We start from the raw sequence: 144179 nt of genomic DNA, 5'->3' as shown, positions 1-144179 counted from the left end.
TCAGCCAGGAAGTTATGGCCTCTGAAAACAGTACATTACTGACTTTGAACACAAATACCTGAGATGTGGATTTCATTAAATTAATGTATTATTATATAGTTTGGATGACTGGTTAATCCTACATGATTTCAAGTGTAGACTTAGTAAATGACACATATTTGTTGGTTTCCAGAGTCTCATCTGTGGGGATTTGCTGCTTTCCTCTGTGAAATATATGAAATTTCTTTTTTTGTTGTTTTGTGGTTGGAGAAAACAGAAAATATTATAAAGATGTCTTGGAAAATAGTAATTGCATTTTTTCCCCTATTTTCTCACAAAGACTAAATGATTAAATGAGCATTTCTATAAATGATCATATAATCATTGATCTTTTGAAGAAGAATAAATATAAAAAATAACATATTCAAAGGTATTTTAAGGAAAGGAAACACAGCATGCCTCCATTTACTGTCTCTAACACCTTTTCTTTTCCTGACCTACATTTTTTAGTTATATGTACTTTACATTATCAGTCATTTGGATCTAACATAGCAACTCCTCTGGCAGGAGCTGTGGCCTCCATGTTCTGGGTTGACGCAGAGCTCGGCAGTGACATCTATTTGGACGGTAAGAAATTTGTAATGACATGTCAGTTTTCGACCTTCATGTAGACGCATTCATTTGAGCTTCTGCTGTTTGTGTTGGATTTTTAAACTTTGAATGGTTTAGACTCCTTTTTGTATGAAGGATTAAGTGAAAGATTCCAGGATAGATCAAGCTTTTCATACAAATATCATTAATAGATCTATTCTGATCAACATAGATAAAATTCAGTATTGCTAATTTGAACCTATAAAAGCTCCTGTCAAAGTGCAGTTCTGGAGAGACATTTATCTGACTTGCCCAAATGGTGTGCATCTTGTTTGTGGGGAGTTTCTTGTATTTTCTTATTTATTTGTGTGTGTGTGAATGAATGGTGTCATGCTCTTCACACTAAATACTCAGCTGTCCACTCTGTTGTGATAGGCCAGAAGACCAAAAGTGCTCTTAAAATTGTTCAGAGAAAGTAGCTCAGTCAGACAAAAAACAAAATGCAGTTCAGAACAGAATGTGCACAAATTGTAGAGCTGCCTTTGATCCACTAATACTCAGAATCTGGTATATTTATTCATCCTAGGCATCGTCACTGTCATTGATGCAAAGTATGGACTACAGGTATGTGATTTAACAAAATAAAACTTTCAAATGGCTTCTAAGTTTGGAAATATGGATTAATATCTTGTGTTTGAACAATACAATTCAATGAATAAGTTGATCAACAGAAAATTACTATATATGTTCTCTGGTGCCAGGTTTTCAAATGAGAATTGTACAGTATTGAAAATGATAATTAGTTGCAACCGTAATCCTGTCCGTCAACTACAACACATATTTATTTGTTTCTAAACAATTTGTGACTTTTGGGCCAAAATAAGTCCATAAACTTGTGAGATTGTTTGTAACCATCCTGTGGACAGCAACAGACCGACATCCTGCCCTCTCTGTGCTGTTTAAAAAGAACAGGACAAGTGACACCTAGATAATGGGCTCTAATTTGAAGGTGTCACGAAGGCGACACATTTCATGGCCTAGGTGCTGCTCTGTCCTGAGAGTGCAGAGAGCCAAGATGAAGGTAATCATGGCAGAAAGAAGAGAGGATATAACTCATAGTGAAGGAGTAATTGATATCAGAGATGTGACCATTGTAATGGGAGTGTCACATCCACTCACCTGCCTCCCCTCTCAACTGTCTCATCAAATATCTAGCTGCCTAAAAATATATCCATATCTATCTGCGCTTGGCCCCTGAAAGGCCTTGTTCTCTTGGTGGAGAGGATTTTAAATAAAAGCAGTAATCTGTCATTCTATTAAGTTTCGTTTAATGCATTTTTGTCCTTCGGTCCCTCAGAGATAAAGCTGTGGATATTCAGGCAGTGACGGATTCACGTCAGATTGATGCTTAGGGGTCACGATCCAGATTAACACCCCCTGCTCTGTCTGTTATTACATATTAAACTGTTTTGGAAAATGCAGCATCCCCAGTGCAAGCGTAGGACACAAACACAAAATGAAAAGTGATCTCCTGTGGGTTCATGTGTTAACGCTGTCTATGCATCACATTTTCCGCCGGTTGATTTCCTGATGCTTTTATTTTTTTTCAACAGCAAGCGTAAAGTTGGAAATATCTAGAATTTGCACATTTAAACATTGTTTTTCTGTGATTTCATGGCTGAATGTGTAAGTTATGTCCTTTTCCTCAACTTGTTTTGCAGCAACTAACAGAAGAAAAAGCAGATGGGCTGGTCAATGAAGCAGCCAGGTATGTTTGAGTTTATCCATTTTTTTCACAATTTCTTTTAGAGATTAAACAAATTACACGTTATATGCTGATTAACGTGCTTGTCCAATGGTTTATGTTTACAATGCTGATGTCCGTGAGTCTGTTCTCATATAGGAGGTAAACAAGCATATCTTCCAAAATTACATACTCTTCATTAAAGACTAAACAAACTACTCAATCTCCATCACACCAGGCTTCATAACTTGCTATGAACCGTACTCCTGCCGCTCGTCTGCCTTTCTCCCAGTTTGGCTCTTCCAGCAGCTGTGTGGTGGTGTTTTGTTGAACAAATACACTGATGAGAAAAGACCAGTTGGATGACCCTTTGCATTCTTTGTCTTTGTTTGTGTTTTCACCTCTAAACTCAACAATCCTCAGCTCCCATTTGAGTTTGGCATGCACTGCCACCCATTAAGACTTGTGCGCATACATCCAGTTGGAAATGAGTTCATCTTTTCTGTATTGGATTTATTAAAGAGAGTGGAAAAATTTTACAAAGCGGCATCATCCTGGTTTTAGTGTTCTCATGTGTTGTCTTTTTTCTGTCTTTTCAGACAGATTGCTGTTGCAGACCTAACCATTATTAACAAGACAGACCTGGTAAAAGAGGAGGAGCTGAACCAAGTCAGAGACACTGTCAGGTCAGGACTCCCATATTTTAAAATGCTTCTCATCTGCCTTCTTAGTCATCTGGAGAGCAGATATGAAAGTAAGACTGTTGTTTTTTTTTTTCTTCTTCTCTCACATTAGGTCTATAAATGGTCTTGTCAAGATTCTAGAAACTCAGAGATCAAGGTAAATAATTTTTGTCCAAACAAATAGGGGATCATTTTGTGAGCTAACAGTTTTCTGTGACCCTGTTCCCTGCTGTGTTCGGTCTAACTGCTGCTTAGATCTTCGTATCAAAGATGTCCAGGCGTGGCTTTGCTCCAGAGACACACACACATCCAAACTGCTGTGCCCTGAGTAAACGTCAAACATTCAGTGGTGTCCACTTACCCACAAGACTTTGCTCTTTGACCCCAGGTCTGCAGGCCGACATGATGGCACATGTGTGTATATACACCTTCTGTGTTGGCATGTTGTGTTATTGAAGCCAGGTAGCATCTGGCTAACACAAGCAGTGTGTATCAAAGGTTTGGTGTGTTTTGGCTCTGCTTTCCCCCCCTACAGAGTTCAGATAAAGGATGAGCAGATGAAAGACACCATTGCAGCAAGGGGTTAATCGAAAAAACATTGCCAAAGCTTTTTGTTAGAGACATGTCACTTGGTTACCTTTAATGTTGGTTTGTGGAAAAATTTGATTAACATCTTGCTTAATTTACTACGCACTGTGGGAGGTTGAATTTAAATTAAACTGTAAAAATACAGAAAATAATTTGATCTTCTTTGACAGAGTGGATCTCTCTGAAGTGCTGGATCTGCATTCCTTTGACAGTAAGGATGGAGCAAAGTGAGTTGATTTTGTCCCATTTAAGTTTCATATAAACAAAATGAAGTTATTCATTTTGTGTATATAATCAAATACTTGATGTAAGCTACAAGAAACTGAACTGAATATCAAATACTGTATTATTAGTGTTCTTATCAGTGCAAATGTGTAACAAAAATGTTTTTTTTTTATTTAAAACTTAGGGAGCTTAGTAATGCTAGTAAATGCAATCTTGTCACTGACATCTTATTGCAAAAAAAAACCCCATTGTTTTAGAAATTTACAGCATTTAAATCACTTTGTATATATATCCTCTGTTTTCATCTGTATCTTTTGATTATTGAATGATTTTCTAAATTCTGCATTTTTTTAATATTTTTATTCTAAATTCATCATGATAGATGAAACGTAAGAAAATATTTACTGAATTTCTTACATAGCGTACTTGCATATCTTTACTTCTCACATGACATAGTATATACCAATGCCAGTGTGTTCCCTGATAATATTGACCCACTAATATAGTGTGCAGTACCTGACATGTTCTTTTTTAAAAACTTATTTTGACTCCAGTGATGGCCTTTGTTGCGAACTGCTGTTGAACTGCGTACCCAGCAGTCGTTAATACTGTTGCTGACCATGTTTCTCTCTAATTAACAAACTCTTCTATTGAGCGTCCCCCTGTTACACCACATGATGGTCATCATTTTGTATCCCCCCGTAGAATGTCATTCTTATGAATAGAGTCACCGTTCATCCCTTCATTTGAATGAACCGACCATCGTGTTAAAAGCTGTCTTACGTGCCCTGAGTCAGTGTCTCTGGGCCAGCTGCAGAGGATTAGAGCTTTGTGTGTCCACTGGCTCCCGAGGAGTTCCCCTTGTCCCAACAGAGCTCCGTTCCCCCTGCCTTTGAGAGTCCTATTCCCTCCTCCCCTCAATCCCATGCTGGCTGTTTGAAGCGGCCCCCTGCCGCTCTGCCTGTGTGGCACTAACAGCACGCAGGGCTCAAGCAGCTGGACACAACATTTAGCCTCCTTGTGAGGTCAGGGAGAAGTGGGGGGAAAAGCGCTGTAGTTTGTTTGGAAGTGGTGGTGGGTGTTCTGTGGGATTTAATTGCCATTTCTAAAACTTTCCTCAGTCCTTTAAGAGTTCTGTCATTAAGCAATGACATAGCATACAGAGCTTTACATTTCGAGATGAGATGATAGGCCACTTTTCTTCTTCTGCAGAAAGGTTGAAGGGCACAGAAAAAAGCAGTAAAAGGTTTAAGTGCATTTGTTACATGGTTAACTTTGATTCAACTAGGAAAGTCTCACTGATAATAAAAATCTCTTTTTCTCAGTAGGCAGCAATAATAAGACGTGCGAAGAAACACCATAAAATAGTGACCATAAAACATGCCATGAAAACACAATTGAAGAGTGCAGTAGTCAAAATAATTCAAACTATATCAAGTAATATTTAGATGCCATTTAGATAACACTTAAAACCATATTTCCCAACATATTTGACTTGTGAACCCGAAAGCAAAGCAGTGCTTACTTGTAAACTCAGCGGCGTTTGCATCGATCAGTTGTGACCACCTCAATAAAAAAAAAAATTGGCTTACCCCCTTCGTTCAGGTTTAACAGTTTGAAAAAGTCAAATCGTTTAGTAATTCGCAAGAAAATATTAGGTTTGAGGAACTTTTTGTATAGCAGTAATTTGCATGTCGTTGTGAAGCATAAATGCTTTTTCTGCTGAACTGTTAACGATCTTGTGACTCTTTTGATTTATCTTAGTCCTTGTGGGTGTCCCAGCCCCAGCTTTGGAATCAATGCTATAAACAATCCAAGATTCAACCCTAAGAATAACTGTTACCCTTCTAAACAATAAGTTACTGTAACTATCACATAAAGATGCTTAAATATCCAGAGACATCAGCTGTTAGGATGTAGAGCAGAGCATTAACTCATGTTATTGTTATCTTTCAACTGACACAAACTGTAAATGCAGCTTCAGGAAATAGAAAAAATAACCAAAAAGAGAAGCAAAACTCCAAAGGCAATCAGTCCTACTAAAATAAGTTTCAGAAAAGGTACTGATGTACTGCTACTGATGGATACTATTGAGCAAACACAAACTGTCCCAAATTTGTATTTTTTTTTTGAGATATTTGTCATCTAATTTTGATTCACTGGATCTAGTAAAAGTAATAATTGTATCATTGTCATTTTTTGATCTTTTTATACGTGAAGATGAGTCTCTTTTTTGGATTGAAAATTTAAAAAGTATGTCATGGTGTTAAATAATTATTTAATAATTATCTTTCATCTTAAGTCTTGCAGAGAAGCTCCAACTTGTGAAATCTGCAAGACCACATCTTGACAAGGTATTGTTTGTGTGCTCTGAACTGGTTTCAGGCGTATTTATTCCCTATACTCACTCTTTGTGCACCTCTGAGAGTTTTTGTTGTTTTGTTTGGTAATTTATTTCAACACATCATTTCCTACAGGATAAAGGGGGGATGCATTTACCTCAGGCTAAAACTGTGCCTTGCATTCCCCCAGGCTGTGACACTGGAGTGAAAACTCCCTCCCTGCTTTGCTTTTTGTGTTGAGGTCAACTTGAAGCTTTTGATGTTTTTCTGTTACATTACAAATGGACTCGGTCTGGGTCATGCGACTTGTGGTTACTGGGTGTTGGCTACACTGACTAGAGGTTTGCTTACATGTTATGGCTTTACAGTTGTTTAAATTGAATGTAGTTGCCATAAGACCATATATTGAATCTACTTAATTTGTGAAATCTTCAGTGTAGCACTTCAGGTGGAGAAAATACAGTGCATTCCCAGTCCCTAATATCTGGGCATTTAAGTCTTTTTAGTTTATGTGCCTTAGTAAATCTGTTTCTTCCAGGATTAGTTTGACGCCACCTCTGTGGGTGTCTTTATCAGGTATTAAACCAAATGACTCCTCGCAGCAATTAGGTCTTATATTGTTTTGCTTTATACCCATGAACTTTTATCACAGGATGAAGAGAGGTGAGGGTTATTTGCGTGGGTAAATAGCGGCATTGTTGTCTGTTTTCTCTCAGGTTCCCTTTCCCGCATGATGCTCAAGTGTCCCTCAAACCCCCCTCCTCAGTCCCTTCCCCTACGTTGCTCTTTTCATGTAAATGAGAATGCTGTTTTTCTGTTGTTATACCAAATGGCAAGGAAGTGTGTAACCTTAACACTTCAACACAAAACCCCCAAATATCTGCAAAGTGCCCTTTTAATGCTGTAAGGAAGTATGGAGAGGAGGGACTGAATGTGTGACCGAGAAAGAAGGAAAAAGAGCGAAGCAGAGATGGGATGTAGGCAGATAAAGAGGAAAGCGTTGCTGGGTTTCAGGTGCCACATGGAGTCGTAGTTTTTGACACATTCATTGACAAAGTCATCAGCTGGGGTGTAAAAAACCCCTTTTTTTGTTTAGCATTCATTATGAATGCCAGTTTCAGTAAACTGGAAATATGTGTGAAAATGTATTTTAAATGTCGCCAGTTCTCCTCAGGGGATAAAAATGAGAATCTTAAAACATAGAAGCAGCCAGGCAATGTAAATCCACGTAACAAAGTACTGCAAGTAAGGACAATTTGAGGAATTCTTAAATGTAAAATATACTACACTGAACCACATTTTATAGGGAAATATTGCCCTTTTTTTCCCACTTATATGACATCCATATTTAGTTGCTACATTTCAGTTCAAGATTATACGAATATAAGATATGGATTGTAGGATTTTTACTTGTAAAGGAGTATGTCTGCTTTTTTCTAAGTCAAATATCTGAGTAAGTTCACCACTACATTTGAATATCTTATATAGAATTGTACTTTCTTCAGTTCTTATTTCACGGTGTTATCTTTCAAAGTGGAATTTATTTGTTTTTCAGTGATGCGCAAATGTTGAAAAATACTGTAATTTTCTTGTATATATCTATAAATATTTTGCTGGTATATTTTGTGTCATCTCAGAGTGTTTTAACTGTGACATTTGAAGTGACTGGAGATCTCTCTGAGGAGGCTTTAAATGCCTTCATCCAGGTAAAAACACTGTATCATTCAGACTCCTAGTGCCATTACTAATTAGCTCCTGTACAACAAAGTCCTTTGAAAAGTAAACACCCATTTTCCACTGTTTCAGGATCTCCTATGGGAAAAGATGTTCTGTAACAAAGAAGGGCAACCCATGACTGTCATCCGGTTAAAGGTACAGCGCGGCACAATAGACACCCCGGTGGCAGCGATCAATAACATCAGCTTTATTGTCTGTATTAATCAGTTCCAAATGCTTTATGCAGTCTTAGTTAATGTGTCACTTGTGTATTTTCAGGGCATAGTATCATTTGCAGGTAAAGCCCACCAAGTGATGCTGCAGGGGGTCCACGAGCTGTACGAGCTGAATGAGACTCCACAGCTTTGGGAGGAGAACCCTCGGATCAACCGGCTGGTCTTTATAGGTGACGACACACACACTTGTCTCAACTCTTTGTATTTCCGTTTTTACAAACCACTTTAAAGGCAGCCAATGCAAGGAGTTGCATTTAATTAATCAAAAAACTTCTCTTAAAAAGTTTCTATTGACATTTTTATGTTGAAGTTTTTGTAGTCTCTGTGCTAATATGCACTTAATGGAAGTACTTTATTGACACTTATTAATCATCTAAATCATGTCTTCTGATTAAATCATAAAAAAGAAGTTCTTGGCTATAATCCTCCATTATAGTTTTTTTTTGGGTAGTGCTTTACTTTATGATTTCTTTATGGTGTCCTCTGAAATATTACTGGGAAGTGTTTAATTTGGAAAATATAGGCAGTGTTCAGCTGAATTTGACTTAACTGCAAATGCAGAACTGTTAAGTTTTTCTACACCTAGCATATTTATATCTGTATATATCTGCATGTAGCCATGGTGTGGTAATGCTCTTTTGTCTCTGTTTTGCAGGTAGAAACCTGGACAAAGACATCCTCTGTGAACAATTCACTTCTAAAGTTGTGCTGGACACAGAAAAAAATAGCTGAAGCTACCAATACCTCCGGCTTCACATCAAAACCTGTTGATTCTGAAGCAAAAGTTGTGGCATTGGCTATTCATAAATCTGAGACTGCCTTTCAGACATTCATTCCTTTTCTACTTGAGGATGACGTGTGTCAGAGGATGGCTGAGGTAACTGTACTCATCAACTTAGTGGTTTTAACTTGTGATAATCTATCACAACCGACGCTAAACGCTACAGTAATTACGAATGTTTGATGTGCTTCTGATTCTGGAAAATGACCAAACATGACCTCTGTAAGTAACCTCTAAAAAACTGAAACAGTTTGCACACAAAAAGATGCCACAAAGATCCAGAACTTTAATCAGTGCAATGCATTTTTAGAAACACGGCTTTATGAAAACTGCAATATTTGAAGGTTTGGAAACTCAATGATGCACATACTGCATCAAGTGTTGAGTCTACTTTAAGTATTTCTGCTTATGTTTCTAACTTTTAACACCCTTTATTTTTGAATTATTTAAAATAAAGTTTCTTTCCTGAATATGATATGCTTTTCTGAAATGCATAAACAAAAAAGCAGTAAAAATGTCTTTCTGTAGCCAACAACACCAGGTTATTAACATGACAAAGACCCATTGTGTTTAAATGGTGAGTTTGCTGTGACATTCAAAGTGTTCAGTCTCCAAAGGGATTAACATGAGCTTATATGTTATGAAATGCAAAGAAATGTCAATCAAATGGAATAGACTGTCATTGAAGAAGAGAAAGTATATTTGTGTGATATTTCATATATTGTAGGGGAAGTGTGCCTTGGTTATTTTTCTTAAATTGTTTTAAAGTAGCTTTCTGACAACTGACACTGACCTCAGTTCGTTTAGAATTTAAGATCTCGTTATTAATTTTATTTATTTATGCAGTTGAGTGTGGTGCTCTTATTTATACTTGCAGTTTCAGTGACGTTTGTGCTTTTAACCGTTGACAGATTACAGCCTCTGTTTTTTTCGGTATCTTTTGCTTAAGCCTTTATTGGTGCAGTCATGTGAGAACACAGTTTTAGGCACGCACAGTAGGCCTTGTCAGGTGAGGAAATGGGTGGAGTTTTCCTGACTTGGTCATTTGCAATGGAGATGGTAGCCTATAGCAGCGAGGTTTTAGCACATATCCGCCGTTGGACCGGTTTGCTTTGAGGATGGCTCTGCTTATTCATCCCGGTCATAAAGCCGAGCTGAGCCCAAAGCTGAGAGCACATCGTGCAGCTGAGCCGTTTCCTACTCAATTCTGATGCTGATGGCCTCGTTAAGGCGAGGATTGCATCTTTTCTCTGCTGGCTGCGGGAATCCTCACCACGGCCATTTTCACGGTCACACCACCCGCGGGCATCCAGAGGTGGCAAACTAAACGAACCCGCGGGGGGTTCCAAGCAGGGGGAAGCACTTGGGCTTCTTATCACGGGTTAGGCGTGGTGTTAAAATGCTCAAGAACATCCCACCCCTAGTGTGCTGCTGTACGATTAGTAATATGAAATAGATTTTTAAATTGGTATGAATTTGTTTTATTACTTCTGCCTCCTTCTAATGTCTCCACTAGTTACAAAATCCCACCATGCGCAAAACCACATGTCGTTGTCGATGGGTTTGATGCAGGGCAGCAAACTGATTATCCAGCATTTTAAGGGCCTAATCTTGGTGATAAGCAAAGCCTACACGTGTCACCTAATGTCTAAATACAAAAAGCTGCCCGTTTTCTTTTTTTTATGGAAGTTTAACTTGCATAAAAATATTTTACTATTGGCTACTATACAAGAAACTGCCATCCATGAACTTTCCATGCATAAATAGGCCTTGCGCACATCAGGACCATGCAACCCCCCTCCCCACCTGTGTGCTTGTTGTGGCTCCATGTGGTGAGGGGCTACTGTGATAGGTCCAGAGGGTTAATGGGACTGGCCTACAGGGCAGCAGCCTCCCAAGATATAAAGCCTCAGCTGTACAACAGCAAAAGATATAAGGAGAACCAGACGATAGATGCGCTTTTACGCATGAAAGAAGGGACCTTTTGTTTTTTACGCACGGCAAACCATTAAGGCCTCTTTGGCACAGCACAGTTTCTACGCGTTTTTTCAACATTCTTCATGCGGCCATGACTCTCTCCAGTGAATCTGAAACATCACAACACGCTGGATTGCCTGCAGAGGAGGATGAGATTGACATAGTGGGCGAGGAGGAGCAGCATGCCCATGGGCTGTTATATCGTAACGAGTCCTCTACGGACCCCGGTTCCTCAGCAGAATCTGGTGCTGAATTTGACTCTTCAGAGCCAGAGTCCTCGGGAGAGAGCGAGAACAGTTTCTGCGCAGATGCACCGCCGTCCAGGAGAGCCCAGAGCAGCTCGGTGAAGCCCCCCTACTCTTATATTGCCCTCATCACCATGGCCATCCTTCAGAGCCCGCAGAAGAAGCTGACACTCAGTGGCATATGTGACTTCATCAGCAACAAGTTTCCCTACTACAGAGACAAATTTCCCGCTTGGCAGAACTCGATCAGGCACAACCTCTCTCTCAACGACTGTTTCATCAAGATCCCGAGGGAGCCTGGAAACCCGGGCAAAGGTAACTACTGGTCTCTGGACCCTGCTTCGGAGGACATGTTCGACAACGGCAGCTTCCTTCGCCGACGAAAGCGATTCAAGAGAAACCAGCCAGAGTTTGGCAAAGACGGACTAATGTTTTACTCCGGCATGAACTGTTACCGGCCGTACGGGCAACCATACAGCGTACAGGGCCAGGTAAGCCCTACACCTGCAGCTAGTGTTAGGTACATGCCCCTGCAGGATGGCATCATGATACCTCCCTCTCCCTACCACCTTGTACCACAAGTTCTGAACAGTCACGGGAAGTGCGGTGGGCCTAAAGACTTCAGAGCGCAACTGTGCGCAACAGAACCCGCTGAGCCAAAGCCTGGCCCGCAGGCAAGGTGCTCCTTCAGCATTGACAGCATAATGAGCAGACCCTCTACTATCAGTCATCAGAACCTAAATCCTCAGCAAAGCGCCCCAAGCGCTCTTGGATACGGTCATCTCATGTCGGGCTCCACTGCCTGTTTGGTACCGACGCTCCTGCAAACTTCCAGGACTCCATTCTGCCCTCCTCCTCTGCTTAGCACCGCTCCTTTAATAAATGAGCATCTCAGACTCTCCTACCCTCGCTGCTGAAGCTTTTGGTTCTAAGAAACTGTATGTTTGATGCCATGTGTAGTTCGTTTCTTACAGAAATATTTAAATTGCATGATATTTATGTGCGCTGACATTCAAAACTATGTCTTTTAAGAGAGCAATGTAAATAAGTAATATATCTGGTAATGGTAATATATGTGTGAAAGTCGCTGCAGTAGAAAATCTGGTTGATTAATATGTTTTTGTTATTAACTAATGTGTCGAAATAAATGTCTGAAAAATAATGTGTATTGTGTGGAGTGTGTGGGGCGGTGTGTGGAGTTATGAAAGAAGAATATTTCATTAAGAAAACATATTATAAAACTTGTGATTAAGATGCGTAATTTTCTAGAGTTGGTGTATTTATGTTAAAAAAATAGAACCTTTTTGCTACAGCTGCTTGCGTATGAAGATGTAATTATTACAGTAAAATCTTGGGGAATTGTGCGTCAAAATAAATTTCCAACCAGCAAATGACAAACGTTAATGCATTTTCTAAACTTTAGGTTGCAGAGGTTCCTGTTGATAAAATAATCAAACTCTGACAAGTGAAATGCTCACTTTTGCTCTGCATTTATGCCACTTTGCCTTTGCACATTAAACTCTTGTTGTGTGAGAGGTGCATAGGTACATGTGCAGCAAAAAAGAGACTAGTTTTGGGGAAAGAAATAACTTCAAAGTGAGACGGTGACTTCCCATTTACGTTTACATTTGTTTGGTGTTGGGTTCAATCAAGCTACAGGAAAAAAGTTCTTCCTTTCTGCCTCCAGGGCGCACTGTTTACAACATTTTGGAGCAGGCTTCATGCAGACCGACTGTGACCTGTTGTGATGGGCTTTCCCATGTTTATACTAACAATATTACACCATCTTGCTTTGCATTTAAAAACAGGCCTACAATATCACGCAGAATCTGCAGAGGAGTGAGCAATATGCGCAAAGTGAAGATCCTGAACCGAATTCTGTTCTAATAACTACAATCATGGGGTAAACTTTTTTTAATTATTATTTCTCAGTGCATTTCTCACTTTATAAACTACGACAAGTGACTTCAGTAATGGCTTGTACTTTCACACCGGGACGGGAGAACAGCACTGACACATGCAGTGTCCGGTTGCAGATCGCTCCCGACACAATTCCCCTCTGCCATCAGTCAGATGTCTATTTTTGGACCGAGGCTCAGCTGATTGTGGGCCTTGACGAATCCGTCCCTCCCTGAGTGTTTTTTTTTTTTTCATGTAGTCAGTTGTTCAGGCTTATTAGGAAAAGAGGGAGTTGTCTAACAGCAGAGGAGAGTTTTGGTGACTCTTAAGTTCAGTCAGTACCGAGGGATGCGGCTCTCTTGGCTGAAACATAAGGCGGAGAGGTGAAAATATTGTTTTGACTGAGTGTTTACTTTTATTATAGTGAACTCATCTCCTGTGTGGGACTTTCTCCTCCTCAGCTGGAAACAACACCTCTTTTTACAAGGTGAAAAAGATCCACCTTGGTACTGTCAGTTACCTCTGTGGTCGGACACCGCCGGTGCGCAACTCCAGACTTAACTTCAGGTAGTTCGATCCTCCCGTTGAGTGCCAACGAGGAGGATGGAGACGAGCCCCATCCCGGTGGTGACGGTCCAAACCGCCCCCTTCGACGACCAGCGGCCCGGTACCAACGGGCTGCGGAGGAAGACGGCGGTGTTCGAGGGGAAGAAGAACTACTTGCAGAACTACATCCAGAGTTTGCTGTCCTCCATCGACCTGCGGGACCGGCAGGGCTGCACCATGGTGGTGGGCAGCGACGGCCGCTACTTCAGCCGAGCTGCCATCGAGGTTATAGTGCAGATGGCAGCTGCAAACGGGGTAAGAAAGGAGAGGGCGACCTCCAGTCAGCGCACACACACACACAGACTGTCGTGCATTTGTTCCCTTCTATCAACATGTTGAACATACTTAAAAACCCAGTAGATTATCTGCATAGATTGTAGCTCCATTAGGACGTGACAGTGCAAACATGAGCTTTGTGAAAGAAGTTGTATGTATTGGACTGGGAGTAACAGCAAGGTCAGTTAGATTTTTGCTGCTTATCACTGCAAAGGAGGATCAATAAACTTGCCAAGAATGATAATGAAAGTGTTATCAACATAACATTTTCAGTTCAAGATGTTCCTGCTGTAGCCCAGCTGTCAGGAAAATATTATGAAACAACAGTTCTGCCACTCCTGATGTAATTCAGATTTTTTTTTTGATATTTTCTAATCACATCCCTTTTAAAATGGTATAAATCCTCAATAGATTATTAAATATGAGCTTGAGAAGTAGGAAAATTACTTTCAGTGCACTGCTCACAACTCGGAGCTCACAGGACAGCCTAAACTTTGCATAAAGAAGTCACAAGCTATAGAACTGAAAGAGAGAGGTGGCAGGCAGCAGAGATTATTCAGCCACAACATGAAGAGTTTTTGAATCACTGCAAACATAAAATCTGAATTTCATAGTGCTTTACATACTTGTTCCATAAGTGCAATAATCCATGATGCTAACACATAAACTTGTCACTCATCCAAGAAGTGTCAAAGTGTCAGCAGCAGATAAATGAGAATAGGAAGACAGTGACACGCAGAGGAGAGGAAAATCCCCACCGCTCTTTCAAAACGCTTGCTGTGAGATCTTAGTGATTGGTTTGGTCGGGTTCCAAAGGAAAATCTGAAGGGAATATAATTTGTTTTTGAGATCAGTGTGTTTTTTTTCTGCTGGCCCAGCCAAATGACTCCTGATGTCAGGCTTATCAGCACTTCCATCCATCCTGCTCTATTTTCCTGCCTACGTTTGCCCCCCCAGCCAACCCGCCCCCACCTCACTGTTCCTTCTCTCCAGGGCCAAACTGTACGCGCTGGGGATCCCCTGTCATACTGTATGGCAAAGACCCAAAAGGATAGCGGCAACGCTTGCACACCATCCGATGCATGTCCTTCGTACACTAGCTCCTGAGTTAAACAACAGATTGCATTTCTTTGGGTTTTCCCTCACTTTCCTCATCTGTCCTTTATACACACATGAAACATCCCGGATGTTTGGAGATATGCTGATGCCAGGAGAATAAATTCCTCTCTAGTGAGGACACTTTTATTTAGAGTAGCTGATATGCAGGGGAATTATGGGATGCTGGTGGTATTACCACTTTATAAGTAGCATACAAAGTATAAATAGAGAGTGCAGCTCTGTTATTTGGGCGCTCTCTTGGGGGAGATCGTTTGCTTTTTAAAGTGGGGGGTTCAATTATCAAGTGTAGAATGATCAGATGCTTTGGGCCAGGGTTGCCTTCAGTTAAACTGTGCTCCTGAACATTTTCAAGTCATGAAAGAGGAAAGTTAGTGTTTATTTTAGAAATTACACAATAGGATATTCCACCTTGGAGTGATTTATAACTGACAGTGCTCCTCACTATTATCTACTGTGCAGATTGGTCGCCTAGTAATCGGCCACAACGGCCTCCTGTCCACCCCTGCCGTTTCCTGCATCATCAGGAAGATCAAGGCCATTGGTGGGATCATCCTGACTGCCAGTCACAACCCTGGAGGCCCCGGTGGAGACTTTGGAATCAAGTTTAATGTCGCAAATGGAGGTGAGGACTGTGAAAGAGCGCTTGTTTTCTCATTCTTCCAGCTTCTTCTTATTGAGACTGTTTAAAGTCTAAAATACAGAGATTTGAGACCATTTGTGAGTAAAGATATTTTTACTATAGCTCAAAAAAAGAGAGTGAGTGTCTTTCTTTCTTTGGCTGGCAGGTCCATCTCCAGACACGGTGATGGAGAGGATCCACCAGGTGAGCCGTACACTGGAGGAGTATGCCATCTGCCCTGATCTCCGCATTGACCTGTCTAGGCTAGGAAGACAAGAGTTTGACCTGGAGAACAAGTTCAAACCTTTCAGAGGTACAAAACTCATGGACGCTGCATTATAACTTTTCTGTATTATACTGAATTCATCAATATTCAACTTTATATGAGCATGAATATTATACTTTGTCGTGCCCAAATGCTCATCAGAGCTGCACATTTCTCTGATATTCTCTGAATTGATCGGAAAGTGTATTGTCATCCATTCCAAATGATTTCTTCTATGTGTTTCCAGTGGAGATTGTAGACTCAGTTGAAGTATATCTACAGCTGCTGCGAAACATCTTTGACTTCACCGCCATTAAAAGCTTTCTCACAGGACCAGATCAGCTGAAGATACACATAGATGCCATGAATGGAGGTGAGTTTGTTTTCCCCTCATATAACCCATAACCCCGGGGCTCTTGTTAATGTTAATCAAAATCATTAATCTGTCCTTTTCTGTCATGTCCTCAGTGATGGGCCCTTATGTACGTAGGATCCTGTGTGATGAGTTGGGAGCTCCTGCTAACTCTGCCGTCAACTGCGTCCCTTTGGAGGACTTTGGGGGACGACCTCCTGAGCCCAACTTGACCTACGCCACGTCTGTGGTTGACGCCATGAAAGGAGGCGACTTTGGCTTTGGAGCTGCATTTGATGCAGATGGGGTAGGAAAACTGTTTCCAGTGTTGTCCCAGAATTGACAATATAGACAAATATGCTTGCAGTGCAGCAATCTATTAGTGCTATAGTACACATGTTGCACTTTCATAATAGAATAGGTTAGAGAAAGTTATTAGTTACACAGTTACATTTGTTTCTGACTTTGAAGTTGTCTGGGACGCGTTCAAAGCAGTCCTAAGGGGATAACTACTTCAGCACTGTTTGGTTTATTAAAAAAATTGTCCTTGAAAAACTAATTACATTAAAGCAATAGTTGAAACATCCACAAAGCACAAGCATATTCAAAAGGTAGAGCAAATAACTGAAAAGAGGATGAACACCTAGAAGTTTCAAATAAACAGCATTTTCCCACTAAAAAGCTTATTTGCCCTGTCTGGCACTAAACAACACTAGTATGAGCACAGCGAAACTGCTTACTCACAGGGTTAAACAAATGAATACGCAAAATCTAATCCCATTTATATGTGACACTGAAAAACAGCTATTTACAGTGAAACAGGACCTTAATAAGGTCTTTTTGAACTTTTATTAGGAATTGTACCTCACGGGGGATGTTTTTACTGAGTGATTTGAGCAATTCTTTTCAAATTGAGCAATATTTCCTCCACTGGTAGGGATTTGACAGGAAGGGAGATCACAGGGGATGACCAAAGATGCATGGAAAGATTTCAGGGCAGGAGGGACTCCTGGCGATGATGGATATCCATTAGACTTTTACAGAGAAATCTGATATAAAGAAAAGTCTAAATACTTTAATTCCCTCCTAATAATGATGTAAAGTTTTATGGACACATAAACAATTGCAGGGTAGCTGGCTTTTTTTAAAGTCTAAAATGTTCAAAGACATGCTTGTTACTGAAATAGTGGGTTCTAACAGATTTCTTTCTTTTTTAAGTGCTCGTAGGTGAGTTTTAGATGTACAGAATAATGATGTAGGAGTCTAACACAACTATAGGACAGGCTTAATAATGTAATAGGTAGTTTTGTGACTGATATCTTCTACTGGTATATTTTTGTTTGTCAAAATTAAGATGTCAGTCTTAGTAAACCTTGTTATATTCCTTCAAAAAATATATTACTTGTGTTTTATTCTACATAGAGGTTAACATGTTGAAAGTGTGCACGTCATACTATCTGACTATTCCCAGAAGTCTAAAAGCTTAAATACTATATTTATGATCTCTTTATTTGTTATGCGCAATTCAGCAACATCACTTTGTGCCATAAAATAATAAAAATGTATCCCTCAGGAATGCATTCATTAATTATTTCAAAACTGACCCAGTTTGTTGTTTTTTCACCATAAAGAATATTATGTATGTTATATAGACTCCACCCATAGACACCGAGAGGCCTTATTTATTTTTTATTTGTTTTTATTTGCACGTTGATAACAGGAAAACGTAATGGGAACCAAATAATAGTGTGTCCATGATGATCCAACAGGCAGCTCACTTTTTCCACATTGTCATCCAATAGACATTTGTACTGTATACACACACACACACACACACACACACACACACACACACACCCTTTGCTAAGTAAATTAGCTTAGCATCAGGAGAATTACATCATATCTGCCCTGTTTCTCCTACGAGGATCGGTATCTTCACAGTGATTACCAGCAATCTTTATAACCTCATAGTACTGGAACATAAATCTTCAATACTCAGCAGTAATGAGGATTGTCGGGGGAGAAAAGTAATTAGTAATTTTTAAAAACTCATTCTGGTCTATAATTTGTAAATTTTAGCCGACGAGATTCTCTGCCATACTGTCGTGAAAATATAATAAAAATTGAAATGCACAGTATACTAATTTACAACTTTTCATTTAATGCCAAATATTATATCATTCAAGCTAATGGTGTGTGCTATTGCATATTTTCTTATTATCAACAAATGCCATAAAAAGACCAAAACTATCAATCTCTAAAATCTCTTGTCTCCGATTTCTCCCATCAAAGGAAATCAGCCATTTCCATTTGTTCTTACAGAGAGTAAATTCATGAAAAAAGATTAATTTCCACATTGTAACAAATATTGAGAAAACTAAAAAAAACACCACTGTTTTATTGTATGTAAGTCAGCTAAAAATAGACTTATTTTACAGCATGTAAATATTATATTTTACATGTTTCACCATTTTCACAGTTTTTACAGTTTTGAGTTTTACACAGTTTTTCATTTCATTTGATTTAAAGCTTTTCAGCCTGACTGCCATCGATGCATAACTTCAGCTCAACTGTGGCCTTTTTTCTTGAAGAAAAAAAATTGTTCTGAGGTTTATTTTTATTTAAAGATGAGTTTCTTCCTTCTCCTCTGTAATATCTATCAAAATCTGTATATATTATCTATATCTAAATATAATGTGAAAATACAATAAAAAGAAGTACTCAAGGTTAAAAAAAATGTACACATGAATTTCTTCCTCTCTCATTTACTAAAAAAGGATAAGACAATACTTTATTAATCCCACAGTAGGGAAATGTGATGTGTTCCTTATTTAAATACAATAACAATTGTGTGGTTTACGGTCAGACTTTGTAAAAGGACACATTTCTGAAGTGAATGTTATTGGCAGATTGCCCTTTTTTTAACAGTCACCATGCAAATCAATGTTTTTTTCTGTTATTTTCCAATATATTTTATGTAGTTTAACAAAACAGGAAACATCTATCAGGGGATATTGTTTGAAAAATTCAACAATAGTTCGGTGTTAGTTTTAGACTTTAATGGAATCTGTTTGTAGAAAATAAATCAATCAAGTTTTGCACGATTCTCCTCCCACTATGACATTTACATTTATTCTAACCAGCTACACAAGGGTCAAAATGTACTTTGTGATGTTATGGTGCTTTCAGGACCGCTATATGATCCTCGGAGAAAATGGCTTCTTTGTGAACCCGTCGGACTCAGTTGCCATCATGGCTGCTAACCTCTCCGCCATCCCCTTCTTCAGACAGTATGGCGTCAAAGGCTTTGCCAGGAGTATGGCCACCAGCACCGCTCTTGACAGGTACAACACACACACACACACACACACACACACACACACACACACACACACACACTCACACTCAGCAGGTCTATGTCATACAACCCTGCCTCTCTCCACACTCTTCTGCAGCAGCCCAGTCTCCGGAGAGAGACGACACCCGCTATGAATAAAACTTTGAGATCACATACACACACCCCCCATACACACACACTCATACATTTACTGACCACCTATAAATATTGTCCGTTATGTAAGACTAGAGCCAAGCAGAGGGTGCTGAGTGAGAGGATGTGATCACAGCTAAAGTCATCCCAGTTAACATTGTTCCAGTAGGAGGGATCCCAGCAGTGCATCCCCCTGAGGCTTCAGCAGAACGCGGTCATTATGTACAACTAGAGAACCAGAAAAGATCAACTATAGTTAGGCCAGGCTATGTTTACTGTATGTGTATAGTTAAAAAAAGTATTACACCCATCAAGTTCAGTTGAAATCAGGACCAATGAACATTTTCTCTATAACATGTCTGGACTCAGAGAAACCTATTCTGTCACTTCAAGTGACTTATTACTGTGTAATAACTGGCTGAATTTAAATATATACACTTATCAATGTAATTTCTGGATAACAGCTCATGCAAAAGTGCAAAAAAAATAACTTTTTGACCTTCTATTGCCGTTACAGTTCACTATGATAGCTTGACTTTAACACTGAACTCTTTCCTACAATCTGAAGAATGCAAAAGGTTGTCTTCATAATACTAGTGCATAAGTGTGTGTCTGTTTATCTCTATAAAGGTGTATTTGTGTTTATAATCACGTGTCATACTCTGTATGCATGTGTCATTCATTTGAACGGGAAAGTGTGTCCAAACTCTTGACTGGTAGTGTATGTACGCACTTTTTTCAGTGTACCACACAGAATGTTCATATGTTATGCAGAATTTCAACTTTATTAAATCATTTTATTCTAATAATGGTGCTAATTAACTTTTAGGACATAACAGATAAGGTTAGACAACTAACATTGCTAGTTAAAGTCACTATTTTTTTACACAGTTTCATATATTCTGATGCTATACGTGTTTGTATGTAAACAAATGACAATCCCAGTCATAAGGATAGCATTCTACACAATGCATGTTACTGCCAGCTCATTCATAATAGTTTACATGTATATTGTATACACGTCTATAGTGGAGTGGAGATTCTACACTGTGCAGATATATACAGCACACAAAGACTATATTGTATCTCAAGCATAGTTGCATATGTCTGTCACTGTGCATGATTGAATGTAAGTGTGTGTGTGAGAGACGGACAAAGGAAGAGTGTGTGTATACGTTGCTATGTGTTAGCACTGGCACGCATTAAGGAAGTGACCTCACTGTCAATCCTTAGCCTCTCTGGGTTTCACACTTACAATTGATGCTTGGATATGTGAAGTGGGATGTTAGATCACAGAGTTATTGGTCGTCTTTATTTGTGTAGAGACTCCTACACACACACACACACACACACACACACACACACACACACACACACACACACACACTGTATCAGTCCCTCCCTGCATCAGTCCCTCCCTGCGTCTTATGATGCTGAAATGTAATGATCACACTAAAAGAGCTGCTTTAAAGGTTTGCTTACACTGCCTCTTGTGTCAGGGAGACACACACACACGTACACACACACACAAATGTCACATGTCCCACTTCAGCCTTGAGCCATTGACCTCTCAGGAGGCATCACACATACTTTACTGTTGATAAGACAGACTTTTCATGTCACTACTATAAATAACTCCTTCATGCCTCTTTGTCCATTTTCTCAACATTTGTCTGCATGTGCTCTTTTTTATTATTATTGATAGCATTAGTTTTATTTTCTGGAATCTGTAAGATGGTTGTTCAATCTGTTGAGGAGTAGAATTACCTTACAGAATGATATCTGTTACAGATAATGCTTGAAGCACAGATAATATCATGCTCTGGGATTTCTATACAGTTTTGTCTGAAATAAATTGCATTATATATGATTTCTATCTTTTCTGTGTTGAACACAATTTTAGCAGAATTCTGTAGGGAATGTCATCTCATGGCTTTAGCACACTAATATCTTCTATGATTACATACTGATAATCAAAATTCAAAACTGGGGCACTTTGTTCAACACTTAGCTGTACAACTGTCACTTCATTTCATAATGTAACGCTAATGCACGTCTCTGCATGCCTTTGACAGACTCCAGAAAGCGTTGAAAGTACTTAGTAGTGTGATGTTGTACCCTGGAGTCAGTCCAAATGTTGGCCTTTTTAGGAGAGTGTGTGGCCTGTGTGTGTGTGTGTGTGTGTGTGTGTGTGTGTGTGTACACTGAGTGTTTAGACTGAGCAACCCTCCCTGATGTGTGTTTATGCATAGTCAAGCAAACTGTGTTATAAAAGCCTTGATAAATGTGATGTTGTATATACCGCGTGTCGTTGCGTGGGGGCAGAGGTATTAAAGGAAAGCGACAGAGAGAAAGAGAATGTAGAGGATGTGCAGGAAATCGATTATCCTCATGAACGAGAGGCGGGAGTTACAGGTGTTAAATCTGTCATTACTGGATACACTGAGGGTGTCTCTTCGCTTTGTGTTCATTGGTGCCTCTCTGTGTACACATACTAAACGAGGGCTGATGGAGTAAGAGAAGAAAGACAAGTGGGAGGGAAATTTTACTAAAGGAAACATCTGTCTCTCCTTTAACAGTTCCAAAGATGGGAGGATGTAGGGAGAAAAGAGGCCTGCGCCACTGGTGTGTCTGTGACCAGGGTGAAAAGTTAGTTCTTGTGCTGAATCGCTGATCAGCAGTGGTCAGAGGTTCAGAGGTCAAATGTTTAATTTTGTGCTGTAACCAAAGTGTTTCTCAGTTGTTTTATTGTGAATGAAGACAGTTCTCTGTGGCCTTGCAGCAGAACAAATTGAAGGACAGATGGGACTCCCCTCTGTTGGTATTGCATGATGGATACAAATCTTAACATCTAAGGAGGCTAAAGACTTTACACAGTTTAAGGAATGGCAATGCGGTGATGGCGAAGTACATTAGGATTGATTTTAGACATTCATTCAATCCCAATAAGATCACACTTGGGCAGTTTTGGTAGAGCTGTACTTGTGTTGATGTGTGCAGCTTCCATTGTTTAGTCCACTTGTAGTGCTAAAAAGCTGAAAAAGAAAATCTGTGAAATGCAGGGTCACATGCTGTATTATACAACATTATTTTCATTGGAAACAAGATACATAAGGTGGCCAAGTTAAACACTGACGCAACAAGTACGCTTCCCCCCCTCAAAATACTATTATTAGATAGTAGATATATTTGAAGCAGCTTTGGAAAAGCCTAGGAAAATGTTTTGAGCTGATGTCAGAAAGGTATTTTGATAATGACTCTACTAAACAATATCGATAAAAGCTATGTTCATTTACTGGAATTATCTAAACTTGAACTGAGGTTCTGTATTTTCAGTGCTGACTTCTATGGCAACACCTTCAGTTATTTGTAGTAAATTTCTGTTTTGGCCAGTAAGAGTTCCCTTTACAGGTTAAACTCAAGTAAAGCTCCAGTATGCTAAACTCTTCGTCTGAATGCCAGTTTGAGCCTTTAAATCCAGACTGAGCTGTTCTTAGAGGTATGAGTTGAGAAGTGGAGTCACTATGGTGCTATGTTTGGTAAAATATCAAGCTAAGGCCAAGAAGCTGGCACTGTTTCAGTCCACAGAGTGAGACCTGTCATTACCCATTGTACCTGTCAGTGTTCATTGATGTGCAGGTAAGAAATCTGCAAAGACAAAAGGGAAAAGCAAAAAAGGAAATACTGGCTGATTAGTTTGTTCTTTCTGAGGTCTTAAGTGTGTTAAGTGTCTGTGCACTAGAAAAGGCCCAGAGGATGGTGGAAAGTAGATAAACCAGAGCCTAGTTATGCAATTACTGTCTTCCCTTCACCTTAAGGGGGCAAAGCATCCAAATCATTCAAAGAGACAGAGTCTCGTCAATTGCAGTGCAGTGTCCAAATTTCTGAAAAGGAAAATTTGGTAACTCATGATAGGTGAGACTGACTCGAAGCATCAGACAACTTAGAAGATGTTGTAAGTGAACGTAAAAGACAGACTGTGAAGGCAAAAGCAAAGTGGTGACATGCAGCTTGATTGAAATTCCTTAAAGCAGTTTCTATATTGAAATTCACTGAATTACTTTATATATTATTTTCTATATATATCATTTAAGCGGCTGATTTCAAAACAATTAAAAGTTTGTGTAATTGCTATTCTGAAATATTATCACACATCAGCTTCCTTGTTTACACATTCTCCATTCTCAATTTTAAAACTATTTCAGAACAAAAATGGAATTTTGTGCCTTAAACTTGCTTTGTACATGATAAAGACACATGACAACATTGAGTCTTAGCCCATATTCTGCCCTTTAATCTTGTGAGAAAATGAATGCTGATGAAGTGCAATAGAGAGGCCACGCCTACATACGGGAGGAGTACAGTCCTAAATAGGAACCTTCCAAGGAATGAACTTGTGTCTCCATCATATTCATCTAACAGCATTTTTTTTGTCTAGGCAAAACATGCACTGAGCCTGACTGGCCGTAGATGATGTACTGGATCTTTTTAAATGTTTTTGTTCTATTATTATTATATGTATTTCTCTCCATTGCTTGATTTCAAGAAGCTTGTGGATCTAAAATGTAAGAATATCTTGTTTCTGACTTTGATCTTGTTTGAGGCCTGTCATATCGTATATCTAAGTGAAAAGGACACGCTACACTTTTTTTTTGACTGTGCTTGTTTCGCTCAGTGATTCTCTATGAGCATAAACTCTGTTCATTGGTATGTGTGTGTTACCCAGTTAAAGCTCATCTGGTGCAATCATCAAACTTGAGAAAACATGATTCTCACTACTCTCACACTGTTTTGTCCCTGCGTTTTTGCAATATTTGTTGAAAACTGAGTGCCGCTACAGTCATTTTTCGTGCTTGTGTTGGCCAAGGATGTGCCGTTTAAATCGTCAAAAGCTCGTCAGAAGGCCAGAGTTTCTGTTTTCTTTTAGGAATGCCAGGGCTTTCCGTTCCAGCACTCGCCTCCCCAGAGGGGAATAAAGCTGGTTTACTCTTATTTGGTAATTTATCCCATCGTCATGTAAACAACTGTGCAGGGCGCTGTGGGGTTTATTTATGTGCATGATGATTATGTGGCTGTGTATACCACCACTTTAGAAATGCTGAAACCCACTGAGGTTTGCGAACATTGCGCTGTCAATTCCCACAGCATCCCACAGTGCATTTGAGACCGACATGTCTACATGTTTGTGTCTTTGGCGGCAACATCTGTTTAGTTGACTATTTCCACCAGCAAACTGAATCCAAGGAGCTGTGTTTACATTTTTCTGCGATCACTGACGAGGTGTGGATGATGTTGTGATTGAGGAGTGATCTGTGGGCAGTGGGAAGGAAATGGCTTATTCATCTTTACTGCAAACTTAACATCTCATGTCAGCAGGCTTAATATGGCAACTTATTTTACACAACATTCTCAACACCCTCTCTTAACTGTAACCTCTTCCCCAAATCTCTGGGGAAAAATGGTCTTTCCCACAGAGGGTTTGTTTTGTAAGTTTAAACATGCAGCTCCGTCTTTTTGATCATAACTAAAGCTACATACAGTGATATAACAGCAACTATTTTGTAAGCACTCCGTAACTACAGCTCCTATGAGTAGGAGCATAATCAGTATTTTAGACATACTGAGGTCATGAGGTCACCAACAAATGACTAACCACCAACAAATTCTAAATACACAATAGTAGTCTAAATGCTGTTGCTGTTGTTGTTTTTCCACAAACGCCTTTATTGTAATTATTCTAATTACACCTTAATCCTGATTATTTGGCCACTACAGGCAACAGAAATGGAACATTTATTTATTTGGAGTTGTATTTTTGGTGACCTAATGAATGGAAAATACCAATTTCACTCAGTTTTTTGCTTCGTCATGTCTCCTCTAATTCTTGATGGAAATATGTGGCTCTGTAGTTGCTTTACCATGTTTAACGGCTAGTCGTTACCTTTATTTTTACCTAAAAATCTGCAAATATTAGGCTAGAATAAATAGAACGGAGGGGAAAAGCAGAGTCTGCTTATTTTTATTTAATCTGATTTATTTATTCTTGTTCATTTCCTTTTGTGTCCTTTATAATCATGCCACTGTAGTTCGATTGAATCCAGCAGTTACTTCTAAGTAAATTTGTACAGAAAAGTTTTAGAAGACTTTCTCTTTGCTCTTTTCCCATCTAGTATGTTTTCTTGCTCTCCATCTCCTCTCACATATTATACTGTCTGTACCTTCATCCCTCTCAGTGACCTCACCACACACATGCATTCACATACATACACACTACACACAGACTCCCTCTCCTCCTTTCCTTATGCAAGCACATGGCTCAGGTTCAAAGCGAACATCAACTAAAAGGTTAACTCACTTTGTTCTTGCTGCCCTGGCCTTATTAAGTTATTGGATGAGCTGCTGGCAGATTACGCTTGTCATACAGTATTTGGTTTGCTTTTATTTCAAAGGTCAAAGTATGTGTGTAAGTTTATCTCTACATCAGAACTGGGAAAGGCTGATGTTAGATATTAAAGAGCAATAAATACATGCGCGTTTGTGAGCAAAAAGTACCCGCTTTGTTTTTGCTTCTCCCTTTTCTTTTGTGTATATTTGTAGGGTAGCCAAAGCCATGAAACTGGCGCTGTACGAGACTCCCACAGGCTGGAGGTACTTTGGGAACCTGATGGATTCTGGCCGTTGTTCCCTCTGCGGGGAGGAGAGCTTTGGGACAGGTATAAGCGAACAATCTCACTTACAACCCCAAAAACAAAACACTCCACTCATAAAGAGACATTTGTGATTGCTGAATGGCATGATTACAGAAATCTAACAAGGTGAGGCAGAGGCAGCCTGTTACATTCTGAAGAGACGGTCACGGATTCGAATCCCTGGACTGGCTTTGGAAAATTTGAGTGGGCGTGTGACTAAGATCTCCCCTCCTTTGAGCAGCAACAGTTGAATAATAAAAATAAGACCGGTACCAGACAGCTGCTGTAGTGGTGAATGTTGCAGCAATAATATCCTGAAACTCAAAGTGTGTCCAATCAGGTTTCCCTTAAATCAAATTAGGTCTTATTGTGGCACTTTTGTACACTACTTCTGTTGTACTCAACAAAATAATTACTAAGACCTGTGACACAACAACATGACTACAGTGGGGGATGATCATCAGGTTGCAACCAGGTGTCCAGGTGGCAAAAGTGAGGTCAAGTCAACTTTATTCTTTTAGTCTGAATTCACAAATGTGACGCAAAATCAAATGAATCTGTACAGCTTATGGCATCCTGTGACCTATGACCTTTACAGAAAGTATAGCAGTACAACTTGTTCTGTTAACAGTTATGGATGACTACAACACACTGTGTAATAATTTTAATTATTTCACAGTTTACTTTTGTTTCATCTGCTAAATAAGTTGGGCTTACCTTGTGGTTTGTTTAAACCCGTGTCATCACCTGACCTGAAATGTTCCTTGCCCCGCTTAATGCTGGGGTAGGCAGTATTTTTTGATATCCTTTAGCAAAAAAAATCATAATTACCTGTGGTCTGAGAGAAAACTAGGCCTGTGCACATTGTCTTGGCTCTGTTTTCACACTGGAAAATTTAGCCAGTGATGGGAGATTTTAACCAATCACAGGGTTTTCCCCTCCCCAGGTGAGATAGCATAAATACAACAAGGTCCATGGTCAGAGCAGACTGTGGTGATACAGTGGAGTAGATGGAGGGATTTCATTTGTGACAGTGAAGTTCAAACACAAGTTAGAGCCACAAATAACTGTTTGCTTTAGACTGACTACCATTATATGGTTATAGTTCTTGTTTATCTGGTGGGAGCAACTTAGAGTTTATTTTTCCAGAGTTTATTTTTTCCAGATTTTAGTTTCTTTGAAACAATGTTACCTCTTTCCCTGAACTTTGCAATTAATACACACAAATAATGTTATTAATGGGATAGTAGCAATAGGAATGATGACAAGAAGTACAGAAAGTTCTTGATCCTGATTTTCCTTTAAAGGAAAAGAAATTCTCACAATTTCCCTATTCCCTCCTCTTCCAATCGATTCCAGGTCTGGGGTTGTGAGCAGTGCATCCTGACTGCTTGTAGCTCCAGTCAGACTCATCTAATAGATGAGAGGGCTGTGACCCTGACTGCATGTGTAAATAATCCCCATTCTTCTGCTATAAAAGGAGACGGGGGCTCCCTGAATCACTGCAACATGCCGACTGGCCTCCAGCGGCTATGTTTTCTATGCATGCTAAACTAGACATGCGCATACATGGTCAGAAAATATAAATAAAGTGCATACAAAATTTACTATTGCTCTCATTTTCTGCATCTGTTTATCTATGGTACCCTTCCAAGTGCCTGTGGTTCACTTTTTTTTGTCAATCTTGTCATGGTTCTGCTGTTTTTCTGTGTCAGGTTGTCTGCTTTTATTCCTCTCTACTTTACCCTGCCTACTTGAATCGTTATTTTTATTGCAGAAGATATCTTTAACGTTTGAGGAAGGCAGCAGCACGGGAGAGAAAAAACTTAAAGTTTAAAGGAAATTGTTAGTGGGTGTGAACAATAGAGAAGACCCTTGTAGGAAAGAGAATAGAGGATGGTGGGAGAGTCCAAATATGAGAAGTATTGACGAGTACTAGAGAAAGGGAAGGAGAAGGGACTGAGAGCTCAGAGGACTAATGGAGCTTACTCGTTGTCTACCCATGTAAGGCAAAAAGCTCAGAGGGAGCCCTGCACAGTAAATCATCGGAGCTGCACACCACTCGTGCTCTTTACCGACTCTCAAAGACACACACAGCGTGAACGTTTAATTAAGCCAGTTGTGTCAGACTTTGCTGTGGAGATGTTGTGATTGTTGCACAGAAAAGACAATAGAATGTCATTTACCTGGGAACTGTGGTTATCAACACAGTAAAAATAAAATGACTCCTAGTAACTGTAGCACTGACAGTTCGGTGTGATTGTAATGTCACTTTGTGAATAAATAGGAGCAGGTCAGCTGAAAAGGGAAGCCACCCTGTAATGAGGGGTTATTAATTAGATCCTTTGTTGATACAGATCTTGGATTTATTTTATTCGGCGGCTGCCTCTGTCTCCTTCGCTCTCAAAGTGACAGACTGTGACGCAGGAATTAGATTGTGACAACTGCCGCTTTCCTAACAGCTGTATACTGCTAAAGCCAGACGCGTAACATTTAAAGGACACTTACAATTTACATGTTTAGTGTGGAAAAACAATAGGATTATGTTAATTATTGAAGAGATATAATGGTATCTTCAGTTTTTTCTACTCGTTTGATTAAAAATGTTCTCTAAAAATTGTAGCAAAAAGTTTAGTCTGTTTTCCATTTCAGTCTCCTACATGGAAACATTAGTAACACATTCTTACCCTTAACAAATACCTTCCTGTGCAGCTGTCTTTGTGAACAGACCAATAGCTCCCCAGTGAAGGAAACTATGGGTGTGATCTGCTCCTCTGTTGGACAATATTTGTGTGGGAATATTTGGTGTATCTCCAACTCGAAGCACTGTTAATAATCTTTTATGACATGGATTAGAGTAAATATTGACTAAATTGAGCTATTAATTTTACATTTACTGTTAAGTTGTGACATCACTGAATAGCTCTGTTCATATATTAATTGGTAAAATTGCCAGAGACAATATTTTTCCACCAGGTCCTGAAAAAACTTTGCAGTTCCACTTTTGTGTTGTTGCTTTGTGACTTAAAGAAGTAATTTTACATATTGGTAAATATGGAGATGTGTTTTTTTGCTGAGAGTCAGATTCTAAGATCAATACGACTTCATTACAGAGCTAAGAGATGCTTAGCTTACCATAAAGACTGGAAACAATGGGAAACCAAAGACTCTTATTTAGTGTATGTGGAAGATGTTCTTCTCACTCTGTCCTAAGATGAAACATATCTTACACCATCTCCAAAGATCACTAACTGCAATCTAATGCCTTTTTTGTGTAATGGGAGTTTATATGCTGGACTATTTGTTGTCTAAGAGGAGTGACTTGAACAGACTCGGCTTAACCACTTCTCCCTGTTTCCAGTCTTTGTGCTAAGCTAATGGACTGCCAATTATTTTCTCATTTTAAAACAAAAACTAAATTTCAGGATATCTTGAATGACACCATAGTTAAAATAGCCACTTACCAGATTCATGTAGGGGTCCAGTTGACCAAAAAAAAATTTGATATTTATCATGAGTTGTGTTTTGTGTGTTTTCTTTCCCGTTCCAGGTTCTGATCACATTCGTGAGAAAGATGGTTTGTGGTCGGTATTGATGTGGTTGTCCATCATGGCAGCAAGGAAACTAAGCGTGGAGCAGATCGTTAGAGAGCACTGGGCCAAGTTTGGACGCAACTACTTCTGCAGGTAACCAGCTAACCAGTCTCTCTGAAATACAAACAGCCAGCTGTGTTGTCCATGTGTGTGATGTCATCGATCTAATCTGTTTTTGCCTCAGTTTTAATGTTTTTGTCATTGCATTTTCACTGATTATGTGCAAAATTTTGTAAATCTACAATACTCACTTTAATGGTAATCTTTCCCTTCATCTCGTCTCAGTCCCTCCCTCCCAGACCTTCAACTTCATCCATTTCTCCTCCAGTCCTTCTCACTGTTTGTCACTTGGTCTTATTTTAACCTCTCCCCTGTGAGAGGCAGAGATAGTTACTGCAGTCAATGTTCCCACTGATAGTTGCTGCAGCTTTTCATGTTCCCACAGAGAGCTTTTCGAAACTGATGCGCATTTCCCAATACGCATAGATGAAGGGGACATACAGGACGGGCCAAGGACCAGACACCCGAAAAGTCCATAAAACACAAACATCTGTCATCATTTTGAAAAAAAAAAAATCGGCTGCCTCGGCAAAGCTGCTCTGTTGCAGTTTTGGGCCATTTTAAGCACCATAATAATAGCATAAACTGTCTCTAGTGACTTATTGTAGTTGCTACGAAGAAAATATCAACCTGCTTGAAAATGTATTTAAAAACTAATTTCAAAAATTGAAGTAAATCTCAAAAATTATTAGTGATAATTTAAAAAATAAACAATGCTTTAAAAATAGGGTTTCCTCATTGTCAATCTTTCCCTTTAGTGCCATCTAATGTCAACCATGGTTTTGTTGCCTATGTGATTGTCTATGTATATGTGTTTGTCTTTTTTTGTGTGTCTTATAATGGTCAGGTTTGACTACGAGGGCCTGGATCCACGTGCGGCTTTTTACCTGATGAGGGATCTGGAGGCAGTAATCTCAGACAAAGCGTTCACCAACCAGAAGTTTGCCGTAGGAGACCACATGTACAGCGTGGAGCGTGCCGACAACTTCGAGTACATTGACCCTGTGGATGGATCAGTGGTTCGAAACCAGGTCAGTGTGGGAAGACTGTAAATGCAGGATTTTATAGATTTTACATTCTGCATTTTTTATAATTATTGTGAACTTTTGAGGATCCACTTAGTTCAGTCGTGTGAAATTTTGCACTATGTGTAAATGTTACCCAAGTTCAAATTGGCTTCCGAGGGCAGTGTTCCATAGGAAGATGTTGAAAATACTAAATAGTACCCACATCAATTTTCAACTGGTAATTACCACTAGATATTTGAGTTTTTTATTCCGGAAGTGATATCAGCATTAGTTATCCTTTTATCCCTGTAAATGCTAAAACCCACACTAAAGGCACACTGACTTTTTAAAAAAAAAAAAAAAAAAAAATACACCAAACACCTCAGTGTAACTTCACCAAATCTAAATGTAAACTTAGGATATTTCAACAAATTACTGTCTTCTATGTCTCATTTAAGAAGTCACTAGGACTAAATTATGCACTTGAACCAGATTCTATAAAAGGGAAAAAAAAGTAAATAAAAATCTGTGCTCTTTGCTGCAACTGGTAAGCCATTAGTGATTCAGCTGCCACCAGCAGTCACGTGGCAAAAAATCAGAGACTTTTTAGCTGAAATGGACTCAACTGCAGGTGTTTACACAAGCAAAAAGGAGATGTATGGGAAAAAAAATTAAAAATCTAAGTACTAAAATATCTATAGTATGAAGAGTCCACATTTTCTCCAGTACTGGCAACACCTGTGCACTATGAAACATGTTGATTCTAAGTTTTGTTTTTAATATTTTTTGTTTTTGTAAAATAGTTAATCAAAGAAATGTAGTTTTTGTTTTTCATTTTTTATATATAGTTTAAGGCATTGCAACTGTGTCATACTGCACAAAAGACATTTTTGAGTCCCCTCTACTTCTAGCTGCGGTTGTGCTGTTTCCATTCAGTTGCAGGAATTTTACATTGCAGTGTAAAATAAGCGAGTGAAATGCCTCTTGGGGTTTAGAGGGTTAAAATATATGTTGCGTGTTTATAGTGTTTCAAAAGGTTACTTATATATTGATAGGTTATCTTCAGATTTTCATTCTCAATATCAGTAATGGCTGCAAAAATCCAGTCAGTTATGAATGGCTCAAGCCAAATGAAGTGCACACTACTATGAAAGCAGGTGATACCAATTTACATTGTTCTGGTAGTATTTCTAATTTAATGGTTCATGTTTCACATTTTGTCCAAAGAAAGGAAAGAAAAATCATGATACAAATGATCTGTGTGATAATCCAGGGTGTTGTTGTGGTTTATTGTGTGAACATTGTATGAAATATTTGCATAAAACAGTTGAGAATTTCAAACTCTTCATGAACCCCCATTTCTGCACCACGCACTCTTTGCTGCTTTGAAATTGATGTCTGACCTAAAACTGGTTACCTGAAGCAATGATTGACCCCACAGCTAATGTTCCAATTATATTTTTTGCGCAAGGAAAAAAAAAGCAGACCTGTAGTAATATAGGTCAAACCCAACATCACACAGCATTGAACTAGAAAGTGTGACCCAAAAGCTGGTTCACATCAAACGTCTCACACTCATGTACTGTCTGTTCCTCTTCTTCATACACAGCGTCTCTTGGGCCAGACCACCCACCGAGCTTCACTGTTGTCTGATCAGAGAGGTTCCATGTTTGGACATGACAGTCTATCTTCCATTTCAAACCATAAACATATGCATCGACACACATGGTGAAGGCAGCACATATTCCTACAAACACTGATAACACGCTGGATCAGTCTAACCTCCCTGTCCCCTTCCTTCCCTCCCCCTTGAACTCTCTGAAAGTTTACCCAGCTGACTCCTCTGTCCTGCACACATGGAAACTCATTCCCTGGCGTCAACACTTCTTAGCTGTTGCCCCACCTAATACCACACACACACACACACACGCACACACACACACACACACACACACACGCACACACACACTCGGTGCATTTTGGTGTGTACGTCCGACCAGTTGTCCATGTGCATAAGTGTGAACACATGCTCACCCTTTCATGGCCTACGTGTGTTCACACTTGTGGCATTGTCCGTCAGCTTCACTCCATATACACTAACGATGTGACATAGGGACAGCGTCTAGCGTTATCCTGCTGTGAACACTCCACAGTGTTGCCACGGATACAGCAGGTCCACGGCTACTTAGTCAGTCTCCCCAAAACACTGGTAAATCCTCGCCATCCCAGTCGCCCCAGTGAATGTTATTGCAGCACACATTCCTCTCAGAACAGAATTATATCAGCTGTCGTCCCACTTGCAGTCGCTCCGCTGCAAGTGTGTTTGAAGGGGGAGAAAAGTTGGCACACGGACACAAACACACTCCAGCACAAGCGCACAAGTCAAAGCTTGAGGGATTTACACAGCGGTGGCATGGCAGCCTTTTGTAGTCGACTACTGAATTCATTCCGCATTGTTTGCATATCAGATAGTGGAGGCACGGATGGATTTGTGCACTAAAAGTAGACACTGCGGTCTGTTTTTAGATCATTTTGGAAGCTACAATTTCTACCAAACAATTGTGTTTCTTAATTTCTGGTTCCATTTCAATTAGTTTTGATTTATATTCTGCTCTCAGGAACATGTTTCATCAAATCTCACACTAAATAAGAGGAAGCCAATAAGCACTCCTTTGTGAAAATGTATATTTATAATAGGTTGGATGGGCTATGAGCGCAGAAACAGTTAATGTGTATGTAGTTTCTGGTGGTTCATGCACACACAGCTCTGTCCAAAATCACTGAACACCTTTATATAGATTGATAAATAGATAGATAATTGGATTTATATTGACAAAGGAAGACACATAGATGACACACATCATTTTTAGCTGATTTGTACTCCTCTCAGGGTCCTCTGGGCTCTGCAGCTGATGGTGTTTTAACAAGCATTGGTCAGCCTTCTGATAACTGCTGCTCTATTGTTAGAGATGAGCTGACACACTCCCAGATAGAAAGACAGACAGACAGCCGGGCGGGCGGGCGGGCGGACATCTCTCATTATCGCTGTCTTTCCTCACACAGGCTCTGACATGTTATCCTCCCTCGCCAGAGTCAGATTAGGAGAAAGGCGAGTGGTCCAGAGCTTTTCTTTAAGCACCACAGTTTGATGAGGTTAACAGCTCTTTGTCTGACACTGGGTTGCTGTTGTATTGGGGCAGGGAACCCACTTGACTTGTAAATGTCTATAAAACTCTTGTCTTTGTCAATATCAAATCATGTAGTAAATTTTTCGTCCCTAAGTGCACTGCTGACAGTCACAGCAGTGTCAGTTAAGGGAATCACATGATGCTGCATGGTTTCATTAAAACCATGGACTAATTTTTCTTATTCATGTTTGTTTCTTTACAAAACACGTTGCTGTCTTTTCCTCACAGCTTTTTCTCTAATGGGATAAGGAAAGAGATACACTGTGGAATTTAAGACAGATAAGAGTCATTACGTGTGCATTAGTCAAAGAGTCTTATCTTCCTTATATCAGCCAGCAGGAGATGTAGTTTGTTACCTCAAATCAACAGTATTCTGTTTTTGCTGGAAATTCTGAGGTTAAGTTTATATGGTCATGAGTGGAGGCCAATTGCAATGTGTTAAAATTTGAGAGTTCACTTTGGTTTGTGAGTTAGTTCTCTGCTGTCAGAGTCTGAAGGAAACTGTGGATTTGCACAGGCTATGAGCTACTGAACTAACGGTCAAGTGTCCTCCTTAAGTTTTGTTTAGGGCTGGAGTTCATTAAATGTTTTGGCTAGATGCCAAAGAACTGCAGTAGTGATGGTCTTGTGCAACTTTATAGCTAGTGTTATGGTGGATGGAAGTATGCTGCACATAATACGGGACTCTAGTTGGAACAAAACACACAATGATAGTGACACCTAGTGGATATTTACCATTATTGCACACTAAAGAACTGACATTTGAATACAGGTCTGATACCTGAAGATTTATATATATGTAGTCTGTAGAATAAAGTTGTATTTAGCTATGTATGCAGTCTGAAGCTGATTATGTCAAAAAAAAAAATCCAGTCCCATTTACATGCAAATGTATTGGCCATTTTAATAATAAATAAGAATGTTTCTTTTCTGCATTTTACCCATCCATCCATTAGCTATACCTACTTTATCCTGCAGAGGGTTGCAAGAGGCTGGAGCCTGTTACAAACTTATTATTGTAGCCTATTATTACAAACTTAATTTGTTGGTACAGCATCCTGTGCAGTCATGTTGACTTGCAATATCATTAATTGCAACATTTTAAACCAAAAGGCCATCAGAATTATTGTTAAGATATTCACTAAAGTTTGTTTGTAGGGTTTAAGGATCGTCTTCAATGATACGTCTCGCCTGGTGTTCCGGATGAGCGGGAGCGGCGGAGGGATGGGTGCCATCATTCGCATTTATGCCGAGAGCTTTGAGAGGGACCCTGAGAGACACAGCAGAGAGACTCAGGTACAGAAAGAGTGTGACGGTGTGTTGGTGTGATAATTCTGTCTGTTGTGTGTATGTATACACATTTGTTTGCATCCTTTACACTTTAAAGTAATTCAAATTGCACTTTGTCATAACCACTTGCTTACCACTTGTACAGTCACCTGAAACTTTTTATAGGCTGTGTTCAGCCAGTTTTACCACCATAAAAAAGGTTTTTATTGGCTTACATCAGAGAGTAGCAGAAGTGATGCCTCCCGATGAGACTGTTCAGTATAAAATATACATTCTGCGTTATATCCAGTATATAAATGTACATACACAGTGTGCTCACCGTCTGTTGTGATTTTGGAAACATTTCATGCGTTTTTTAAATATGCATGAATAAAAAAAAATAAAAAAAAACACAAACAACCAAAACACCACTGCTGTTTTAGTTTACAGTTGTAATTTTTGCCTGAAAGTGTCAAGTTTGAAACAGAATTGTCTTACGAGTTCCTTCCGTTGTCGCTTCTTTCATGCACACGACCTCAGAAACCAACTGATTTGTGCAATTCTAAATTGTTACATTTTGATCTGTGGTTTCTATTAGACTGAACAGCAGGAAGGAAACACAGCGATGGTGCAGCAACCCGAGTGCTAATGTGCAGTTGCATTTAGTGCAACTTCAGGCAATACTGTTGAAGCTGATTGATCTGTAGACTTTGGAGTGGTTAGTAACACAAGCTTCTTGTGTGGTTATGGATGTCGGGATAGGTGTTGTACTTTATACATACCAAAGGTTGTAAAACTAAAGTCACGATGGCCCATTTAGGTTTGGCATTCTAACCAAACGACCTTGTTAAGCAGTTTGCATTTTTCTTCAGAGCAATGGCCTCATTTTTGCCTTTTCTTTCTTACATCTACAGGTCAAAAGACAACCAATGATCACTTTCACTTTCACAGATGTAAAAATAGTAACATAAAACTGAAAATTTGCTTTTGAGTATTACTAATTGCTTTAATCTATCATTAAAATGTAGTTGCAAGAATATAACTGATTCACTTTCTGCGTCATGATTTATCATTAAAGTGATAACACAAATTCAACAATGAGATTTTTTATTTACTCTAGGAAATGTGGATTCATTCATAAAGCACAGGCCACAATTTTTTAAGCACACAGGATTAACATCACCCTCACTGACCTCTTGATGAGTAGTACATGAGTATATGTGGACTGTTTTGCTGCTATATTTAAGTCAATAACATTGTGTTATTTGCAGCACTGTCACATTATTGTTCTTGTTCTCACTGCGTGACCTACACTGAACCCTCAACGTCTCCATCATGCGATCATAAATTCAGCATATAATCTTTGTGCCCCTTACCCGACACGTGTCAATTATCAGAGAGCACATACATGATCAGACTGATCATGCTTAGTCAGCACTCCATGCTTTTATATACACCACACTCAGCCACACAGAGAGCTTGTGTTCATAGATTGGTATGTAACCTTCACTGAAATCCACATTTTCACCGTCTAACATAGTTTCCTGTTACATTTGAATGTGAAAAGTACACTATATCATGTACAGGTATGTCGTATTCTATCAAGCAACCCTGTGCAACAAAGGAATGAAAGCAATACCAGCATAACAACAACATAAAACACCTGAGTCATGTCATTATATAATTTTTAAGCAATGTTTGGAACATGCGCAGTGAACTTAAGCAAAGCAAATACATTCCTTAGCTGAACATTCTGCACTGTATTAACAGCCTGTTTGTTTTTAGCCTTCATTCATTCTTCAGATTTTTTTGATTTTTTTAAGGCATGCTTTGAATGTGTAAACACATGACATGGTCCAACTTCCATTCCTCACAGCTGCTTTCTTTGTTACGCACAGACTTTCTTCTGTATACTTTTCTGAATGATCTCTAACAAGAAGTGGTTCACAAAGTAGGCCAAAGCCTCTGTAAAATCCTCTTGACTTGCATGTTGAAACCGTTATTCAAGGTCTAGTATGACATAAGCCTAATGAGGTTATCTACTCTGGTATCTGTTTAACTCTCTGTTTATCTCTGTTGTGTCTTGAGGCCTTAAAAGCACATGATGTCTGCGTCTATTACGTGCTGCCTTGCACAGCAAAACAAAGACCAGGCAAATGTCTGTCTGAAGAAATACTCATGAATGACAGTAATTTAGTGTGAAATGTTCCAATCAATAGGGCTGCCAGTGTCTTTCCAATGAAACAGTATGATGGAATATTTTCAATGTGGACTGAGGGTTTATTTATTGCTTTCTACCAGCTTGAGTTTTGTTTTAGGGAAGCATTTAAGTTGAGGAAACTGATCAATAAACACACAATGCTTGATTACCTGACTGCACACAAAATCCAGACTTCTTCTTATTTCAGTTTCAAAGCATCGCCATCATCTTTGTTCCAATCGTTTCTGAGCTGTGTTTGTTCTTTCTGTCAGGTGGTGCTGGGTCCACTCATTGCCATCGCCCTGAAGATCTCCAGCATTCACGAGAGGACGGGACGCCGCGGCCCGAACGTCATCACATGAGCAAACAGGACAAACACACACGTGCAACTCACAAACATGCATCTACCTACTCACACTAAGAAAAATACCTTCGAAATACTCTCTCCATTTTTAAAAAACTCCATTCTCTCTAGCTTCAGCATCATTTTTCACTTTTCCATTAGTGGTGATTTAACTGAGATGCTTACGGCTCAAGTTATTCTCAAAAACTTAAAAAAAAAAAAGTAATGTTGCATTTAATTATTTTTATTGTTTATTGACCACTATCATCTGTCAGCTGAGGTATTTAGTATCTAAACCAGGGAAGCTATTCAATTATTCCTGTAAATGGTGAGACACATGTAAACAGACTATGAATGTGCAGCCTGAGTGAGGATTAGCCTAAGAGTGGTGCCTTTTTTTAAAATTCACAATGCTGTTTTTATACAACAGTGCAGTTTTGACTTTTCGTATTGCCTTTCCTGTCATATATGTTGCAATAATGTCTCCTCCATTTCATGTCATTCTGTCAAATTAAAGTAGGCATTGCATCAGAATTAATACAACACGGTGGGATCAACGAACAAACACATGTTGGTCTAAAAAGAAATGGAAAGTAATCATACTCATGTTTTTTTTCTTACTTAAGGACACAGTTTTTTCAAAATATAAAAATAACCCAGCTGCCCTGGCAAGACGAGCAATAAAGAAGAAAAATATATCCTAAAAATGATTTTACTTTTGGGGCGTTTTTCTTTTATTTGTCAGTTGGGAATGATGTGTAACCATGTTTGAATATATTATTCCCCCCCCCTCCCACCCTTTTTTTAAAAAATCCAAATAAATATTTTTTTGTGTGTAGCGCTTGCCTTTTTTAATCGAATCGGACAGGTCTAATGGGGAACAAATAAAAATGCATCAGAGTGGGATATGTTGCCCTTAGGCATTTTTGGATTTTAATTAGACAAATTCTTCATAATTAAGAGTACCACGTTGTGCTGATATCATACATCACGCGGTGATTGAACATCCTTGAGGAAAAGGAGGCTTTTGTTTGTCGAGCACGGCACCTGCTTTCCAAGCGAGTATGAAATGTGTTGAAGCTGTTGTGTTGAGATAAGAAATGAAGAGGGTTGATCTTTATATGGCCTGAATGAGAGACAGAGAGCAGGAACTCATAAACACACTGATTGCCGTCATTATGAGTTGAGGATATGCCAGTGGATATCCGCAAGGATGTGTTCACTCAGTCAGCCAGACATTACCTGTCAGCCTTTACAGGTTATTGCCCCATCCAACTGTTTTATAATGTCAACGGTTGTTCCTGAGGTTGGATGAGAACCAACGGCATTTTGTCACCTTTGAATATGTGGCTAAGAGGACGATTTAGGGTTTAGCTGAAATTGTTGATGTTTAAGAGACTTGTGTCTGATAGCTCAGAGCATGATTGGATGAATGCGTGTTGAAGTACTTTGTAATTAAGAGTCCAAACAACCACCCTCCACCCTTTATTTATAAGGGGCACGAAAATGGATAAGCTGCAAAGTTGCACTTGCTGCTCCACCTGTATTTTTATTGTGGTGACCTGTGCCGTCAGGTGTGCTTGAATGACTATTCATCGATTAAAACTGTTTGTTAGGACACGTCACGATGTCACACACAGCAAACGCGTGTAAATCCAGCACAACCTGGGGAAACTTCTTTGCCTCAGCATTATTTGCAGGACCACGGTGTACCGATATAATTTGGCTTTATTAGGCTTGTTATTGTCCTCATAATCTGCTGACCATCTCTGCCCATACACTGATTTATTTTTCATGAAATTAATTTTGCAATCAGGTCACAAGGTGTGGCGTACACCTGCTGTCTGTAATGTTGACAGAAATCAGAAGACTTTGTTTCCAAGACCAGTTGGTTTTGTTTACAGATTGATTCTTGAATTTGTTTAAAAAAGATTAATTAATGTAGTTTTAGTTACAATTAATCCTCATTTTAAAATGTATTACCAGTCTAACATTTTTCCTGGTTTTGAATTGTTTAGTTTTAAACATTTTGTGCTGTTGCCTTGAGACAGGTTTTCAAATATAATTCAGTTAAATAGAGCTTAAATACTTCAATAGATAAATGAATAAAATCTGATTTAGCTAATCTAATTTTGGTGGGCTGAGGTTAAAGACACTGTGTAAATTGTAGTGAGGTTAAATGTTACTGCAGTAAATCAATGTTGCTCATATGTACTTCAATTCTTTACTACTTATTGTAGTGTAATACAGTATTGTTTATCATTTTTACACTGGCAGCTTATTTTCAACTAGGAACAGGCCACAAACAAAACCAGCTTAATTGTTTAGAATTCTATGTTTTGTTCAACCTACTTTAAAATGATCTGAGGCTGACTAAAGATCTACTATTAAAAAGTAATTCATTAATTATTATTCATGAAGTGTCAGAAGACTCATCATGCTTAATAATGCTAAACAAGCTATATATAAGGTTGGCTATATATTGAGACAGGAAAGACATTGCATTTTAAGCAACATGATCATTTTATTCCATAGCACACCTTATAACAGGTGTAATTAGTCACTTGAATACAAAATACATACAAAAACGCTTGATTTGAATACTGCTCAAATTGGAGCTCCAGTGCCAAAAAACCCCCAGTAAGTTCTGAGTCAAATGCAACTCTAAAGTGCAGCTTTTTCTGGTCTTAGGAAGCCAGAGACTAAACCATCAACGTCACCATGGCCATACCTCTGTACAGACCCTCATTTTGAAAACCAGCCTGTTGCAAAGATGATGTCAACACATCTCTGTCGTCCATCATCTGGCAGGTGAACAATCCAAAGCCAGTTCGTTCTGGAAGTTTCTCTCTTAACTCAGTCTGGAAACTGCTCTTCCCTCAGTGTCCGGATGAGACCTCCCTCTGCTCCTCTGCTTGTCCTCGCTGAATACCCTCGACCACGCTGTATCGCGGAGGTTGTTCCCAGCTAAACGTACAGTCTGGAGGCTCCGAGCCGTCCTGACTGTACAGCGGGGGAGCCACACTCATCACCATGTCCACACCATCCACTCTGACCACAAGCTCAGGCGTGGTATCGGAGGAGACTAGCCTTCCCTCTGACTCTTCATATGACGGAGGAAAGCAGCTCGGCCTGCAGAGGAAAAGACATAGAATACATTACGGGTAATAGTTAAGTTGAACTTTGTATTACAGTCACAAAACACTTTTATTAACAGTAAAAAAAGAAAGCAGAACTACATGGATGAGAAGAGAAGAATAGCTGAATTGAGTCTGAGATACACAACTAATAGTATGTGAAAAGTTCTAGTTGAAGACTTTTGATGCTAAATTAGAAATCTAAGTTTTTCCTGCAGTTTCTTGCACATAATATACACTTTTTGTTGACTTCAGTTTGTAGTTTGTCCAGTTATTTTAGTAACTGTTCTACAAGAGTAATTAGAACAAACTACTTAAATGCACCCTCTTCTACAAATCAGTGTTTCTAACATTGATCAGCTGTTTTGAAATTCAAATTTTAAGCACAAATTCTACATTTACAGAAACATTTTTGAAAGAGTTAGTCCCAGTGCTCACAGGTGGTTTTTACCTTTCAACAGTAAAGACTTGAATGCGCCGCTCATGTCTTCCTCTGTAGTACATCTTGCTCTTCATGCTGTGGCAGACGGTCCACAACACCCCGGAGACAATAACCACAAAGCCCAAGATAATCAGCATGTAGATGAGAATGGTACTAACATCATGCTCGTCGTCAGTCTGCAGGGACAGTAGGTAGGCCCCACTGCACGTCATCACAAACCCCAAAGCAGGTAGAAGTATACGAGCAAGCCCCCACAGCTGCTTCTTCATGTTCGTGCTCATTTCGCTCACTTCTTTGCTTCTTTTCTGGAGTTTACAGGTTTTAAATTTGTTTTCTGTTCTCTGATGGTTCTCTGAAGTCCCTGCACAAGTTTTGATGGTATCAGGTGGGAGGGATTTGTAGGATCTCTTTAGTGCCTGTTCAGGATGAAACAATGTCGGATTCACCTGTAATCTAAACCAAGTCCCTCACCAAGTTTGAGTACCAGCAAATGCAGGTACAGCTGTGACAGTGTGAGTCTGTGTAAGCCGTCCTGCCTCTTCAGACATAAAGGGAAGTGGCTGTGATGTTCCTGCCTCCTCGGTTGTATATTAACACAGTATTAATCTGGGGTCAGAAGGATGAGGGAGATATGGCTGGTAGCGAGGCAAAAACACGGCCAGGGAAAATTCTTTGGGCTCAGCTGATAAGACAACAACAGACTGTGTAGACAGGTGTCGACTACAAATATCAACCAAAACCAGTATTCTGTAGACTGCATTCCCCCTCTGTGAATGGATTTAAAGTGGTGGTGGTGAAAACATGTGAACACAGTACAAATCTAAGTGGTCTCCAGATGTATAAGAGCATACAAAAGAAAGAAAGATGTCCGAGTTAAAGTTAAAATGTCCTTTGACCGTCTTTAAAATTAGTGTCTTTTTGTTTGTCCTGTGAAATACTACATGCTCAGCATATCTCTTAAAATAGATTGGCTAAACAAGTTCCTTCATCTGTACAACAGATCACAGTCCATGTCCATAACATGTAACAAGGGGTCAGAAGTAGACTTTCATTTATTTTAAAATTATGCAAGCATGAAAGACTGCAAACAACTGCTATCTGCAAATGCATGTGCTGACTCACTAGATGCACTGAATAGCACAAGCTGTCATACGAATATATATACCAGTATTTCCATAAAAGACAAAATTGAGTGAATCTTTATACCTATGTAATGATTTATTGAGTGACAAAAAAAGCTTTAAGGTTTAAATTCTAACAGCAAGACACTAAAAAAAATAAACAAAAAAACAACACAATAACTACACAAAATGAACAATCGACACTTACTCGTGTCTGTGAACTCTGTGAACTATTGTTACCGTTTTTAAAATCATACTCCTTAGGCTGCACTGTCCCAAACTGCAGTCATAGCAACATGTATTTATGTATGTATTTAATATTTTCTTATTTATCTGACAAGGACCGTGCATTAAGGCATTATTATATTTAAATAAAATGCAACTGCTGCTATGGACATCTAGCCGTAGCTAATTTACAGACCTTGTCTCTGGTTAGGCTTTTAAGGAACAACACTATTGTCTGTCTATGCAGTTATATTATTTATCATTTACATATTAAACTTGAGGAATTAGATTCATATAGAATTTTTCTGACAGCCTAAACTTTCACCAAGTGTTGACACTAAAACAAACATGCTGACCAGTAACTCAAATACTCTCGTCTTTTGTTATTTCTTAAAGAAATGTTGTAGAAGGATATCAGAATCAACTTTACTGTCCAAGTTTGTACCCAAACAGTGAATCCAGTGAATTTTATCTCTCATTGTAGAGTGAAAAAAAACAAAAAAACAACTAAGTACTAAATACAGTATTTTAATATTTTTAATCTAGTGCCATACCCATATCAACTAGGGAAATATATCTGTAAATTCACAAATGTTTCTGGGTTTTCACATCACTTCCAGCAACACAGCTGGCTGCGAGCCTCCACTGTGAGTCTGTGCTGATAAAATGTGACAGTATTGCACAACATTTTTCTCAAATTACTTTGAGCTTTGACACAGCACAGTGGAAAGATTATGAGGTATGTTTTCCATTAATCAGAACAGAACTAAAAGTACACTAAGAACAAGGTAAATAAGATCAATTCAAATTTGAAAAGGTTTCCTTTTTTTTCCAGTTTGCCCAACCATTATGAATGAGTTCTATTTGTTTATAAGATTTATTTTAACAGATGGATTTGCATGTTATTGCATTCATTTGCAACATTAAATTCGAGAGAAGCCCTTAATTGACTGTATTCTATTAATTTGAGAGGGTGTGTAGGGTTGGTGAGAATTTCCTTATTTTCACCATTTGAATCTTTTTCCCCTTCTCATTCCTTTTAAAACTTAGACTGTGCAAATGCTATCCAATAAATAATAACCTTGAATGCTCTGAATGTACTTTGGCCTTCAATCTTATAACAAGTTGTAATGTTCACTTCCTTGTGAAAATAAAACTTGCTTGTTACGTAAAGATGGACAATAAACTCAGGGGTAAGTGGCAATACTGAAAACTACATCAGAGGATCAAAACGTCCTTTTTCAAATTTTATTTGCTGTTGAAGTCAAAAATTTTCTTTGTTGAGCCTCTGCAGCAAAAGCTTTGCATACCTTTACTGGCACACATTCAATTCAGTTCAATTTTATTGATATAGTACCAATTCACAACATGTCTTCTCATAGCACTAAACAGAGCAAGGTGCAGACCTTCCGAGTTTTAAACAAAGAACAGAGAACCCAACAATCCAAACTAGCCTTTGGATTTCCTACGAGCAAGCAGTCAGCAACGGTCTTTATTTTGTTTGCCTTTGACCTACAGCCACTATGGAACCCTTTGCTCTTCATTTATTGGTCAGCATCAAAGCTAGTCACCATTTCATTAAGCTTCATTATAGATGACACCGCATATTGGCTGCTGTTATGAATGAAATCCATTCACACCCTTTCAACACATTTTTATGAATGCAGCACCGTGGTCAGAGCTCTTATTTGCACTCTGAGCGTGTAATGCTTTTATGACCTTAGCAGCTTTATCAGTGTGGAACTCAGCTTGGATAGTATCTAGATATTGCACCATGGCTTTGTTTTTCAACAGGTAAAACACACCCATGTGTCTGATGCCCAATTCATGTGCAGCGTCTGCTTCATTCATTTGGAGGAATCAAAAAATCATCAGTATTAATAATGATTTCTATAATAATAAAGCTTTGGTTGATCTTTACAGTCAGCTCTCTGATTTTGTAAAACTCTGTGAGGTGAAAAGTCAAACTTTTAGCAGTGCAAGAATTTTACTCTGTTTTGAGATGATAATCATAACTAAAGATAATATATTTCCTGACTTTATCTTTAGTGCTGTTATCAAAGATTGTCTGGACCAAGCATAAATGAGCTGATCCTGATAAAAGATTGTAGCTGGATTTATTGAGATTCTCTCTGTTATTGCAGGGTCTTAATATTTAAATGAATCAGGTAAATTTTAAATGATAATCTTATTTCTCTATTGTAGAACCCTTTGGGTCAACATCTGTTGTTTCAGATGTGCTAACAGCGGCTTGACTCGACTTGACTATGAGAGAAAATAATCAGAAACGAGTGTTCTCCGATGCTGTGTGTAATTTTCATTTGGGAATGCATTATTGCCCTGGGGGATTTCTGTGTCATTACAACAGATCCACTGTAGGTGAGGAATCCCATCTCAGAGTGTTTCCCTGTCTTCCTCTGGTGACTTGTTTTTCTTTGTATGAAATCACTGTATATGACTGTGTGTGTTTTGGAGCTTTTCATGGCTACAGTGGAAGAAACTATCGTTATCTGATATGCACCTGTTCAGCTCACTGCTGAAAACCACAAGACAACAAAATAAACAGTGATAGGGACCCTCCTAACCAAACACAACACAACAGCTGTGTTATTATGAGGGCCCCTATCATTATCAGATTAGTTGACATTATCTCCGGCATTATTAGAGGTTTACGGCTGCTCCAGATAGTAGCTGAACGATTACAGTGGCTGTTTTCACACACTCCATTGTCCTTCCTGCATAAATCAAGAAACCTGAAGATCAGACTCACCTGAATTGCAAGAAAGCTTACAATATTTGCTAATAGTATCACACTATGCTGATTCAGATTGATCTTTAATAAAAGAAAACAAACATAATGTACATGATACAGCTTTGGAAATAATTATTTGACAACTGTAACTCGTGTTTTCTGCCTCTTCCTTTGCAGTTCTTTTTGGAGCCTAGTTGTATTTTCCTCCTGGGGTTGTAATGCACAGCTGTTTGCCAGTAAAGATGACTATTTTCACATCATCTCACAATTCTCTTCTTTTAGGCATTGTTGAATGATAATTTACTGTGGATTATCTGTCAATTTTACATATACAGCTCATTCACAAAAGAAAGGCTAGTCAAAAAATGTTTTAGCCATCTAGTATAAATTTGGAGATGCATTGAGTTATTTCCAGGTATATTCATGCCTTTTAGAAGATCCTGTAATTATTTAACCACTGTGATGAAATCCAAACAAAATGATCAGTGTTGAAGGCTTTTTTGTGTATACTTTGTAAAGAAAACAACAGCTGATCTAATAATTATTTCCAAAGCTGTTGTTTCAATGCAGATTGTAGCTGAGTCTGTGGAGCTACGCAGTTCTTCACAAAGATATTCTTTTTGCAGCGTTAATGGTGGAGGTGGACAGAAATGTTTACCACATCAGTGTGAAGCGTGCAAGTAGGTTGAGACCTGAAGGCCATATAATTCACATTCAGCATCCTCTCTGTACGAAAGCATCTTCATTAGTTATATTTCTCCACCTTTTTACACAGGTTTATATGTTGTCACTTATTCTGTTACACTGATGGTGGCCTTAATTGGAGTATGGCTGAGGACATTAACTTTTACCCCAAAAATCTCTCTCATTTTCTGTCCATTTTATTCCATCAATCTGCTATTAACATTTTTGTAAAACTTAATCAACCTACCATGTATTGGTGCGCATATTTCTTCAACATCAGTTCAACTTAATGACTGTAGTTTGGATTTGAACCTAACAGCGTTAAAAATGGCATTTAAATCATGCAACAGAAATGTGTCTTTCCAGAGACAGTGCTCCCCTTATTTTGACAAATAAACAAAACAGACACGCTGCAGTTTGCAGGGATTATCTGCTTAGAAGCAGAGGGGTCTAACACACAAAAGATCCAAGCTGAGTTTTTTTTTTTTTTTAATTTCTGTAATATTTTATGGTCTAGATTTTAGTGGCAACTGAAATATAGCATTATAGTGGTGCTTCGCATGTTAGACCTTTCTTGAAAACATAAAAATTTGAACCCATTTTTCTCAAAAACTACAGAAAGTGAGTTAGACCACTCTTCTTCCAAACCCTTCATCTGTTTGAAAGGTAGTCAAATTATTTTTTCCTAGTTTGGATTAGGGATGCATGCCAATATCAGCATTACTGTCACTACTGACAAATAAAGATTTTAGAATGAAATGTCCACATCAGCTGTGAATGAACATTAGCAGATAATACCTGACGGGTAAAACTTTTATGGTTTTGTTTGAAAATTTTAGAGAAAATTAAGATGGGATGTTTACTAGCAATTTTGCTATTTTTCCGAGTAAATTCGCACATTTAAAAACACCGTATTTCATGTCTGCACTTGCTAGAGGGGCATTATGATAAGAATAAGCAGAATAATAGGTGAGGCGATAAAGAACAGACAGGAGAGAGTTGAAGTTCTCCACAATTAGGTAGTCACTTTTATTTATTCAATAAAAGTGACTCAGATTTCATACATTCATTGGGTGTTTTGTTCTTAGTTTGAAAAGTAGCTGTAACTAAAGCTCTCAGTGGGTTAAAAAAAAGTCCCATATTTCTTACATTTACACAGAATAGAATTATAAAGTAGCATTGGATTAAACGAAGTCACATCAAAATACGCACATAAGGTTTGCACTTTAGTAATCCGCTAATGAATACAGTTACATTCCACCACAAAGGAGGCTTTGCATATGTAAACAGGTGATACATTTTGTGTGCGATCTACTTCATGTGCAGACCAAATCAAGTTTCCTCTTGCCCTCACACACACACACTGACACACACACATATATATCCCTTCTTTTAGACCTCATTATTGAGTGATAATAATAGACAGAGTGGGACAGGGAGCCATTAGTTGTGAGGGAAGGAGTGAAGGGCCAGATATTAATCAGATGGACTCTGATGAGGACCTGCTATCCCCTGTCATTAATCAGGGTCATACTGCTCACTCAGCAGTACATAACTTCACTTGTTATACGGCCACTAACTAGATATAAATAATTGGATAGTTTAGATGCCTGTGCTGCATATACATGGGCAATTTATGCATATATACACTTCAGTGCGTGCAAGAATGGAAGTGTGTTGCAGTAGTAGTACCATTAGAGGTCCACTGGGGGCAATGTTGTATTATTCTGTACTGCAAATGCCAGTGGGCAGTGAGTGAGAGCCCTGCAGCACTGTCATTTGATAGGGGAAGATTTAAAATATATACCTAAAAAAGTCACTTTGCTCCACAACAGGAAGTTTATAAGTTCATCATGTGGAAGAAAGTATCAGATTCCCTGTAAGTCACTTTAATATGAACCAGTTTGCAGCAGTGTGAAGGCTCCAGCCTGCCTGGTTTCAATAACCACGGTGATGCTCTGTCACACTGGGGTTTGTGGCTAAGTTTTCCCCATTTTGTCACAGCTTATAAATCTTCTCCGCTCTAACATAACATCTTTATACAGTAAAACCATTCATTTCACTCCCTATCATTTTGGAGATGCTACTGCAGATTACAGATAACATGTATCAAATGTGAGCCATGTACTTTGGAAGAAAAAATGGATTTTAAAGAAGAGAAACGAAGGAGTGAAGGAAGGTTTTTGAACTTTCTAAGTGGCTCTCTTGTCTCTCTTTCCATGTGCATCGTCTGCTGGTACATGAGCTCTTACCTGTAGTGTTTCACTGCTCTTTCCGGGAGCAGCTGTATAAACCCACGCAGTTGTCTGGACTAGCCAAGGCAGGAGGGGATCAATGAGGAGATCGATAGGGTCCCTGGGAGTCCTAATAGCCCTGTTACTGCTCCCTGACTCCCTGCCTGACTGCCTGATATAGCAGCACGCTGTGGAGAGGGGGCAGGATGGAGAGAAGTGTGCGTTTCTCAATGTGTGTGTGTGCGTGTGTGTGTGTGTGTGTGCAATCCAAATCCTGTCTACGACCCCCTGCTGAGTCTGTACTTACAGTTAGGCCATGATACAGCACAACAAGTTCTTTAATTGTGTCCATCGATGGAGCCGATGGCTTTGTGCTGCACGGCCTTCTACTGCGCTCACTTTCCCTCTTTGTTTCATGTTGTCTGGAAGGAAGCCAGGGGAAAAAAAGTACTGCAACACAAAAATGTTGCATCACCTGAAAGAAAGAATCGTTCACACACCAGTGATGGAACATACTGCAGTTTTATTTGTTTTTGCTTTAAAGGGCCGCTGCTGTGTTCCCACTTCTGTGTCCTACGGATGAAGTTCAGATAGTGTGTCCTACATGTACTGAGGCACAAAATAAGGGTGTGGATGTCGGGTGGTGGAAGGGTGTGTGGCCCTTCTGAGTTACATACAAGAGACTGAGGTTTGCATCCCATCACAGGCCTGCAATAAACATTTTAACTGCCCTTTTATTTACCGTAACCAGAATGTTTTGGTTTCCATACTGTAGCTACCACATGGAGATATTGCATTTTAAGCAATAAGTGTAGATGTTAAGCACAGACACTGCAGGGCACTGAACACACTTGCAGATGTATCTGATATTGACACTCTTGCTGGTCTGTTTATTTTACTCGTATAATGTCGCTCAGCTGAGAGCTTCTAAAGTCTGAGAAAACAATGTAATGATGCATGCTGAAGAAACTTGGTAGAGGTGTGGAGTTACATTGAGACACACCTACTCTATGTGTTTGTGACACAGATTAGGTGTTTACAAGCCAGGAATTAATGAAACATGCTGTTGAGTTGCATTATAGGAATAGCTGGGCCAGGTGTTTTGAAGCTTGACTCATGCTGCTAACTAAAAGTTTGGATATCTTGGTGTCTGTTGCATTGATTTTGACTGCTTGTTTTTAAAAATTAGAATCTTGTGGGACTGCTAAACTATATATAAGTGCAATACTAATTTGCTACAGCATCCCTGCAGTGGACAGTTCTGCTGTAGTTCTTATTGTCAACAAGTTTCATGAAAAGACCTAACCAGCAGTGTGTCAATCCATATTTCAATACTTTGGCTTTTCTAACCTGTCTGTGGCAATCGTAATTTTAATTTAGAAAGTGTTTTCACATACATTTGATTTGCGCTGAGATTTGACACTTCCAGTTAGTTCAGCATGTATCAATATTTCAGACTATACAAACAGAACTTCAGGTAAAGCCAAGTAAACTGACCAGCATGTGTGAAATCCAGCACTTGTTAACAGCAGATTCTCAGCATTTCTTTTGATCTTTTCAAAAAATATAGACTACATTTCAGCTTAGTGCTGTTTAGTATTTTGTATTTGATGTGTCGTCACATGATATACACTAACTTTATGCATTATAGTCTAATTAAACAGCTGCAGTAAATTGTATTTTCATGAATTTTCTCATGTTAAGCGTTCATTTTAGAGGATGATTTAACTTTATGCGCATTTTCTGGGCTGTGGTGCTGTTGAACTGTCTTGTGCTAAGAAGCATTTCTTATATTTAGTTGTTATTATAAATTACATCAACAGCCGAAACCAAGTTCTTTGCATGTTGTGTACGTACTTGGCCATTAAACCTGATTCTGATTCTGATGACAGGAACAAAATATTAGAAAGACATAGCTTTAACTTGTTTTGATTTTTACTTGCAATGGAACATTTTTTAGTTGTCTCTACATATCTGAATGCTTCTTCAACTACTTGTAATTCCAGCCTGATAACGCATTTCTAGGTGGAAAATACAATATAACCACAGTCACGGCTCCACCTGGTGTGCATTTGTAACTACTGAGGTTTCATTAGAACAAAAGAATCCGTTTCTGTGTGCGTGATAATACCGGGAGATATCTGTAAGGCAAAACTTTTACAAACTCCCTGAGATGTATTTCTGATTTGTAGCCTAGATGATGAAGCCTACTGCAGTGTATGTGTCATCCAGTCCTTGTCTGCTACCCCCCTCTGTGCCTGCATTGATATTTACACCATGATACAGCGCAGGTTTGCTCAGTGTGCCCACTCGAAAATGAGTTGTGAAAAAGTACAATATATCAAGACTGCCAAAGCTTGCTGCTATCTGAACACCCCGCTGATTTCCCAGATTATCAGACTTCACACTGGCACCTCAGTTGTGGTAATAAACATGTGTAAGGGCGGCTCGTTGGTGAGGAGAGGAGCAACAGCAGCATGAGTCCAGACTATGTCATTGCAGTCTGAATTATCACAATGTAATTTGTAAACTCTGAAACATCAAGGGGGAGACTTTAGCTTAGAAACCAGATTTCTTTGCAGCTGGGTCATCGCTGCGTTTCCCCCAAAACATCAAAACCAGATGGGAATAAAAAAAGACTACAAAGCATGTGGAACCCGTTGCATCTGAGGGCCCAACAGGAAAATATTTTACAAAATGTGGGCTGAACACTCCGATACTTCAAATACTACACTGGAGGCAGTTCTAGCTGAGGTGTGGTGAAGCTTCTGGAAAGCAAACATGGAGCAACATTGGGTGGGTTTCCACTTTAGCGCCTGAGAAGGAGGACTTTTATTTTCAGCCATGTGGATCTGTTAGTCTAATTAAACCTACAGAATATATACAGTACGGGATCCCACACCCGCATCAGACAATATGCTTCTGCAATCCATTACAGCTCTCCACAAATAAAGCTGCGATCCCGGTCACACACCACATACATCACACACTGTGGATGTAAGGATGTAAAGTTCAAAGATCCGCAGTGGAGTCATGTTGGAGGCAGATGTTGCACCATATATCCAGAGCTCCCTACATTACGTTCCTCCTGGGTAAGATGATAAGATGATAAGGCCAGAGCCGTCCTGCATAGGCCGGGGGGAGACGTAATAATCGCAGCGTATAATTCAGGGTAATGAAGGCTCCGCCACTAGATCAGCCATAAAGAATGATAAGGGAGGCAGACGGGAAGCTGCTCACGCATTTGACCTCCACTGGCATCCCTCCACCTCCTATAAATTTGTGCTGTGGTCTGACTCCAGGCAAAAGGAAGGGAAATGAAAGGAAGGAGATGGACAGATGTGGAGAAAGATGAGGGAGTGGAAAAGAGATGAGTGACAGAGTATAAGGGAGAGGAGGAGCACACATTTTTGCCTCAGCCAAGACACAGAGGTCAAATCTTTTTGCTTGATCTTTACAAAAATATAGTGTACTGCCTGCATCCTTTGAGAATAACGGAGCCAGAACAGTGCTCCATAATGTATGTGCCCATGTTGTACCTCCTGTGAGAAAAGGGACAGTTGAGAAGAAAAGTTGTATTGTTTCTTGTGATTGCAACAGTGTGTGAGGATTCTGTCATCTGTGAGTGACGTATGAAAACATCCTCCAAAATAAACTACGGCATCTATTACCATCAAACCAGGAAACATTGTGCCATCTCTCACACAACTCTCTCCCACTCAGAGCGTCCCACCTTTCTGTTTTCCCTCCAGTTCATCGGTATGCAGGCGGTGTGGCGGTATACTGTGGGCAGCCAGGGCTGCGCTGCTCTCCTCTACATGTCTGCTAAATGACAGTAATTATTTTCCTGGGCTGCAGGCGACTCATGCATGTTTTATTTCCACCTCCACCTCCCCCATCTGCCTTCATGGCGATGCATGGCACACACCGTGGTGAAACGAAGGAAAGAAAACAGCAGATCATTTTATTTCTCTCCATACCTTCGTATGGGTCCCCACTGGGTTCTCTAGCCTCCGTTCCTTTAGTGAGGAGGCCCGGTCTTTTATGGTACCAGGGGAGTTTTTGCAGGGACTGACAGATGCTGTTAGGCTGGTCTCATGATGGTCTAGACACAGATAAAGACACCTAATGGTGGTTTGCGTACACCGGCTGGCTGCTGTTGTAAGCATTTTGCTTCAAAATGGCTACTGTGTTTCAATTGGAGACCGCTCTTCCATGAAAAACAACCCCCAGAGGTTATTGGAGCGAGCACCTTATTACAACCCATAGTTGCATTTCATTGTGATAGCACCCTGTTGTGGCCATGGTAATCAGGAGGAAGAAGGAGGAAGTGAGGTAATGTCATCATAGAGCCACAAAGCAGGCATGGAGGAGGTTTGGGTAGATGGATGGGCTGACAAAAATCATTGGAGACAATAGTTAATTTTCCAAGTCAAAGCAACAGTTGACGTAACTTTCAACCATGAGCCTTCCATAACCTTAGCAATATGATATTATATATATGTATTATTGTAACAATGACAACCAATATCCTCCATTTTAACCCAAACCTTTCCATCAAACTAACCAAGTTGTTTTTGTGCCTAAACAGAGCCAAATAAAGGCTAAACAACATCAGCAGGGACACAAACTCAAGAAATGTTCCTCTGGTTGTATTCATAGAATATCTACAAATGACCTCCACGGTTGTTCAGATGGGAGGACTTTGTTCAGTTCAAGTCCAGGTGTTCCTTGGCGCTGGTTTCATCCATCAGTGTCGACTTCTCTGGATTTCACCCGACCTACAATGGCTCCTACAGACTGTGAAACAACACACCTTTCCAAACACCTTAACCAGCCTGTATGTATTCAGCACTGACAGAACAGTTGATCATTGTTGAAACAATAGAAATCCTGTCAGAGCTCAGTCAAGGTTGCCTGATGAATGCATCCTATTAAATCTGGAGAAGGTTGCTTCTCTTTTTTTTCCCCTCCATGGCACCGTGTTGTGTGTCACACCGTCCTGTGACATGCAGCTCGTTTGGCGCGACTCAGGGGATCTCTAATACCCCTGCAGCTTTCATAATGAACATGTGGCTTCTCTCTCTTGGGCACAATTTAGCGTAATTCATAAGCAGAGGACGGGGCATTAGCCAGATGGTGCTGTGGGTGGCATCCTTTCTCTGGCCATCCATTAGAACCGTGTTGGTGACAAAATTCCAATGTGAGGAGACTGACAAGGTATCCACTTTCAGTATTTGTCCAACTGTTTGTTTTTGGTTTGTGTGCTGCGAGGATACTATAAGTGGATAAGTGGGATCTCTGCAGCGCTGGCTTTCTCGGGGGACGCAAGTAAAATTAGAGGAGTAAATAAATGCATGAATACATTTACATACAATGGAAATATTTTGAAATATATGTGCAGTGTCCTGACTAACCTGCTAAATGTTTTGAAAGAAATACTAAAGACTGCATCTGCATACTGCAGGGACTGATTCATTTCTGATTAATTTAGGGACCATCTTCTGTCTCCCTTTTGCTTCCTGACTTTGACTACTGCAGCTACACAAAATTCACTTTTAGCGAAGAGACATTTTTATCACAAACTTATTATTTATTTTTAGATGTTTGGAGGACACTTTTTCATCACAAATACAAACAGCATTGGTGATGGGAATGGCCAAAAAGCAGCTTCTTAAAGCTGCACAAATCAATATTTTTGTATGAGTTATAGATCCAAAAATAAGATGAACAAGTGATAGAGATCACACACAGCGATAAACCCACAGGCAGCGATCATTCAAATGTGCATTTGCCCTCATTTTTAAAGAGTGCTTTAGCTTCTTGAATTTCACTGTTTTGGTTTTATGGGATGCAACTACAATTTTGATTCAGTCCAACCACTTTCATTGACCGCACTTCCAACTGGCAGAGACAGTTGTTTACAGAAGAAACCTCTGATAAACACACTGTATGCTCAACCATGTCTCCTACAAATTATCTTTTTAGATTACTAAATTGTTTTCCCAGTTACTTTGTGGTTATGTTCAGAGTTTTTGTGACCAGTTATACAACTTGGAGGACAGGGATAATAGAGACTGGCATTTTCATTTTAAATCCAGTCCGTTGGTACACTCAGACAACAAAAGATATTGTGGAAACCATTGTGGGTTTGGCTAAATCTTAATGTTTCAAGCCACTGCAAACTTCTCCTCTCACCAAAATCTAATCTTTAACCACATACTGCCTGCTTCCTGTCTTTAAGTGTAACCATATTTCTGTTGTCCCTACAAACAGATATAGTTTTTCAAAATCCAATTTTTTACAGAACATTCAAATAAAATGTGTTGCCATTGAATATTCTACATTTATGTTAAGTGTCAGAATTTTATGACTTTTCATTTCATTTCCTTCAAAACATATTTGCTGTTGCAAATTAGTCGTATCTATGTTATATTATCTAGGTGACAGTAACCGACATCAAGTGACAGAAATACAAAGATGTTTGCTTAAAATCAAATCGGAGGCGCTGGTGGAGACCAAAACAGAGCTAAAAGGGAAATGAATATTGGACTTACATTCTCCAGATGACCAAAAACATTTCAACATATTGAATATATTAGCCATTTCAACCCTGTAATGTCATGTGTGGAGTTTTTTTCTTGTGTATTTCTGTGGGACAGCACGGTCCAAAGACATGAATGGCAGGTTAACTGGTGATTCTAAATTATCCGTAGGTGTGAGTGTTTATGGTTGTCTCTTTGTGTTAGCCCTGTGATGGACTGGTGACCTGTCCAGGGTGGATTCTGCCTCACTTCCACAGTCAGCTGGGATCGGCTCCAGTCCCCCTGTGACCTTCTACAAGATAAAGTGAGTACAGCTAATAAGTAGAAAGATGTACTTCTGTCGCCAAGTGACAAAAAAACTGAACAATGAAGCTTTAGACTGGAAAGCTCCACTATGTTTCCAAAAAAATGTTGGAAATACAATTTGATTTATGCTATGTTCTTAGGAAAACTTTAATAAGCTGAAATCTGAGACATAAATGAGAAAACTCTCAGCTATAATTTCTTGACAAAGCTAACATGTGGGATAACCTTTGTCTGTTTGACAACTTTTTTTTTATACTGCTTTGGTTTTTTTTAAAGAAACCAGTTAACGATAGTGTTTTGATGATAACCTTTTACCTTATTACCCAAGGATGCATCTGTCCTGGTTTCCTCTTACTTTCTGTCTGTCTTTAGTGATTTTTGACCTCTTTATTTACAGATTTTGCCTTGACATTTTGTGATTTTCTGCAGATTTCTCATGAAAATCTTGTATGTATAGACTTTTAAAAATTGTACACACACACACACACACACACACACACACACACATATATATATATATATATATATATATGGAGAGAGAGAGAGAGAGCGAGAGAGAGAGGACTAAGTGTTTGAGATAATTCTTCTTGAGCTGCAAATTTTTTTGTTGTTTTTTATGAGAAAGCGACTTAATATGTGTATATTTGTAGTTGGTTTAATCATACAATAAAAAACAGCAACGTTTTTATGAACAAATATCTAATGTTTAGATTGAGATATTTAAAAGGCCCCATAAATTGTGAGTGATACCTACAGACACACACACACGGGAGTGAATAGACACTCATGTGCATGTGTACACTTGCACAGAACACACTCTCTCTCACACACACACACACACACACACGTTCTGATCAGCAACTCAGCCTTGCGTGGCTCTCACTTCGTCAGTGGAGGTGTCAGAGTCCCCATGGCAACTGTATAATGGGGCAGGCCTAATTCAATCCCAGAGGCGAATGGTGGGTCTGGCGGCGACGCAGAGGGAGAATTGGTCTGGGTCTGAAACCTATTCAAGTCAGAGCTGATGTGTTTTAGCCGCCGCATGCTCAGTCACCAAAGAGAAAACATTCTGTCTACACTCATACCCAACTTTCGCATCCACTCTTAATCTCCCCCTTTCCTCGGTGCTCCTCTCCCTTTCACACTCTCTCTAATTTATTTCCACCATGTTCCTGCTCAAAAACCTCGCTCTCCCTCTGCTTATTCACTCGCTTTTCAGTAAGTATGATCTCTCCTCCTGACTACACTTCCTTGCCTTTCTCTCCCTCCTCACTTCCCCCTCTTCTATCTTTCTCTCACTTTGGTCTCTATTCAATCAATACCTCATACACCCTGAGTCTCCTCACCTCTCTCTCTCTCTCTCTCTCTGACATTCAGGAACCTGATAGGATTTCATTAGTACCTCTGGATCTTGTTGTATTATTGTTATCCCTCCCCAAAGAAGACAGGGATTAGCACTGGGGCTGGAGACAACTTAAAGTAATAAGCTTGGATCCAACAGTCCACAATCACACATACACAGATACAGCATACACCCACAAAGGTGAGCAGGAGAGGGAAGAGGAGAGAGGAGGCGGTAAAGATCCACATGCAAAAGGGAGGAGGAGGCAGCCATCGCACTATTCCTGTATTATTATCACCATACCAAACCAATCACACAGCTCCATACATGCATCCCGGAGAGAGAGGGAGAGAGGGGGAGGCTTGCAGCTTGTTACAGTGGGAGCAGTTTGTAACAGGGGGGAGAATAGTGCATAACTCCTGTCACTGGTTCTGCATATAGAAAGGCCTGGGACTGGCCCGGGGCTATCTGTGTTTGCAGATGGGGGAGGGGAGGAAGGAAGTGGGGGGGATTTGTATCCCTTTGACTCTATATCTCTGAGCACCAGAGGAAGAGGAAGAGGAGAGGAAGAGGAGAGGAGACGCTGTGTGAAAATGCCAAAAAAAAAAAAAAAAAATTATACTGAGAAAACTGTTGGTTGGTAGCTGTTGCTGATTGGGTGCTGTCAAGCTCAACTCATGCAAGCATTTAATCCAATCTGATTTACATACTGTAGTGTTCACCACAGTTGCACTTGACATAAAGTGTTTTTCACTAATACAAGCCCGGCCACGCTCATGAGAGGGAGAGAAAATGTAGAGCCAAGGCAACACTGTTCACACAAACCGTGTGCCGGCTCAGAGGCTGGCCATTACATTGACTTGAATAGATTTCTTGTGTGCATGAATAGCCCAGTGAGAAGGAAAAAAAAGACTATGTTTCCTCTCCATGGGTTCATATTGATATTCATAGTGGCTCTCCACACCGAGAGCACAAATGTCAGTGAAAACGGCCTTGATATATGCTCTCATTCTCTCCTCTTCCTGTCGCTCCATCCTTCTTTTTCTCTGTCGCTCTTCCCCTTTCTTTGTTCCCGTTCGCCGGACGCATGGTGCCTGCTGCTGCCGGATAGAAAAAAAAGAAAAAAGCAGCAGATAGATGATGGAATGAGTGGGGGACATTATGCTGTTACTCATTTAGGCTTTTAATCAAGCAGCGCTGGAATCTCTAAGCTATCTTCTCCAGTGAAACCTGTCCACCTTCACTATGGTGTTGTTTATTCCTGCAGCCCCACATCCTCAGAGCATCTTGCACTCACCATTAAATGTCACATCACCTGGAATCTGAAGCTCCGTTCAGTGCTGAGGGCCATTCTGCAAGACTAAAAGAATGTGCTGGCTGGCATGAAATCATTTCCAGCTCAAATTCCATCTCAGTTTATTTATTAAATTCTGTAACATTTTTGCCATTGCAAAGAATATTCATTTCAAATGCTATGTAGGGACATTGTCCTGTTACATGTGTGTTTTATGTCTGTGAAACATATCAGAGGAGGAAAAGAGGAGTCAAGTGGGGTTTTCCTCCACTTCTCAGCATTTACCGTGACGTTATAAACACCAGCAGACAGATTTAGAGCCTTTGGACAGGCATCCGGCAGAGTGTTGGCAATAACAGCCAGACATGAAGTGAAAGTATTTCTGGGTGGGAACAGTTGGGTCGCAGGTGCATAAATCTCTGTATATTTGTTAATTGTCTTTGGATATCATTTGATACCAGCGCTGCTGGCTCAGTTTTATTGCTTAGGTTGGGATGTGGGTACAATGAGGGTTAAAGCAGATACAATCATCTTTTGCCAACTAGGCTACTAGCATGACGTAATCTGTCAACACGCTGACATGTTCACAAAAAAGCCACACTGTAAAAAAAGATAATGTGAAAAAAACTGGAAAAAATACAGCAGCAAGAGTGCCAGAACAAAAATATGTAAAATAGTGTTGTTTTTGGCGATTTAAATGTGGTAAAACTGTAATTTTATCATTGTGCATTCTAAAAAACAAATAACTATTTGTAAAAAGAACGTTTTTTGATCTGGACGTTTTGTAAAGTTTTGTCTGTTCTTTTACAGTCTACATGTTAATAAATACTTTTTTTCATATAATGGCAAATATCTGCAAAATACTGATTTTTTTTGCTGATTTAAATATATTAAAGCAGCTTAAATTCAAGGCTACACATCAAAAAAGAATTAATTATTATTAGGAAAAATACAGATTTTTGATGCGGGCAGTAGTATGCTTTTGGCCTTTTTTTCTTTCTTTTATCATATACCTTTTTCTATGATTTTGCTAAACACTATCTGTAGTTTAACAAAACAGGGAACATCTGCAAAGTAACAGTAAACAGTAAACTTTCTAACAAAGATTATTTTTTACAGTGTAATAAACAGTCCTATTTAAAAAAAAAAAAAGTCAAAATCTGGTAGCAAAGGTGGCAGAAAAAAGATGTGAAAAAAAAACATTGTAATGTCAAAAAAGTGTAACAACCGTAAAACCAATGTTAACAATCTGTAAAGTAATTCTATATTTTCTTTTGCTGATTTAATACAGCAAAACAGTGTAATTTTATGGTCACACGTACAAAATACATGCTGCTGTTTGTAAAAATACAAATTTTTGCCATGGACATGATGTGCAGTTTTTGCCTATTTTTATAGCCAGAATATAAATTAACACTTTAATTTTTTCCTCGTTATTATCTTTACTTTAATAACACAGGGAAAATCTGTGAAGTGACAGTAAATGGCAGTACAAAACTGTTGGATAATTTACCCAAAGTCGGCAGTAGTGCCTCTGCACCTGCCAACAACATGTTTGCTGTGAGGTGTATCTGAAATAGTAGCAGGAGAAAAGTTACCATTCAAGAGTCATGAGTGCAATTCAGTATAAATGTTCTGCATAAAACAAACACCAGATGAGGCCCTGCAGAGTCTTCCAGGGCACCGCTCCCTCCAATCTGGTGGTAGTTCAAGTGACATTTGGCTGACTTGTTATACATAGCTCAATATATTCCAATAGCTTATAATGATTACCAATATTGGAACCAGTAAAACATTTGTGGGCCAGAAATTGTGAAAGAATAAAATTAAATGATGTGTGTAACTTTGTTCTAACATTTTATGTCCCTCCGAGGCTCGTTCCGCTCTGCCTGAAAACGGCGAGAATGTCAAAAGAGGTAAAAAAGATGGCACCACAGTGTGTGCTCAGGGTGTAAGTTATGACCGTAACTTTCTCACTCTGTCAGGCGCTTTAACCGTCTGTCCTGGAGGACACATTAACTTGGTATCCTTAAATAAAGTCCTTTAAATAAAGCTGGGGGAGTTAAATAATGAGAAAGCTGCTCCCACTGTCCTTTCTGCTTTTAAATGAACCTCTGCCTTTCTTATTAATGTCCCCTTATCGCTCATCACGGCCACTGACCCGCTGCTGTAACCCCTTCCCACTCAACCACATGAGAAGCTCCGGCAAGTGGTCGACACAGAAGTAATTGAGGGCAATTTTCAAATTAAAATTTAAACCCCTCGTCCATCTTGCCGCGATGGAAGGGGGCGGCGGAGAGGGGTTTCGGGGCTGATGACTTGATCAGGTTTTGCGAGCCGGGCAGGTACTCAGGCTGGGAGAGGTGGGATGATGAACGAGGGGCATTAATCTCTGTGACAGAGAGAGAGGAGTTAGCAGCGGTGATAGCAGCGCTAACGGCTTTAATTAGCATTTAATCAGACGCCTCGGGGCCGATGGAGGGGGAGAGAGGAGATCAAACTCCAACGGCCTTCTGTAAGAAGAGGAGGAAAGGAAGACAGTCCCTGTGGTAGCCGGGCTGATGCTGCAGGCTGTGCTGAAGAACACATGTCTATGATCCTCTTTTTGTACTCCTGTAATGATAGCAAGCTCGATGCACCACAAAGGGCCCGGACCTTTTCACAGAATAAGGTGGTGCTAAAAAGAACACAGAGTGTGCTCATAGACACTGTAAACGTTCAGGCTGTGAGCTTTTCCTCGACAGACTCTACCAGTACTGAAAAGATCCATGAAAAAGCTCAGTACTTGCAGAGAGGGGTGGTGAGGGAGTGAGGATAAAACTTGGGCTGAGTCTATGGCCTAAAGCAGATTGAGGAAAACCCCTGTCCAGGAATTCGCTTTGAATCCCACATATATCACCAATTACAGAGTTGGGACGTGGGATGAGTTTTTTGGAGAGATCGATCCTGGAAGTTACAGTTATTTTATCACGTAGACATTGTTAGGGCGACTTCCAAGGGCCGGATGGATGTGGAGTTAAACATCTAATAAAAAGCCCATAAAATGTAGGAAAAGTCTACTCAGGGAACATTTCCGAACCAAACCTCCAATCATTTCTATGGCGTGTAATGAGAGAACAAAAACCAAAAAAGTTGATTTGTAGCCACAACACAAAACATTTAGCAGTTTAAATCAGGCCACCTGCAGATTTAGGGGTTTGTTCTCGATATATTGTGCAACAGATCAGGAGGAAGCGGCGAAGAGTCTGGAAGGTGCTACAGCTCTGATTTGCAAGTCTGACTGGAGCCGGTGGTGGCAAAGGCTCCTGGGTATTACTGCATTTTAAACCATCCACAGTACCAACCAATACAGCAACTGCATGACCTGCAAACGACTGCTGTCTGCCTACAAAGATGTAATGTTTACTGAAGGCAAGAGCCACTACTAAATCGAATATTACCTCACATTTGTTTGCTGAACGGTCAACTCAATGCACGTTCCAGCAACAAAAGGAAAGGAGAACATGACATTCTCTGGCAATCCTAAGTAAAAGGCATAGACGCTGCATGCTGCTGCTGTCCACCTTTCGAACAACTGGCATGAGCAAAGCACGTGACATATGGAGCAGCGAGGTCTGAATCAAGGACAGGAAAATACATTACTCCAGAGAAGCAATCAGATTTGATAGCTCTACCATACACACATGGTATCGTTAAAGTATCAAGGAGACTCTTGTGTTTTACATGGATGATATCATTAAAAGAAAACCCTTGAAATTTGAATTTAGTCGGGGGGGATAAATACTTCCAGAACCAGTGCAAGTTGATAGATTTTTTTATCGGGGGTCATCACAGCAGCACCTTGTCTGCAGATTATGGCTTTAGCATAAAGAAAAAACGCAACATGCCCTACTAGCACAGCAGAATTCACCCCGCTCCAATAATCTGTCTTACACAGCACATTTAAAACTCTGACACGCTCGCGGTTCGACTTCAAAATCTGCTTTCTATAGGTGAAAATAGAAAGCATAATAGATGTACAGTTGTGGAAGGAAAATGTCAAGGCCTTGATGTGTTGTGAAGCTGTGGCGCAGTGTGTGTGTGTGTGTGTGTGTGTGTGTGTGTGTGTGTGTGTGTGTGAAAGAGGAAGACGCGATGAATGCTCCAGATAGGAGTTTTGAAGGCGATGGTGATGGTGAGGAAGAGGGCTTTTGGCATGAAAGGGGCCGGTGTGTGATCATGATGTCATTAGAAGTATACAGTGAGACAGACTGGAGGAGGCTGCTGCACCGTGCTGCACCCAAGGGACGTCATTACCAACTGGAACTGAGTAGGGACCTGAAGCACAGGTCAGACACACAAGAAGTGGTTCCCGCACGCGCACACATTTCAGCAAGTGTACACTTACTTGCATGGATACACACATGCATGGGCTTTTTTTCCCTATTCTCCACCACACACACACACACACACACACACACAAACACACACACACACACACATACACACACACAGTGTTTCTCACAGGCAGGCATCCATCACATAACAAATGGACAGTCCTGTCTGGCCTCTGACAGCAGACCGGTGCTTTTGTTGCAAAACCTGACGAATTCCTCAATATCTAAGTGGACACCTCTATGGACAAATGTGCCTCATTAATGAGCGCACACAGATGGACAACATACACACACACACACACACACACACACACACACACACACACACACACACACACACACACACACACACACACACACACACAGATGAGGACTGAGAACTCGTGCTGTGCTAAGTTGCAGTGTGTATACCGGTGTAGCCGTCTGCGCTTCATTACTGTTCACACACAGACAGTTGCAGTGTTTTTGTGTCAATGTTTAATGAGGGGCTGGGAGTCTGGGGACCTTACTGCTGTCAGGAGCTCCTGTAGTCTGGAGCTACCACCTGTTCCCATTCACTCCCTAAAGGCTTTAACACACACATGCACGCACACACTCGCGTTGAAACACATGCAGACACACGCGCACACACACAGAGGCATGCAAACAAGAAGGAGCACACACACACACACACACATGCAGGCCTACACAAGCACACACTTGACAAACTACATACACTGATTTAGTCATCCTGTGGCACCACTGTCAATGTTGGATACATGTAAACAGGTTATTGTGGTTGGCTGAGCCTGGCTGCCTGACAGAAGCTACGAAGACCATGGGAATATCAATTGATACATTTCATATTCCTCGTCAGCTCGCCCGGGACGACAGCGTGAAAGTTGCTGCCAGCGAGAGTGATCCCTCTCTGCCTTTTTCTGACACCGCTGTTTGATGGAGATCTGAACCATCCTGACTGATCGGCTCTCGCTGATACGCCAACCAACGCTCACAGACCGCGTCCCATAATGATCCATGACAGACTTTCTGAGACAAAAGCGCAGCTGCAAAAGGAGAAAAAAAAACCAACAAAAAAAAACAAAAAAAGAAAGTTTCCTGGTTTTTTTCCCACTTCAGTGTAGAAAAAACTGCTTTGAGAGGAAATAAATATACATTTCAAAAAACTAACTTTTATTAAAACAAAAAACAAAAACAAAAAAATCAATTATTGACTCATTAACAAGATTATAAAACAGTGATTTAGTTACATAAATAAATTGATATCGGTGTATCAAATCTTAATTTCATAAGCATGTATACATGGGTCATTGTAATAAATAAAATGGGAGAGCAGAAGATTCCTACACAAACAAACAAACAAAAAAAATAAAACAAACAAACAAAAAAAAGAGCTAGAAAGACTCAGAGGAAATTGTTTCTGAAGAGAACAAGAGACACTGGACAACGTATTTTTTTCCACCAAACACACGTGAGGAATTGCTTTGTTAAAGCATGAGTTACACAGCCATTCACTTACTAATTAAGGACACTAAAGCTGGGACCAAGGTTGGTTGTCTCTCACCTCTTAGAACGCGTTTGGTTGTTAGATAGATCTTCTGTTTGGTTACTTTAAAGCGTTAAGACAAGGCAAGAGAAAAAGGCTGCTTTTATCTTTAATCAACACAAGAGAGAAAAAGATACATGGAAAATGAAAAGAAAAAGAGAAATAAACAAGAAAAGGTAAAAAGGCAAGTAATGAGAGGACAGCTGAACATTGCAGAGGAGACACTGGAAATTGTGCAGTGAATGAAAGAACTGGAGAGACTAAATGATTATACTGAAGTCTGTGCATAATTAGCAAATGTAAGTCTTGTGGCGTTTCATGACTGTTAAACTACTCCAGCAATGGTTATATTACTGCACAATGAGGCAGACTTCAGCCATGAGGTGTCTTTAAATGCATGTAAGGCTCAAAAAAAAAAAAAACAGATTCATCTCCAATTAGCTCCCATATAAAGCACATTATACTGTCCCTCCCCCCCGATAGGATTCTGTGGAAAACTAGGCTAGTACAACAGCTTACATGCATAAGTAAGTACTTTAAGAAATCCTGTATTGTGTTTTCAAACATTTATCGATCAATGGCCTGGAGTAAGTCTACCTCCCTCCCCCTTTTCTATGCTTTAGTCAGCAGGAATGAACAACAATGTTTTTTCTCTGCCACCACCAATCTGACTCAACCTGCATTTCTGATGAGATCCAGCATCTCGAGTGTGAGCACATGTGGCCTTACGATTCCAAAAAAAGCAGTCAACAAGGTCAGTCTAGTCCTTCTGATATGTTCTGTTTGAACAAAAGAGAGAGAGAAATAAAGAAGACAAAAGAGAGAAAGAGATGGAGAGCGAGAGAGAGCAAACTACAGCGGCTTCAAGTATTTCACATTACATAGAATACTCTGTATAAATTAGTTAACATATACTTTCAGATCCTCCATATTCAGACATATACTATGGCATATATACAGAGTACAATAAATGCTCGCTCATGTTGTGTCGTGTTTTTGTCATTTTCCTTGTAAGTCAGTCGTTCATTTGCTCCACCTTTTTTTTTTTTTTTTTCCTGTGTAGAGAAAATCCCTGAGAACATTCTGGTTGACAATTACTGAAGGTTCCACACAATGAACTATAACAGTAGAAAGTCTAATTTCTATGATTCACATGCACAGAGGGAAGTGACACTGGCCTAGTTTGAAAATACCATACGATGGTGGCTGTCGAGATGAGAGGGGACCGACGTACTGATGCATCTTCTGAGTGCGTTGGAGCCAATTTTTGGGATTATTAGGTGGGGGATGTAAGAAGTACCGATGCCTGGGCAGTGACGTACAGCAGAGCCGAGCACAGAAACACTTAGCAGGAATCTGACTCCAAGTATCCTCATAACCTTGGTCTCACTAGTGAATCCCCCCCACCCCTTTTTTAAAATTAACACTGTCAGCTATCGTAGATGATAAATATCATGATAGCAAAAAGAAACAAAATAACTGGGAGCAGGTTTAATACCGCATCATGAGGTAGTCATCTGCCTCTGGGTTTCTGTTTCAACTAGAAAAATGCAACTATATCAGTTATTTAAGTCTAATCTGCGCTTTTAAAAGCCCAAAGTTGTACTACTTTACACTAATGTAACAATAATACTCTTTGTGTCATCACTGCATGCTGTGTTCTGTGGAGAACAGGTGCTCGTTTTTGGAGATGGGTGAGACTGCAACCATAACGTAACAACACGAGTTAGCTAAGAGCATTGTTGTGGTGTGATGAAGCTAATGCCTGGAACCCAGAGAAAACTAATGGCTGCTCAAGTGCTGCTTCTGCTGCTGCTGCTGCTGCTTCTGCTACTGCTATGTCTGGAGAAATGCTGATGGCGGCTTTATGTCAGTGCTGAACCAATCTGTGCCGAGCCGAGCCGAGCCGAGCTAAGCTGTGCAGTGTTGCCCAGTTGCCCACCAGTGAGGGTCTGGACAGAGGGAGGTGCTCTGTGTGGTTTAAAGCCTTAGTTTCTCTTTGAGGATGCCGAGACATTGTTTTTTTTTTTGCTTGTTTTTTTTTCCTTTTTTCTTTATCGTCGTCTTTTTTCCGTTTTTACATGAGCACTATTGTAGAGGGGCTTCAGCCACTTGACAACATGTAACTCAATATACATTGGAAAAGGGTAAAAAGATGCTCGAAATCATAAAAATAAAAAAGTGGAACCAAAAAAATCTTTTTAGAAAAAGCCATTTCACTTTTCATTTTCATCTCGCACACATGTAGAGAAATACACACAACATTCACAATGTGACAAATTTCCTCTCTTCTGAAAAATAAAAACACTTCTGTACACATAGTAGTAATAATATTATTATTAATAATAATAATAATAATAATAATAATAATAATAATAATAATAATAATAATAATAATAATAATAATAATAGTAATAATGTTTATAACAATAACAACAGCAAGAACAATAATACCGCAGGTGGCTCTGTTGATTTTTTTGTCATCTTTTCCTTTCTCTTTTTGCTTCATTCTACAAGTCACATCCCTCTTTTTACTTGTCTATTTTTATAAGTCCAAAAGAAGTTCAAAAGGCAGACTCAAGTTAATAGAAAAGTACTAGAGCAGGGAGGGAGGGGAGCTTCTGGCGAACCCCCAGCCTCACCCTCAGCCGAACCGTTCCCTCACTAGCATCATTAGTTTCTTTTTGCCCTTGTAGATCTGTTTCAGGTTGTCTATGAACTGGGTGAACTGAATGTGTCCGTCGTGAGCCATCATGAAAGTCTCCCGGGCTTTGCCCAGGAATTCGATGAACTCGCTGTAGTGGCGCGGGCTGATGTGCGTGAGCCGTGAGTGTGTGGTGTTGATGTAGGCCCCGATGGTTGCGTCCAGCAGCTGCCTGAGCGGCGCCTTGTCCAGCGACATCAGCTTCCCAGAGTTCCTGCGGCTGTGCAGCGCCGACACCATGCCCGGCGTGGTCAGCGTGCACCGCCGCAAAATGTCAGAGAGCACGGTGGCGCACTTGACGCTCTTGACCACCAGGGGGATGACGGCGGCCAGCTCGTTCTTCCCCAGCGAGTGGCTGAGCGCGCAGGCCCACAGTACGTCATTGATGGCCGGGTGCGTGTCCTGGTTGTAACTGAGGTTCAGGTGAGCCATGGCTAACGTCGCCAGCTTGTACGCTCTCATCGGGTAACCGCGGTGCTCCATGTAGCGTGCAATAGTGAACAGCTGCGTGTAGCTCATTCCAGTCGCCGCCGCGTCCAGTACAATCTGGTAGGCTGTCTCGAAGGCAATGTGGTCCTTTTCACAGAGTGTAAGAGCAGAGAGGGCGCAGTTCTGGGGGTCCTTCATGGCACACTGCAGCGCCAGGGTGCGAGCGGACGACGCCAGGTTCTCCTGCTGGTGGCAGTCCAGGTGGAGGCGGACGATAGTGCTGTTGGACATGACAGTGGTGGCCACGATACTGGTGGCTTCTGTAGGGGTGAAGAGCGTGAACCAGCTCTGCATGATGCTGTCCAGTGCGTACACACCTGGCGGACACAAGGACAGGACGGAAGGAACGGAGATGAGCAAAAATACGCAGAATCAAGCAAGCCCTGAAACAATTAAACAAACCAAAGCATGCAGCCGGGGTGACTCACCAACTTCAGTGGCACACGTGACTAACCAGCGCACCATCTCTCTCCTCCTCCAGTTTAATGTGGACAGAGTTATTCTCATCACCTGAGGAGGATGGACATCGAAGGAAGAGGGGGGGAAAGTCAGATGAGTTGGAGAGCAAACATGTACAAAATAAAGCTCCACAATGCAAGTGAAATACATTTGGAATTCACCTAAAACAGTCTCAAAAATTCAGAACAATCAATATATACTTACATTACCAGTTCAAGACCACAAAATACACAAATATAAGGACGTTTCTATTCAAAAAGCATCAACTCCAGCCTGAGGTGCACAGAACAAATAAAAAGTAAGATTGTCATTCGACTCATCTTCAAGCCTTCAACCATCTAGACATGTTTAGATACTCAGAAAGCTAAAGGACCCACAGAGTTGCATCTGTAATAATATGGTAGACGTCTGATGGGAGTCGTAAGGTCCAGTGATTGCTCTGCATGGTTGTGTAATAGCTGTGCAATATGGAGCCATTTTGCAGGAACGACAGCACCCTATAGTGCAAATACTGTTCCCTCATGATGCTCCCGTATTCCAGGATAATAACGCTACCACAACCTTTTAAAAAATTCAGTTTCATGAACATCGGGGTAAAACGCTTCCACGGAGCCAAAAGATTTCAACATAACAGATCCATTATGATTGCATTCAGTGGATTTTATCCTCATTAGCTGGATTTTTTTCCTATAGGAGAACGATCCTGCTACAGAAAGACACTAATTAATAGAATACATATCAGGGAGTATTACAGCTTACATAGCGAAACAGTGGTCTCACAGGGAGTTGGTTGAGTTAAATGTTAAAGTCACACATGCTGATTGTATTACCAGGCATTTTTAACACTTTAAACCCCAAAACCCACTGGTGGGGTTAAATGGCATGTTATCTTTTAAAAATCATCATAAATACACCATTTATCAGCGCCATTAAAACACAAAGGCTTTATAAACCCTCTCCACACTCTGATAAACCTTTCCCACATTCTTATAAACACTTCCTATGTGCTACACACCTTATACATTCTTAAACCTATGTACTTTTCTAATTTTCTACGATGGTAAGCATCTTTTGATTATCATTTTTTATATATTTTTATATCGCTTTCAATTTTTTAGGCTGGAAAATGCTTATTTTACTGCAAAAATAATTAAAATAATTAATATCTAAAAATACCTATATCCCTCAAAATCCTGCAATATAGAGAAAAATCCACAATACAAAATTAGATACAGACAATTTAAAAATCTGCGATACAGTGACACTGTGAAAAGTGAACTGCGTTATGGCGATTGAAGACTGTACAGTTCCTTTGGAAAAATTAACCAAATCTTAAGCTAAATTCATAAGAAATGGTCAAAATCACTTTAATTACCATTCCTCATCTTAAAATTTGCCAAAAACTAATTTGTACTAAATTAATTCTGCGCTGTGCAAATAATCTTTCAGGTTGAACTGCAGGCTGGACTTATACAGCAGACAGACTAAACCCTAATCCTAACTCACAGACATGAGAAGTATGGGAAAAAAATGTAAGCAAGCTGTAGAATATCCATAGTATGTAGAGGCATCTTTATTTTCTAGTATTGAAAACAAATGTGGCTCTTTGGAAAAATGTTGTACATGTTGATTCCATTTCTTAAAAATAGTAGGAACAATTTTAATTAACAAACAAATAATTTTTAAAATCATTTCATTTAATCCTTTTTTCTGATTTATCTCATTATAACTGTCATGCTGTTTAAAAGATCATTTTGATGCTATTTCCACAGAGGTGCATGACTTTATATTGCAGACAGTGGGACCTGGGTTTCAGATGGTTCTCCTTGGTTTGTTATGAGACTAACATGCTGACATTCACTGTTATGTTGAGGCCTCATATACACACACATCAACCTCACAGCCTTTTAGAAAAAAGTGCAGATAAATACACAGCACTCTGACACATAACGCAGGGTGTGTGTGCATACCTGCAGCCCCAGCTCCAGAGAGACTTTGAGAAGTGTGATGTCAGGCAGGCTGTCCATGAGTGTGGCGATCTTGAATGCGTCCTGTGCCAGTTTGAAGATGTGAGAGGAGGAGTGAATGTTTTTCTGGATGGACTCCAGAACTGTCTCCAGCCTGCGACTGTCACCTAGAAAGAATGTGAGCACAGAAATAGTTTAGATTGGGACAGGGATTACTGGTACACTTGTATAGATGTGCGTGTGGAGCTAATGAGTAAGTTAATATGACGGACATTTTCTCTCTTCTATATGTAAGTATGCTTGTTATTCTGCATGTTTGAAAGCATATCTGCACCTTTGGCAGCAGTAAGCATGGTGGAGGCCAGCTCACACTGCTGAGACTCTATGTGGCTCAGGGTGAACCAGCGAGGGTAGCGGTTGGGGACTACGGACACGATGTGGTGAGGTCGCGAGAGGTCACCGGACGATGCCGTCGACTCCAACACCGGCAACCTGATGGAGAAACAACACAGAAAGTGAGAACCAAGCAATAATCTGCAAAAAAACCCCACATTTTACTCCACTTAAATTTACTGTTTTTAGGCTACTTCACCACGATTAGATATTTAAAATGAACATTAACCAGTGGATAAAAAAAGAATGATGTTACGACAAGAAACGAAGCGTAGAAAAGAAATGAGAGATGTTATCAGTAAGTGGCAGAGAGACACCAAAGGTCTCACAAATCATCAACATCACAGTGAAATCACTTCTTTATTCGTACTGTAACAGGCAGACAGACAGAAAAAGTCTTCATTACCAAAAGTGACTTCAAAATGAAAACATCTTCAGTCATCACGGGGGGATTACAGTTAGCCTATCCCTGCAATTTACTTTCAACCTAGTATTTAATCACCTAGAAACCAAGGTATAATTAGTATTTTCTTCACTCTAATTGGTCATAATGAAGTCAGAGCCGTGCAACACCTGCTAGTGGATGGAGGAGCTTCACTAGTTTCTGTCTCTCATTATAATAATACTGACAGGGCCAAGTCTTCACAAGCACCACGAGCACAACGCGATTACCACTGTGGCCGGCTCATCTACTATTCTGCTTCACTTCTCTTCCCTCCGCTCCCACCTCAGTTTCAAAGGTCTTCTTTCCTTCAGAAGACAGCACAACCTGGCCTTCTCTCAGCCAATCACAAAGCTAATTGAGTCCATGGGGAAATTAAGGAATTCACCTTCCAGCCCTGTAAGGCTGGACACACATCAAACAAATACCAACACACATCAATGAAAAGACCCAGAGAGCGTGCACACACACACACGCAGACACATACGCTCAGACAGACACACACACCTGCCCTTTTGAAAACACATCAAAGCAGCCTGGTAAAAGCAATGTAATGCTAAATGCCAGTTTCAATTTCAGAGCAAAGTGCACGTGATACTGTTGCCACATGAGTGAAGGCATGCACAAAAAAAAAAAAAAAACAGCCTCGTCTTTGCTCGGTTTTTGCCCAAGAGGGCACACAAGCAGGGCTCGTCTCTCGGAGAGAGAAGGTGACAAAAATCCAGTCGAGATGCGCACAAGTGTGAACAGTGACACTTGGTGTAAAATGGAGATGTTTGGAAGCGCTAGCAACAGCCGGGTTCATTCCACACACATCTAAAGAGCTGCTAAAAGCTTCCACCACACTGGGGCCTTCTGGAAGATTCCTGGGGTGTCGCAAAGCAAAAAAAAAAGAAGAAAAAAAAGAGAGGGCCCTGGGTAAAGATGGACGCCTCATCAACATTCCTGTCTTTGTTTGGTTTTCACCAGAGAGCCAGAGGCCTCCATTGGATGGGAGCTTGAGAGGCCGGGCCTGCTGAAAAACAGCCTCCTTTAAAATGTTGGGAGTAAAATCAGCGCTGGGCTATTGTTCCATGAGAGGCACAGAAAAAATTATGCTCTGAAGCGTTCAACCCAAGCACAAGTACAGTTTATTCCCAGACAGCAGTGTTTCTTTCCAAGCCCCCCTGTAACTACTGCAAAGTGGTGCACGCTGGCTATAAACACGATCATCTTCTCGACGCTATAACACTATACAAACTCTCAACTGAATGTCAAGTGTACTTAAAACACCAAATTAAACTCATATTTCTTTACAGCGCTGCCATAGCTGGATATAAATGTGTATTATCAATGATACATAAAACACTAACAGAGTGAGCTGTAAGAGGCAATCAATCCCAGTGTGAGTCAGTAGAGGTGTGTGTGTGTGTGTGTGTGTGTGTGTGTGTGTGTGTGTTTTGTGTGTGTGTGTGTGTGTGTGTGTGTGTGTGTGTGTGTGTGTGTGTGTGTGTGTGTGTGTGTGTGTGTGTGTGTGTGTGTGTGTGTGTGTGTGTGTGTGTGTGTGTGTGTGTGTGTGTGGCTCTGGTGTCAAATGGCTCCAGTGGCACTGCAGCACCCTGTCACATCTGAGAGGGACATAGCAATACTAATAGAAATATGTAACAGCAACGTGAGGAGGGAGTCTGCGAAGGACTACAGAAGATAAACCTCATGCAGTGAGGAGACACAGATGGGTACTTGAATATTTATTATTGATGGAATAATAACTGAACTTCATCCTGATGCGTTCACATCCTGACACATGCACATATAGGAAGAACTAAATGTTCAGTGCAGCAAGTTTGCATAGAAGCAGCAAGAAGAAGACGTTGATAAAATGCAGTCCAGCCAAGTTTTTACCTAAATCCTGAGGCCCTTTGGGTTTCTGGTCTGCATCACCATGACTACTGACCTCTTTACCTCGTGCTCCTTTCCCCCTCCGACTGTAAACACCCTTCACTTTCATAATTTATCAAGCACACATCTATCAGCCAAGCGACACATCCGGTGGAAGGCCTCTCGTCTATACACAAACTTTGTCAGGATGAGATCTTCAGGGTGCCTGACAGCAGGCATCAAGTCATGCATGACCCCAGATTTTTAGCTTTCAGGGGCCCAGGATGCTTGAACTGACAATTGGTTTGAGTGAGGCATTTGTTTTCTGCACAACACGTATCTCATCAAAATGTCATCACAGTTTGGTGAAAATCTCAAATCATCAGCTTCCCGATAATCATCTTCTCGATGGCATTATATTTAGAATGATTTAGACTTTTATCATTTCTCCTCCTGGGCATGTGTGGTGGTGATGCGGCTGTTTGAAAACGACTCTATACAGTAAACAAAAGTAACTAGGGACCTACTTATTCTCACTCTATATCACTAAATAGTAAATCCATTGTATGTTTCTGCTGTATTTTAGAGGGAAAATTGCATGTTCTAATCCACTACATTTTCTTTAACAGCTACAGTTAATATTAATAACTTTTCAGATTTTGGATGTTAACACAAAGCATGTGAACTACCATGCACATTTAGACTAAAAGCAGAATAGTGCCATTTAGATATTCTGCATTTGTAATAACTATCCAAGAATATATATTAGAAATCACTCACAAGGGACATTATAAGGATTTTCGATACTTTAAGCACTGTCTGGTGCCACCATTTATGTATTTTTACTTAAATGCATGATTGTATTTGCAATGGAAATAAATAATCAAGGATAGAAATACAGTTTTTCCATGTGAATATGTGAATAATCAAATGGTGCAGTGATGAAAATACTGAAAATCTGCCAGTCTCTATCTAAACTACCAAGTTTAAGAAAAAAAAAACATCAGCTACCTGTGAGTGTCATTAGTAAAACACCGTCTTGGCTTATCCTCACACTGCAGTCATGATATGCAGCAGCGTATATTCAAAGATTATGGATTATGCAGAGGATCAAAAGGTTGTGGATTACAGCACAGATCCAAAGTCATTAGCATTGGAAGACTCTATCTCATATGGAAATCTCATACGATAACAGGCGGCTGGGATTTGTCTCTTTGGCTTCCAAAGAGTGGAGATAAGCGCAGTCTCTGGAGTGGCGACGAGCTTCTCCTTCTTCTTCTTCTTCTTCTTCTTCTTCTTCTTCTTCTTCTGTGGCTGCAGTCAGATTCTGGGCAGCCTGTGAACCAGTAGGCAGCTCCTCTGTTTTTGTGTTGGCCGCTCACACCAAGCCAATCGCGCGGCATATGCTGCGCTCACACACTTTAATTAACCTCATCCAAGGCACATAAACACACACACACACACACTTTAAAATACTCTTGTGGATATGCATTTGTGTATGCAGGCAGTCGTCTCATTTACAAAAAAAGCTGTTTTGAGACCAACTGTGACAGAGAGGACAAATCGACAAAACAAGCGGAGAGAGAAAAAGTGTGTGTGTGGGTGTGTGCGTGTGTGTGTGTGTGTGTGAAAAGACAGAGAGAGAGAGAGAGAGAGAGAGAGAGAGAGAGAGAGAGAGAGAGAGAGAGAGAAGCTTCCTCTCTCTCCTTGTATCAATGATAGTGTTATAATAGGTCCATTAAAATAGCCCTGGTTACTTTACCTCCTCCTCTATATTTAACTGTCCGCCGTCCCGTGGGAGCGGGGAGGTATATGCTATCACATTACACTACGCTACATTACACACATTCATTATCTGCTGAGTAGACACCCCTGGCTCCCAGGAGCACCCATAAGTGGCCATATTATTCTAAATCGCTGGTTTCACACCGAAGGAGCGAGGATGGAGGAAACAAAAGAAGAAGAAAAAAAAAGGTGAAGGGAAGTAGCAAGGGAGGGAAGGGAGTGGCTGACTCAGGGAAAACAGGTTTGGGACGTGGGTTTTAGGGCCAAGGAGGGGACACAGAGTGGCTCAGTGCGCAACCTTGAGGCCACACTGAGACATCCAAACCATCTCGTTTCGGTTTTGTAAGCGTGTGATTTCAGTTCCTGACGCCTCCTAAGTGGTTAGCTGCAGGAAGGTGTAAACCACGTGTTTGTTGTCTTTTTGTTCTCCGTTTGTCCGACTGTGACACATAATGGAACAAGAAGAAGAAACAAACAAACTCACTTTTCATTCATTCACTAATCGTTTGCCAGTTTCGCAGCGACGGACTCCGAGAAGCCCGGCTTTGTGGAAACACAACAAACATCTTCCCCACGCTGCCCTCTCCCTGTTGGCTCGGCATGTGTATGCACGCGTGTGTGTGTGTACATATGTGCGTGTGTGTGTGTGTGTGTGTGTGTGTGTGTGTGTGTGTGTAAATGCGATTCCTCCTCATTACAGCCACACTAATTACACTCTCATTAATGTAATTAATATTCACTGATCCAACTCCCACTAGTCACAACATCAAAACACAGCAGTGCAGACTGATTAACACACATACACATGTACACATTGTCCACAGATGAATACACACAGGAGCTTAATATAGAGAGATCACATGGACAACACAGAGAACCACAAACAGAACGGTACCCCCAACTAAACACAAGCACGCATACAGCTAGAACACTCTATATGTTTGTATATTTGTCCTTTAAAATCCGCTTTAAATAATCGGGATTCAGCCATTACGGCTTTAAAGCTTTAGGGGAACCCACAACAGTCTGCATTAAAAAGGAGAGATCACTACATATTCTTTTGTAATGTTCAGATTAGCCACTTCAGTCTCCCAGTTTTAGGTGGTAAGCAGTTTTTAAAAAGGCTTCAACAGCCCAAATTTAGGGAGGGATTTTTGTACTCCACTGATCAGTATTAAATTCTTCCAATTAAAATCAATATAATTTGATGAAAAAGGTTGTGACATGATTACAGCAATAGACACACACACACAAGTAAACATAAATGTAAGGACACCTACCGCATAGCTCTCAGTGCAATTTTGTACGCCAGTTCAGCGTCGTGAGGTAGGAGGGAGGTGAAGAGATAGCGGGCGAAGGTGTGCATGGGAACACTCTCTCTGTGGACAATCTCTCCAAGGCCAGAGTACGGACCGGCTGCTCAACAAAAGGAAACATACGCACAGAAAACAGGACTGTTCAGTGACAGAACAAAGAGGTGACAGAAATACACTGATAAACCAATGATCTATCTCACTGAATCAATACATTTTATGGCTTACACGCTGTAAATAATACATCTTTATATTGTTGAATACTGATTTTTCTCCTGCATACTGAGGTGTGACCTATCTGGTCTGCTCCTTTCAGCCAGGAAGAAGCAGAGCCACGCAGCATTAAAACACACTGTGACGTCAAAAACCATATGGTCGTGTGTGCAGACTCGGCCTCACACTCTCTTCCTTCCCTCCCCCTCTTCCTGCACTTCCCCTCATCTCTGGTGGGTTATTTTAAACCCCAACAGGCTTCTAAGCCACAGACCACATCACACAGTGGCGCGGCTGCAGCCTCCAGGGGCCCGCAGAGGCCTCAGAGCCTGGTGCTCTATTAGAGACGGAGCCAGAGGTGGGTGGTCGCGCCAGGGACGAGGCTGGCCTGGGGTTTGGGTGGGGACTGGAGCGGTGTTTGACTGGGCTGGGCCCTCCAGGATGTGCCACCATCCCCCTCCTCCTGCTCTCTTTCCCACAACCAAAACCCATTCTGCTCGAGCTCCAAGTCCTGTAAATGTACACACTGTTGTGTGTGCACGCATAAGTGTGCTGACACAATACCCCTGGTGTTACTGTGTAAAGAGCTCATTTTGGTCTGGCCCAGGGCAGCTCAGCCTCTATTTGCACCACAAAATGAAAGGATAATAAATAGTGAGACAGAGTCAAATGTGTTTTTCCTGTTTTAGCAAGAATGTGTAGGCTCCTGGTGTGTGGGAGGTGGATGAAAGACAGGGAGGAGGTGTGTCTATATGTGTGCGTCTGTATGTGTAGAGACTGCTGGGAAATGTAGTGAAATATATGGTAAACAGATTGCATTATAGAATGCTTTTCAAAGAGCTTTACAATTTGTCCCTCATTCACGCACACAGTCCTGGTTGTGGAGCCGCCTCCCCCCTCACCCTCGAGAGCGACTTGATGCTCACTGTCTTGCCCAAGGACGCTTAAACATGTGGACAGGAGGAGCTTGGGACTGAATCTTCAGCCTTGTATATAATAGACATCCTGCTACACCACCTGAGCCACAGCCGCCCAAGAATGTAAAGAAAAAAGGACAAATCTGGGAGCCTCCTCACCCTCCAGCAGAAAGACGGCCTGTTTACGGAAGATTTTGACCAAGGAGTCATCCAGTTCCACTTCCTGCAGCTTGGCCAGTAGCTGCTCTTCATTGCGACACACCTTCTCTTGAGCATACAGCCCATCAGGCATCACCCGCTGCTGGCCTAAGCCAATCAGAGCCGTCTCCACTGCCAGCGCCACGTACGATTCACCGTCTCCCAGCAATCGCTGCACGGGCATTCGTTGGAGGTCTGCTCGGCTTACAACGCTGGAGCAGTCTGTGAAGAAGATGAAGAAGAGAGAGGACATGAGGTAGATATGAGGCGAGAAGTAAGGTAGCATAAAGTGGTAATGAATGTCTGTGTAATTCTCTGAGGTTTTGGACGTCAGATGATTCCGTCTCCTGAGTCAGGCACAAAATGCAGGTTTAAATCCGATGACCACCCCCCCAAAAAAAGATCAGCGCCTCAGGAGCATTCCTCCGCTCAATGCTCTACCTCAGAGGAGAGGGCTATTTCCGTGAGCCGAGGAGGCAATGAGGGACAGAGCAATCACAGAGCGTAGGAGAGGAGAATTTGAAAAACATGAGGAGGCATGATGAGATAAGACTAAGAGACTGGCGGTGAAGCTACATTTAAACTATGCTTTCCAACTACGTGTCTTTCATCTGTATTCTTATTATGGGGCTACACTGATTTAAATGACTACATTGCAGTGTAAATCATGCACTTTTTAATCCCATTCTAAAAATTAAAACCCTGGGAATGGTACACAGCAAGTCAAAAACTAAACTGCACAAATATGCAAATGCCTTCTGAGCTATGCTACTTTTGTATAATTCTATACTTTTTTATATATGGCAGTTATGCTGCTCCTGTATACAGTATTATGTATTATTATATGTATTATGTATATGTATATGTATTATTATACAACATCCACAATGTCATATACATCACATACAAATCACATAGTGCAAGGATGTGGTACTGAGAAAATATATGCTAAAGACACAGTATGAGCTTTTCAGATTTGTGTCGGCTTAGAATTTGTTTCATGGCTACATTTAAGTACAAATTTGCATTTGTTTTTATTCAAGACGCCAGTAACTATAAGCCAGCAGTACCTGAGAGGTCTAAGCAGGTGTTGGAACCCTCCTCACCCGCTCGTCCCGACTCTGTCAGGGTGCTGAACAGGGTACCGATGGGATCCAGAGGGTGTCCCACCCAGCCCTCCATGTTGGTTATGGAGGTGTGGCCTTTATGGAGCAACTCTGAGCAAAGACAAAGCAGATACAGACCCAGTTAGTCATGCAGCACTTGTTTCTCTTATCTATTGGCAATTAGTTATTCCAGCTTCCAAAAACAGATGTGATAAGTTTCTTTAAATTTATCAATTCCGGAGGGTAGATCAAACATTCTGTACGTGAAACAAATCACCAGCCTCTGCATAATGAACATAGATTGCTCTGACAACAACATACATACATACAAAATACCACTATCTGTTTCTGCCAATTAACTGCCCAACAACGGATCTTTTTTGCCCTTCCAGTCCTCAAAATCCCACCCCACCTCCCTTCTTCCACCCTGGATGGCACAAGGGCATGAAAAGCAGTATAAAGAGATCTAACATGAAGGGTTAATTCATAATCTAAGGGAATTTCCACTAAAAGCATCCATTGTTCAACTTACTTCAACCTTAATATTAACAAAGTTCAAATGGTCATCAGATCTAAAAGTAAAAATGTTCTTTAAAATTTCAAAAGATTAAAAAAGCATTTAGAACTAAGATGTTAGGTATGAAACTCAGAACCTAAAAAGCTTCATGTCTGCATAATCCTGCATTGTATCTACATGACTTCAGTCTGCTTTTACAAAGGGCACATGGGTGTTCAGATAAAAAAGTATGAATACATATACATCTGATGTTGCTCTTTTATTTTCCTTGAGCTTTTCAACAGTATTACATATGAGACAGATGCAGGCTGATGCTGTTTGTGATGACGTTTTGCTTGACAATTAAGGTACTGAAACTTTAAAAAACCAACTCGAATAACAAAATCTGGTCTCACCTTTCTTGTGCCGGCGAAAGTGCTCCAGTTGCCTCTGCTGCTGCCTTCGTAACGTGTTCACTACAGCGATGGCCAGTCGGAGAGCTTCTCTGGGGTAACCGTGGGAACGCAGGGCATCCACCCTGGCGCAGGCCGTTGGCACATGTTCTGAGTAAAGAGGAAGAGTTTTAACCCCAACATTCTTCCTTCAGCTGCAAGGCATTCTCAGTCCAACTTATTGTGTATAAATAACCGCTCTGACACATGTGCTAGCTCACACCTACATACACATAGACTCACCATGCCATAAGGGCCAACCACGTGAGTCGAAGAGGGAGCCCTCCTGGTTGTCATGGTAACAGTAGTTGGCATAGAGGTCACTGGCGATAATGTGCTGGAGGTGTCGGTCCTGCCAGTGCAGGTCACAGGCCTCAATGGCTCGCGTGAACACCGTCCTGTGGGGGCGCATCTCTGCAGAAGAAGGAGGAGGAAGAAGAGGAATGAGAGGATTTTTAATTCTAGATCATCTTCATGAGGTGGGAAACAAGCAAGCAGGGCCCACATGCAAGGTTGTCTGGTTGCTTTTTTGTCTTAAAAGCCCTAATATTTTAATATCAATCTCTATCTTATTTTTTAAGCATTAGCATAATAACTGTAAACAAACACAACCACCACCTAGAAGATTGGCAGCCTGAACTGGCTTCTACACCACAGAAAATCTGCCCGGGTGGTTTTAAAGGAACAGAGCCACTATTTTGGTGTAATCTGAGTATAAGCTTTGAGAGTAAATGGTCTGCATTGGAAAAAACAGACTTGTTGATCCTTCTAATTAAAGCATAAACAAGCACTTGCAGAGTCTTCTCTGCACAATAGATGAGACTTCGCTGCTGATGTCTACAATTACTACATGCAGCACCTCTCACTCTCACAACTGTGAGATACGTTGTTACAAAGTATGTTATTGACAGACATACAAAACTTGTCAATCTCTGACCTTGGTTGCCATGGGCACCCTGAGGCAGTGAGTGGGTGAGGTTGGGCAGCTCGTTGCCGTGGTTACCATCCTCCCAGGGGCAGACGTCCACGCTGTTCCATCTGCGCAGCTGGCGCAGCCACGATGACTTCTGCTCTGGTTTACAGTGAGGGTTCAGTACGATGCACATCCACAGGGCACCTGGACACGCACACACACACACACCGATTTCAGTTATATGCCCTACTTCCCAATTTGTGACAATGCTGGTGAGTCATACAATGCAGAAAAGTGAGTCTTTTGAGATTTAAAATATCTTAAATACAGTTATCATGCAAGATCGAAAGCTGGAGGCAGTTTTCCAAGATATAAAACACCATAACATTGTTTCTTGTTCTTTTAGAGCACAGTGTTTTTTTTGTGCTGCCGCCATCTTGCGCTGGAATACAAAACTCCGTGAAAACACTGAACTTAACTAGTCCAGAGGCAACGCTGACTGCACACACATCATTTTGGAGTAAATTGGAACAAACAGAATATGAAAAGTGGCTTCGTCTCTGGGGATACAAGCGCATTCAGGGATTTTACTCTCAAGACTGCTGGAGATATGTACAATGCACAGTGTGTGTCTGTCTATGTGTGTGTGTACAGATGTATGAGTGCACGGGCGGAGGGAGTTTGGGAGAAAGGACGGAGACAAGGACAGAGACAGAATATGAAGAGAGAGAAAAAAATTCAAAAGGCGCAGAACAGAAAGAGAGCAGAAAAAAGGGGGGAGAAGAAAATGAAATGGGAGCAGAGATGATTTGGACGAGGAGACATGGGTGAGGACAAGTGAATGAGGCATGGCTTTGTGTCTAGAGGAGAGGAGTAGCTGCGACTCAAAGAGGAGAAAGACAAAAGAGAGAGAGAGAGAGAGAGGGGGAGAGAGAGAGGGGGAGAGAGGGAGAGAGCGGTGCCGAGAGGCAGCATTCACCACACATCAGGGGGAGTGATAAGGACTTGGGAAGAAGGGTTTGAAGTGTGGACTTCAAAGAGACCGTACACACACTTCCAAAAATATGTGGGATTGAAACAGATGAGATCACTGCGCTGTCCTCACAAAGTGCAGAACAAGACCAAAGGGAGAAAACGAACATCATCATCAATAACAGCAGCAGCAGCGGCAGCATCAGCCGAGATATTAGAGGCAAACAACAAAGACAGGAGACAACACGACTGCTGTCCTGGTGACAGGCCTGTTGGTTTTTGTGGCTTGTGAGGAAATGTTCTGCTGTAGGTACAGTACGTCTGTCAAAGGAACTACACACGGTATCAAACCAAACAAGTGCATGGTGAGCAGCACTCTGTCACATCAACTAAATATATAATGTGAAGTGTTTGAAAACACTGCAGAGGTTATAATATTTGGGATTTTGATGAGGCGCGATGTGCCGCATTAAACGGTTTGTAATTCACAAAGACGCGCTCGGTGAGCTGCCAAACTTACAGCCGCAGCGAGAGGGAGAGACTGTGCTGTTAGTGTGTGTCTGCGAGTGTGTGCCTGTGTGGGCTTTCTTGGACACAAAGGACAAATAAACAAAGAAATATGCGTGTGCCTTTGTGTCGATGTCTGGGTTCGATCACCCGCCTTGCTAAATCTGTCTGCGCTCGCCTGTGTGCATAGTGAGGAGGATCTGTGTGTGTGAATGTGTGCACATATAGGACAGCACACGTGTGTGTGTGTGTCTCTCTCTCTCTGTGTGTGTGTGTGTGTGTGTGTGTGTGTGTGTGCGTGCGTGGTGTGTTTTTCCTCCTCACCCAGCTCGTCCCAGAGCTGTCTGTACTTGTCGGTCATGGTGGTGCCCTGCTGTCTCCACAGTGCCAGCCGAGGGTCGGCCATGAACTGTTCTGTGATCAGTGTTAACATCCTCGCTCCGTTGGAGTCACGCATCTTCAGCATCTCCCTCACCTAGAGGGGGAGACAGGGGGACAGGCACGCACATATGTAGTTTATACCAACAGATGCACGCAGAGCAATGAGGACACCAACACCAAACGGCTCTCACAGCTAACACACAAGTAGAACGACATCAGATACACAAGCATGCATACAATGAGAAAATTGAATGAAAACATATACGTAATTTCAATCTATGAAATTGAAATTGCATGGATTCTGATTTGACTTTGTGCTTTGGTGCTAAATAACATTAAAACAGTAACATATAGTGCTAATATGCATTTTTAATATTTCACAGTTATTTATAAATGTATTTATTACCAATGCTACATAGATTTTATGATTTTATCTGTGATCTAGGTGGTGAGATGCTGCATAAAATGATACTAGATACACAAACTGAGTGTTGAACTGAGTTGAACAGAATTTAATTGCAGAATATCTTTAAAAATACTGGTTACATGCATAAACACTTCCTTACACCTCACAAAGCACATCCAAACACTTTAAATAGACAGACCAATATCTGCTTGCCCTGGTTATATTTATCATCCCAGTTCGTCTACTGAAAATGATACAGTCAACGTTCCATAACATGAAACTTTCGCGGTCAAATCAATTTAACGTGTATCTGACTATTAAAATCGGCAAAGTATGACTGGAACTAGTAAGGTTGAAATCTTGTGTAAAAATTCCTCTCACTCTGTCCTCAGTTGTTTCTTTAAAGCTGTTTTAAAATCTTTCCTTTGCTTTTAATTTAAATCTTGACTTGGAAAATCAATCTCTATTCAAACTAGTTTTATGTCCTCTAAATAATTTTGGTGCTTCATTTAACGTTTGAATATTCTTCAAAACTAGAGGTCACAAAGACAAATCCAATCAGATAAATAAAACGTGGTAGGGTAAGGTTAAATATTTCCAGTATTTACTGTTGAAGTTTGTCAGCATTTTATTCTGGATATTTAAAAAAAAAAAAAAAAAAAATCCAATTTGAGAAAAAAAAATCAATAACAGAAAAATATGTGGAATAAAACATTTGCAATTTAGGCAAAGAGTAATTTAACAATTTCTTTTCTTCCTGTTCTGCTGCACACCCAGCAGCTGCGTTTTTTATTTTTTTCCTTCGCTTTCTCTCACTGGAAGATTTTCTGAAGCTGTGCTAATCGCAAGAGGGACTCGTTTATTGTAAAACCACGGTGGTCAGCATCTTCTTGGAGGAGGAAACATTACCAGTCTTTGGCTGTGCGAGGGAAAGAAAATCCAAGTAAACACCAGTTTAAAGTACTTGAAAAATGGGGCTATTTTTCTGTAAAAACAAGCAGCAAGAACAGCAAACAGTGATGCTGAACTTTCACACCAACACCGTGGCATTCATGTGAGCACAAATAGTGTGTTTTGTGACTCGCTGGAGATGAGAGGAGACAACATTTATTCATAAACACACACACACCAGGAAAATTCCACAGATGCAGGCACACTTACAGGTAGATTCACAAATGCAAATAGAGTAAGGGTGTTTTTATGATTTGAAGGGCAGCTCTGTGTAGCTATAAGTGTTACATGACTGTGAATGTGGGTGTGTGGGTGTGTATGCGTCTGTAGACGTATATGTGGCTGTCCGTGGGAGTGTGTGTGCGCGCTGTAAAGAATATAACAGGCAACAAAGCGCATGAAGCCAAGAGATATTCTAAAAGCCACGCAGGCTGGATGATAATGGCCTTGGCTTGCAGTCTTTACATAGCACACAACGCATTAATGCCGGCCTAGCTCTCCCACTGTAATACCAGGCAACAGAGAGGGCCGCACATCTCTCATGTAATCATTTAATCATGGCAGCAGAGTGGCATATAGTGCACGCTTTCCCTCGTTCTATACCTCTTTCTTCTCTCTTTATCTTACAGTTTCTTTCCCTCCCGCAATTAGCTGGAGCTAAGAGACAGCATGCCCTTTAACGCATGTGCATTATCTTTCCAATCCCGTTTCTTATGGGAATAAAAGATAATACAAGTGCACTAGACACAGAGGGGGAAAACATTTATTAAAAGGACGCCATGAAGCTGCATTTGTGTGTAAAAAATAAATAGAATGAGAGAGGTTATAGAGCTACAAGGAGAGAGCGCGCTTGTGGCAATGACCGACAGGGCTGCTATGTGCTGTATGCGTGTTGTTATGTTCTGTATGTGCATGAATGAATGTTCCTGGGGCCTGACCTTGCTGAAGAGCAGGTTGAGCTGCTTGCCCGAGCCATGGTATCCTCCCTGGGACAGGAAGAGCTTGACTTGCTCCTGGACCTGCTCCTCGTCCAGGTGCCAGCAGTTCTCATCGTCTACGCTGGCTCCTGCCGTGGGGTCCGGGGCCCCTACAAAACGCATGCATACAGATATGTTATCTGAGCCTCGGGTGACTGTGTTCTCTGATTAAAAATGTGGTGTTATTGGTATAGAATAATTAGAATGATATAATTGCAAGATAACATGCTGGATTTTGTTACAGCAACCAGTTCTTTTATTTAAATTTTATTCCAGAATATTGGATGGATGGGAAGCATTATTGAGCTTAGCTGAAACCTAAATTTCACCTGAACAAAAAGACCCCTTAAAAATCCAGGTAATGGAAAAGACTTATCGTAGAAAATCAGAGTTTTTCCTACATGGAGGAAATTTTGCCATCCCCTAAAGTGGTTTTATGTGTGCCAATCCCAAAGGAAAAACCCCAATAATATATAAAATGGTAAGAATTAAGAATTTTAAAAAACTATTTTGTTAATTGGGGTTTCATGTCTTAAACATCATATGCATTTTTGTTTATCAAAGCATCAGAAACAAACAGGAAAATGCACAGATTTCTGTCAAATAAGGTAACACAGACTCAGTTACCTTTACTGGCGTGCAGAATCACCCCTTTAAAGGCCAAATGTGAGGCTGGAAAAACCCTGACAACGTTACTTTTCAACACCTTTCAGGACGTTTATTTGTCTTCAACTGCAACAACCTCCTGCATGTACATTACTCGTGTTGGGTGCAGCAATATGTAACATTACATTTACAAATTAGGTGCTAAAACCTTTAAGTCATTTGATCATGACACTAAACTAATAGGCTGCCACTGCAGTTTAATATAAATATTATTAATGTAGCAGAATTTCACGCAGTCTACCCTCTTCCATTAATACTATCCTCAGTTTCTCAAATAGAAAAGCAACTAAAAGCAAAACTAAACAAATAATCCATTACTTGTCATCACAGAGTTACATTTATGATACTGACTTCCAAACATTTACCTGACCAAATGTATTAACATATGCCCCGTTATTTGTTCATTCTAATTCTGGTAAAGCATAAAGGTGAATACATATACACATGCTGAGTTATCGAATTACAACAGTTCTCTTCATTCTCAGAAATCTGTGTGTCTGCTGTTGTTTTCTTCTTTCCCTTTTCTTAGTTTCCTCATATGTTTCCTTCCTCTGAGTCTGTTTCCTGTCTGCCTGTATTTTGGACATCTCTGCATGACCTCTTTTTGCCTCCTTTATCACCACTTTGGGGCTACAAAACAGCACCTCTGACAACACATGCAGGCTTTTTCATAGCTTCTGTGTTCAACGGTATCTCTTTCCGTGTTGTTTACCTTCTCATCTGTTCGCGGTAAGCAGCGAGTACAGTATCGATAACAAGAGATATGCACCTTTCTTATCTCTCCGCAAACCTCTTCATCTCTGTCTCTCAGAGGTAAAGAACGGGTCTATGGTGTTGATTGGAGACACAGAGTCTCTCATTTACAGTCTGTATCTCATTAATGAGTAACATTGATCCTGCCACACTTTACCTTTATCACACAGTCAATACGTGTGCATGTAGCGGCAGGAAGACACTCTTAAAACCCGCACGCTCATGTGACCTTACACACACATTTCCTCACCGTGAACCTGGTTGATCTCCGAGTTCTGCGACAGAATCTCGTCGGCCAGCTTCTGAGCAGTGGGCAGCACCTCTGTGTGGTGGACTGATATCAGGTACTGGACAAACTTCTGCAGCTGGTCTCTGCTCATCTGGAACAAGGTTTCTGAGATGGGCAGATGCAGTTTGACCTGCTCGGGCTTCCGTACTCTATAAAGCGAAAGCGCCACTACATGGGCGCAGTAGAAGATGTCTTTGTTTCCGCAGGTGCATGTTACCGCCGTGATCTTGCAGCGGTCGAAGCTGACGCTGACGCTGCACACGAGCTCCGGGGACGAGGGTGTGGCGGGATCTGTCACTGTGCCACTCAGATGGAAACCTGAAAAAGAGGGAGAGGAAAGAGAAAATTACCATTTCATTCATTTTATATCATATGTAGTGGCATCCATTCCTACTTAAGGTCTTCTGTCTGTATTTAGAACTGAAATTATTAGTTGAATACCAGAAAATGAACATTGAAATAATAAATTCTCAAGCAAAAATACCAAAATATCACTCACTCCAGCTTCTCAAATGTGAACGATTACACAAAGTATCTGGGTTTTGGGCAGTTTGACTGGCTTCACCTTGAGTTCTATGATGGGCTCTATTCACTCTTTTCTGCTTTTCTTAATGGCAGCAACACTTAACTCCTTTGTTCTGCTAAGTTAGTAACAATACGGCATTTTTGTTATTAAATTTCACCTCGAGCAACTCTGTTAAGAAAAGAAAAGCAGTTTAACTAATCTCATACAGCTAGACCATTCTGCAGCACAGAATAGTCTGACTGTACTTCATTATCATTCTACTAAAGGGGGTGAAACATTCTGGATTGTGTGTATTTCTTTAAACCAATCGCATTCGCACTGGGTGGGGCTGAGCGAAGTATACACCAATGCTGCCTCCTCAAAATAGGACCGGAGTAATTGTTTCGGTGGAACCTTTGCACACAGGGAGGCTAGTAGGGATGCCTTAATGCATGATCCTAATCCTCTGCAAAACTATCATTTTTCAGTGTTGTAGGTTGCTAGCTGGAGGTTGTTGTTGTTCTTTTCTGTATGTAACATGTAGGAGAGAGGTGAGTCAGACTACGGTTAAACCGATCACTAAATAAGACAGCAGTAATAACAGGGCATTTGTCTCCATACAGAGGCAACAGCTGGAAGTTTTGCTCCAACATCTATTAAGGAGAATTGGATCACTCGATTTCAACTCACTGAATGCGCCCTTTAGAAAATTATATAACTGAGCAAATCGGGAAAAGAACGAACACACTCAGGTTGGCCACAGTCACCTGCCAAAAGCCCTGTGCTCTCTTATCATGAGATATGATCAGGACCAGCTGCAGTCCACTGCTATGACTCTGAGCGAGAGTAAATGAGCCTGACAGAAATCTAGATGCAGGAAACCAGCCATCCACAGCAAGAGGAATTGAGAGAGAGAGAAATGGGGAAGTGAGCAGCGACCATGACTGTTCCACTATTAATCATACAGCCTCTTGTTTGAATATAATGTTTGATCTTGTCCTGACTGCGCCATCCGGGGGGCGTGGCTTGTCATTATACGAGGATGAATATGAATGAGCCAGGTGGGGTCCCCGGCAGTGGCCTAAAACACACACTCATGAGCATATGAAAGAGACACGTGTGTGCACGCACGCTGAGGCACAGCATGAGATCATGCATTTATTAATAATGGGAGTGGTTAGGAGACAAGGAGAGTAGCTTATGAATGTATTTATGTGCTCAGGAGAGATCTCTGAAATTCATGTGTCCCCGGCAAAGACATACATATCTTTAATATGTTTATCAAAGGGGCACACTTCGCTGTGATATCAAGCATGTATTAACGCATATATCAAAGTGTTTTCTATGCCTCTACATTAGCCAAGAAGGGAGGGGCAGAAGCTGAATATTTCATGGGATATAGATGGAAATGGGTTATAGAAGCAAGCCAAACAGAGGTCAGGTCAAAGTAGCTTTCCTTCCTCCTTTTGTGCTGAAGAGGGGCAGTTAGAATGCAGGTAAAGAAAAGCAGAGAAAGTAGCAAATAGAGTCACAACCTCTGCCTATAGTGTTGGAGATACCCCGAGGATGAGTATAAAAATAATACACACCTATATTTTTACCTTCACATGCTCCCTAAAGCAGCTCATGAAAAGACACAAGTCAGAAAACCCATTTAAATAGGGCCCTAGATTAGTTAGATTGAAGCCCAGTGTAGTTTGTCAATCAAAAGACTTCATTTGCATGAAAACTTCCAAAGGCATCACAGTCGAAGAAGCGGTGTCTCGTTGTATGCCCCCTTTTTCCGCTCAGCATGATCTGCAGAACTACCAAGTATTGGCTGCAAATATCTAACAGTGCAGAAATGCAAAACAGTGCCATGGAGATATGAGTTTCCATTCTGAAAGCCAGCTGGCAGAGGAAGTACATGTTCGTTAACAATATCCACAGAACAGGGGTGTGGATCAAATATGGCAGCCACTCGCATCTGCAGTGATCAAAGCCTATATGTCTACAGCTGTGGGAGACTGAGAGAGAAAGAGAAGGAGACAATCTTAAATGAGACAAAAAGGTTTACATGGTGCAGCTGCTCGTAGAATGGAGAGCTAACTTGTTTAGGTGCGTAACAACATACACATGAGAAAAGGCTTTTAATACTCGCTGATGTATTTTGTGGACATATGTGCGCCTGTGTACATGTTTTGTGTGTGTGAGTCGGCCTTGTGTTTCAAGAGTGGCCCCTGGTCCAGAGAGGGGAGAGAAAGAGAGAACATCAAAAACATGTGGGGCTGAGAGAGCTCAAAGAAAAATCAACTTCTGATACAAACACACACTCTCTCTCACACAAACACACACTTATCAGTCGGTTGTAAAAGCAGCTGCACTTTCTTTTGCAAATGTTTTCCTTTCCCATTGGGAAAATTAAGGTGGATACTTTTTTTTTTCCTTCAAAAATTCAAAACACATGGAGTATGAAATAGCGATAAAAGACTCACGTGTTTGAAAAGCAAAATTGTGTTGTGTTCCCCCCTCTGCTTTAATGGACGCTCTCTTGCCTTCCAAGCCCTTTTCATCCGTCCCCTCCCTCCATCCACATTCCCACAGCTCTTTCTCCCTCACTCTCTGACAGATGGGTAGGTAATGAGTTTCGCCTTTCCCCGTCCAATCGTCTGGGCACCAAACACTGCCCCCCGCGCCAAAAATGCCCTTTTAATTTAGCCAAGCGCTGAGTACAGGGATATTACTGTTTAGATACACACACACACACATACACATGAATACACACACACACATGTACACACCTCCCATGACTCCTGGTTGGGTGGGTATGAAACCTTCAATGTCTCATGTGCTAGCTATTAAAGAGCCTGGTTTCCCCCTCACCCAGTCCACCCAGCTCCCCTCCCCGAGTGGTGCTCAGGGCTCTTTTCTGTGCATGTTCAAGAGGCCAGGGTTGGCTTTCAAAGTAACCATGGCGGCCATTTTTAGAACAAGGCCTCTGTGAGGTTGCCCTAGAAACCCCTTCTGACCACCCTGGTGAAATCACACTTGGCCCAAAGCACTGTGGAAGGCAGCAAGAACAGTGTGTGAAAGAGTGAGAAGAATGAGCATATCTATGTATATATATATATATATATGTTCAAATCCCACCAACGCCCCACGGACCACCCACACTCATTGGGGGACCCACATCAAAGCATTCCTCCAAATTGCCCTTCCCTCTATCTTTCGTTTTTGAAATTGTATAAGTGCCGATAAGCCAGCATGGGCTCTCTTGACCAGCTATGACCACTTCTGGCTATTCAACAACAAGGGGGCCCCCAGAAATACCGGACTCCTGCTCTTATTTCAGGGAGGAAAGACCTGGACCGAGACCTGCAAACTCCTTCAACATACATCTGCTGTGATGGAAGAATGCTGCCTTTATGTGCTCCCTATAAAACAGGATTTAGCTTCCCACATGAAGGTAGTCGGCGGGGATCGGGACGGGGCCTGAAAGGTTTGCTTGCCTAAGCACAAAAGTGCTCAGTGTTTCCAAAATCACTGAGCTAAATTAGATTGAGCAACATACATATATTTCCACAATCAAATTAAGATTCCAAGTCAATGGAGAAAATTCAGGCCCAGCAGTGGGAAGGTCATTAAGTTTATTGGCTGAATTGGTTCATGAGTGACTGTCACCTAAATCTAATATGGCACCATGCAGTTCAGACAGCACTCATCCGTCCGGTTTGTGTGTGTGTCTGTGTGTGTGTGTGTGTGTGTGTGTGTGTGTGTGTGTGTGTGTGTGTGTGTGTGTGTGTGTGTGTGTGTGTGTGTGTGTGTGTGTGTGACTCTGAATACATGATGGATTTCAGTGGAAGAAACAAGATGAAACAAATGGCCTGGTGTGAAAGCAAGTCAACAAAAGCAAAGAGGGAGAAACAGAGAGAGCAAATAGATATTTAAGGCCCATTCGCCTGCAAGGATTCACTTTAGACTCGCACATTAATCAAATTACCTCGTGAGCTGCCGACAGACAGTGAGCAACACCTAAATCCAACTCTGCCCGGCTACAGCTTCTCTGATCCAGGGAGGACCACCTGCAGTAGAATGAGCTTTAACTTGGGATGTTACTCTGTGTTGACCAAAGATAGCCTGCTAAAACCTCTCAGAGAAAAGGCTATTTGACTGGAATCCAATCCGTTTGGATGGATTGAACCGAGAGGCCCCAGTGAAAGGAGATCTGAACCACAACTGAAGAAAAGCAAGGCTGCGGTGCGGGTCGAGGAAGGGTCGAGAACTGTAGGGCCACCCCCTCCACCTCTAACACTCCATCCCACCCACAGCTAAAGGAGCATTTCCTACATAGCGGCTCCTTGAACCGGCCCAATTAATAAAGGCTACAAAGACAAATACAAGGCCTTTCAGCATCTTGCAGGGTAGGCCTGTGTGAGTAACAATGAGTGTGTGCGTGTGTGGTCCTATAAGGAAGAACCCATACAGAGACTATAAACAGAGATCAGTGCTATTCTGCAGGAGACCTTGCTCCAGGCGTGTGTGTGTATGTGTGTGTCCTAGGTGTGGGACAGGCTGGAATAACACAACCGAGCTCCAGGGGCAGCAATATTTATGCCTTAAACCCACTGCTGAACCAAAAAGTCTTTCTCTCCCCAGGTGTGTTTCCATCACCCACACATTCACACACACACATGCGTTTGTGCACCAACACACACACACCCTCACACACTTTGAATGCTTACGCCGGCAGACACAAATGAGCATAAATTAATGTTTTGAGATATTCTATGAATTTCGATGCTTTTACTTCCGCTTGAGATTCTGACAGCAAAATCTGAATGCTAATCATAGCATGGAAGGGAAAGAATATCTGTATGTAAGTGTGTGTGTGTAAGTATGTGTGTGTGTGTGTGTGTGTGTGTGTGTGTGTGTGTGTGTGTGTGTGTGTGTGTGTATGTGCGCACTGACGACTGTGTGGGTGATTGGAGTTGTCATCGGCTGGCGGTTGAAATGACAGTCAACTACTGGGCTGCTGCCACTTAGTTGCCACGCTGTACATCAGGAATGACTTGCAATTTTCTAACTATCACTTTCAAAATGAATTCTAATTTTGTGGGATTGGGCCTGTCAGGCAGAGCTGGTGTTACTGCTCTGCTGACTGATCCCAAAGGTTGGTGTTTCACAAAGCTGACCCATATGGGAAGACAGCGAAGCCTGAGTGCAGGGATGCGATTGACTCAAGACATAGTTGCAGTTTAGGGAGGGGAATCTGACCACAAACTCATGATATGGGTGTTTTTAGTTTTTTTTAGGGAATTAGTTGGTGAAAATTCTCTTATAGGAGCTGGTTGTCTGTCTTTTCCGAAAATATGAAGCTGGAGTAAGTAGCTGGTTAGCTTAGCTCAGCACCAAGACTGGAAACAGAGAAAACAGCATGTCTGACTTTGTCCCAAGGTAAGTAAATCTGCCTACCACCACCACCTGTAATACATTATATTATCATGTGTTTGTGCAAAAAAAAAAAAAAAGAAAAACAAACTGAACTGAAAACTAGAATGCCAGATTTTTTTCTTGCCTGAGAACAGCATTTCCTGGTTTTCCTGCTGGTAGGAGGATTTAGTCACCTTTAGACAGAGCCAGGCTGGCTGTTTCCACCTGTTTCCAGTATCAGCGCTAAGTCATGATAAACAGGATGCTGGCAGTAGCCTCATATTTACTGTACAAACAGAAGTGATATAAATCTTCTCTTGTCAGTCTTTCTATTACAGTGTTTTTACTATTTTTCAAAATGTCTTTAAATTGTTTTCAACAGCTTCTTCAAATGTAAAAACAAGCAAAACACATGAATGCTTTTAGTTGGATAAAATAATAATTCCAGCAAAGCATACTATGTTTGTTGTAGTTAACTATTTAACACGTCGGTCTGACATTGCTATTAGGTGTAATTTCAGAATGACACCTCTGTGGTATTGGGTGAACTGTCCCTTTAGTTGCTATTGAACAAATTTCTGTCACTGGAGAAGTGGGTAGCCTGCTAATTCTGTCTCCCCTCTGTACATTAACTATACATTATCCCAATCCATGTGCAAGGTTCATTAGTGTGAATGAAATTACAGCTGGCTGGAAATGAATGTGTGTAATTAGCAGAGGTCTGTCCCAGTAGAGCCACGCAAGCTATAGATGGAGGTAATGGGATCCATTGAAAAGCCATTGTCTGCTACTTCAGCGCTTGAGTATCTGTCTAATGACAAACCTATACAGTCCAGACATTATAGCACTCCTTCCTTGGAAAGACGCGTATCAGGGTTAAGGTGAGGTGGTCAGTGTCGGTCTAGAAGCCTGCTCAGTAGAAAAGAGTAAACGGAAAATATGGCAATACACAGTTTTCTTTAGTTTCATTGGAATGTGTGTTTGTTGGATCTGACAGATAATTTGCATGCAGAAAGTGCCAAAATGACATTTGCTGCGCCTGTCAGAACTAATTACAGATGTGCTTCTCTTCCTTAATTTGAACTTTGACCAATAAAATCCTTTGGTGATGAATCTTTTTGATAAAGCAGCTTTCAAAATTTTGCCTCGACATGAAAGCTCAAATATTTCTGGAAAAAAAAGGAAGGTAAAAACAGAACAAAATGTGGCAAAAAAAAAAGACTGTAAAGCTAGTGCAGCACGCAGACAAAAAAGCCACTGTGAAAGCTAACGTGGCTGAAAGTGAACAGAATTTATTTGCATATGAAAATAGCTGGGCACCAACAGCCCTGGACTGAAAACCTCCAGCCCGACTGTGCGCACGTGTGAGCAAAAATGTGTGTTTTTAGGTTCACTTCTCCACGCCAGGAAATAACCTTACACTCTTTACCCTTCCCATTTCATTTGGAAAGTCACCCGACACACTCCACCAGACAGACACACACACACACACACACACACACACTACCCCACCCTTTGACACACACATTCGTGGTGCCTTCATGCATGCACGCATACTGGCTTCAGTGACTCCCTGCAGTCAACCTCCTTCTGCTCACAAACAGCCCCTCCTTTTTCCTTTTTCTCTCTCCAATAACTGACTCCTCCCCTGTTCCCCCCTCCCACAACACACACACACACACACACACCACACACACACACACATGCACACAGAATGTTGCCTAGCCCTAAGCTGACCCGTTGTGTGTACTGACGTCACACACTAGACAAGGGGAGGCATCATTCCAGACAGACACACACACACACACGTGCACACCCACACACAAACGCACTCACACACTCACACACACACACACACACACACACATACACACACACACAGGCCCCAGCCGAGGGGGAAGCTGCATTCCAGCACAGGCACACAGACACACAAACACACATCACCACCACGCCTGGCGGTGGGAAGCATGGGGAGCGCTCAGCTGTAGCAGGGAGGCGGGGAGGACGGTGGGGGAAGGCAAAAGGGAGGAGGAGGGGGGGTTTCGGTGAGAGGGAGGAGGTGGAGGGAGCGATGGCTCTGAGCCAGTGTTCCTCTGAGCTCAGCACTTCCCCTTTCAGCTCCAGCCAGCCGCCAGTTTGCGTAACGCAGCCCATGCAGCCGTGCTGGCTCGTGTTTAACCCCTTCCTTCCTGGAGTCACTGAGGTCACGCTCGCCGTTCTCCGTTTGTCGGAGCATGCTGCATCCTGGGCGTAAAGCCGATGCTGCCCAACTTCCTCCAACAACTCCCCCCCTCCGCCCCCAGCTCAGGCTGTCCCGTTATAGCAATGAGCACCCTCATAATTCTGCATGATTACCTGACACAGATGGAAACAGATATACACACGTGTGCAAAAAAAAAACCAAAACAGAGAATTAGTACCGTACACGCATGGAAAAACAAAACAGGTTAACCTTTCACCTGCCACTGTCTCTTTTCCACTGTGGCTGGCTGAGTAAATCTCAAAAACAAAACAAAAGCTTGTGTAAACCTGTAAGGTAGGTAGATGACCTGTCTAACAGAGAGCTGGATTTATAGCAGCATCTCTCTTTGAAGACAAATGCGCCACAACCACAAAAACACACACCCATTAATTACCGATTACCAAGCAATTATCATTGCCGCAGACAAATATGTAGCTCATACACACACCACCTTCACACCTATCTGTTTGGATTGTAAAATTACAAAGAGAAAGGCGTATGTAATGTGATACAGGTATCATATCTATTCAGCTCTATATCTGTTGACCTTCCTTATGTAGGCCAAAGTGTCCACTACGCCCACGGAGATGTGATGCCTCGTACATCAGATGAGGCGCCTCCCCGTTTGCAGAAGTCCAGTGAGAAGTGTCATTGCTCACACTAACCACAGCAGACACAGTCCACGGTGGCAGGATGGGCAGAGAGAGAGGGGGGAGGCGAAGAAGGGAGGATCTCTCACATTTAATATCGCTTGACACGCGTCATCCAGCATCTCTAAAACAGCCGCTGAGCCTGTGTCAAAGCCGCGGCCCTGTCAAAGATGCACACGTATACAGGACACACCTTGTATACACACACACACACACACACACACACACACAAACAGAAAGACAAAGGCAACCCAAAGACGAATATCTGAGCCACACGACGCCGTGGTAGACAGGCTGTTGCAGAGAATGGCAATAACTGGGATGAAGACAAGTGAGGGAAAGAAGAGAGCGGGAAGGAGGGGGAGCAAGAGAAAGGTTGAATATGTCTCTGCTGAATCGAGGTGGTCGATTCGCTTGCCTGCGGGCTATTCCTGTAAATATTGACGTTGATGTTAGCACCATTCTCTTAAGGATAAGCTATAAAGCAAGGGGGTTAGATTTACTGTGTGCAAACTGTAAGCATCTGAAATCACACGCTACGCTTGGCCTTCTCCGAGTGCGTTGAGGGGAAACGATGAGAGACTTTCAGGGTGAAGAGCTGCAACCACACGAGGGAACTGAGTTCTCTCGGTAGGTTTACAGCTCACTCCTCTCCCTCTCCCTCTGCCTCTCTAGATGGTTAAGGTTTCCACTCTCAAGCTAAAAGCAGGCAGCTGACATCAAAACCTTCAGAGAGACCCCTATTTCCCAGGAACAGCTCTCGTTTCATGTAAATAGCTGCCTTTCATGGCTACATTGAGATAAATTGCACCCTGCTGGACAACAGGGAGACAATATTCACCCTGGAGCCTCTTTTGTTGACATCTGTATGTGTTGCCATGACAACGCATGTCTACCCAGCTCAAGTCTGTATGTGCATGTGTGTGTTTGCATTCAGAGGTTGTATTTGTGGGGGGCACACAGCATGCATACATGTGGGCAAACACAGTGCAGGGGAAAGCGGGCTGGTCTGCACACAGAAACAAAAATACAAATACCTCTCTGCTTCTTTGTCAAACACACATAAGCACATAAGCACAGCTGCACAAAAGCTTGCAGAGAATAATACCCGAGCATGACCAAAATTTAGGTTTCGCTCGCCCCCGATCATCCTGTGCTTGTGGGAGGCCCAAAACTTTATAACTAATCATCCTTCCATTAAAAAAAAAAAAAATCCAACTGTGACAACACCTTTTCCAAAAACCTCCAGAGGATCCAGTCAACGTGTCTGTGTCCAGTCAACTGGGAAATAATCTGCTAGACAAATGTAATTTAGCTTGAATTAATTTTAAGAAGGTAAAAAAAAATGTGTATATATATATATATATATATATATATATATATATATATATATATATATATATATATATATATATATATATATATAGCAATCCTCCTAAGAAGTCGCTATTGCGTGGTAGAATTACTGTGATTGTGTGTACACTGCATCTCCACACTGTTTGGTCAAATTTGCTTATATTAGCATTTTCATAGATGACAGAAGAATAATCATATCCTTATGCAATTATGCTGATCATGTCTCTTTGGGGATTTGGGGAAGTGAAGGGCTATGTCACCTCTGAGACCTCATGAAACAAAGGCCAACTGCTTTGTTTATATTTTATTATGTGTTTGTACTTGGAGATCCTCATTATGATCATTTGGGATGCCAGGCTGCTAAGAGAGGCAAGGACGGGGGGGTTTGACTGGGGATCAAAAGGGGGTTTGTAGGGCACAACTGGGGGGATACTTGCCCGGAACCACATATAAGAGATTGAGGGTCTGCTTATTAATCATAAAGATAGTAAAGAATATGTGTGCATGTGTGTGAGAGAATCCCCTCCCGTGGGCAAGTCAGCATTCACCCATAAAGTAGGTCAGTGAAATTTGCCCAAATTAGGTCAGTGGCAGTCAATGGGTGCCATCCTGAACAAGAGAAAGAATAAAAGGGGGTGACTGAGGGAGATAGAGACAGAGAGGGAGTCTATAAGGTTAGGAGAGCAGAACCAAGCGGCTTACTTCATCTTAGCTTCTACACTTAGCTAATTACTGTTGTGCTGGTCCATGCAAAAGACGCGCACACACACCAAAAAAAAAAAGAAAAAAAAAAAAACACCCTGGGAGGGGACGGACCAAAGCTCACCCCAAAGCAGAGAGAGTTCTTTACAACTTCAAGCCATCACTGTTTTTCTACTCAAACATCCCTGGTATCAGAATCAGAGCACATCAAAAGCCTGTTTTGATTGAAAATGCTTTTGAAAAGCAGTCCGATTCGGTTACAGTGCTTAGGTCTGATTATTTAGCACCCCTCCTCCCCACTCTATCCCCTCTAGCTGTTTCCATGATAGCTTCTTTGTCATATGCCTCTGTTTCTTCTAGCTTTTTCGCTCCATATTTTGAAGAATCCACATCGGGAGAGAGGTTGTTGTGTGTTGTTGCCAATAAATGGCGGAACACAGGAACCTTTGAAGTCTGTGGCACATTGTGATTTACTTTCATCGTCCCGCATCTGTCAGTCAACAAGAGAAAACATGACTCCAAAGGAAACTTTTGCTTCCCTTCCTCCCTCCCAATTTCCTCCCCACACATACACAGAAAAAACCAAAACACAACAACAGAAAAAAAATGACTACAAAGACAACAAGAATGGAAAAGGGCTGTACTGGGCATTATTCATAGAGGAACGGGCTGAATAATAATTAGGGAATAGTTGCAAGGTTTTCCGCAGAAGATTCTGATGGTGGTGGAGCTGGTGTAGACTGTTTCCTCCTGTCTGGGCTGTATTGGTCCACATCCGCTCAAAAGAGAATGTGCATCCCATTGTAGCTGTGGGCTGCACTATGAACTTTAGTCTGTCAGCCCTCAGTCACTCATTTCAGAGCAGCTGAGTGTCAGAAAGGAAGAAGAGCACTGACATGTGTCTTTCGCGGGCAACGTCTGTTCAGAAGACTGATGGCAGAACCTAGGCCTGCACCTAATCACACAAGCCTGCACCCTCGCTCTGACAGCCGCAGAGGTTGGGGAGGGTGGAAGGTGGGGACAAAGGCTCCCTTCCCTGGGCAGCGATCAAACTTGAGCCCCCGGCTTGCCTGGAGATGTGACAAGGCCCACTTCCCCTTTGCCTGCTTTTCCCTATCCTCCCCCTGCTGCCAATCATGTGTCATATACTTCACACTCTCGCACGCTTCTGTGTGCTCAGCGCATGTGTGTTTGTGCTGGGGCTGAGCCTGTCTACACAAGTTAAAGAGATGCACAGAAACGAGAGTCGGGGAGACAAAGGGACACACGAGGAGTCAGAGAGCTTTTCGCGGCGAGTGTTGAGCCAGAAACGACCAAATGTACAAGCTGAGCATGGCTCGGAGTAAAGCGAGCCACAATGAGTTACAGTGACTAACGTTACTAGCCAGAGAGAGAAAGATGCCTGGCTACAGAGGCTGGGTATAGGAGCCAGAGAACTGAACTGCAGCCAACCTGGATGAGGCCTCAGTCCAGATACGTTGGGACAGTACCAGGGGCCCAGCTACAGCCTGTCAGAGCAGCGAGGAGGGGAGGGCAAATGAATTAGCAAGTTATACAGAGTGAAAAAACAGAAAATGAGAAAGAGAGAGGGCAGGCTTATAGGCAAAACAGAGAGAGAAAGAGAAGGGTTTTGAGGCTTTTCAGCTCCGAAGTGGGATGGAGGGGGGGATGGTTAGAGGGAACCGCTGAGAGTCAGGCAGAGCTGGAGCCGAGGCTCAGAGGCAGGGCCAGGGCTGAGCTGGGGCTGCTGAGAGAGGAGCCAGGGCTAGAGGCCAGGGGAGGGAGGGAGGGAGAGCGGCTGAGAATAGGAGGAGGCTGTGGCAGAGCTGGGGCCGGGGCCGGGGCCAGAGCCAGGGGCCCCAGCTTTAGATTTAGTCAGCTGTTCCCCTGGCCAGCAGCTGGAAGCACGTAGGGAGAGAAAGGGAGGGGAGGAAGCAAGGGAAGACAGCACAGAGACTTCATGGGAGAATTTTAACTGGGAAACGGAAAGTGAGAGGGGATGGAGAGGAGTAAGGAAGGGGAAAAAAACAGTGCAGTGATAGAGAGGCAGAGGAGAAAGAAGAGAGAAAGGAGGGAGAGGGTGGTGGTGGTGGTGGTGGTGGAGGTTTGGAAAGAGGACAGTGGAAAAGCCATTAGATTCCTATGAGAGAGAAAACAGCGCTGAGAGCAGACAGACTGACAGAAGGTGGTTAAGGCTCACTGGCTTCGCAACCACTCTTCCCTTCCTCCCTTACTGGTCCTCCTGCTCCCTCATTCCTTTCTTCCCTCCCTCCATCCATCCGTCCATCCTCCTCCTCTCCTTCCGTCACTGGTGAGCTATTCTCTGGCTACCTCCTCACAAAGTTGTGCTTCACCAACAGCCCTGCTATTCATTACGCACGACCTGCAGGCATGACCCTGAACACACACCAAGATCCCAAACAGGTGCCCCATACACACATGCGCACACAGCGGTGGAGGGATCGCACATTACTGGAGGGGGAAGACATGCAGGGGCTGTAAGACAGAAGGGCTGAAGTGAGAGGAGAGAGCTGCCTCAGAAGCACTGTGGAACGGGCAACGAGGAAAGTAAAGGTGGAAAGAAGAAAAAACACTGAAAGGAGGAGAGAGAAACAAGGCGATGTAATTAAAGCAGAGCGTGTGCACACTTTGTTTCCATAAAAGTGGTGAAATGAGATTTGGAGTAGGGTGAGTGAGAGTGAGGGGCAAGGGTTTGCCATGGGGCAAACAGCCGCTGCTAGCAAAGCACTTTACGGCCTATTATATTCCATTCAGATGGACCAGGCGTCTGGGATAAAAGCATTAGGTCTGTGTCTCAGTGAGTGACTCAGCACTCGGTGCCTTCGCAGGTGGACCCCCTCATAACTACACAATGCATATCAATGAAGTGGCCCACTCACTGCATATGGATCACTCCCTCCCACACCACCTCTGTTTTTCCTCCTCTCCCTCCACCTACACCACCTTTTTCCTCCTCAACCTTTCACACCTCCTTGTGGAAATTCTGCCACTCTGTTGTTGATTGTTAGATTGAAGTAATTCTCGCCGCTCTGCGATATAAAAAAAAGACTTGATCAGAAAAGCATCCAATAAGGCAGAGAATAAGAGGACATGGGAGAGAATGACTGGGAGCTGTGTGCTTCGAAAATAAACCAAAAGGCCCAAGCAAATACATCCCAGTGCGCACTTCTTGCAGTGCATTTTCTTATGTGGCTTTTACTCAAAATTAGGGGGCGACATTTCTGCCGTGGCTGGAATAGCTGACCCACCTCCTCTCCTCCCGTTTCCTCTCATTTAGTCTTGAGATGGTAGACAGCTCCCCCTCCTCCTCCTTCTATTGCCTCCTCTCCATCACTCTCTTGTCCCTCTATGGCTCTACCTCCACCCATCTGCCCTTTCGTCTTCGTTCTATCTCTGTGCCGTTCCGTCCCCTTCTCTCCTCCCCTTGGTAGTAGTTAATGGCACAGGGATCCAGCGTGGAATATAGATCAGTGCGAGATGGATGGGGCACCAGGAGCTCCGGCCAGTCCCGTAGGTCCCAGACCAAAGATTAACTAAATATTAGCTGACAGAAAGAGAGAGAGGCAGGGACACAGCTGCAGCTGCTAGTGCCACTGCTGGCAGAACAAACGACGGAGACTGTTTTTAACCCCCTTTGCTCCTGGGAGAGAGGCAGACACATGCAATAAACACACAAGAGATGCAAAAATACACACACAATGCATTGGGGCAAAACATACTGCCATGCACGCATACGCACAGGCTATCAGAGGCACCCTGGGAGAAGAAGTCCACTAATCACATTCTCTCCTCCCCCTCTCTGCCCTGCCAAGGCGGATGGCGAGGGGGAAAAAAAGGAATAAATCTTTATTAGGCAATGTGTCCCTGCTTTATCGATCGCTTCACTCCTTCCCTCCCCGTCTCCCTCTCCACCACCTCTCTTTCTCTCCCCTCCTTTTGTTATTTTAGGCGTGTGTCTGCCATCCAGTTCAATTGAGTCAGGGTGTACATCAGAGAGGACCATTACCCATGTCTCCCTGGGCTGGGCTGTCACTGGCTGTAAGGGGGGTATGAGGTGAGGTGATGTAGCCACCCAGGAGGGACAGCTAGCCGGCTAACTGCTAGCCAGACAGCCAGACTGCCAGGCAGACAGATAGCAAGATTTTGGGCGAGAAATGCAGACAGGCAGGGCAGCAGTCACACCTGGTGGCAGACAGTCATCCTCAACAATGTCAAGTCACAACACAGGTAGATCTGTGATTCACCTACACATAAGCACTGTAGTGTCGCAGTGACAAAGCCTGATTTATGGTGCTAATTTCCACTATGGCTGCTAAAGATTAATAAAAGCAGGCCTTTCCTCGCTAAGGCCTCTAATAAAACACCCCAAAATACAAACTTAATATCAATTTAGATTCAAACCTATCACCTACAATGCTATAAAATGGATGCAATAAACATTGAAAGTGCTATTGATCAAAACACTGAGCTGTGCATCTGAAGCTAATGATAGCAGATGAATTTCTAAAAGATCAGAGCATGTCCGACCTTACAAAGGTTCCAGGGAGGTCCTTTAAACCTGGAAAACATTGTAGGAAGACACCACAGCAAATAGGCCAAGTGTTGTTTCTCTCGTAATTCCAGACAGCGGTAAACAGAGAGCTTCTAAATGTAGAAACAGCGATAGCCCCCGAGGTCCTGGATGTAGACTAGCACTGAGCACAGCACAGAGAGCAGGAGTTAGCTAGCCAGCTAACCTTCTTTTGGGAGTTTAACACAGGAAGCACTATGGAAACATGCTGTATCTAGATAGGGGAGTATAAATACAATAATGGTTTCTATTGCATGGCTTGGGAAATGAAACTGGAAAATTGAGAAGGGGAGACATAGAGACCAAGACAGCTTATAAACACAAGGAGGGAATGCAAGAAAGAAAAGGGGGATAGGCAGAGGTATGGTGTGATTAGGAGTAGAGGAGCAAGGAAATAAAATGACAAGATGATAAAGGGCAGGAATTAGGTAAGAAAAAACCCAAGCAAGGAAGAAAATGAGCAAGTAAGAAAAAGAAAGAACTCCTTCAAGACAAAACTCTTTAGAAGGGCAACTAAATTCCATAGTCAGTTGAAAGCCTTCCTCTCGTTCCCTTTGAATCTCTCTCATTCTCTTTCTTTGTCTGTCTTTCTGTCTCTCATGCCTGGAGAGCTTTCCGAGCTCTATTCAGCCCTGCTCTGCCACAGAGCAATGAATGCATGTCTCACATGCCACACAGCCACGACATTACCGGACTGGGCACAGCCAGAGGCACCTTGCACTCTCAGGACCTCCTCCTCCATATAGCTCACATGGCACTTGAGCCTGCCGGGCAAGAACAGAGAAGAGAGTGACCCCCCTCTCCATCGCCTCTCAATCTGGCTCGGATTACCGATTGTTCCACAAAAGGACAACAAAACTGGGCATGTTCATTGTCCCCTCTCGGGATGATCTCTCAGGTGAGAAATTGTTTATTGGAACGTGCAAAAGACACATGCACACATTCAATCAGGCAGGCAATCTTTTCCTTTAGTCAGGTGCTATTTATTGGAAAACAATAATGTGAGCATGGGCCCGTCTTTCAAGCAGAGCAATCAGCCACTGGAGGGACAGTCTGACCAGATTGACCTCTGACTTTAGTAAATCCCTAGGGGTCAAGTGAGGAGGTCAACGTTGGGCCAGCTCGATGATGGGGGAGGGACCAGTCAATGAGTGAACACCTCTGTCAGAGTGTGTGTGTGTGTGTGTGTGTGTGTGTGTGTGTGTGTGTGTGTGTGTGTGTGTGTGTGTGTGTGTGTGTCTGTGCAGCTGGGGTCACTGGCAGGTAAACCCTCATCCTCTGCTGTTGTTTATTCTAAGGCGCCTAGTCACTGGCGCCCCGGCACCGTGAGGCAAGTAGTGCGTCTTGAAGCATGTGTGCTCGTGTGTGTGCGTGCAAGAGTGGAAATGAGATAGGGTGGGAATGATGACAGACGGGAATGTCATCCACCCTCTTATCATTAACATGCCTCACCTTTATTCAGCCTGACACACACAGCCATAAATACGCTTGCTGAGCCATTAACACATAAAGTCACACACGCACACGCTCACATTCACACACAAATAAAGCCGAGCGGAAAGAGTCTACCTTTACTCACAAAGCTTTGCAAGTATTAGCATATGTAAGCCCCAGAAGTAGCTTGACAAGGTGAATTCACCCAAAAATCATTTATAACAACTTCAAGAGTTAAAGTTGGTTTGTCAAAACACAAAAGTATCCCTATGACCTTGGCAGCCTCTTTTATCAGAAAGCTGTGACTGGTTAGTTTAATATAAATAAACATGACATAAAAAAAATATGTAAGCACTGCAAGCAAAAGTCAAGAAGTGGTTTGCTTTACCTTGCATTTTCCTGTGACAGAAGCATATGATTGTCCTTTATCTGGGACAACAGCAGATAACTTTCTACTCTCTAAACAAAGTATGCACTGATTATACACACACACATACACACAAACACACACCCACACACCATCATCTTTAGCCTTTGGGCTGATCCAAAGCTGTTTGGCTTCTGGGGAAAAGCAGCTGTTGACGAAACTGCACAGAGAGACTCTGTTCTGTGGCAACAGTGAAAGCATGTGTGGTGTGCAGACTTCAGCATGCACTCTCATACCATGCTCATGCTTATACATACATGTAAGACACACACACACACACACACACACAAACACACGCGTCATATACATACACTGAACCTTCCACTGCAGTAAGCAGAGTCTTGGCCTGCTTTGTGCTTATTTCAGCAGCCCATTGGTGCAAAGAGGAAATCATTTTTTAAAAAAGTGAAGGGAGAATCAGGAGAACGCTGAGTGCTGCATTCCCCTGTTGTTATTATTGCCAAATCGAAGAGAGAAGGGTGGCTGGTAATAAAAGTCATTAAATGAAATAGAAAAAACGTCTTTTAATAGGGCCTTGTCATTGTGGATTTAGTAGCCTTTCTATCGCCTGCTCCCCGTGCTTCATTCCCTATACCAACGCAGAAGAGGAGGCCAGGAGCTCTGTGGAAGGAGGACTGGATTCCTAGACAGAGTCAGCCAGCCGAGGAGCTGTGCTGACGTACACCCAGCAGCCACAGTCTGGGACAGGAGACAAGTCAAGCTGGAACGGGGACTGGGGCAGACATTATAGAGCTCATGCTGGAACTTTATTACTCTAGCTGGTTTATTTTAACAAGGGCCAACACACGCTGATCTTGTACATTGAGCGCCTCTGAAAATGTGCCAGTATTAGCGTGCAGGGTAACTTTGAAGAGAGGACTTGGAGCATCTGGTGGTCGGCCTGGCAGTGTGGCTGATGCAAGGCAGCAGCTCAGGCTAGACCTAAGAATGGTGATTTAAGAAAGCCAGGGAGGAAACAACAATGTCTAGGACCAGGAATGGGACTGGGACAGAAGCTGGCTCCAGTCAGGTAGAAGGACTGGAAATGAGACATGCAGACGTTAGTCCTAGCCAGAGATGGCAGGACTGTCTAATCTTTGGTACAGAGCTGGAAATGTGAAGAGCAGAAGACCATTATAACTGGGTATAGAAGATGGAACATGGCTGGTTAGAGAAAGTTCTGGTCTGCGGTGGGAATAGTCTATCTACAGGCACATCTGGGTCTGTGAATGAGTGTGGATAGAGTTTGGAGTTGAGGCTGTAACAAGCATTGGGACATTCTGGAAAATTCTGACATGCTGGGAACATTGACATAGCTAGCAGAAGAGCCATCTATGGTCATCTATCACTCGATGGGTGCAGAACGGCATTGTCAGAGTTTGCTTTATGGGTTCCATCCTTGAGGGCGCCACCCAGACTGAAAACTGGCTCTGGCTGACTGTTTTTAAGTGATTGAAGGAGGAAACTGAGCTTAAGCTGAAACTCATTATGAGCAGAATGAAAGTAATTACTATGTAAACACATTTCAGATTTACAGTGATGCTCTTGCAACTTTCACTTTAGGCAGGGAATATTCCAATTCTAGTGCTGAGGAGCAAAAACTCATTTTCCTGGATGCTTTGTAACTCCAGATATCATGTACGATCAAGCAATATTACATGACAAATAGCGATATTACTCTATTAAAAGCTATTAAAAGATATAAACAAAACACAATCTTTTGTCGATACAGTCATACGCACAGCCACGTTTACGGTCACATTCTCACAGAAAGAGAGACAAAGCTATGGTGTTTCCATTACACAAGGGCTGAAAGGTATCCTATCTTCTTTCCGTTCAGCCAACATAATGGGACAAAGGTCTGGAATCTGCTTCTCCCAGTCGTTCAGATACACACAGCCTGAGAGAGCACCTTCACTAAACACTCCATGTCTCCTCACTTGGATGCAGTCGCTGCCCTTCTCTCTCTGTCTCCCTCTTGGACAGCCAGATGTTTACACTAGCTCTGGGCTCAGCCATGTTTCCATGACGATACAAGCCCAGGGTTAGTCACATGCCTAGGGGTAGACCTCAGGCACCAGATCCAGGATCACTGCTCCATCAACACTCGCACCTTGGAGCTCAGTCCACAGATGACATCTGATCACCCGACTTTAAGGTTTACCTTCACAGATTCCTGCCAAAGAACTTCTCTTAGCTTGTTGTTCAGAATAACATGAGACATTTGTGGGGAATATTTTCATAAAATGCCCCAGAGTTGTATTGTGTCAGCGTTTCTGTAAGTCTTAAGTCACAAGCTGAGCCTCTTTACAACATATTGGTTTCCTGGCATATTCGGAAGCGCTCTGTCTCTCTCTGTCTTTGGTGGTAGGCATGTGGGCTCATTCTCGACGGGCATTGTAAAAAGATAAAGGAACTCTCTAACCTAACAGGAAAATAAAACCAGATCCACCCACATGAAAAGAAACAGCCCACACACAAACACAAAGAATAAGCCCTCACCCACCAAAAAAACTCCACTCAGCCTGATAGTGTCTTGCAGACGACATGCTCATGCAAGATTTACGCTTCGCATCTTAAATTCTGCACCTTCGTGGACAAAATGCTTGCAATGTCGATGTGGGTCCGCAAGAAGTCCTTGTGAATTCTGAATTTAAAAAAGTGCAGAGGAAAAATGTGCATGTGTGTGTGCGTGCACAAGTGTGTTCCTGTGCAAACAAGTCCAGTGTTACTTCAACTTAGTAAGTGGCACAGATTTCTCCTTGGCATTTGGCTTACTGCTTTTTCACACAAACAATAACCTAGTGTGTGCAAATATTCTTTGTTTTATCAGCCCCCTTTGTTTTGCTGGTGCTGCCTGTGCGTTGTATTGTGTTTGGTATTGGTATAGTTCTGCCTGAAAGCTGAGCACATATGCGATGTAAAGTCACAAGAATCTACATGTGGTTCTACAGGCCCTCTGTGAACCCACCCCAAGTGTGTCTTTGAGGAGCAAAACATAAGATTCTGAAGAGTCCGTGCTCTGATTTTCTCCATCCGCGTTCCAAAAAGAAATAGTTTAGAAGACAGGGAACCACCTGCCTGGTTGTTATTTCACCGTTTCATTGACATCATGATAAAAAGAGAGTGAGAGAGAGTAGATGACGCAGAAACCTAATTAAGATTCTCCAGAGCGTGAACAAATTAACCTGAGTTATGAGCATGCAGAAGCTAAAGACAGACACACACATATGCACACACAAACACGTGCACAGACACACGCACACACACACAGACACATACACATCAATTTCTCTCTGAAATAGGTGGAGCAGGGGAGGATGACATTCACACTCAAACAGGCATGACTTCCATGGACATTTGGGGATATTTTAGGCAGGGGAAAGGCAAAATATTACAGGCTATCTAGTCCAACAACACCACCATTAAAAATACACCCAAATAGTCTACAGGATGTGCGTATCTTCTTTCATTCTCGTTGAATTTAAAGCAGCCACAAAGTGTCCACCTCATCACTCAGATTTGGGGCAGTAGCATGATAACATGACATGTAGCTTCATGAGGAAAACAGCCTAACAAGGGGAGCTGGATAAAGAGGCTGTAGCATGTAGCCTATGCTAATGACATTGCAGAGAGCGACATATGCCAGGCATCAGTATGTCACTCCTTAGGGACATGGGGCTTACGGTAACAGGATAGTAAGAGTGAGGTGGTGGTGTGTGTGTGTGTGTATGTGTTTGTGCTGGTGGGTGTTATGTTTTTTCCCCCCTACCTCCAGCATAAAGTCTCCAAGGTGTGGGAGGGTGGGCGTTTAGAAATATGGGGATGAGGGGGGTCAAAGGGAGGGGGAGCAAGACAGTACATGTGAATAAATGAGAGAAGAGAGGATGAACTTGACCCAGACTGGGGGACTAAAACAGGAAGGAGGGTAATGAAGTGCAAACATGCTTTGTCATGCCATGTTAGAGCCATAGGATTAGAATTCTATAATTAGAGGACGGGGCTCCATAATACTAGCCTTCCTTTCAGCATGATGAGCTGCTGAGTCTAAATTACACAAGGGGACCGGAGAACAGATGCTGTGATCAGAACAGGCAGATCTGGAAGTTTTCTATACCGGTAAATGATGCTCAGTTACCACACAGCACGGTCTGATTGACAAGCTGAAGAAAACTCAAACTTGGCACACCGGTGAGGTTTACTGATATTTCTATGATCAGCTCATGACACTGTAATTTCTATGACAGACAGCTGACGTTATGGGACTGCTCTCCAAAGCAACATGCATGTTTAATTTTATTCATTTGCAGGTTTTAATGTATTATTACGCACAGAACCCTTTTCGCACAGGTATGTGTTCCACTGCCTGTTCAACGGCTGACAAATTCATCAGTGATTCGACAGGAGAGAGCGCGCAAGAGGGTTTGGAGCTAGGCTGTTATAAGCCCGCTATAATCGAGGAGCAGTGGACTGCTAGATAACACTTGCATTCATATATGAATATTTATCTCAAAAGCTGGCATTGGAACAGATGAGCTCGCATGGGAAAGAGAACAACCCATCTATCTCACTCTCTGCCTTTTTCTGCACTTCATTCTTTACTTTCATACATCCCCCTTCTCTTGAAATCACCATTTCAATGCTTCTTTCCTCTTTTGCATTTTCCACCCACATTTTCCCTCTAGGCTTCCCCTCTTTTTCTTGATATCACCCGATCTATTGCTCTTCCCCTTAAACGCCACCCCCCTTATCCATTCCCTCCATAGCACTGATGTATGGAAAGAGATGGAGGGAAAAAAGGAAAAAGCTTGTGATTAATGTCTTTGAGAAAAAGATAAATAATCACAGGAGACTGGGGGCTGGTAGTTGGCCTTAGGGGAGTAAATATGGAGAGTTTTATAGCCGCTCACTTGGGAGAGAGGGAGGTGGAGGAGGAGACGGGAGGGGAAGGAGAGGAATACAGCGACAGCAGATCCATTCAAGTATATTAGCTTTTCCCCCCATACACAATAACCTCCACATCTATTCTATTGCTCTACTGTCTTTCATCATCAACACTGAATCCCATTCCAGTGACAGCAAACACACACGCAAGAAGCCACACAAAGCCATGCATGCATGCTTGTGCGTGCGCGCGCACTCACACACACACACACACACACACCACACACACACACACACACACACACACACACACACACACACACACACACACACACACACACACACAGGCACACACACACACACACCCTCCCAACCACCCTGCACACTTTTTTTTTTCCAGGCCAGACCCACTGTATGTGTTTGATGGGCCAATACATGTGGTGTGTGATGTGGTTGACAGCCCCCTCCCATGCTGCCCTGCTTTTAAGCCCTCATCCTCCAGTGGCTGCCTGTCCCCTGGAGTAGATTGCATCTTTTATTTATCATTTTCTCTTCCTTGGCTTTATCTTCCCCAGCTAAGAAAAAAAAAATTCTGGGGCGAAAATTGCAATCAGCATCGCATGCCCTCCTCCTGCTGTGTACTCGCCTGTCATTCTCCACTCTCTGTGAGCATGCAGGATGAGACTGACAGCCCATGCAGACGAGGACACACACAGACGCATGTACAATCCTCCTCTGTGTTTATCAAACCCCTGCACACGCTGACACACATACTCTTTCTATCTCTTACACACACACACACACACACACAGAAACACACACACAACCACAAAAAATGACCTTGTTAACCTGTTTGTCACTGTTTCCGAGTATTTTCCAAAGCACACATATCTCCTCAGTGACGCCCCGCACTTTTTAATTTTACCCCGTGCTGAGTGTTTAGCTTCCTAAAGCCCCAAAAGAGTGAGCACATAAATGAGCCTAATGCTGGGGAATCTGGTAAACAGAGCCAGAGAGGGAGGGAGAGCTGCCTGCCTGTCTGCCTGCTCCATGGCTACTATTGTGCACTGCACATTCTCTGAGCCCACAAGAGCTGAAGCCATCTCCACACAGATTCTTTGGAGGGATAGAAAGCCAAGAAGTGAGAGAGGAAGAGGGAACAAGGGAGAGAGATAGAGAGGGTGAGGGTAGGGAGGGGAGGAGGAAGAAGATCATGCATAAAATCTTGTTTGCAGAATGCATTAAGATTCAGATGAACTGGGGAGGCTAATGGGATTAGAATCCTGAACCGTTTCCAAGGGTGGGGAGTCGGATTGACAGCTGAGTCTATTGCACTGACGAATGCAGTGAAATATTGTGGCTCTGGCAAAGGCAGCCAGCCAGCCAGCCAGCCAGGCAGGCAGGCAAGCAGGCAAGCAGGCAGGGGGCTGCTGAGCCTACAGCACCTCTGTTTACTCCAAGCTTTACCACAAATAATGCAGCTGAAGGGAAGGAAGGAGAAGGAGGGGGAAAATGTGCATCTTTGCTTTTACAGGGGGCATATAGCTTGGGCTTTAAGTGAATATTGGGGGAAGGCAGCAGAAAAGCTTCAATCTGTCTCACAAAGGTGTTTGGCAAACAAAATAGAAGCACTGTGGCTTTAAATCACCGTCCCTCCCACCCTTTCTAAATATCGTCTATTTAGCCAGCGGTGAAAAGATATAGGGGGCTTTTGTCTGCGTACCCATTGGTGGGGGCATGGAGAGCTGGAAAGACACAAAAATAGGAACAAAGTGCTAAGCTTCCAATTGGGATGGCTCTGGGCCATTCAATGCGCGCAGCTCAGTGGGTAAAAACAAGAAGAAGTGGGCTACTATTACGGGCTTATCTGAAAATAGGCTATTCTCACACAGCTATAGGGTAGACTGGTGTGGAAATACCCTGCATTGTTTATAATAGACGAGGCAATGGAAAGCGAACACAAGCCCTTTAAAAGTCTGGTGTGGCTCCGTGGAAAAGACAAACAGTGCGAGTTAGATGGGTTTTTTGTTTATCATGGTCAGGTTTCCTGCGTTATTGTAACGTTATAGTCCACTCACCGACTTGTAATACGTTGTCCACCCAGCCACCCTCCAGCAGAGTGACACCCCGTAGGAAAGGCAGCTGGGTCTCGTCATTATTGTCCCCGCTAGTTCCACTTTCCTCTCCTCCGGCGTTGAAAGAGGAATACATACAGATCTCCTTCTCGCTTCTCGGGAATGACCAGTATACGATCCTCCGCTGGACGGGCTCCGGGATCCTCTCGAACCGCTCCTCCACCCTCTGGAACGGCCACTTCTCCGCGACTCTGCGTGCCGCGATGTCGAGCAACGACTCGGGGTTGTGCGTTTTACCGTTTCCCGACCCTCCCGGAGCGGACCCCGCGCCGCCACACAGGACTCCTCCAGCCCGCTGCCCCTGCCTGCATGCCGGGTTGTAGCCGGGCCGGCAGCAGAGCCGCTTGGCTGGGGGCTGCTGGACTCGCTCGGCCATGATCGCACCGCTTCCAACCTGAAGCGCAGTTCCTCTCCGATCATATAAACGGGATAAGGAAGAGAAAAGGGCAATCTCGCACCGATTGTTTGCCGTACATGGAGAGACTGCCCTTATTTGGAAAGGTGGGCGGCGCCTGCGAGTTCCGTGAAGTCCTTTGTGTTGTCAAAGTAACCGGGAGGGGCGGGATCCTGGAGCGCAGCCAGCGCACGAGTGGCGCTATAAAAGGAACTGGAGGCGGAATTCCCGAACGTCGGCAAATCCTTTGTGAAGCCGTCCGGGAGCGCGAGGGCGGAGCCCCGGCGGCCGACGGCCTTTGAAGTTTCCTTCTTATTTGAGTTTAAAGGCGGGGACTTAATCCAGGGGCGGCCTCACAGTTTCCCACAGGGGTAAAAGGGGGCAGGAAAGCTGACTTTTTTCCTTTGGAGCCTGAGCTACCACCCCGGGCTCCAGCTTCTTCAATAACAACTTGATGGTTGTTTTCGAGGCTTTAGTCCAAAAGGACTCTCAGCTGTCAGAGGCAGAAAAGGCCGTGGGAGGAGGAACATGAAAATATGAAGCTGGACATGCTTGTCCTCTGTAGTCACATCAGTCATTCCGGGCAGCTGTTTGGCTTACCATGATGCAGCCTATGGACAATTAATCAAACACACCCTGAAAGACAAGCTGTCTCTCTCTTTAAGTTTATTTGTCTTTATTTTAAGTGGGTCTCTCCGTAGATTTTAGACATGCAGATCAGTATAATCGGCATTGCGTGAAAGCAGTTCTGTGAGCTCCCTTAAGTCTGAGTAAATAACAGTGATTGAGACTTTCATTATTTCATCAGAAAACCTCTTACTGAGATGTCTGAAACGTGATAATTTCAGGCCTTAAGCTTGATGATCCTACAAAGTTACCTGATGTGACCTGCAGGTAGACTTGTATTTTTGTAGTATGACCCCTACTACAGGCTTTAGATCAGATATTGTGGCGGGATCCACTGATTTTGACCGTTGTTTATTTAGGCTCTTGCAAGTTTCCCAGCTTTATGAGACTCTAATTGATTAAGAAACCCTTTAAGAGCCCTGCATTCCATCCTGTTTTCTACTCTTTACTCACTCTAGTAGTTGAAAAAACGATGTTGGAAATTCCTCTAGGTCTTGCCAAGTGTAGTGTCTTCTCCCTCTCTCGTATAACACACAAACTAGTGGAGCTAGTTAACTATAAATTGTGGTGCAGTCATTTTATGGTCCCCCACCCTGTCTGGTGATAATGTTAGTTCCATAGCTGTGTCATGAATAGGGGGCCCACTTCTGTCGGAGTAAAATACTCATCAGGGGTTAGGGTGTGGTTGCATTGCCCATCCGTTGGATCTTGCTGCCTGATGAGACATAGCAGAAGCTAATAATTATCAGCATGTAACATAAAAAGCCACCAGGTTGGAGATGTCTTTTTTTTCTAAATTGCCTATAAAAGTTAGCCAAAACTATGCCGGTAAACTCATGAATGTGTGTTTGCAATGTGTCTGTCCGCCGCATGTGTTCCCAGCTGCCCTTCTCCTTCCTCTGTGAGTAGGTCTAAAAGGCTGGCCTTTGAACTGCTCTGAAAGTGATCCATGCCGTATGGACAGAGCAGATGTGGCCTAACCTGATTTGGTTTCAATACTTCCCCACAGGAAGTTCACAAAGCCAGCAGGTCTTCCTTTGTGATGTTAGTCATTTTTCTCAGAGGGCCAGTGCAGCCGTTTGCTTTTTTTTTAGACTCAGTTATTGCCTTGTGATTTTCTTTATTCTTCAGATTGAGCAGTTCCACATGATCAGGATTTCCAGGTGCAACTAGGTGTGATCTGATTCTGTATACATTCTGACTACATTGTGTTGATTTATTTGTGTTTTATTATTCCAGTGTTGTATTCAATATTGACTTTAATCCAGCATACGTGCCTTCAGCAGTCATGATCACAGATATGCTTTAATATTGTTATCAGAATTGGCTATAAGGACTTTGTTTCACTCATAAAGACCCAGTGTTTTATTTAATTTAACCAAAACTCACATCTTAAACTTTCCATCCTAAATAAATAAAGGGCTTTAAAGGTTTCTTCAACTCACTTTATGCCACATGTTTTTGTTTCTAAAATTAAAAATAAAAGAGAAAGAATGACATCCATAACAATAAAAATAGAGTTTTTCAGATTCAGAAAACTTTACTTGTCCACAGAGGGAGTTTTTGCCTCTCTGTTTTTATTACAGCTGCTTGCATCTATTCTTCTGCATGTACATTTTTGTTTGTTTTACTTTATTTACTGGATGTGCCTAAAAACCCCTGGCCTGTTCCTGTCAAGCAGTTTAATGTTAGTATATTGATAAACATAACTTTCTAAGAGAGGTACATTATCTACTGTTTACTGTGATGTTTTCTTGTAGGGCATTGGGCACACTCCAAAAATTATGTGAATAAATACAGCTAGTCTCTTTTAAGCACACAGGGCCTGGTGATTTTAACATAAAATCAAGAATATTAGACAGCCATAGTTAGTTGAAGCGTGACAGCAGTTCCAAAATGTGAAACTCGTGTGGCTCAGTACTGATTTTAGTGCATTTAGTATCTGCACAACTTCTGATTGTTTACATACTGTATAAAATAGCTTTCTAAGGCTAAAGGACTACATTTCCCATCGTTTAAGAATTGCGTCATATCCAATCACGAGCAAGCTGTTGTGCAGCATTCATGTAAGATTGGTTAAAATTGAATTACGAGCACTCCCAAGTGTTGACGAGATCTTCATTTGCTGAAATCAGCAGCAACTACTTCAACAGCATATAGTCAGAATGGGTCTCACTGTATAGTTAGTGGTATGGCGACATGCTTTGGAATAAGGCATGAACGCTCCTAAGTCAGAACAAGAGCAGTTTTGCTCGTTTTCCAATTTTGCCGACATTACGTGAATGCCACATCAAGTAGGAACCACTTTCCGGAACAGGGAGGAGCTCATAGTTCTCATCGTAGACAGATATACACACGGATTTCTGCGCTTTGGTAAGTTTATTTATTATTTGTAGTGCGAGTTATACCACAATTAATCGAAATCAAATCATAGAGTCGACGTTTTGTCACATTCAAACGCGTTATTGTTGAGCTGTTCTGCCGAAAGTCAGCGCTCTTGCTCCTCAAAGTTAGGCCGTCATGGATGGGCGGGTTAGCTCGCGGTTCTAGAAATGAAGCTGAATCTTTCGGCTACATTTTCGAAATTCGTATCTAGTCCTATTAGCAGACGAACCAAAATTCTTAGCCTAGCTTCTACGTTTAAGGCTGTAGCTAGAGAGAATGGTTCATAACCGTCTTTGAATACATTTAGTGTAAGCTAGCTGCAACACTGGCTGATGCTAGTGAGCCGCTTAAGAAATAGCAATAACTTCCACTAAGTAGCTGAATAAAACCCAACTGCTGACTCAGTTTGTTATAAAAGTGAGGACAGTAGGTACGCCTGTGGTAAATAAAATAGTTTATAAAATCTAATCTAATTTCTGTGCGTTAACTTAAGTTAGTTCAACAGGAATGAGCGCGGTAAGTAACGGTCAGGCTAACTAGTTGTCATGAATGTGTGACTAAAATCACTGGACCCGTTAGCTTAATGATGACCGTTGTGTAGCATCTGTTTGTTTGTGTGCTTTGGCAATATTGTGACAAATTGTATTAAACAACAACTTCTAAGTCAGGTGTTTTCTTCCCCGGAAAGAATTTCGTAGTACTTGCGAGCACCAGCTCAAAATGACTCCACATGGCTTTAGTTTTATATCTCTTATCAAACTCCAAAGTCTTACAGTAAATACCTCTGGACTTTGCTCTGTCTCAGTTTTCACGATGTTTTGTTACTAATTAAAGATACCTAATCCTCCATTATAACATACTAAATCAAGTTTTGACTGACCAATACTGAATATTCTATGATAATACTGCTGCTATTTCACTTTTGTCATACGGTCCAGTGTGTTGAGCATCAACTGAGCTTTGAGTGGAACCTTTGAGTGAATTTTAAATAAACAGTTTTGCCCAAAATGAGATGAGAATATCTGTTTGGGTTACATGTGTATATACCTAGAACCAAAATGTACTGGTTCTGTCAGATATTTTACCATACTTTTTAACAGTTTACACAGTATTGCTATGAATTTTTCATTCTAATAATGCAATAAGTGTATGGGGTCATTTTGCACAATGTTGCAAGAATACTGAGCAGAATAGCTTTATAGCAATGTTGGATTTTTTTTTTCTTGCATCAATGTCAGAAAGTCCCTTATCAGTTATTAACTTTGCTGACGATTCAGAAAGTGCATATCAGGTTAAAGGCTACAAATGATCAGTTAATTTGTGTCAATTTATTTATTTCTACTGTTTTTTGAGATTATTTAGTTCATCAAATATAAGGAAACAGTGACCCATTTGCTTGCTTTATACCATTTATTTAAAAGGATATAAAAGATAAGAGCAACCAAGCCTTGCATTTTTCCTTAATTAAGCTGTTTTTTTTAATGCATTTTTCAAAGTTGACCGTTTAATTCCTTGTGTGGTTGACTATTCTATGAATTATTTATCATTTGATTTTCCTGTAAATGCACTATATCGTTGTATATATTGTTGGCAGGGACATTTTGCATTTTGGAATTGCATAGACTGTGAAATGTTTACACTCACTCCTAATATATTTATCAGTAGACAGCTCTTATCATTTACCGTTTTTTCTCATGGTGCTGTTTCTCAGGTTTGATTAAACCTCATTGTTGCTGAGCAGGATGATTGACGTCCGAGCATGGGCAGAGTACGTGGTGGAGTGGGCTGCTAAAGACCCCTACGGTTTCCTCACTACTGTCATACTGGCTCTCACCCCTCTCTTCATTGCCAGTGCACTACTGTCCTGGAAACTGGCCAAGATGATCGAGGCACGTGACCGTGAACAGAAGAAAAAGCAGAAACGTCAGGAAAACATAGCCAAAGCCAAGAGGACCAAGAAAGACTGAGCCTGTGAGGGGCAGGATGAGGGCGTAAAAAAGGACGAGCAGCCATCACGCTCACAGCCCTCCTTATTCCAAATAATGACACGGTGCCCTTCCTTGTCCCAGCCCTACTGTCAACACAGGGCCACTATGTCCAGGGTAGGAGGGGGGACACTGGACCCACAGACTTAACAGTGCTGAGATGGACAGTACTGCCCGGAGGAGGCTTGTCCCAGTGGGACTTTGGTCAGCAAGAGTGCAGTGGTCATCTGTGTGATGCTTTTATACAGAGAGCCACTGTTATACTGTGCAGCTGTTGCAACACCTTGCATTCCATTGTCAGCATCCCTGTTCTGAAGAATTGATCGTGTAATGAACATATTGGGACTTTTTAAACTCAGTCACTTTCAAGTTATCCAAATTATTACTTTCTGGTCAATAAAGTTTTCATGGTTGATAAGAAAACTTTCTCTTTATGGATTTAATATTGGATTATAAAAATCTTAGAAATGTTTTTAATTTAATGCACAAGCAAATTATTTACCAACTCTTGTTTTTTTCCAACTATGCAGACAGCCTATACATTGCATAAACATAGCTGTGCGCAATAGGAATGCAGTAAGTGGATTTAGGTTAAATACTCTTGCATCTGTAAGGTCCCACTAGTTTGGGACAAAAAAAAACACCAAAAGAAAAACTGTTGTATGGAGACAAAGCACAAACAAATCAGGAGGGTAAAATAACATCTCCACTGCATAGAGTAGCCCTTGCACTATAGAAAGGTAATTCATAAAAGCAGAGAAAATACATAACAGCTGTGAAAGATGAACTTATTGCCTAGGGTACCTTTATTAAATGCTGACATGTAGGATTGTTTTGGCTGAGTTTTAGTTTTATGCAAACAGTTTTGTGTTTTGCATACTGTATCTTCTTAATTTAGGTATATTTGTAAAGATCTGTGTTAAGTTTAATAGTGTTTTTCCTGTTTTTTTTTTTAGAAGAACTTAGATGAGTAGGGAGACCTCATTTTCAACTGCAACAATCCAGTTCATGCTGCTTTGTCCAAGAATCTGCTGTGCTGAACTTTTTCCAGTAACTTTGGCTAGCGTGCACTATGACGGAGGGAGAATGTCTTCCTGGGATCAGTTTACTATAACAGTATACATTGTTGTAACTTGTGATTTTTGAGCAGTGGACACCACCTGCATGGTAAACAGAAACATTAACACTTTGTTATACAACTACAATTACATTTTATTACATTTTATAAAATTTCTTACAGTATTTCTAAAACATTTGTGTTGTATTCCATACACCACTGAAACACAACCATTTCTTTATTCACATACCTTTCAGCTGAATGTAGTTATTGTCATCACTTAAAGTCAGCTTCAAGGTGTGATGGATATTGTCTTGCGTATATACAATACACACAGAGAGACAAGGAAAGAAGGAACCCATTTATAATGTAATGCAGTCCAATAAAACTGCCTTGAAATAAACACTTCCTCTGTGAAGACGAGAGACAAGTTGATTAAACTCTGGTTATTTCTGAGGTCATAGTTTATGGGGTTGTTGACCTGGATTGCATTATACTGAAAGGAGATTAAATCTCAACTAAAAGTGAATATCGGTTTCACAAACGCAGTTTTTATTGCAGGGCCTTGCTTCTGGATTGTATTACAGTGTACAGCAGTCTCAGTCTATGTGGGTGTCTCAGTCTATTTCTTGGAAGTGGGCATCCAGGAGCCAGGCTGAAACGTGTTTGCAGTGCTGGTTGGGTCCTCGCTGATTTCCTGCTTGCCGAAGCTGGTGGAAGCTGCATGACCCTTAGCCACAGTCCTTGCAGGAGTTGCCACAAGACCTTCCTCGTACTCCTTAGCCTGTAGAGCCAGATCTTTCTCCTCTACTTCCTTGGCCTTCAGCTTGATCACCTCCCTTTGTGACTCATTCTTCAGCAACTCCTATGAAATGCACAAATACTTATTCAGGGTTTCTGCACTCATCGCCAAATGAAATGTAAGACTTTCAAAGACCGTTATAATAGCGCATGGAATGCAATCTGAGACCTTTTTCACTGTCACAGAATGATGGAAGACCCACAGGGACGGTATGGCCTATAATCATTAAGTAAGTGAATTCATATACTTTTGTCAGTACTTCCCAGCTATATGTAACAACAATTCATAGTACTATAATTAATCAATTTACATGACCTAGACCCAGATAAATGTCAGGGCTTCTGGATGGATTACCTAATTAAAACTTAACAAGCTTCCTACCTATTTCCTACCTACGGTAGCTAGCAGTGATTGCTGAAAGTTTGATGGTACTTAGTGACAATCCATAAGAAAGAGCTGAAGATCACAATCCATTTATTATTTTTTTTAATAAACGTGGGACGTGAACCAATTGTTCACAGCCACATACAAAAAAGGTATCTGTTTATATACTGGATATATAGGGGAACTAAATGCCTATAGATAACTGATATTAAATGTATTCTTGTGATGCTACAGATAGACAGTGGGCATTGAGTGTGGATGATATGGAAAAATCTCTAACAGTCTTTTATAATTACATTGATAGATGTTGACCAAACTTGTTTTAAATTCTATATATTTAACACCAGATGAATCTCATTTGACATAGATGTAACATTTTTAAAAAATCTTTTGAGGCAGCCCTGCTTGTCATTTTTCCAACACTACCCATGATGGCTGCCAAGTTATTTTAAAGCCACAACTACCTCAGCATCACACTGTATAGCAAAATCTGTTATACTTGACAAATCTATTGTCATATTGTCCAACCCCACTCGTCATCATCTGATCTTCCAACACCCTGTGGTGTTGGAAATGTGGAGGTGGCAGTTTCCTGAAGATTTGTGAAAACGGAGTGCGACCACAAGATTACTCGCTGGAACTGACAAACCGTCTTGCAAAACTGAAGCAGTTCTAATTTCCACTCCTTAATCAACTACCTCTGTTGTGTCTTAGAGCATCAGCTGCTCCTGACTCGAAAGTGGAAGAGAAATGAAGTTGAAATGGGGAGCTTCCAGGAACAAATGTGTGTATCTGTCGAGTATGAAGTAGGGCATTCACTAGAAAAACAACAAGCGTGTTCAGTTAACCTATATTGGTCCAATAAACCCTGGTTAATAATGTAGCACTTGGAAGGAATTGGTAAGCTAACATGACAGGAGGCATTCACAAAATAAACAACCATTCCAACTCGTGGAAACAATTACAAACTGAACACTGTCCACTGGTGGAATAGTTACCCACTTGAGCCACTGCTAGTGTCCAGTGATGTTAGCCTCGCCCCGGCGCTAGGAGCCAAAAAAGAAGGGAGGACTGGGCATAATGCTGTTGTGTGCTGGCAAAACTGAAGGACTGGAAAAGAGAGGGGAGAGCCATGGCCAAAAAGCCCTGCTTTGGGGAGGGAGACAAACATACTGAGCTGCTTTTCCAGCCTGTTAATGACAGGATTTAATCCAATCAATTTATGTCGGCTTGGACCAGGAAGAGAGGGAGCGTGACAAGGGGTAGGGTAATGTGCTGGGAGTGAAGCCTTGGCCACATCAACACTGTCCAGCTGTCGATGGCAGCTATTGGGCAGACGCAAGGCAGAAAATTGGAAGAGAATGTTCTGGCAATGGAAGCAGGGGATGGCATTGGCTACTGGCAGGGAGAGAGGACAGAGAGATAGAAAGAGTGCCTGGGTACTGGCCTTCCAAGGGATTTCCTATAGACCCACATTTCACAGGCCAAATAATTTCCAGCATTCTCACATTTAAAGAGCAATAAACCCAGTGAGAGGTACACAGGGGGAAAAACTGCACTCCTTCACCATTCCCATCTTCGAGACTGCCAGAAATAAAACACAAAAAGCCGAGATGCAGGCTTCTGCTGGAAAAAAGAAAGTAAACTAGGACATGGTGTCAGTGAGCCGCTTGTTCAGAGGCTGTTTTTACTCTCAGTCTCGCCATCAATGCACTTGAGCTGCTGTTTATTTTAACACCTGTCCCCCAAAGTTCCTGGATTCAGTTCGAAACTGTAAGATAAAACAAATCAAAGCCTTTCCTTTCCATCTTTGCTTCTTTTCTCTTTTCCCTCCCTTGTAACCAGTCCCCCAGAGTCCAACCATCAGCGCAGCGGGGAAGCTGGGGGAGACGTACCTCAACGGAGGGGGGCTCCTTCCGTCTGCCTCGGATCCAAGCTGCAGGAGGAAGAGAGAGGGGGGAAAAAAGAAGAGTGAGAACACCCACACAAACATACGCTGCACAAACAAAACCTGCAGTCACATTTAAAGGCTGCAGCTATAACATCACTGAGTTTTAAGGCACTACAGTAGCTCAGTGTGACTACTGAGTAGCCGAGCTAGCTGGGGGAATGTATCCAGGCTTTTTTTTTAAGTTTGTTTAGTTTCATTTCACTTAGCAAACTATAGGGAAAACACACACAGCTATACACACGATAAACTCAAAACATTAATACTGCTTTAGTCTAGGCAGAGAAGGGCCATTGAGTGCTGTGTCTCAGCAGAGAAAGTGTGGAACTGCTCTGATCTTTGAATTTGAAAGTACACACTGTCATTCTTCATCAATACCTCTGTCCTTCTTTTTCCTCCTGAGCGGAACTGTGTCTGTCTGTCATCTTTTTTTTTCTTTTTAAGAAGCTCTATTTTGGCTGAGCTGGCTGCACAGCAGAGCAGGTTAAAGGGAGCCAGAAACAGAGAGAGAGAGAGAGAGAGAGAGAGAGATTTTGCAACTCTTCCTCCAGCTAGCACAGGGATTCCGGGCCTCTTTTATCCCTTTCTTATTTGCATCCTGATGAAAATGCATGAGGGATGGGGCGAAGCAGGATGAGAGGTTTAAGGTGGATAAAGCCAGTCTGAGACAGAGGGAACAGTTTGTATCCAGTTGTAAGAAATTTGAAACACTATTTTATGGTACGGTTGTATAACACCAGCAGAAGGCATCTTTGATAAACTCATGAATACACTTTTCCCAACCCCCATCCCATCATGCAGTATGAAAAAAAGAATGGATTAGCCTAGGCCCCAAAAGATGCAGCCACGGATTTGTCATTCCATTTTATTTGTGCAGCACTTTGTGTACTCTGCTGGATAGCTCTTTTGTTAACATTGTCATTTATCCATGTTAGTGATAGTTTAAGTATGTAACAGTGATGCTGCAGTCCAGACTTACCATCCCACTCCATCGGAATGTTGCCTTCCATATATTCATATTCTGTAGGATTGGCTGCCACTACCATCCGCTTGGCACGGACAAGCCTTCCTGGGAAAAAAAAATAAAACAGCAAGAGGAAGCAAGAGTGAGATAGAGATGCTCAACAATGATGCATACAAAATGCGAATGAACACAAACAAACACAAAGAGGTGCAGACACAATGCTCTCTGTCTCCTGCGCACACAGACACAGAGATACAGACAGACGAACAGACACACAAATACACAGAGGGATGACAGTGCTGTGACAGGCCATGGATGATTACCTCGTGGCCCTCGGGCCCTTCTCCTCAGATCTCGCTGAGTGGCTCCAAATCTGGGCTAAGCCTTTATGCAAATCAGCCTCCCTTTAACCCAACCAACCACAGCCCCCCTCACTGACAACCTCTTCCAATCACAGTGCTCTGGCTAACAATGCCCTCCAAAATCAACATCAAGCCGAGCAGGAGACAAAAGAGGTCAGATATCACAGAGAACGGGAGAGGCACGAGCTGCGTGGAATATTAAGTGCTCCTTTCCCTATCTGTATACAGCACGACGCTCGCTAGCAGCAAGGCCACCGCCAATTATTTTGGTCAAATCTGCTGATTAGACAAGTTTGGCTGGCACACAATGACATGGAGACGAAGGCAGGAGGGGGAGCAATGGAGGGAGATACAGACACAATAAGAGAGAATGAGAGAATTAAAAACACCCAGTTGTGTTGGGTCTTTGTGTGGTCCTACAGTGTTGACTAATAACAAGTGCTGTGTTTCCATAGTTTGTCCTCGCAGGTAGCCGGATGTCTATCCATCGCTTCCATCCCACTGAGAAATGATGAGGCACGGAAGGAGGAGGTAGAAGCAAGGAGAGAGAGATGGAGAGAGGGAGAGAGAGTGATGATGCATGGCAAACATGGCTAGAAGGAGAGAAATGGATGGGCAAGGAAAACAACACGCTCCAAAACACAGACAATCTGTCAGGATTCCATCACAGTTTCTCCGCAGCTGACTGGACATGGACAAATGGAGGCAACCACCTCCATGCACACTGCAGACTGATGGCCTTAATGTTTACTTCAGCCATAACAGATAGGTATGGCGCTGGGATGGATAAATGATGGCACTCTGAAAAAGTGGCTAGGTGTGAGCTGTGTAGTCACTTCACTTGTGTCTCTTTAACTAAAATTTATTTGTTGGCTTTTAAACTAATTTCAATAATGAAAAAAGCATTCTTCATGCACGTGCTGTTCTGTAATTATGTCTTACGAGGATGACTCCTTTCCATACTTTATCCAGCCTATATAGTAATCAGGTCAGCTAATTAGGCTAGTATTGCTTTGGTTCTGCTTTGGTTCCCACTAGATTGTCACTATAGGGCCTCACAGGCTCCAGCTCTGCAGCTTTATTTTTGTGATATCCAGGTCTGACAAAACACCGCATTCTCTCGCCTTATCTGCAAAGCTGGCCCAGCAATTTGTGTAAAACACATCATATGATCCTTGCATTTTGTTTACATGCACGCCTTAAAATGTCTTCGGAGAAACGGTTTCCTAGAAAACCCCCGCGGTAGCACAACAAAAATAACTGCCAGCAAACAAAAGGCTGTGTTCTCTAGGCAATACTATCAAATACATTTAACAGGTATGCTAATTATAAACAGATCATATCCATATTTGCATTGGGTGTGGGTGGCAGCAGACTAAAATGGTACAATTATATTACAGTCCCCACAAGCAATGTGCTTAGCTACAGCTAATGCCTAGCTAATAAGCATAAAGAGAGGCACCTACTTCTTCTGTCTCTATCTCTCTCTGCTACGTTGCATCTCCCCCTCTTCTCTCTGTCACACTCCAACATGGCTCTTCTCCTGTCTTGTTGCTTTTGCAGCATGACTAAACCCCTTCCACCATGGCTTTTATCCTTGGATTTGAATAACAAATACAGTATGTACATATATTTATGAAACATGACTGATCCTCCCACCACATACACACTGGAGGGGAGGCTTGTCTGTCTGATTGGGGTGAATTTCACTCTCTTGGTAATCTCAGATCTGGGATGACTATGACAAACACTTCCAGTCCAGGCTATACTGCTTTTACAACAAAAGCACAAAGGAAATACAGAAATTCTCGTAAAAATGGTATTACCTTAACACGAGCTGATAAAAGAATCAGCCATATTAGAATTGAGTTTATTAAGAATGCAGTTATTTCATATAGGCCTACACTTCACATAATGTAGCATAACAGAATTGGTTGGCCTGGCACATTTTTTGCATAATGATTTCTTACCTCGAGGAGCTGCCTGCAACTAACAATTATGTTAATTACAAATTAATCTAAAGATACTTCATTCTTGTAGCTTAGTCTTTGTTATTTTTCAAATCAGCAAGCAACCTAATAGAGCTAAAACACAAAAACCATATGGACAAACAAGCATCCAAGCATCTATAGACCCTTTACCTATTTAACTGATTAACAATTCATTCCTTAAAATGACAAAAAAAAAATGACAAAAGCCTGTTAGAAGTTGTCAGACTCCCATGTAATGTCTTAAAATCTGATTACTCAAATCCACAGTAATATTATGCAAAGATATAAAACCAAAAAACTCAATAAAAGCATGACATTTAAAAGCTGGTACTGGTAAATACTACAGATGTTCAAATCTCAAACCGAAACAGAATACAAATAATGAAAAATGCCTGTCACAAGGATCCAATTCGACGTGTTAAAATTCAAGGCAAATCAGTCAGTTGTACTTATGTGCCTTGAAATCATAAATTTGTGCCAACATTTTACAAAGTTGCTTTCTTTGTGCTTTTAAAATTTGTAAAATCCTAAAGTATTCAGTTTCCAATTATATAAAATGGGTGAAAATTCAATGGAATATTTAATCAGTAAGTGTTTTGTGTTTTCATCAATCACGGTCTGCTTAATTTTTCTGATGATCAACTACAGTCTCAGTGTTAACTTCATATGGTCTTCACTTTAGGATTCCTGACACACACAGTCATCGAGCTAAGATATCTTTCTGATTCACAGTTCAGATGCTCCTTCTTCCCCACCTTGAGAGAGAGAGAGAGAGAGGGAGCGAGAGAGAGAGAGAGAGAGAGAGAGAGAGAGAGAGAGAGAGAGAGGGAGCGAGAGAGAGAGAGAGAGAGAGAGAGAGAGAGAGAGAGAGAGAGAGAGAGAAGTATGAAGGGTGTTAGGAGCTCTCGATCTCAGCGGGCCCCCTTGTGACAGGTCTGCCTTCTCATCACTCACTAGGGGAAACCTACTTACCAGACACACACACATGCACACACACACACACACACACACACACACACACACAACTGGCTAGAGAGCAGGCAGATTAACCTGAGGGACAGGAGCGAGGACGCTGCCTCTTACCGTGAAGGACAAACGCAGCACTGCATTGGAGAGGGGGAGGGGCCAGAGGCAGGAGGAATGAATTCCCACTGCATAAATATTCATGAGCCATCTCACCTGTCTGAGCGCGACTCATCTGTGAGCCCTAGCTGTGGAACCCGGGGGGAGGGGAGAGGAAAGGAAAGGAAGGAAGGGAGGAGACAGCGAAGCAGGATGGGTGAGGGGTTGCTGTGGCAGCCGCACTTCAAATCCTTCCCATTCGTTAAAATAAGACATGATGCGCTCCGAGGGCTGCTCTTTGAACCCTGAACACACCCCGCTAAACTCCATCACCTGCTTCAGCACACACACTCACGCGCACACAAAACCCCCAGCTTCACACATCAGCTCCCAGGTGAGTACTGCTGAGGGCGACCTGAGAGGTTTTTCACCTCTACAATGTCATTCCTGGCAACTTGCGCTGTCTCTTTCGCCATGTGCTTTTCTCCTGCGCTGTGTTTGTCATTACAGATGCAGGTGTCAGTGGAACACACTTCCATCAACACCATCCGGGGTAAGGAGAGTCCTTAAAATTCAGACAGAATGAGCTCTGTACATGTGACCCCAACCGGTGAACCACATCTCATGCTCCGAACCATGATGTCTAGCCTAAGACACAGCATGCTCGCTCATCTCTGAACAGATTGCGATGTAGACAAAAGCAGCAGCATGTCATTCAGCAGCACTCCGTCTCAAGAGAGAGAGCAGCTTTCTCAGCCTTCATGATTGTGCTAGGTGAAGCAGCGAGTTTTAGGCCCTGGCACAGTGGTGGAACAAAAAAGCCGTCCAGAAACAGCCGTCAGCCTGGATTGAGTCTAGTTTATTCCTCTCTAGCTGAGCTGTGTGCTGGAGAAGGATGGGGGGAGACCAATACGTTTATCGTAACGGACAGCTTTATGAAGATGGAGTGATCCGATAAGCATCAGCGATACAAGGGCAACCAAGTACCGGTGTGGACACCCTCTCCCCCTCTCTGTCTCCCTCCTTCCAATCTCTTTGCCTGGAAAAAAAAATGGAGGGGATGTGTGAGGCCTGTAACCATGGTTACCCATTAGCCCAGAGCCTAGTGATGCGGGATGAGGTTTATAAGAAAAAGGCCAGTCGTTGTTTTGCATCAGTGCTGGAGAGAGGAGAAGCTTAGGTGTAAAGTAGGCCTGCTGCTGCTGCTGCTGCTGCTGCTGCTGTTCGGTTTGATTCAGCCCTCATTCTGTTTGTCCCTGTTGCTGTCAATCCCACTGAGGTTTGAGCGACTCACGGCAGAACAGAGGAGAATAATTCATATAGAAGTAATAACATGCTGAAGAGAATACTTTGATTTCCCCTGTGTGTTACTTTTAACTAAATGCAGGCGTACTTAAGGGTGGAGGAGATACTTTAGCCCACTCTGCCTAAGACTACCCATCCTTTTCAAGTCTCCTCCCTGCCCAGTGGGTTAGAGAAAAGGGGCCGTGTTGAGCCAGGAAGTCAGCATCCTTTGTGAGGCTGCCGAGCGGTGTGGACCCCCTTCCTTCCTCAGCAGCTCCTTTGAGGCCCTCGCGTGTGATGTCCATACACCGAGCTGTCCACCCTATTCTATTCACCTCCATCACTCCCATCCAACCCCCTTCTTTTTCCCTCCACTGCACCTTAAGTCCCCCACCGCACTCTCTCTCTCCATTAACCTATCTCCACCTTCTCTCTCCTCCTCTATCTGTCTGCCTGTTCCACCCACTCATTTCACCCTCTTTCTGTCAGAAACCTTCCTTTCATTTTTACTCTCTCCATTCCCCCCCACTCCATAATTTCACCCCATATGTCAGCATCCCCTTTGTTCTTTGTCACTCACTTTCTGTACCCCACCATCTTCTCCACCCTCCCCGAGTCTCCCTCAGCCTTATCTTTTCTCCCTTACTCCTTGCCTTATTTCTCTCTGCCTGTCTGCTTTATTAAAATATTCTGAATTGAATAAGCAGCGGCAGGCTCCAGGAGATGTCTGCTTGTGTGTCGGCCTGTCTGTCAGTCTTTCTGGTTGCGTTTCTGACCAACAAAGAGCCCCGAGGTGTCAGAACCTCTCACTGGCTATCTGACCAAACAGAGACATGAGCGTGTTGGACGTGAATCGCATCTTGGCCAACTCGAAAAATTGATTTGATTAATTTGCTGTCTTCCTTCTGTTGGCATCATCTCCTCTGCACTGTAGTTCATCACACAACAAATCAGTCTGCAGGATCTAGAAGCAATAAATTTCATATTCAGGCTGAATGTATATGGATACGGGTGTAGACTTGTACTTGGTGTAGATATGCAGTGTTTAATGGAACTGCAAAATGCTTAAACCACAGATATTGGATCTAGGCACATTTGAAATGCTCCGCCATTGAAAATGAATGTGCCCATCTCTCATTTTCAGCATCTATCTTTTCAAATGCCTTTTTAATGAAGTAGTTAAGCCACTCCATGATGTACCACCAGATACACATACAAATACACAGTTGGCAACCAATACACGGCAAGATGAGCTAAATCCTATAATGATTAAACAACCTTCATTTAAGCCCCATGCATTGCAAAGCTGCTGATCAATTAGCATGATTTACTGTAGCGGACCTGGACATAACTGCTCTATGGTAAACACTGACTTGGTGTCCTACTGTAGGATAGACCTTCCTTCATCACACCCTGGGGATGACTTGTGGCAAAATAAACAGCCATTTGGACCCTCGTCGCTCTCCGCTGTGACTCTTTCTGTGGAAATATGCGGCTTGAATCAACGCTCTGATGACACACAGCCATCTGTTGTTGTGTTAAGTGTGTTAGGGCATGAAGTGGAGAGAAAACACACAATTGCAGATTTTTTTCTTCGTTTTTAAATACAAACGAGACACAAATACCCGCGTGCACACACTGAGTGTGTAGTTGCATTGCCATACAAACACATGTACACAATCACAGATGAACACACTAATGCAAAAGCACACACACTTCCTCCCTCGATCCCTAGAGTCGCCCAACCTGAAATAGCAGAACTGAGGCCTTTTCAGTTTTTCACTTCATAGAACAGAGCCGGGGAATCAAATAAATAATAGACAAAAAGAGAGGGATAGTGATAGGACGACAAGTCAATGCGTCTTTTCTCTGCAACAGCGTGGCGCACCTCTGAAGAACCTCTGAATCTCTTCCATTCTCCACACAGTGGAGAGGACCAATAGATTAAAACTGCATGGCACACACTGCTAAAATGAATAGCGCTAAAAATACATCCTTTTCACTGAGACATGAAAGGAAACTGCCTTTCCCCTGTCCGGTATTGAGCAGCCATTGATTCCAAGACAAAGGCTACACCTCCTCAAAGAGGTAAGAAAAATAGCAATCATACAGGCAATTATTTTCAAATGTGCCTGCAGCGGCCGATAATGTCAGCGCGCCTCTCTTCCTAAATAAAGGGAGGGAAGGCAGGCGTCAAAGCTGCAGGCCCACTGCTGAAGACGAATGAGCCCATCCACAGAATGCTTCGCTTTCATCTGGGCAGCATGACATGGCACCCCATGCAGCGTGAGGCAGAGCTGGGCCTCGGGGACAGACGCACACAGAAAGAGAGAAGAATATATATTCTCTATTCAGCTCTATGGAGACAACACCAAGGCAAAGACCTTCTAAGACCAGTGGCCAGATTGCCAGTGGCTCTCTTGTAGCCCTGCCACAGACAACAATCACTGGGCCTCCACTATGCCTATAGCATAGTTCTCTCTATGAGGCAGGCGCAGCACACGGCAGGCCTTCAAAGCTGGACCTTTAGTAAAGACAGAGATTCTCCCTCTCTCAAGGCATGTGCTTCAGACCCAGCCTTTTCATTTTGATGAGGAGCAGCATTTAAGCAGAGGGGGTTAGAAAGCTCTCTGCTGGGCCTAGCCCTCCCCACTGCAGAAATACTCCACTGTTTTGAATAAGAATCTTCACTGGAATTACTTCAAAGGAGGGAAATCCAGAGGCATCAATAAAGGGGAGGAGCAAGGGAAGGAAGGACTATGTGAATGCAAATAAAAAGGGCAACCTAAGGAGAGAAGTTGGTGAAATCAGATAAAGACGGATCCATAGAAAACAAAAAGTTGTTTCCTTTTTTGCCTTTTCTGTCTCGCCAACCATTAACATCCTAATATGTTGCCTACTCCTGGCTGTCAGAATTGCTTACGCCCCAGTTTTTCGAAGTTAACAGATTGAGAGAGGTAGAAAATGGAAGCAGCAAAGCATGGATAAAGGTAGAGAGGGATGGACTGAGCACTAGGGATGGACAAATGAATAGAAGAAGTAGGCAGAGAGGCAGAGAGAGAGCTCCCTTACCTACTTCAACCACTACTTATGTGCTGCAGTGGAAAGCCCTGCGGTCCATGCCTTAAGGCCGTGAGCCCACGCTTGGACTATCAGTTTAAGATCAAAAAGAGCTCGCTTTAACAAGACATATGGACTGAATAATGCATCTACTTTATTTCCACAAGGCTGGATGGGCTGAGTGGCAGAAAAATGTGTGGGGCATATATTTTTGTATGTTTATTACGAATGCATATATGAGTCTGTGTATGTGCCGGTCTTGCAATCATGACAGTGTTTGTTCCTAACCAGCTTTTCTACAAGCCAGCTAGCGTCTCTACAGTGTCAGTCATTGTGATGGGACAGTGAATACGGTAGCCTGTAGCGTGCTAGAAAATGGGCTTCTGTGATGTCTCATTTGAATAGTCTGACAGCCAGCGGTGGAGGAGCAGCCTTGTAATGAATTATAAATACGGGGTGGGTGCAAGTTTACCCACAAACTGCTGAGAAAAGGTGAAGCACAAAGTCAAGTTCAGTCAGAGAGAAAGCTGGCTTGCAACCTGCCAGAGGTCGGTCCCTCCTCAGCCAAACAAAAACAACAACAAGAAACAAACAAAACCGCTTGGTTTCGCCCGCTGAGGAAAGTACCGCTGACTGTTTTCTATGTCTGACATCCATTTATTCTATGCTAGTGGAAGATAAACTTTATCTAGCCTGCATTATATGGTACCAAGAGAGGGAGACAAACACAAGTATGTGTAGGTGGGATAAGATAACTAAATTCCTGCTGTCGAATCAATGGACACATTCTTTGGGAACCCAGTGAACTTTGCTCAGGAACAATAATTCTGGAAAAAAAAACCTTTGTTATTAATAAGCCAAATGTCTGTGGCTGTTAACCAGCAGTATCATGTCTGAAGCAGGCACAGGTCTTGCTCTTTGACCTGTGTTCCCTGACCCGTGGCCCATAGTCTGTGTAGGATCCTTGCTGATCATGATTTAAGGTGGTAAAGCAAGGTGGAAAGTGAGATTTATAGCCTAGATTGAGTTAAATTCCGAGAGACAAAACTTGTGCACCTTGAATGCATCGCTGTATTTCCAACAAAAAGAAGACAATGTATAGGTATGAGACATTATCAGTGTATTTTTCTTGCTGTTTTGTAAAAGTGACAGTTAGTTATACCAGCATCTCCTCCATGTACAACTCCTCACAAAAAAAAACAGGAAAAAAAACAGGGTGCTCAAATTTAAAAGGGCCTCAAAAACTAGATCTAGACTGCCAACAACCCTCCTTTCACCTTGCTGAAGTGAGTCATCATCATGGTCTACACCTTGCCATGTTCCTGTCCTCGACATGCTTTCATTTGCCGTTAGAAAGACATGACAACTGGAGAGGGACTCACAGTAAGCCTGGCTATTGAGTGTTCGAGGCCAACAACCCAACCACGTCCTTGGCCTTCGAAGTCAGAGACAGTGTGAAGGACACCATTGGCATCCCACCATGGATTAGCCTGACACAGTTCTACTGCTTGGCTTGAGCAGTACCTACTGTAGCACTGCCATGTCTCAGTAGGGATATATGACCTCCTTATAAATCCTCATCACAGACAAGTAATCGTTTCATCTGCAACGGTGAAGGACTCATCTTTTCTCTTTGAATGTCAGGAACAGTGGAGCTGTCACTCTGCCTCCCAAAACAACTTAAATGCAGTTGGCAGTGACTTGCATTAAACACAGACAAAGAAAGCTGATTTAAAAAGTCCAGAATGGCATGTTGTTATTGAGACTGATGCTCCATCTAGTGGCAATTTTGTAATACTACAAGGGGAAAGGTGAAGTCATAGCCATAGTAGCATGTTGTAATAACAGTGTAGTGGCACATTGATGCAAAATACAGAATAAACAGCATGTATAGACAAGAATTCTGAACCCGAGAGCATTCAAAGCAGTTACATGCACGTTAAGGAGCAGTTTAGTTTATAGCAGTGAATACAACCACAGCCTTCAGACATATTGTAGGGGTTACAGTAAGGAATATATGTTTTATTAGCCGCCTTTTGAAATTATCTCCACTTATCTGCATTTGTGGGGATTGTTAACGAAATTACGACTGGCTAATGTGAGCACAAGTCTTAATTTACCTGTCCAGGACTTCTGCTCTGGGATGAAGTAATATTTATTCCCCAGATGGTCTGTCCCGACGTGCTCTCGTACTACTCCAAAAGTACGCCGTAGAAGGCCAGTAAACCTGCTCATCTTCACAAGACAACACAAAGGTTCTGGAGAATATTATTCGTCCCCTCTCAGCTGTCTCTCCGTCCTCTGAGTCAGTTGTTTATGCAAGTGTTAGTGGGCCTGGAAGAGAATCAACAAACTGTTTTGTGATTGGACGCTTGCTCTCGACCAACCAATCATCAAACTCGTAATAGAATGAGCAATACAATCCAACATGGCGACTTATTGTTTTGAGTTGTGACGAAGCTAGCCGATTTTTTTTGCAACATGAGCATTAAATAACAAAAAAGGTATGCCGTACTAGATTGTACAAGTCCGTTTAAACGTCATGGAACCGTAGGTACAACGTAATGCTTTGTGGGACGCGCAGAGAATTAGTGTGGATTAGAAACGCACTTCATTGTAGGTAACATGTTAGCCTTTGAGCTAGGTTAGCTAACTTTAGCACAGGTTAAAAACTAGCTCTGTTTCAAAATTTATAGCACTCTCCATTCAGGCTGAGGCAATGTTGGGGTTTCTGACAGCAAGACAGGCTGGTCTGGATGATCCTCTGCGACTGAGACGTGCAGAGTCAACAAGAAGGTGAGAGAGGATGTCAATACAAGTGTCAGTAATTTCAGGGGGCGTATTGTTTACAAAGTGTTGCGTCCTGAGAGTGCTTGTAGATCTTGTGACCGTAGAAAACGGTTTCATAATCAACAGAAAATGACAAAAGCATTTATTTCATGTGTGCAATGTGGTTGGTTAATTCATTAAACTGTACACCTTAAATTATACCACTAATATATGAAGGTTGTGTACAGTATCTATAAAAGCCATTAATCCTCTTTGGTTTCCCTCTTTTATTGCTTTTCAGTATTGAATCATTTTCAGTATAGTTTGGCTTTTTTGACAAGAAAATCCAAAATAACTGTTTGATCTCAAAGTGAAAACAGATTTGTACAAAGTAATGTCAGTTATTTATTTTTTTTTAAAAAAAGGTCAATTTAAGCAAGTGTGTAAATGTTCACTCCTTTCAAGCCAATATTTAGTCTAGTAGTTGGCTGCAATTACAGCATCAGATCTGTGTAGATTGGTCTCAGTCACCCTTAGACATCTGGATACTGCAATTTTACTCCCTTCTACTTTGTAAAACTGTCCTGTAACAGGGGAATCATGAGTAAACAGCCCTTTTCAAGTCCAGTCACAAATTCTTAGTTGGCTTAATGTCTGGCCTTTCACTTTGCCACTTCAGAACATTTGCCTTGTTTAAGCTGTTTGTGTGTACATTTGGCTGTGTGCTTTGGGTCATTGTCTTTATGGAAAATAAATTTTCTCCCAAGTCACACTTCCCATGTAGCTTGCATTAAGTTGTCTTCTACAATTCCCTGTACTTTGCTGCATTCAGTTTGCCCTCTACCAATAGAATAGAATAGTAGAATAGAAATAATTTATTGATTGGGGGGAAAATTCTGGAAATGCCCTTGAGGGCCTGCTGCAGAGACGCATTCCAACATTATGATGCTGCCATCCCCATGCATCATAGTGGGGATGATGTGTTTTTGATGATGTACGGTGTACTGTGTCCACCAAACACAATGTCTCATGGCCTGAAAATCTCAATTTTGATTTCATCAGACCTAAGGACTTTCTTCTAGTTGCCTTCCTTTTAAACGCAATCACAGCACTTAGATGATCTCCATTTCACTAATTGTGACTTGTTTTGAATTAAGTGAGTTTCTTTAAAGAGAATGATACTATACAGTCACTTTTTTAACATTTAGTATTTTTAATTAATTCACATTACTCTGTAGAAATCTATTTTGACTTTGACATACAAGCCTTTTGTTTTTATAATTGTCAAAAAAAGCCTGATTAAATTGACCATGATTCAGTGTCAAAAAGCAATAAAAGGAGAAAGCATCCAAGGGGGATCAATATTTTATCTAGGTCCTGTATGTTACCAACACACAGTGTTGTTAACTTAAAGACATTTGTCCTCAGTATTGGTAGTTACATTTTTACATTAGGCTGCACGGTGGATAGATGGTTAGCACTGTCACTTCACAGCTAGAACCCAGCTGTGAGGTTTGTGACCTGGGACCGTTCTGTGTGAAGTTTGCATGCTCTCCCTGTGCCTGTGTGGGTTCTCACCGGGTGCTCTGGCTTCCTTCCACAACCCAAAGACATGCTGAGGTTAATTGGTGATTCTAAATTGTACGTTGGTGTGAATGTGAGTACGGTTGAGTGTCTGTTTCTCTATGTGGACCTGCAATAGACTGGCGACCTGTCCAGGGTGTCCTCTGCATTTGCCCTAAGTCAGCTGGGATGAGCTCCGGTGACCCTTCAGAGGATTAAGCAGTGTATAGATAGTCATCCACATTGTATTTTATTAATTTAAGAGTGTAAGATTGCTAAATTTGTTTGATGAATAGCCACAAGTTTTAAGTTGTTCCCTTAAACTAAGCCAAATTTTATATCTAAGACGCGTGACTGACTAGTGTTGGCCAGATTAACTTGATTGTATTACTTATGCGATTAGCAACTGCATCTAATTAGTTTTCTTTTACAACATTCAAGGTTTCTTTGAGTTATTTTTCCAGGATAATGGATATTAAATATTTATGTGAATCACTTAAGAAGCCCAGTGATGCAAATCTTCCATCTTCTGTATCGCCTAAGGGTCCTCAGTCTGAAGTTGAATCCTGATAGAGATGTGGACCGAATCCATGGAAATGGCATTAATACCGTTGATATTGATGCAGTCGAAGGCAAATAGTAAGTCCACTTATTGTAGGCTTCATTTATTACAGTTTTTTCAATTACTAAATTACTATTTCCTGTGGATGTGTGATAAATACAAAATACACTGTAGCAATGATTGGGATATTACCAATGCAGAAACTGTAGCTTACAGCTGGGAACCATTAAACATGTTTTTATGTAGTGTACAGATAACAAAATTAATTTTCTTTGCCTCTTCTTCTACAGAAACTTTTCAAATTTTATGAAAGGCTCAGATGTATCAGTGGTAAATGTACTACCATAACAGAAACTGCAAGTAAAGAAGTTTACTTAAATCAGACATTTCACAGCTTTAAAAAGTCCCCATGATATGACTATTTATTTATATGATTGTGCTTGAAATATGAGTATTCATGGTGATCACTCCTAATCTAATACAGAGGGTGATCGCTGTCTGAGAGCACAGTTTCAGCTCAATTTAAAATTAGTCTGTCAAACAGATCAGATAGGCTTCTTTGTTTGTTTCCTATAATCTCCACACTGTTTAGGACAATTCTGTTTACTCCATTCTTACATTTTATATTGAAATAACCAAACTGACAGACCATTGAAAAAGACAATGCTATATAGGATTACTAAAATGTCTATGACAAAGTAAGGCACGATGTGAAATTAACATTTTCCATTATTTAGCATGTTGTCTGGAGGTGCAGATGGAGTAATCGCCATATATGACCTGGAGAACTACAGTGGGAAACCACAGTACACCTGCAAGGCAGTCTGCACAGTAGGCCGGTAAATGTTACGCCATATACTAACTTCATCCACTAGAGGGTAGCATCCCATTGAGATTTTAGATGAGCATGTCATTTTCAGCTTGTCACGGACTTGACTGTAGGGTGTAATAATATATTGCACATAAAAGTAAAGTGGTTTGAATCATACGTTTTCTCCCCTGATTAAATCTGGCTTTGTCAACATTAATATGAAACACTTAATTAAGAGCGTATCTAATTTGTTGCAGTGTGGCCTCAGTCTAAACAGTCATATCAGATTTTATCTGCTGTTGCTCTGTGTGACATTGTCATATTTTTTCTAGGTCAAGTCGGTATGTTCACAAATTCAGTGTAGAGACAGTCCAGTGGTATCCTTACGACACAGGGATGTTTGTCTCCAGCTCCTTTGACAAGACCATGAAAGTCTGGGACACTGAGACATTAAAGGTATGACTTGTCCCCTGCAGACTTATTTGCCAAAGTTATTCCATATTATATGGGTACATTAAATTTACAGTGTGTAAAATGGTATAGACTGAATTAGAGACAATGTCAACAAATACTCAGTGTTGTAATATAAACTTAAAGATAGAATTTATTGTGGAACCAAGAGCAAGCGGTGCATAACATGATCTAATTTTAATAAAAAGCTCCACCACACTTTTTCTCCTTGTGCTCTTTTCACGATCTCTTCCCCTCTTTCTTATTTTCTGCTTCATGCTTTCTACCTTTGTATGCCACATTGTCCCATATGGCAGGCCCAGAGCTGTGCTAGAGTTACACTGGCACCACGCTTACCTCTAAAGGTCAGGGAAGGGACAGAAAAGAACCCACCGTCCTTTCATTTGCTTAACTCTGTGTATTTCTTTCTCTGTCTCCCACACAGACACACACACTCGTACCTAATAAATTATTTGTTGTGACTGTGCATTTGTACATTACTGTGTGTGTTTTGAATTGTTGAGCACTTAGTGTATGTCTGTGTGTGGCATTTTTATGCAAACAGAGGATCCTCTGTGTGTGTGTGTGTGTGTGTGTGTGTGCGTGCGTGCGTGTGTGTGCGCGCGTGCGCCTATGTCCATTGGCTAAGTCCGTTCTGGTGTTGGCACACACTGACAGATGGAGCACAGAGAGGCTTTTTATGTTTGCTGAAGAATTTGCATTGTAACCACCACTGCTGCTCAGGTGAGCTGCTTCTGAGCTCTGAGCTGCTGTGCCCTCCCTCACTACTCATTTTATTTTTATCTAATTCATACTGTGTCTCTGTCCTTGAACTCTGATGAATTTCTACCACTGTTAAATACATATATATATATATATATATATATATATATATATATATACACACACACACACACACACACACACACACACACACACACACACACACACACACACACACACACACCCAGCCTTAACTAAACTACATAGATAACTGAATTTCTGCCATACCTGACCTGATCTGAACTGATCTGCTCATCTTCCTCTCTTTTTCTTGCATTGTGATTCTTTAGCCTGCTGAAGTGTTTGAGTTCGAGGGCAACATCTACAGTCACAACCTGTCCCCCATCGCCAGGAAGCACAGTCTCATTGCAGGTGTGGGTGTGAAGGCAGTCACAGTTTTTGCTGATCTTAACGACGCAGAACAAACCAGCTGGGTTTGCTACTCACATTTCTCTCATCGTGTGCTAAGAGGCATTGAACTTAGGACAAAAGTCTCATTAGTTATCCTGTCTTCTGTTATTTCCCCAAGCATTGTGCTACGTGCTTTCCCTCAACACATTGCAGACACCACCCCATGCCTTCTACCCCCAAGTTCTAAAGTGACATATCCCTGAAGGGGACAGAAGTAGGGCAAAAGTTGGCTTCAAATGGACAGATTTCTGGGAAGAAACATCGTAGGAATCTTGGTCTTTCAGTGCCTCCAAGCAGGACCAACAGGTTACTCATGCCTGCTAAGTACATCTCTTAAATGTGCACACGTTCACAAACCACTCCCTTCCACACTCCCGTTTCGAGGCCGGAAACAATCACTCCCTGTTTTCTCAACATGTCCTTCCCTCACAGAGGTGTTACAGATACGTGTCAAGCAGGTAGCAAACGTTTTCAGAGTCTTTTACTTTATCTAGAAAGAAATGTTCCTTAAAAGCACAATTAACTCATTAATTCAGCATAATTTGGGCTATTTAGATTTTAACAGCGGTCCCATCATATTCCTTGTATGGTAAATTTTTACCAGCTAACTTGCCCACCTCCCACGTTTTCATACCAGGTGTGTCAGCTTATGTTTATCAGAAGTTCAAATCAGTAAGTTTTCATAATTACCACACCTTATCTGTGAAAACCTGTTTTTCCATTTTTTCCCTTTCTGAGGGTGGCAATCTCAGCAACAGTTGTGTCATTGTAAATGATTATACTGACACGTATACTAAGATAAACTTAAATTTTGATAATATTAATGAAGGGGAATGTTGGATTGAAACAGTGTTATTGAGTGTAAAAGCAATAATCTATAAGTTATTTTTGTGTTTATTCAGTGTTTCAAACCAACAATAATGGCTTCCTTGCATGTCCTCTCTCTTAACTATCCCTGGTTCTATGCCTTTTCACAGTTGGCACCAAAAACCCTAAAATCCAACTGTGTGACCTGAAGTCCGGCTCACGAATTCATGTTCTTCATGGTCAGTGGACTAGAATTCTTTTACTTTGCCAGCTGTTTTCCTTCACACACACACACACACATGTATGTACACATATCTAAGTGATAAACAATGGCTTATTTGCCATTGCAGGTCACAGAGGAGAGGTCCTGTCTGTGCGGTGGTCACCCAGATACGAGCACATCTTAGCCAGTGCCAGGTAAGCTCTATTTGCTGCCTTTCTTGCCTGTGGAGATTCAGCCTCTGAAACTGTAACTTAGTTTGTCCTCAGTCACATCAAAGTATAATGCCACGTACAGGCCAGTCCCCACCATGTTGAGTCCCAGCAGTTCTTGTCATCTCACTTCCCAGCCATCTGGCCACATTGCAACCCCGAGTCAAGGATAATGGTGCCACATCACTACTAGATAGGCACTGTGGCACTCTAGTAGCCCTGTCAGTGCAGCATATGGTAGATACAGTGCCCACCTGTTTTATGCCACATTAGACCTGCTAATTAACCCATTGGGATCTGTGCGCTTCTGTCCCTTTGGACTGTAAGTGATTTTCAAAACAACTGGCACAGACAGGCACACAGACCAGTATATGATATTCTGTTAGGAGCAACATATTAATTCCCAACAGAAAATTGACCTTTTAAAACAAACACTAGGTTACACGCACTTGTGTGCAGCATATGAAACACATCAGTCTGAATTTGCACCTTGTTGTGCACTTGTTAGTGTAGTAATCAAACACAAACAAATAATTCCGCAATTTCTCCCTCTAAGCGCAGACAGCAAGGTGAAAGTATGGGATGTGCGCCGTGCTTCGGGTAGTCTCTTCACTCTGGACCAGCACAATGGAGACAAGTCGAAAGCGTCCTCTGAGGCAGGTACTGTTACCTCCCCATTTTTGCTTTTTTTCAAGCATCTTTTCCTCATTTATCTTGAGCGCGCAGGACATTTAGTAGATCTTACAACCTATGTTTAGATAAGGGAAAATGGGAATACAGACATTGAAGGACGTTGTGACAAGATTTGGCAGCCCTGTGGAGCGTAATTAACAGGGTAACAATTCAATGCCTTCCTGTACCACATCAATCTACCTGTCACTGTCCAACATGTCCCTTTAACCCCCCCACTATAAGGTAATTAACTTACAGTGGTGCTGCTTAGACATGATATAGGCAGTACAAACAATAGGTGCTAAGGTGCATGCAAACCCTAAAATACCTCATTATACAAGCTGAATAATTGTGGCGGCACACATTACTCTAGGTCCAGAGAAGTAGCCTTCCTGATAACTTCGGAGAATATATTTAAAACTTAATTGTGCAACACAGTAACTTTGTAATCCTCTCAGTTGTAATGTATAATAACTTTCAGGTTTTTCAGGTTAGTACAGTGTAGAGTTTGTCTCTGGAGGAAAGGTCAACGTTGTGCACATACGGTATCTGTTTCTGCGTGACATCTCTGTGTTCAAGCCAAGGGGACAGATGCCTAAAGGGAAATTAGACTGGAATTAAACCAGTTCATCTCAGTTATTATACTGCATAATAATAGAAGACAGAGCACCTTAACCACAGAGTAAGAAGATGTTTTTGGTGGATAGATGCCATTAGGTAGGCAAAATAGTAGTAGTGCAGAACCTCTACGGTGATGGAGGAAAGAGATGACAAATGCACTGTTGTTGTGTCCTACCTGTCTCTAACCAGTAAACACAGCCCATAATGGCAGAGTGAATGGCCTATGCTTCACTGGTGATGGCCTCTACCTCCTCACTACTGGAACTGATGACAGAATGAGACTATGGAATAGTGCCACCGGAGAAAACACACTGGTAAGGTGTATTTCAAACTCTACCAGGCTTAGCACTCATAACGTACCGAAATAAACACTTTGAACACAACAGTTGCAGCATACCTGTTTTATTTGCATTTTCCTAAACAGACTCCTGAAAGAAGAAGAAACAAGTGAATATATACCCAAAATGTCTCATCGTGTTTTGACCACCTGCTTAAAATATGCCCAATATCAACACTCCTTGTTCACTGTTTTTGTCAGTATAAACTAGGATGTTACGCTGGAAATCAGTGTCTACCGGGGGGAAAATGTGTATGCCCCAGCAGATAACTAAAAAAAAAGACTAAAAGGTTAAACATATCTGCCATTTGGTGCTGATTATCTGATTTGATTTTATTATAGAAAGTATTAATTCGGAAGCAGTTCCTAGCACTTATGGACAGTTGCAGTTATCCAAAATACCCAGAAACATACATGGACCACTGGTGTAAATAGATTACTAGAGTTGGAATCCTTGGAGCTTTAGTCCAAGCTTGTATGACAGTTAGTCTGTATGACGCTTTCTCCTCTGGGCTCCCTTAAAACTTTGAAGTATCTGCAGGCAGTACTGAATGCTGCTGCACAAGTTCTAACCAGGGCAGAACAACAACCAAATAACACCTGTTTTTAAACAGGATTTTTACTGTTTGCTACCCTTCTCAATTCCAAATTTAAATGAGGCTGCCTTGATTTTGTGGTGAATATAAAAGAAAATTGAAAATTGTCGTTTAATTTTTAGCAAAATACACAAAAAATTGAGTTAAATGTTATTTTGTACCTGGGGATCTTGTATACTTGTCTTCATATTTCCATGTAAAAAAAAAAAAGTTTTGTCGCTCATAGCTGCCAATACTTTTTTTGTCTAAACATCAGTATTGTCTCAAACAGTGCTTGTGAAAGGATCAAGCAAGGGGGGGGGGGGGGGGGGGGGGGGGGGGGGGGGGGTTACCCCAAAGAGTGATACTGCCAGGAATAATTAAGTTGTGATATCAGGTGTACAGGTGAAACAGGAACAACTAACAACCAATAATCAGTCACTGTTAACCGAACTGGAAAACTTTGTTTACATCATAGCACTTAAAGGAATCTCAGGAATGAATATGTGACTCTTTTGCTTTGGGCCACGGCAATAGAAAAGAATAGAAAAATAGAAATCAGAGCAGATCAACAAACAGCCTGAATAGGTACTTTGTCCCTGACTGACTTCATAGCATTGGGTTCACACAAAAAATAATAATATTTGCATGCAATATTTGCATGTTCAACTTGATACAGAAACCCCACACGACAGAAATAGGACCTCACCCTAACGCCAGGGGAAACTATGCCTTTGCCCTGGGCTCTCTAACAGCCTCCTGTCCTCCTTTCCTGCTCTGCTGCTTCATGCTGCAGTTGCCATGGTAGGCATTTTTACATCTCAAGGCTGTAGCAAATCTAAGACTACTAGTGACTTAAAGGACAGATAATTTTTCTGATGGGCAAACGTCAGACTTGAATTATGTTGATGTAGTGGGGATTTCTGGTATAAATAAGGGAATCATGAAAGGAATACAGTAACATTAAGCCTAGTAATCGTGTACTTTAAAGGTGGCATAACTTGCTTATTTGTACTTGTCTTGATCTCAGGGACTCTGGACGTCTTGGAAAAGTGAGCTACAACGTATGAAATGATGAAGATATGAATGCATTGAAAATGCATCATGCTTTATATCCTCGGTTCTGTTTTAGAAGCCTTAAAATTGCATTTACCTCCTGTGCTCTCTTTTTTCTAAGTAGCAAAGAAAGTTTTTAAGAGTCTTAACTAATACAAATGGATACAATTTGTCCACAGTGGGAAGACAAAGCTCCACATTCTTCCAAGAAACATCCCATCACATGTTGAGTGTAATAAGCAGTTCACATTTGACCTTGTATGCACACATCATCTGAACCTTGTGTCTCTTCACTGTTATATCCTTCAGGTAAATTATGGGAAGGTCTGCAACGAGAGTCGTAAAAGGCTACAGTTCACAGTGTCACGTGGCTGCAGCCCAGAGTTTGTGTTTGTGCCGTGCGGCAGCTCAGTTGCAGTGTATGCCCTCCACACAGGAGAACTGGTCACTATGCTCAGAGGTCACTATAACAATGTTGACTGCTGTGAGTTTCATCCAGACTACCAGGTAAGATGCACCAATGCCCACGGTGGTGAAAGTTTACCCATCCATCTGCAGTTTGTTTATATTTTGCCGATGTATTTCTGCTTGTTCTCCCAGTCAAGTCCGGTTTGTCTCCTGTATGCTTAGAGAATTCAGGCCAGCCTTTCTCTGTCTACCGTCTTTTCCTTTTATTTAATCAGCTGTAGAGTAAGAGCTATTAGAAATTTGCAATCGCCGTGGCTGTCTCAAATGAGCCATTTTCCCCTGATAGATAGCATGGTAAAGTCAACATTTGCTGCTATAAATGCAAAAGCAGGTGTTCCTATTGTGAGACGCAAGTTGTTGCTGAGCCTACATGTTGACTGTGACTCTATATTATTGTCAGAAATCACATTGAGTCTACGTCAGTCGTATGAAATGTGCTATATAACTAAATTAGCTTGCCACAGCTGAATTTTCACTGTACAAAAGCGGTGCTATCCCGTTTTTCTTGTCATTATTAGAATGAGGACAGTGAGGACAGTCTAAGTTCACTATCATCATTAACACTCTCCCGGTGCCTGGTGTCATGTAGAATTAAAGGATGGAGTTGTGAGCATTGCAAGCTTCACAGGTCTTACACATGCACATTATGAAATAAAGTTACCATATAAATAATAGGATAAACATACAAATTTAAAGATGAATAAAAGCAATACACTCAAGTGCGGTTGTTCCAACTTGCATGTCAAAATAACAGGAAATGTCTCAGAGTGTTAATGTCTGAGTTAAATGTCAGTGTAGAACACGTAACATACATATGACACATACAATAACAAGCAGTATCCATTGACTGTATGCAGCTAAAGAACCGTCTGTGACATCACCTATAGGTTTCCTGAAGAGTGGTTTTGAAGCTTAGTGTGGTAGCTGCAGCCATCGCCATCTTGACAATGCTTTACTCTGCCCACCTATCACTCACAGCAGCCAAACCCTTAATAATGTATAACTTCAATAGAATTTAAACGGGTGAGTGATTTAACAATTAATCACCTGTATCATTTTGTACCATTTTGTAAACATGCTTATTCATGAGTTCAAATTGGGCATGTGGGTCTATGGAGAGTGACTCGCGTGTAGAGCCAGCCATAAGTGGCCGTTTTGCTTTGACTGTTTTATTTTTCCTTTCAGGTTGCCACTTGGCACGATCTGTAAGACAAAATGGAGTTCATTGTCATATTTTTAGGCTGTTTTCAGTATGCACTACTTACCTGTACTTGTTTGATTATTCTGATATAAATTTACAGTTTTTTAAAATAAGATTATTCCTAAATGTAGAGAAAAAAGCTTAAGATTATTTTTAAGACATACATTAACTTTATTATTTTGCTAATTTCCCCAGGGACGTACCATTCCCACAATGAGCCAGATTTTGAAATAACAGTAATATTTGCTTTAATTAAAGCAGTTTCCTGAAATCAGTTATAAGTTTGTTTGTAATTATCTTTGCATATGTATATTCTATTCTATAAATGTTCTTTAATAATAACCTAATATGATAGGAATCTGTCTTCACTTTTTTATGTTTATTTAGGTGTCATTCATAACCTTTTGTGTTGAAAACACTTTAATTATTGCATAACTTAGGCGTAATCATCACAGAGGGATGTCCAGTCCGCGCCCTTCTTATTAGGCATTTTCAGCATTCAGTGTCAGCCACAGATTTTGAATGTGTAAGACACATAAGAATGTAGTTTGGCTGCTGTCTCTGGAGAGTTCCAGGAAAGGATTGGTACTTCTGAAAATACGTTTTACCTATTTTTTTTATGCTTCTTGTCTGACGTAATGGCTATAATCAGTCTCATGGCACAGAAAATGTCTCCTAAGAGTTCACTTGCTTTGCGTGGACAGTTTTTTTTAGCATATTAATTACATTATTCTTGGTTCCTGTTATGCTAGTTAACACTAGTTTTCCTCCTGATGTCTTTGGAAAATCTTAAAGGTGAAGGTTTTGCTGTGACGATTATTTTCTGTCACACTTTGTGATGGGGTTTCTGTTTGTATGTAGGAGCTGTACAGTGGAGGTAAAGACTGTAACATTCTGGCTTGGGTTCCTGTCCTCCGTGTCTCGGATGTGGAAGAAGAGACGAGTCGCGAAAATAAGGTACACACCATAACAACAGGAAAAAATACTGGATGAAGGAATATTTGGAAAATTTCTTGCATCAAAAAAGGATCACAAGTCTGCCGTAACAGAATTTTCAGGTGTCCATAAGAACACTGAAACTGATTTGCTGTCTTTCATTTTTTCGCCACTTTGTATTGGTTATTGAAGAATTCCCTTATAATGTAAGTAATGGGAAACAAAATCCAATGTCTATGTGCTCTCAAATTTTAAAAAAGAAGTTTGGACCAACTTAAAAAATGTGGAATGTGGACTATATTACTGCTACATCTAATCATTTTCTTATTGTGGCAGAAATTAGATCACAGATGAGTGTGCGTCATCTAAGGAATTGTAATTATGACATCTCAGTGTTCCTGAGTATGTACTGCCACTGATTTCACTTTGCTCCGCTCTGTAATGCTACTTCCACATTCAAGCAATGCCTATTAATATACTAGTATTTTTCCAGTGGAACTAGTTGGTACATTTATCAGCTGAACTCCGGTACCATCAGTCATGAACACATTTGACAAGCATGCACTCTTGTTACATTTCCTCCACTACAGGAAGCCCATATAAGATTGTGGTTTGTGTGCATATGTTCTATGTAGTCAAAGAAGCCAATCTTAGCGGAATATCTTGATTCCTCACAGGGTGCTGCTGGCCAGTCTTCAGTGGACCCTGCCTTTCAGGATGCATGGAGCAGTGATGAAGACTGATGTCGGTGTTTTGTGTGTGGACACACTAAGGCCACTGAACATGCAATTAAATCTGCATCCATCACAATTACTGCCAAAAACTGTAAAGGGACGCCAGTGAAGATAACTCATGTGATAGGAAACTGCTCGCATTTGCTGATGCTGACAAAAGCCTTAAATGATGTGTGTAAATAATTGTCTGACTTTAGAAATATGCACAGTGCTAAGAATCATGTGTTTTTTGTACATTAGATATAGCATTGTTATTGTTTTTTTTAATTTGAAAGTAAATCCAACTGCAAGTTTCATGTTGTTTTACTTCTCAGCCTGTTTCAAAACAATTGAATATTTTCAGTGATTCACTGTTCAAGTGGGTTATCTGCCATTATTTGTGCAAAAAATATAAGACAAAATAATGCATCTTTATTGCCATTTCACAGCACTCACACAAGTATTATAATGACACTATATTATGCATTTTGTGATATTGATAGAATGTTTTGCTTAAATGGATCCTACAGCAGGGTTTTAGAGGTGTGGTGTCAGTTTTTCAGTGTGTGTTTCTGCAGCTGAGTTGAGAGGAGCGTGCCCATAAGCCTCACATGGGAGTAACCAGGTATTCAAAACATACTGACTGTCTTATTGTCATTCCTGAAAATTTGCATTTGTTTGGC

The 144179-nt window shown here is 41.7% G+C and overlaps 8 protein-coding genes across 11 annotated transcripts in view; 5 read left to right on the top strand and 3 right to left on the bottom strand.

Annotated features, from left to right (window-relative positions):
• The window catches only part of cbwd (COBW domain containing), a 14900-nt gene extending 5545 nt beyond the window's left edge, over window positions 1-9355 (top strand). For all 4 annotated transcript variants that reach the window (XM_023299087.3, XM_035943294.2, XM_035943293.2 and 1 more), the window contains exons 6-16: window positions 547-606; window positions 1157-1194; window positions 2292-2338; window positions 2914-3000; window positions 3110-3154; window positions 3756-3812; window positions 6113-6164; window positions 7790-7858; window positions 7959-8024; window positions 8148-8274; window positions 8760-9355. In XM_023299087.3, coding sequence (XP_023154855.2) covers window positions 547-606; window positions 1157-1194; window positions 2292-2338; window positions 2914-3000; window positions 3110-3154; window positions 3756-3812; window positions 6113-6164; window positions 7790-7858; window positions 7959-8024; window positions 8148-8274; window positions 8760-8836 — 725 coding nt within the window. In that variant the 3' untranslated portion in view covers window positions 8837-9355. The remainder of the gene's footprint in view (window positions 1-546; window positions 607-1156; window positions 1195-2291; window positions 2339-2913; window positions 3001-3109; window positions 3155-3755; window positions 3813-6112; window positions 6165-7789; window positions 7859-7958; window positions 8025-8147; window positions 8275-8759) is intronic.
• A 145-nt stretch (window positions 9356-9500) lies between these two features.
• Window positions 9501-12269, top strand: foxd5 (forkhead box D5). The gene has a single exon (XM_023299090.3). The coding sequence runs from the start codon at window positions 10954-10956 to the stop codon at window positions 12022-12024; it is 1071 nt and encodes a 356-aa protein (XP_023154858.2). The 5' UTR covers window positions 9501-10953; the 3' UTR covers window positions 12025-12269.
• A 1035-nt stretch (window positions 12270-13304) lies between these two features.
• Window positions 13305-38920, top strand: pgm5 (phosphoglucomutase 5). Its single transcript, XM_023299085.2, has 11 exons — window positions 13305-13867; window positions 15467-15629; window positions 15793-15939; window positions 16139-16264; window positions 16360-16550; window positions 19433-19587; window positions 26331-26446; window positions 29973-30108; window positions 30923-31106; window positions 35429-35566; window positions 38012-38920. Exons 1-11 carry the CDS (start codon window positions 13610-13612, stop codon window positions 38099-38101), a joined length of 1704 nt encoding a protein of 567 aa, XP_023154853.1. The 5' UTR covers window positions 13305-13609; the 3' UTR covers window positions 38102-38920.
• Window positions 38921-40586: 1666 nt separating this feature from the next.
• On the bottom strand, window positions 40587-42201 carry LOC111588639 (transmembrane protein 252). The gene is made up of 2 exons (XM_023299112.3): window positions 41671-42201; window positions 40587-41214 (listed from the first exon to the last, which is right to left on the bottom strand). The coding sequence occupies exons 1-2, from the start codon at window positions 41940-41942 to the stop codon at window positions 40962-40964; spliced, it is 525 nt and encodes a 174-aa protein (XP_023154880.1). The 5' UTR covers window positions 41943-42201; the 3' UTR covers window positions 40587-40961.
• A 21488-nt stretch (window positions 42202-63689) lies between these two features.
• Window positions 63690-110470, bottom strand: LOC111588638 (zinc finger SWIM domain-containing protein 6). Its single transcript, XM_023299111.3, has 14 exons — window positions 109968-110470; window positions 85651-86007; window positions 83943-84091; window positions 81591-81741; window positions 79812-79991; window positions 79118-79288; window positions 78839-78985; window positions 77891-78037; window positions 76782-77042; window positions 75460-75595; window positions 70037-70194; window positions 69706-69869; window positions 67705-67786; window positions 63690-67593 (listed from the first exon to the last, which is right to left on the bottom strand). Exons 1-14 carry the CDS (start codon window positions 110398-110400, stop codon window positions 66728-66730), a joined length of 3402 nt encoding a protein of 1133 aa, XP_023154879.1. The 5' UTR covers window positions 110401-110470; the 3' UTR covers window positions 63690-66727.
• A 2794-nt stretch (window positions 110471-113264) lies between these two features.
• On the top strand, window positions 113265-115838 carry smim15 (small integral membrane protein 15). The gene is made up of 2 exons (XM_023299108.3): window positions 113265-113418; window positions 115142-115838. Exon 2 carries the CDS (start codon window positions 115173-115175, stop codon window positions 115395-115397), a length of 225 nt encoding a protein of 74 aa, XP_023154876.1. The 5' UTR covers window positions 113265-113418; window positions 115142-115172; the 3' UTR covers window positions 115398-115838.
• A 764-nt stretch (window positions 115839-116602) lies between these two features.
• ndufaf2 (NADH:ubiquinone oxidoreductase complex assembly factor 2) lies at window positions 116603-130669 on the bottom strand. The gene is made up of 4 exons (XM_023299107.3): window positions 130450-130669; window positions 120586-120675; window positions 119554-119594; window positions 116603-117337 (listed from the first exon to the last, which is right to left on the bottom strand). Exons 1-4 carry the CDS (start codon window positions 130562-130564, stop codon window positions 117095-117097), a joined length of 489 nt encoding a protein of 162 aa, XP_023154875.1. The 5' UTR covers window positions 130565-130669; the 3' UTR covers window positions 116603-117094.
• An 82-nt stretch (window positions 130670-130751) lies between these two features.
• Window positions 130752-143925, top strand: ercc8 (excision repair cross-complementation group 8). Its single transcript, XM_035943283.2, has 12 exons — window positions 130752-131125; window positions 133205-133300; window positions 133961-134062; window positions 134367-134490; window positions 135558-135639; window positions 136656-136724; window positions 136836-136902; window positions 137474-137577; window positions 138400-138524; window positions 140488-140685; window positions 142709-142804; window positions 143461-143925. Exons 1-12 carry the CDS (start codon window positions 131049-131051, stop codon window positions 143524-143526), a joined length of 1206 nt encoding a protein of 401 aa, XP_035799176.2. The 5' UTR covers window positions 130752-131048; the 3' UTR covers window positions 143527-143925.
• The last annotated feature ends 254 nt before the right edge of the window (window positions 143926-144179 follow it).

This window comes from Amphiprion ocellaris, chromosome 6 (genome assembly GCF_022539595.1).
Source record: "Amphiprion ocellaris isolate individual 3 ecotype Okinawa chromosome 6, ASM2253959v1, whole genome shotgun sequence".
Classification (NCBI taxonomy): domain Eukaryota; kingdom Metazoa; phylum Chordata; class Actinopteri; family Pomacentridae; genus Amphiprion; species Amphiprion ocellaris.
This window is presented reverse-complemented; position numbering and strand designations above follow the sequence as displayed.

Excerpts from the sequence above, each read along its gene's own strand:
- foxd5 (XM_023299090.3), top strand. The coding sequence starts at position 10,954 with ATGACTCTCTCCAGTGAATCTGAAACATCACAACACGCTGGATTGCCT.
- pgm5 (XM_023299085.2), top strand. The coding sequence starts at position 13,610 with ATGGAGACGAGCCCCATCCCGGTGGTGACGGTCCAAACCGCCCCCTTC. Across the intron at positions 15,630-15,792 it reads GTTTAATGTCGCAAATGGAG|GTCCATCTCCAGACACGGTG; the intron begins GTGAGGACTGTG and ends TTTGGCTGGCAG. Across the intron at positions 26,447-29,972 it reads GGAGGAGAGCTTTGGGACAG|GTTCTGATCACATTCGTGAG; the intron begins GTATAAGCGAAC and ends TTCCCGTTCCAG.
- LOC111588639 (XM_023299112.3), bottom strand. The coding sequence starts at position 41,942 with ATGAGCACGAACATGAAGAAGCAGCTGTGGGGGCTTGCTCGTATACTT. Across the intron at positions 41,215-41,670 it reads CAAGTCTTTACTGTTGAAAG|GCCGAGCTGCTTTCCTCCGT; the intron begins GTAAAAACCACC and ends TTTCCTCTGCAG.
- LOC111588638 (XM_023299111.3), bottom strand. The coding sequence starts at position 110,400 with ATGGCCGAGCGAGTCCAGCAGCCCCCAGCCAAGCGGCTCTGCTGCCGG. Across the intron at positions 86,008-109,967 it reads GGACAACGTATTACAAGTCG|GTTTCCATCTGAGTGGCACA; the intron begins GTGAGTGGACTA and ends CCTCTTTTTCAG. Across the intron at positions 77,043-77,890 it reads CACCTGCTTAGACCTCTCAG|ACTGCTCCAGCGTTGTAAGC; the intron begins GTACTGCTGGCT and ends TCTTCTTCACAG.
- smim15 (XM_023299108.3), top strand. The coding sequence starts at position 115,173 with ATGATTGACGTCCGAGCATGGGCAGAGTACGTGGTGGAGTGGGCTGCT.
- ndufaf2 (XM_023299107.3), bottom strand. The coding sequence starts at position 130,564 with ATGAGCAGGTTTACTGGCCTTCTACGGCGTACTTTTGGAGTAGTACGA. Across the intron at positions 120,676-130,449 it reads AGAGCAGAAGTCCTGGACAG|GAAGGCTTGTCCGTGCCAAG; the intron begins GTAAATTAAGAC and ends TTTTTTTCCCAG. Across the intron at positions 117,338-119,553 it reads AGGAGCCCCCCTCCGTTGAG|GAGTTGCTGAAGAATGAGTC; the intron begins GTACGTCTCCCC and ends TGCATTTCATAG.
- ercc8 (XM_035943283.2), top strand. The coding sequence starts at position 131,049 with ATGTTGGGGTTTCTGACAGCAAGACAGGCTGGTCTGGATGATCCTCTG. Across the intron at positions 134,491-135,557 it reads GGGACACTGAGACATTAAAG|CCTGCTGAAGTGTTTGAGTT; the intron begins GTATGACTTGTC and ends GTGATTCTTTAG. Across the intron at positions 138,525-140,487 it reads CCACCGGAGAAAACACACTG|GTAAATTATGGGAAGGTCTG; the intron begins GTAAGGTGTATT and ends TATATCCTTCAG.